Below are 110876 nucleotides of genomic sequence, written 5' to 3' on the forward strand. Positions count from 1 at the left end.
TACAAATATTAAAATGCACACCTAGTCACGGCCACAAGCAGTTTAACTTGCAGTAGGCAAGTGAACACAGGTCTTGCAAACCAGTGATGTAAATGTGCCTTTGTGTATGTTTAGGAACATAAATTTGTAAGCTTCATCAACATTCACTTATTTTAAGCAGCTTCTACTTCTCCAGTTATTTTTTTTCTCTTAATCAAATTAATGGTCTCACTTCAGTATTTTCTTTCAGTAATCGTTTCTCTGTAACATTGAGGTCTTGGGCAATGGCACCCAGCAATATGGGAACACGATGCAATCACGTCAGGCTTGTTCTTGCAGCAGGTGGTGATGGACTCAGCCATATGCTTTGCTGGAACAAGAACATTGTAAATCCTTTCCTAATTTAACTTTCTCCCACTGCAAACCCAGATGGACAGTATGAACAGTTTGTTGTGGCAACACAAATATTTCTCTTCCTTGGTGGAGAACTTTGCTTATCCACTGTATTCTATTCAGTGTGGTGTCAAAAAAAAATGTAACTGAGCACTGAACCAGTAACATATACTGCACCTGGCCTAGTATTACATTTTTAACCTTACTTGTATATCCTATATTTATCTACTAGCTTGTGGGAGGGGAGGGATATCTGATTTCATTTAAGCCAAATGTTTCTTTTCTACTTACTGCTGATCATAGTACACACTAACTGGCAAGAATTTTTTCTTGCTTGTGACTGCTCTGCAAGAAACAACTGCTCTTTACAGTTCAGACTTGCATATTTTTCACCAAACTTTTGCCTGATTGAAGGTTGTCCTTTTGTTAGTCCTTGTTCAGCCATGTATACAACTGGAGCCATGATTTCTGTAAAACAAAACTGCAAAAATTTCCAGCTCTCAGAATAGTGCTTTACTGCGTTGTATTCTGAGCATTTTAATGCACAATGATGCAAAGCTCTGCGGCACTAGGAAGGCAAGTGCCTCCTCGGAGCGTGGGCAGGGGCTTCTCCAAGTGCTTGTGGATGTCAGTGGGAGAGTTCAGAACTTGCACAGGTAGACAGGGAAAAGTGGACTTGTATCAGAAGCAGGAGGCCATTTCTAAGGATTTTGCTAAATCGATGGAAAGCATAACCCGTGTTTCCCCATCTATGTTGCATTACTGATGTGTCTGTGTCTTACTGATGAGGTAATCGGCACCTTGACAACTGATTCCAATGTGCTTTAGGATATCCTCAAGTACTGTAGTGCCATAGTTGTAATTGTTTACCATTAAAGTCTAGCGTGTACGTTTTGGTGAGGATCACTGACTGTGCTCATCTTGCGTGTGTTTAGAGCATTTCCAGGATGAATGCAAATAATCTCATTCACGCAGTGTGTTTATGGAAAATGTGCCATTAAAGTGTCTCCTTCCCTTACAGAATGAAACTCCTTTTGTCTTTGCACAGCTATCAAAATAATTCCCTGTACAGGGATGACTGTTCTAATTTGACTGGAGGGGGTGTGGGGAAGGGGACACCCAGAATCTAATCCACATGTTCCCACTATCCCAGCACTGGGAACCACTGCTCATTCACAAAGGGTGGGTGGGTCTGGAGCACTGCAGTGTTTGCTGCCCCCCTCAGCGTGCAGCTTGACTCTTCCCAGCTGTTGAAATGCAAAGGTGAGTTCTGAGAGTGGTGAAGGAACAGAAAGAATAAAGTTAGTCTCGGAACCCAGCAGCGCAAGTGCAGGTTCCTGCCTGTGGGAGTAGGAGATCCCTGCTGCTCTGGGCCCTCTCCCGGCTGCACCAGGGCTTGTGCTGCCTGAGCAGGAAGGAGGGAGGGAAACAGGGCCACCTCCTTATTTTGCGGGAAGTATTTAATGACAAAGGCCATGAAAACAAAGACTGACAGCCATTAAGCACACATCTGCAATAGAAAATTACCCTAAAGACCTAACACGCTCCTTACTTGTCTCTTCCTCTGAGTCACTGTGAAAATTCAGGTCTTGTTCTTTCGGAGTCCAGTTTCATCCTTCTTCCTGAGAGTGCACTTACCGAACTGCACTCCCTTTCACCCCTGTCCTAAACTGAAACAAACTCAATTCAAATGCAGAGGTAGAGGGAAGAATAAATAAAAATATATATTTTTCAAGTGTTAATACACATTTACTTATTTTTCTTATAGAAGCTACCATTTTATTTCATAAACATCAAAGTTGTAGAGCTGATCATGGTTACTTCTAGTTAGTTTTACTCCATTCGCTTTGTTTTTCCTTCCAGCATTGCTGCTACATTCTCTCCAACACTGGAAACAAAACATTCTTGTTCATAAACATCCATCCCTGTCTCCTTTTTCCCCTATAATAAAGGAACTAAAGCTACACCACCATAAGCAATAAAATTTGCAAAATTCAAGCTTACAAAGCTATTAAAAGCACATACAGTCCTACTGCACATGCCCATGTTCCTGTATAATCCTCCTTTCCTGGTGTAAAAGGTAGAGGGCCCTGGGAGCAGGGGCCAGGACCTGCCCCTACAGTTAAGGCCTGGTGCCGGTAACTGCAGCCTGTCTCGGCGCGGGCTTCAACACACCCAGGGAACCTCTGAAGTTCCAGCTGTCAGGGAGAGGGCATTAAACTCACCTCTCCTAACAGAGGACCCCGGTCCCTCAGTGTGACACAGAGAGCAGAGGGTCAAATACAGCCCTCTGTGCCCTCCCCGCCCCGGGTTGTGTTCTCCCCTCCCCGCTCCAGGCGCTGGCACCGCGGCTCCGGTGGCCCCGTGTGTGTCAGCCCCACACACGCGCTTGGCTAAGTAGCCGGATTGCCTAGAAGGAAAATAATCCCTTTTAAGGAAGCGTTCCATGGAAGTGGAGGGCTGCAGGTTCTCCACGCTCATTTCAAGCCCCTGCAGCAGCAGAGCAACTGTTCCATGCACACACAGTCCTTACCCGCTCCGTGCTGAGCTTCTGCTCCAGTGGGTGGCCAAAAATAACCACCGTTGCACATCCATATATGTGCAGCAGCTCCTGGGTGCCGCTGCCCCCGCTCCCACACGCACTCCCGGCCGCTGCAGCGCGGGGCCAGGCACCCGCCTGCTCCCCGAGCGCGCCGGCCAGCGATGCACATAACGCAGCTGAACCGCGAGTGCCTTTTACATCTGTTTTCTTTTCTGGACAAGAACAGCAGGAAAAGTTTGGCAAAAACATGTCACCAAATGCTAGAAGTGTTTCAAGATCCTTTACTGTGGTCACTGTTGAATTTTCATTCTCCGGGGGAGCTGAAGAAGGATAATTTTCTCCTGGGACCTGCTCTGAAGTACTTATCCATCTGCTGGCATTCGCAGCGAGTCAAGGTGTGCAATATCGAGGACTGGATGAAAAACACTTTCCAGAAAGACTTCTGTTACAAGCATGAAAATATTGTCAGTGATTTTCTACTGGAAGTTTGCAACAGGTATGTTCTCTGGGCAGGACACTGAACATCTAAGAAAAAGGTAACAGCTACCTCAAAATGAGAGCCCCAGGAACGCTCGGCCTAACTAGAGCAGTGAGTACACGCGTGCCTAAATGTTTTAATAGAGGTTATTGGGTTTAGTGGAAATAGTGAACCTTCAAATTGCTTTACTGAGATTCCTCAAGCATCATCTTTTATCTTTTTTTTTTTTTTTTTTTTTTAATAATTAGTCCCAGAAAGTGCAATACTAGCTACTAATGACATGCTCTTTAGCTGAACTGCACTGTTCTGGCAGCACGGTCCGGGTCGGGGGGAGGGTAAGCCTACGTCCTCACAAAACCGAGTTCATCAGCCACCTCGTTACTCATCACCAGCCTCTCTCCTCCACACGGTTTGCTGGCCAAGGCAGCGCTATCTACAGCACGACACCACTACATGTCTAAGACACAAACAGTGCTCTTGGGTTTAGCAACTCCTCTTACTACATTTAAGCTTTTAGTAAATTACAGTAGAGGGAGCGAAAGCAGTTTCATGCAACAACTGCAGGGCTGGGCAGCAGCCCTAAGACGCAAGCGGGAGGCGCAGAGCAGGCCGGGCCTGTCCTCGCGACGGCTGCGGCCCCAACCGGGTCCCTGCGCAGAGCGGGCGCCCGCTCGGGCTGCGCCGGGGCACGAAGCACCGCTGGAGCCACCAGCATTCACAGACCTGACACGCTGCCCGTGACAGGGCACGGGCTGGGGCTGGGCCCGGCTGCAGCGGAGCCTCAACCCAGACGAACGCAGGCTCAGAACAGGCCGCAGCGTCACTGCACAGAACTTCAAAAGCAGCTGGTCCACAGCAAGTGATTAGAGACGTCTGCTCAATTAGCAGGATAGCGTTAGGAAAGACCCCTTCCTGCAGAGGAAATGTTCCAACTTTGGTATTGCAATGGCCCCCAGGGGCCACACGCAATTATTCCAAGGCTTCAGGAGGAGGACGCAGCTCTGCAGAAGGCGCTCAGCGCGCGGCTGCCTTCCTGGGCAGCACCCCGAGCCAGCCCTGCGGGCAGCAAGGCCCCTCTCAGCCTGCAGGCCCGAGACAGCAACAGCTGCCTCAGCCTCAAACAGCTTCACTCGTGCTCATCAAAACGGGACTCTTACAAACAACGGCATAAACTGATACCCCCACCACCCCCCGAGCCATTCAGCCTTCCCAGGGTCCTGCGTATCCCAGTCATGCCAGCACAATGCAAAGCCCTGTGCTCTGAGCAAAGAAAAAGGCACATTAGAGGATGTTCAGCAGCTCAAATTCCCCGAGTTTAGAGTATTTTGCGCTGTGGATTGACTAGTCTAACTAACTTGCTAGGCCACTGTTTAACGGGAGGATTCCCACCTGTTCCAATGGCTTGAGGAAGGTTTAGGAGTTGAGGGGGGTACCAAGCACCAGTACTCCATGAGCGGCAGGCTGTACTCGGCAAAACCAAGGAGAGGCCTTGCTAATTCGCATAGATTGAGCAAGGGTGCCGCTCCTGCCCATGGCCTGCACATCTGCAGCCTCTTCATCACCCATCCTCACACCTACGAGCTCAGTTATCTTCAGCCCTGGGCTTGGAGAAGGGTGACCCTGGGTATCTCCTTAGGAGAAAAACAACGCAGTTGCAGCCTGAACAGGCACCACATTCCCTTCCTCCTGTGCCAACTGAGCTGCAGATGTTGTGGCCAAAACAGAAAAACTGAGGTTAAATCTTCAGATTAGTAGAACTGTGCAATAAGCTCTATAAAAGCCATTATTTAGTTCCCCCAACAGAAAACGTAATGTTTTCCTAACTTTGATTTCTATGATGACAGTGCTTGAAGATGCTATGCTCTCCAAACTCTAAATATTACTCATTTTTCTCCCCTCACCTCTAACGATCACCATGTTTCCAGATGTCCAAACCTGCTCTCTCTGACCCTCTCCGGATGCGGCCACGTTACAGACAACTGCATCTTGCTGCTTCTCAAGAACTGCCCCAACCTCGAGACGCTCAAACTGGAAAACTGTGTGCGGATCACTGACCTGACCCTGGAAGCCGTGACCCTCCACGGGAGGGCCCTGCGGACGCTGCACGTGGATTTCTGCCGGAACGTAACACGGGCTGGGCTAGAGAGGGTCAGGGAGAAACGTCCTTCGGTAACACTGAGCGCAGAGAGAAGCGCTAACATGATTCCAGACAGCAAGCCAGAAAAGAAGTTCATGCTTGAAAAAACATCAAGAAAACTGGTTCAGCTTTAACTGGAACAAGGTGCGTGAGGTCGGGCAGCGCGGCTCGTCTGCTTCCCCTCCACCTTCCTCCGCGGCTGCCGTCACCCCAGCTCCTTCGCTACACCCTGTGCTAGGCCCATACCCACGGCTGCTGCATCCTGTAGGGACTCCCCTGGAGAAAAAAAAAAAAAAAAAAAAGTGTATTTGTCTCCACCATAGCAGCCTGGAGACATCCTGTTCTGTTTAGTGAAACTGGAAAATTCTGCATTTCTGCCACAAGGTGGTAGAGCTGCGTAAGGCTACAGAACTGACCTTTGTGGGAGAGCGGAAGGGAGCAAAAGCACCTTGGGCGAGTCCACGCTCAAGCCCAGTTTCAGGGAAAGCCTGACTGAAAATCCTGCAAGGGAACATACAGCACACGGGGACAGTCCCCGCCACGGGGGATGGCCACAGGTCTCCGAGATCCTTCTGGCAACCACCCCTTCCTCGGGAATCACAACTGGCAGCTGATCTGTCAGGCTTACTTATTAAGTGAGGATACATATGGCAGTGCACAAACCACTATTTGACCCTCTGCATTTTGACAGGCTACACTTTAACTCATTTTTTTTCTAAAGCCGCATTAAAGCAAGCTACCTGACAGAAATGACCTACCTGAAAACACAGAAATTTACAACCTGTAAGTGATGCAACTTTAAATGCTGAATTAGGAAAATGCCATAGCTGAGAGATCTGTATTAACACCCGTTTATCACTGCAAGAGTAAAGCACCAGCTGCCTGCACCCAAACCACAAGGCTGGACTTTCCTGCAAGCTGCCCTGCCCCATGGAAATGGAATCCACCTTCTCAGGAAGGGCTGCTCCAGTGTGGTCTGCACCAAAATACCACACCAAAGGGTGGAACAGGTTTGCTCTGCTGTTTAAAATTTATCTCGATGCAGCACGTGGGGACTTGGTCATAGTGCTGAGCAGCTCCTACCAGCAACAAGAGGCGCCAAGGCCTCTACCCGATTCCACACACCTGGCCTGAAGGAAGGTGGACATTTCTGTGTGGCTGTTTCCTGTATTACACTGGCCCTTTACATGTCTCACCTGGGCAGTGTAAGTGCTTGCAGCAGCTCACAGCAAGGACTGCCTCAACGGCTTGCTGGCACCGCAGGTGCCTTCTGAAGGAGCACCATCTCACACTGCACCTCACCTACTTGCGAGCACATCCTCAAACCCGGCCTTCCATCGTTCCCATTCTGTGCAGCTAGTGACGTGTTGGATATGTCCAGGGCGTGACTTCTGGAGAGCACCAGGAAACCCCAACCTGCACTTTCATGGGGACTCTGCACCCAACCTTACACTTTCCTCTCTCATTCAACACAACTCACCAAAGAACTTGAAACCTACAGCCGTGACGGGCGGCTGGACCTGGCGGTTTTGCTTCTCCTGCAAGAGCAGGTATCAGCAAGGCTCTGACACGGAGCGTAGCCTCACACAGACCAGGCTAAGAAGCCCAAACAACCCAAGCCCAGCTTAAATCACAATGAAGGCAATAGCAGAAAGATATGGTTTTAAATAAAAGCCTGTAGAATGTAAGAATAGTCAAGTATTTAAATTCAGAAATATTAAGCTTTGGAAAATACTGTTCTGTCCCACTGAGTGAGCGTTTCTGTTCCATTTCACAACAGCTACTCACTTCACCACCAGAGTAAATCTGACTTTTGTTTACATGAGGTGCTGTGTATTGGTTGATAAGTACACGAACTGGAACTTGCATCACTGGAATTCAAATATACCAAGACTATCAGAGTTTAAAATATTTTTTTTTTAGCTTTGTTGCATTTTTACAGTTGTAAATGTGTCCACAGGTATAGCTCTGCAGATTTAGATTTTGTTAATTACTTGTCTGCATTTTAGTCTCTCTCGTATAACTGGAAGATTACAGGAGCTAATATTGCCTATAAGCAACACAATCTGTGATTTCTTAAGCTTGCTGTTGAACAAATTATTTAAGGTTACCATGAATATCCAACATGACATTCTTTTTTCTTAGAGAATGATGTGTACCTCTCTTAAAAGATATATGGAAAAACTGCTATTCAAATAAAGCAAATTTCTACCTTTCATTGGCATCTAAACTGTAGAAACAAGTTCAGAATTTAGAGTTATTTACAAATAATGGGTTTGATTTTCCAGTTTCTCACTGTATTAATTTTATAATATTACTGCACCTTTTATTAAAGTTATATGGAGAAGTATTGCTTTACGTATCACAATGTAGAACTCTAACTTGGCTCTGATGCCTCAGGTAGCCTTGAAATAAAAATTTATTTCAACTGATGTGTCATTTTTCCTTCACGTTTGAGCAGAAGGAAAAGGAACATGGTATCAAAAACCCACTTGAAGCCAATTCTTACTGCAAAAGTAGAATTGCAGAACTGTATTTCCAATTGTTTTCTCTAAGAAGATAAGTTTCAATCTCAGCAGAAATATTGTTATAAACTATATTCCTAGGGCTTATTATTTCCTCTGCAAGAACTGATTAGTTAGCTATGTACTCCTGAAATGTGGTGCAACAAAAATGGAAAGAGTATTTTACAGCTTTCCACATTAATGAATATACTTACTTTCCATCCTGGTTTATTGCTCCACAGATATCCTTTGGTACTCTTGTAATTTGGCTGAGCTACAAAATAAATCACAGCATTATCAAATCTTAGTGAAACAGACCTAAAATTCTAGAATAATATCCTGTCAGTACGAGTATCCATAAGAAACACTCACCCAGGGGAGGAATAAATAATTTATTATTAGTTATTATAATTTATTAACCTCACAACTTGGTGACCACACCAGTGTTCAGCGTCATGCTATTTTTCTCATTTTCCTAGAATTTAAGTAGTGCCCTTATGCACTAAAAACCAAGGAACAAAACTGAAAATATCCCTGAAAAAAAAAGGCAAAGAGCAGTCCTAAAGCAGCACCTGCACATTAGAAAGGAGAAGGCTACACTAAATAAACTGACTGCAATGGGGAAACTGTAATGCTTACACAAACCTCACCTTGAATATACTATTTGTGCCCGGAGAAAAGAACAGGTTTCACATATTGCTGCTAAGCCCAAGGAAGGTGTGAATTCTACAGTGGCCTGACATGCGCTGATGCCAGCTCTGTGATGACAGGTTCCTCCAGAAAGGTTAGATCTAACACCTAACAGGTTTTCAAGTAGCTACAAAATATGGAAGTGGAGCCAACTCTGCTGCTGCAACCCCTGAAAGGCAGAGGGCTCATCCGGCCCAAGTGCCGGGCTCATCCCTGGCCTGGCAGCCCTTCTTGGCCCCAGCGGCGCCTGCCTTCCCGTTCCAACGGGCTGGCTGGTGCTTGGGAGCCCTGGGGCTCGCAGAGAAGTGGATGCACTTCCAAGCAACAGGTCCCAGTGTAAAAACAGGGCAGAAAGTGGCTGGAAACACCGCAGGAAGTAAGAGAACTAAGTATCTAATCCCTGGGGAGGAATAGGACAAGAAATATAACAGAAGCATTTAATAAAAGCAATGTTTAACAACAGGTGCAGGGTTTTGGGATCACAGTGCTTTCCATGAAACACCTACCTAGAATGGTACTTCCCTGGCCTTTCAAGCTGTTTTTCTCTGAGTTACACTTCCAATTTAACACACTGTGCTTACAGAGGGTCTGAAACGGCTCTGCATAAACACGCTGCCTCCCCTGCACCTCTGACGTGCACCGCTACCACCGACCCCCGCTGCCTCTGCCACGTACCCACGTCCCAGCCGAGGTGGAAGGGGGGTGGAAGGGAACAGAGCTGCGATGCCGGGGGCACCGTGTCCACCTCTCCGAGGCTGTTTGCCTGGCGCAGCAGCTCTGCCACTCGAGGGTTGCTACAAGAGACCAACGGGGTGCGTTCCCTCCCCTCAAACCAGCGCACACGGGCCCTGCGCCTAAGGGATGCAGACACTTCCTTTCGGTACTGGAGGAGATTTGCACCTATCGAATACCCTTGAATGCCATAAATGCTGGAGCTTTGGCAGATGGTCTCCGACAGCAGGGCAGAATGAGCGCTGCAAATTCTTTGTCTGTCTGCAGGTCTGCGTAAGCAGCATTACACAAGAAACATGATTCCAGTCTCAGATGCCTGAGCAACAACAACAACAAAACAAAACCTGTGAGCAGAGCGAAAGGAATGTGTGCACAATATCGCTATGGTAAAAACAAAGAGAAGGGTAAAATAAAAAGAATTAAGCATTTGATAGATTTAATCATGCTAAGATAGAAAAATTCAAAGCAGCAGCAGAATAAGAAAGAAGTCTCAGTTAAAGAAGCTAAGCACAATCCTTTAATCAACATCAATATTTACCAGTATCAACATCTTATTACACTTTACTGTAAGCTGCCTCCAAAAATACCCTCGCTCTGCACAAACCAAACTGCACAGCCCATACAAAACTCATATTTTTTTCAGGAATTGCTCAGTTTTCTTCTGTGCCCAAGTGAAGCAGGCTGACAAATCAGTAACACTGGCTCAGACACATCCCTGAAGCCTAGGAGACAGAAATGCAGGATTTTAAACAGCAGTCTAGCCTTTTATTGGTAACTTTGTATTTTTCAGGTATAACAAATAAGATCTTTGATGAGGATGAGAAGATTCTCCCTGCCCTCTATGCCCCCACCTTGCAGTCTGGGTCTTGGTCAGAGCTCACGGGCCTTGGGCCTTCCTCAGTAGCCAACAGTGAGTTGTTACTGAGGAGACCTCTCTAGGTAAGACCTGGGTCTTCACATTTTTGATGATTTTAAAATCAGCCCTTTGACCACTGCCTGCTGGCAGCAGCACGACATTTTGGTCTCCTGACCAAACCTCCTCACGAACGCGTCCTCGCTGCCGCGCAGCCGCACGGAGGGCAGGGCAGGGCTCTGCAGACCCGGGTGGCACATCCTGTTCCGCGTGCCAGCGCCGGGGCCTCCTCGCCGCGGAGGCCGGCGCAAGGCAGGGGAGCCTCCCTGGCCAGGCCGCTGCAGCCCTGCCCAACCTGCTCCAAGCAGCGACGCCGGCAGAGCCGCTCAGGCCAGGCTTGCGATATCGCCGCCGAGGGGACTTCCCTGCTCTCCAGCGCTTCCCAGGGACACAGAACAGGAGATTTCTTTATATACCACACCACGTGCTAACCAACATCACTGCATAAAGCACACACATTGTAATACAATTACAACTCTACCAAAGACAGACCAAACACAGGCAATTCACCCAAATCAAAGGCATAAAGTGAAAGTGCTTCTAAGAGCCACCGCCTGCCCTACCTGTCGCTTTCATACGATCTGTCAGCAACGGCTGCTCTGGAGGAGAAAAATGCTTAAAGGAAAAGCAAAATGGAATCAAGTACAATTTTAACTTGTGTTTAAGTTGATAGATAATAAATTAAATTATTGATAAATAATAGTTTACCTGAAAAAGGCGGTACCTCAAACATACTGTGAGTGCAGGGCAGTGCTAGACATCAGGTTAACTGAAGATAAATGTTTTCGGATGTCCTGTCTAAACACTGCAATATTAAGATTTCCTGAGACATACAGTGCAGAAGTGTGAAGACTGGGTAAATCATTAACAGTTCACAAATGCATACAAGCAACCGATTCTTGAATTTGCTTTATTTTCTCTGCATAAGGAACCCTGCACAGGCAATTCAAATTAAAACAAAATAAATATGTGAATATTCATGTAAAACTGTCCTTGCTAATGAACAATTATACACAATGTACAACTCTTCATGTTCACTGAGAGGGCTTACAAATGTACTATTCCCAACAAAAATGCACCAAAATGTCTCCATGCAAACTTATCAAAAGTGACCAAAAAAGGAAAAAAAAATCTTACTGATCATACTTTTTTTTTGTTTCCTTTTTCTTTTTTTACAATCACAAAAAAAAATAAAAACATCTAATTTTTGTTACATTTAGAGTAACTAAAGTGTGGCCACTGTTTATTAACATGTCTTTATGCTCCTAAGACATCTATGGTTACCATAAAATTGTGTCAACAATGAATTGGACTTAGGGCACTATTTGTAGTAAAAGGAAGATGATTTTGTTCACAGAGTGTTAATAATCTGTGTCTGAGCCCTCTGCATTGTCCACATTTCTTGAGAGCATGTAATTGTCCATATCTATAGACCTGCAATTATTGATCGCATAGCGCAAACGCTCTGCCATGATTAGTTGACTGGAGTAAGGTGGGAGCCTCAGTTGAAAGAAACAAGTCTGTGAGGTAGGCAAGCTGTCGTAAGGCTGCAGAAATGGATAAAAGGTGGGACACCGTTAAGAAGATGAAGAAAAACAAATGCAGCATACTCTTATTTCATTTTTCCCTCCTTCCCAGTCCCTGCCATTCACCACTGTCTCATTTTAGTTCAACTGTCAGCAAACAAACCCTTTGAAGAAGCAGTATCACTCCTTTCATCCCTAAGAAAGGGCAAAGCCACTGCTACGTTGTCCTTTCTGCAAATCATTCCACCCACCACAGAAATGCAACCATTGGAGGAGCAGATCACAATACTATTTAGGAGCCCCCTGGAAGACACTAAGCAACACTCAAGCTACGCTCCATAGTGTGTCTTAACACAAGATAGTTTCACACAGCTAATAAAAGATGCCAGTCAAATCACCTTTACTTCATATTTGCCTTAATCTTTCATTCATATAGCTCACAGTGAACCTACTTTCACTGCACAAAACCCCCAGGTAACTCAAAAGAAATACACCCTATTTGTAAAGTAGTATCCTGCAAACTCCGTGGTTTTAAGGTTCATTAATGGTCACATGCTGCCACTTACTGAAAACTTTTAAAAAATACGAGTTAAAATTATCAAATGAAGGAGGGAATTGAAACAGAAAATGACTACACGTAAGTTACAACTGAAGAGGTTCTATTTCCTGTGCAAGGGCTCACCTTAACTTCCAATGACTTAATTATGCAGTGAACCCACCAAATGCATTAAGATGTAATTTGTGCAGTGTTACACATTCCTACTCAATTAAAAAAATCTTGCTTTTTAATAGCTTGTGGTTTATCCCATCATATGTTTTGCACATAAATCTACTATTGGGGAAACCTGGCTCCGATTGCCAAAGCACAGATTAAACTAGCCAACAACAAAACAAATGGAAACAGCTTACCCTATCAACCTTCATTATTTGGAATCGCTGAGAGATATCGGCTGTGTTGGCTGGCAGTCGAGATCTTCCTGACACAAACCTCATGAAAAGGACTCTCTCCTCATTTGAGAATTCTTCCAGGGTATGCCAGAACCACTGAACCAGCTGATGCTGCTCATCAACTTCCCTGTATCGCACAACTTTCTTCAGAACTTCAACTGATATTTCTGGCATTCCACAGACCATTTGCTCCAACTGCTTGGCAGTCAGAAGAGACAGCAAGGGAACTGGAACAATCCAAGACATTCCTTCTCTTACAGCAGCCACCTATTGCCCAAAAATAGAAGAGATACTTTTAAGTGTAATTATTTTAGCTTTGCCATGCACATGCAAAGCTGGCATAACCGCTGGTAAAAATGAGGAGAAAGAGAATTACAGGAAAGCTCTTAAATACAACCTTCCCCTCCACACACCCTTCTCTCAAAATCCTGAGGAATACTACAGGTATTATCTGCACATTAAAAGAAAAGACTTTGATAACGAGTAGAACTTTAAAAGGTACATGTTAGCACCTCAAATGATGATGGCTAAACCACAAAACTGTGCAGATACCCTGGATCTGAACTGGAACATTTGATACCTCCAACAAGTAACTGTTCTAATGACACTATCATCTATTTCCATCTTGGAAGAATAGAAAGTACTTTTCCTAGCATGCAATTTGTATACTGCTCTCACATGCTTCACCATCTGACAAAATACATGAACTCAGGCAAACAGGTAATCAGTACTTTTCAATGCATTTCATGTTCCATTTGTAGTCCCTATGCAGAAGCCAAAGAGAAGGAGTTTCAAGTTAAACAAATGTTAACAAATATTATGTACTTGAACTAGACTAAGTTTATCTAATGCCTAAAGACAGTGCACAGCATGCACAGTTGCAGGTTGGTTCCCCAAGCGGAGCTGCCAGTTGCACTAGGGTCTATTCTAGTGAAAAAGGTTCTGATTTCCCATGTTCTTCTGGCAACTGAGCAAATATGAAGAAAAATGCGATTGATTTAAAACAAAAGCATTTGTGGATAAAAATAGGGAGGCAGGCAACATGCAGAAAAACAAGCTTCTTTTTTCCCTAATATACTGTAATGGAAACATAAATAAATGAAAAATGCTGCTCATGCTATTAACATGTACAGAGTCATGATGAGACTCTCACCTGACGGTCCATTTCATGGAGTCTGTACTCGATTGCCCTCTCCACATACTCTTTCCTGTTTGAAAAGGTAAGTGGGATGCTGTTCCCTCCAGGGATTATGGGAACCATTTTACCATCAGCACTTTGGCCTACAAAAGAATCTAAAGGAATCATCTGTAATGCAGAACAGAAAGATTATGTTCATCGGAAGGCACTCGAGTTATTTCAATTTATTATTTTCTTATTAGTCCCTAGCTATAGTTCTAACAAGATCACAAACTGCTTGTATGTATCAAAGTGAATGATTTGTTTAATTATACAATAAAATAAATGCTGGAGTTAAGACGAATCTAATACAAGTAACCACTTCCAGAATAAACCAGAAGTTTCAACGTTACCTCATGGAAATTTTCTTCAGTAATCCCACTGTCTTCAATGTGAAGAATGCTGTTGAGGGTCTGCACATAGAGCAGATCTACCTCCTCCAAATCCTCCAAAATGAGTGGGATACAACAAAGTTGCTTCCAGACCATTGGAGCCAAATGAAGATCTAATGGCTTTTTTGTACGAATAGCTACACCCATGAGAATGCCTAAGAACTTAAACTGCATCAGATGCTCATCTAAGCATGCTGAAGGATTAAAGAGAAACCTAAAAGAACAAAAGAAACATTGTCAAGCTTCAGGAAGCATTTCTGTGCTACTTTGCCTTGTTAGAAGCAAAAGCCAAAACACTTCAAAGTGCAGCACAGTAACTGTCAACACAATTATCAGCACAGTGTGTCCAAATGAGAAGATTATTATCTTAACTCTCCAAATTAGGAATTAATTCTCTTGCGATGTGCTCAGGGCTCGTTCTGCCCAAAGACCTCAGTGATGTTACTCTAAATTCTCTCCAATTATAAAATTTATTTATTAAAATTAATTACCTCAAAGTAACGTGATAACTTGAGGCAAAAAATACACGAGGAACAACCAATGAGTTCTCACCACTTGGTTTAAAGTAGTTAGTACAAGACTTTTTCACCCACTTTGGCAATCAGATGAAGTCCTGACAGTCCTTACCTATCCCTATTGTAGCCCACTTCAGCTGTAGCATTTGGGGAAGGAATAAGCAGGTCTACTACTCCAGTTTCCAGTTCCTTAAAAAGCAACAACAAAAAGCCTTCTTAGGCCATGGGATAATAATTGCAATATTAATGACATTATAACATTACAAAACTGAATGAACTACGATAGCAATTAATACTTTTTTAAAATTAACTCGAATATTTAAGAAAAAGCAACACAGTAAATGTGATTTCTACTAACAAGAAATATGGTTATTTCACTACTTGTCTTTATATCAGATTATAATCATTATACTACTGTGTCTACTTTGTGATACACTCCTGGAGCCTTTCAGATATGAGCAGAAGCCTCATTACTATATGAAAATCATCAGGAAAAAAAAATCCATAAATTAAGTCTGAAGTCCTCATCAGATCAACCCTAACCTTGTCTTATAGTTACTCCATCAATACACTCTATTAATAAATGGAGTTCTTCAGTTTCTCCCATCTTGCATCCTAACTGTAACTTCAACTGCAGCTCCAGTGTTATCCACAACTGTTACCACATTCTGGATTAAGCAGATACACTATCATCTTTTGATAGCATTATTCCTCATTCTTTGGAATCTGGGACTCCTGGCAGTTATGGAAACAATCAAAGCTCTTCAGCAGTACTGTCTGAATCCTTATCCTGACTACAACCTTGGCTGTTCCCACACCTTAAAAATAACTCTTAGCAGTCCCCATTAGCACAGACCAGCTTTATCCTGCTCCTGCAGGTCTTTCCAAATTCCTCTGGAAACTGAGCTCTTCACACAGTGATGAGCTCAAAAACAGCCATCAAGTCAGTATAGAGCAGCAAAATCCCCCTGTATTTACTGTATTTATTGACCTCCTTCCTGGCACAGAGCCCGAGATGTGACATGTATCTTTGCACTGCAAAGATTCAAGGAATCAAGTGCAACTTCTCTTACAGAAAATGCTGGCTGGGCATAATAGGGCCCACACAATACTTCATAACATGGCATTTCTTTATCACAGTCTGAGGATTTTTTTCTCAAACACATTTGTAAGCACTCAGTTCTAATACTGTGGCTAAGCACTGAGGGTAGAAAGAGCTTGTTACACCGCATAAATAAAAACTGAAAATACAAGCAAACACTGGAAAAATGGCAAACTCATCCCATGCATTTTGAATTTTCATACCTGACACATTTCGGTAATAGTGTCATCAAACACTCCTCCTGCATCATCAGCTCCTTCTCCAACTAGTTTCACTTTCCAGGCACGGGAAGGCAGGCGAAGGTCTGATGCATTCAGCTTTACCACTTGTCTTGCTATCTGCACAAAAATGGGCTTGCATTTCCGACCTCTTCAAATTGAAGAAAAAAAAAAAAGGCCATATAATGTAACTCATAGAAGTGTTACCAATGACACTAGATTAATAAAGGCATACAGAGAGTACTCAGTGTGCCAAAATTATGAAATTTACGAATACCAGCATTGCTTTGATGCTTAATAATATGCCATTAAAAAAATACCGACCTGGTTGATATTCTCTTTACAGTAATCTGAGGCCCGTAGTTCTTTCCCTGAACCATGGTTTTTCCTATGGAGCGCACCATGGGCAGCGTGTACACCCGTGGTGCCAGCAACGGCCTTAGCTGTCCTTGCACTATTCCCCACGTTCCAGCATTGTAGTGAGATGTACTATTCTGCAATAGAGTTGGATGAAATTACGCGTTAAGATAATAAAGAATATTGGTTCTTTACAAAATTAATTCACAATTAATTACTATCACTTCAAGATTTTATGAAGCAATTTCATCTGTTTCCTTTATTGCTTTAAGGCTAGTAAGTTTTGGAAATGAATCCTGACACATCAGTATTAGGGTAAGTGAAAATACATAACAGTATTTTCCAGAAGGACTAGTTTAATCAGGATTTAAATATTTTATTTATTACCAAAATCGGATAGGCCCTATTACTAAGATCTGTCCTCATCTGTAATGACTTGGCACTACAAAACATTGCAAAGCTGTCTTTTCAGAAGGGATTTTACCTGGTTATTGGGACTGAGGTTTAGCAATCTCCATGAAGAGTACATGAGGTCTGAAAAATGGTACAAGAGCCTCAGCCTTGCCCTTACTGTGTGAATGCTCACTTCTTTCAGTGCCCCATACTGTGGTGGAATGGCATCAGGTAAACCCAGCTGTAAAGGCACTGAAACACCTATCACAGAAGAACAACATTAGCTCATAAAGGGTAGCAAACTAGGGTAATAACATACAATATGGACATACAAGCAAGCAAGCTTCATCCCAACTATTTGGAAGTTACCTGGAGCTCTTGGTGGCACAGGAGGAGCTGTCCAGGCAGCACTGTGGCAGCGTCCTGCTGAAATCTGTCGAATATTCTTTCCTTGCAGGACTGTTATTAGTGTTGGTTCTCTGACATGGTTGGTATGGCCCAGTCCAAGCTTGTAATTTATCATACATGTGAAAGGCACAAAGGAAAATGCAAAAGAGCAGATGATGCTTCTAAAACTCTTTAAGCAAAACTTCAGAGCAAATGGTAGGAATATTTGGTAGAGTTATCTCTGTAGCACACGCTGGGATAATAAAATGTGTGTAAGGTACGTTTTTGTTTTATGCTAGCATTAACTTTTTCTTTCAGATAGAATAACACATCCATACTTAAAGGGAATAACAGGTCTGGATGGAAAAGAGACTATAAAATAGCTAAAGATTTTGAGAGGTTTTGATCAGCCTTGTAAACTCTTTTGCAGGCTAAATGATCTACGCTGTGAAGGCATTTAAACTTTTTTTTTTTTTTTAAACACTTCATAAAAACACAAACTTTTTAAACCAAAGGGGAAATCATACAAAACAGATCTTCAAAACTAAGTTTCTCTACATCTTTTACACTAACAGCTTTTTCTCTTCCGCAAATACAAAGTAATTACCCTTACAAAAAGGGCCTTAATTTCAGAAATTCTCCCGAAAAACCCTACTCAGCAATTCAGTCCTAAAATACTAGATCACCAACTCTGTCTACTTCAGAACATCAACAGTCAGTATACTAAGAGGCTCTTTCTCACTGTTGCAGCATGCAAAAATTCCAAGTCCCTCAAAAAATTGATTTATACATGGGGCAGAGGAAGGTGATGAACTTTTAAGGGCAGTGATAAAATTAGCGTTCAAAAGAAACATTTACTAGCACTTTTTCTTCTGAATGTCTGTTTAAAAGACTGATGCATCTTTCTTTACTAAAAGATTCCAAAGAATTTACACATCTGATTATCAACCACCATAAATTTTACTATGTCTAGAAATAGATGATACCTCAGGAACCAGGTAAAATTTTATAAATCTTTTTCAAAAGCTTTACCTAGAATATTATTGGGTAGAATATTTTTGGTACTTTCTCAAACCATTGCCATGTAAGAGCACAGGAAATCAAAAAGAAGATAACAGAAAAAAAAGATATTACGGTTAAGACAGGATATGGACAATGACACCACCTTTCTTTTCCATGAAATGTGTTCCAAGCACATTTATAGAGCATAATTCGTTTTACAAATGTTAAAAATTAACAGAAAAATGTACATACCTGTCCTTCAGAGTTGCTACCCCAAGCATATACATCCCCTGTAGATGACAAGGCTAGTGTATGCTCTGCTCCTACAGCTATGTCTTCAATGAAGATTCCTGACAGTACTGGAACTTGTTGGGGTCTGTTGTGATTTCGAGCTCGTCCTTCCGGCAAACCTATGAGGCGATCTACAATTGCAAGGAAATATCGACATATGTAAAGACCTGTTCCCTTTAAAAAGTTAGCTTTACTTGCAAGTTGACAGCAGAGAGAGACTAAAGGCAGTAACTCTAGCATATATTTCATATAAAACTTTGCAACCACACTCATTAGTGTTGCTAAACTGTTACTACTTTCACTCTAAGACTTAAACAAGATGAAATTATATTAAAACAAGAGAACTAGATCTAAATCTATGGTTTTACAATGCAAATGAATTAAGAGATTAGAGAAGAGCAAGCATGTTTATCTCGGTACTCTTGGAAATTCACCTATCCAGACTTTTTGACAGGCTTGTTAAGTCTGCAGATGGATTCATAACTTGTGACATATACTTTTATTAGACAAACATTTAAGCCCAATGCTTTTGAGCTTGTGATATTCAAATTTTAAGAAAGTATTTAGAAACTAAAGTAATAAATTGAAAGGTTATCATGAGATCAAACTAGATGCAGTTATAAACTTGGATTTATATTAAAATTGCAGTGTTAAAATCCCAAAATTCATATAAGGTCAGTACAAATCTAAAAAGTAATATTAATTCATTATTATAGATATATCTTAATAATCTTCCATTCATTTTCAATACATAAAAAACTACAGCTGGAAAGGTTCAATTAATAGATTGTCTTACCTTGTCCAAAAGTATATACATGACCATCTTTTGTTAATGCAACAGAAAATTGGGTTCCACAGGCAACTTTCTTAATTCCAATTCCGCAAAGAATATCCACTTTCTAAGGGAATTAGTGAAGTGGAAAAGAGTGAAATTATGAGTATGTAAAAGAAGGAAAAAATACTTTCTTCTCTAACTTGCTTCTGAAAAGGGACTCGTCACTCTCATGATATAACACATATATTATAGTGTTACTCTAATTAGGGCTTGAAACTGAATACAGGAAGCCAATGCACATTTTTTTTTCTTTAATGAAACGAATAGCTTAATACATAAATAACAGGCATTCGGAATAATTGTATGTGGATGGAGGGGAGAGAAGTGCGTAAACAGCTTCCCTATTTCTTCCAAAATTCCAACTTCCCAAATTCCAAAATAATAAGCCTCTCTGATTTAAGCTTGCCTTAGAATTTTCACTTTTTTCATCATCACAGGCATAAGGTCACTACCATTTACATGAAATCCTTGAAGCATCAGGCTCAGCCTAACAAACCATGAGAAACATTTATGCTACTCTGTGTTGGGTATAGTATAGTAATTGGAATTAATGATTTAACTTCTGAAAACTACAATCTGAATGTAGCACAGCACATTTTACAGCATTGAAAATTTATGCAAAAAAGAATTTCTTTGTGAATTCTAACCTGCGGTGAGGATTTTGCTGTGGAATTTCCCAAACCAAGTTTACCATAATCTCCATCCCCAAAAGCCCACACCATTGAGCCGTCTGTTGACACAGCCACAGTATGATTGAGTCCACAGGCCACCTGACAGAGAGAAAAAGACTTTTATTACTTTTTGCTAACCTATTGCTAAGTACAAACATATCTTAGAAAAGTACAATTGTATTTTAAAACACTAGAATTATTTGAACCACATCGGAACTTCTATAATTTAATACTGTATTCCGAAGATATTCAGAAGCACATTAGCTTTTTGGATATTCGTATCTTTTCAGTTCCTAAAGTAAAAAACAGATTTATACTCATGCTCATGGTTTAAGGATACAAAATACATCATTAATTCAGGTTTTAAAATGTCCAAATATCAAAAGATGAAACAAGTAGGAAAAAAAAAAAGTTACATTAACATTATCATATAATGTCAATATATATGGGTAGTTTTGCAAAAACAGGATCAAAACATTCTGCAGTGTTAAAAAAAAAGTTAGAGAGAGAAATTCTGCCATTGTATTTAAAATAGAAGCCAACGTTCAAGTCACTTAAGCTGATGTTGTTATATTTTAAAGCAAAATATGCTGAAAACATCAGTTTTAAACAAAGATATATTGCTCGTTTTAGATAAGCCATACCTGTCCAATCTGGTAACCCTCCAGTGCTGTCACTCGTTCTGGAAGTTTCTTGTTTGAAGTATTTCCTAGCCCTAATCGACCATAATCGCCATTTCCAAATGTAAAAAGTTTGCCATCTGCTGTCACCACAGCTGAATGCTTAAAGCCACATGACATCTGGAAGCAAAATACATGCAGTTTATAGTTGGTACAAAGGTGCATTAGCTATTATATATTCAGGCTTTTCCTTTGCTGAACCGTATCTACTTTATAAAGAGATAAAATACACAAATTTTAGTACTAATGATTTGCTCCAATAACCTACCTCTCATTTTCTTCAGGATAATGTTAGGAGGAGCCCAGGTTAGTATTTGGGCAAGGAAAGACTTTTAGTTTCTTTTCTTATTTATTTCCACTAACTACTGCTGTCTGCAGTTGGCATAGAACAAAGATTGATTTTGCTTTTATCATAGGGATATTTTATATTTTGATAAAGAAAATTTCCATTTTTTGTATGTTTAATACAGCCTAAGTAGTTAAGAGGAGGGCTGGATAGTTAGTTAGATCAAAGATATCTGACAAAGATTAATGGGAATTTAAATTCTATATATGTTTGACAAACTTTTAATCGTCTCTCTCATCCCTACTTTCAAATCTGTAGTCCTCTCAAGCACCAGCTGTCAAGCACATCAGACAACAAGTTCTGTGATAGTAATACTCTTCGGATGGAAACTATCCACTTAGTTCAAAATGCTCAAGAGCTACCAAAAGTTTCATGTTTTTGTTTGCTTTAAGAATTCACACTTGCAAGATTGGCAATGGTTTGGGAACTTTTCTGTCACTATTTGCAGCAGTCACCCCAAGCCGATAATATTTCCAGTCCTAAGGTACCATACCTACAAGTTATGCAAGTAAAAAAAAGTATGTATTTGGAACCTGCACCACTTCTTCTCCTTGCAGAGCCTCTATTTGTCTAGGTCTGCGCTGTCTGTCACTGTTGCCATGTCCCAGTTTGCCATAATCTCCATCTCCCCAGCTAAAGACTTCCCCACTTTCCGTTAAAGCCATTGAATGTCCATCAGATCCACAGGAGGTCACCAGTTGTGTTACCACAAAGCCTTTAAAAAAAAAAAAAGAGAGAAAATTTAGAACAAACTACAACATGAAATTCTAAAATTGTTTTTCTCCAAGTATCCTTGATGGTAGAAAATTAAGTCTGGGGAAGTCAATCAACTACAAATACAGTTTTCTTGTGACAGAAATTTCTCTGCTTTTAAGAAAAATGCCATCTTCTCATGCACAATGTATGCTTCTGATCTGCCACTAATTCGGAAATGAAGCGTTTCTAATTTGGGCACTTTTTCCTGAAGTCATATTAAAAGTATGGAATTTTAAGATATCACTACTTAAAGTCTTGAGGAGAAAAATCACACCTAACATTTATTCACATTTTTAATTAGAGTACAAAATTTTAAAGTGTAAATCTGGAAAAAAGTGTGATTACAAATACCTATATTAAGTACTAAAATGGTTGTTTCTGTTCCATCAGAACAGAACTCAGTTCAAAGCCAACAGTTTTACCTTGTAGCGCTGAAATGACCGTTAACACATGAAGATCATCAGAATTTCCTTGTCCCAGTCTCCCATAGCTCCCTTCTCCGCAAGCCAAAACTGTGCCATTGGCTTGAATGACAAAAGTACAATTCTGACCACAAACAACCTGGTTAAGAAAGATGCACAGGAGTTTTAATGAGTTTAGTGTTTTAGCAATGCTGCACTAGAATGTGCAATTATTATTAAATTATATCAGTTAAGATGACAGACTGCTTTGTCACATGTCAAATTCTTTGGGGGAGAATCTTGTTTACATAATACTATTTTCCCATATTTTAGAGAGTTTTATTACCTAATCACATCACAATATTATTATTTAATTAAACTTGCTAATAGTTTCATGAGTGAATATACTTGTATCAAGGACTTGTATACAATACACTTGTATCAAGGACTTAGTTTTGACATTACATCTTGAATGACTGTTATTTGAGAAGATGAAATTGATGTATGTATTATGCTAGAGCTGCCCAACTATTTTCCAATTATGTCATATCAAATAGTTTTTGTTTTATCACATTTCAATGGTTTCTTAATGAGAATTTATGAAATGACTAATGTAAAAACTTTCTCTGAAGTAAAATGCATGATTTGAGCTTATTTTAACAACAAACTGAGAAGAGGTCTAGGGAAATATTCTGACAAACAAAACAAATGATACATGGTATCTTGTAAGAAAAAAAAAAAAAATCTTCAAGTGGTTACCTGCTGAGCCTGAGAGAATGAAGGTGCTGCTACCGGTATCATAACGTTTCTACCTGCTTCTGCTAACTGTCCGTGCCTTCCTGCTCCCCACAGGTACACATCACATTTACCTCCCAAGTGCCAATCCTACAGAACAGTATGAAAGACACTTTAGAACAAATTTACAATGAATAACAAACAAACAAAACAAAATAAAATGATTTTACTAACCTCTGGCCTTGATGTTGCCCAAGACATAATCTGCTCATCCATACCATTGATCCATTTACTATTATCCTACAAACCAAAAGGTACAGTTATATTCAGTGAAAGAGCTTCATATTATTTTGCTGTTTTTTAATAAAATTTACTTTGAAATAAGAACGATATTGACATTCAAATTATTTTAACAAGAAAAACAAGATGTGTAGTCTCACATTCTTGTATTTTGTCATTTCCTTAATACTACTAGCTACCAACTTATCCACGACTCACAAGTGCCTATGAAAGCAATGACAAAGAACTGCCATTAAGCATTGCAATGGAAAACTACATAGTGAATACACCTGCCAAAGAAAGAAGAGGATGCTGGAGAGAACCATGACTTCAAAATCAAATATAAAGCCTGTCTGACCATATCAGACCAATAACTTGCATCTTGCACTACCTATATGCTGACTCCCTAAGTTTAAAAACAAACAAACAAACAAGCAAGCCAGCAGCACTGTGTCCTTGAATTATGCAGAAGGGTGGAGGGGAGGCAAATTTTCTATTTCCCTCAGTAGCCATCAAAAGTATTTTAAAATTAATATTACATTCTGGAAAATAAGCATGAGGAAAAGGCCATGATGAAATTATCTTTTCCCTTTTACTGATGTTGATGGGTTTTTAACATTGTAAATGGAAATATTTGCTTTTGATGTTACAAGTTTGCTGATAAAAAAAAAATGGGAAGTCAAAAATTTCTGTTTTGGTTTACATGTCATAGCAACTAACATAAACAATTGGCACTACCAACAGAGCTCAAAGGAGGGTGCCAGAAAATTACTCTAAAAGTTAGTAAAGTGCAACATTTATTTCTATTATTACATAGGAAAACTACTGTTAAAGAGTATGTACTTTTGCATGCAAATGACTTTCATTTTGCATTTGTGACTAATTACACACACACAGGTGAACAATCTTTACCATATGTTCTAAACTAATTAGTTAAGAATACACTTTAGCACTTGTAGTGCTTATGTTAAACGAGGACAAATCTTTGCTGCTCAGGGATGTTATGCATCACAGCATACACGCAATACTAACATGCTTCCTTGTGGATATTTAATAAAGCAAATATTACCATTAGGAGGGTAAGCTCATCTTCTGGAACAGGCTCCAGGTCTGGAACAGTAAAGGATTCTGGAAATTGTGCTCCTTTGGCCAGGGCTTCAGCAGCTTTTATGGTGGTGGAGAAACACTCTAGCCAGGCCCACTCCGTGGGACTCCAGGCTGCGGGATCGGGGAGGCAGCTCTGGTGATGTGGTGGGACCGGGGGGCTGCACAAGAGCTGATCCAGGTGAAGGCCCACAGCAAGGGAGGCCAAGCACTGCATGTAAGGACTATGAACAAGCTGGTCTCCACACACGACGTGGGGCTAAAGGAGAGGGAAGTGGGAGAAAGAAATCGAACACACATAGTTAGAAATGTAATAGCCATCAATTCAGAAATCCCACCAAAGCTGCTCTTGTAGAAAAATATATTTTCCCCTGCTTATTCAAAGCTTTTCTAATATTTTAAAATATCCTCAAATTAGCAGAACATCAGTTTTGAGAATACTGAAAGACAACTTCAACAGGATGTACAGTCTAGAGCTCCAGAAAAGCCTTCCGTGTTCTGTGTCAAAAGACTGACATCAGTTGAGAGCCGAGTTACCTTAGTGTCAGGTGTGAATTTTAAGGGAACTCCTCTTACCTTTTCATAAGCATACTGCTCTTGAAGCATTATTGGCAAACGTTCCAAGAAAGCTCGCATGCAAGGAGCCATATTCAATCCTAGAACTCCTTGTTGTTTCAGTGCAGTCCTGCATGTTGCAAGAACGTGATTCGAAGATATCCACTCTGAGGTACAGTTCACTACCAACACATCCTGTTTAACAGCAGTCACAAGACATGTTAGGAATTAACATTTCATAAGCCAGAATTATTCAGTTTAAATGATTTATCACCATAATTTTAATTTATCAATTAATTTTCCATAGAGGCCAGAAAATGTGGAAGTTTGAACACTGTTGTCTCTGTTCATGAATAATCTGCTGGTAATGCTACATAGTAGCTAGCTCCAATTTCTCCTTCCTCATGTGTAACTCTCATGTTCCCAAGACAGTGTAATTATCACTCCAAAGAAGAAAGTAAACAAATACTAATAAGCAGAGTCCATTTCACTGAATGCTGGCAAAACTTTAGCTGGGGATTTGCCTTGTAACACAACCTTCAATTTTGGGGCTAAATTCAGAGGACTCTTCCAAAGAATGACAAAATATTTAGAAGTAAATGCAGCTTGACTCTACTAGCAGAAACCATAACCTGTATCATATTTACATCCTTTCACAGAAATACCACCTTTGGGGACCTAAGTCAGTAGGAACATTTTTTCTTTGTTTTTTTTTTTTATCCCCCAAGGATCTGGGAAACTCATGTAGGCTTATAAATATTGCCCAATTGAATTTACAGAACTACCCTTGAGATGCTAGTAGTTCTTGACACAGCAAGCCTTAAAAGCTTAATTTTACCGCTCCTTCAGATTAAATTAAATCCCTGAGCTGTCTAACTTACTGGAGAAAAGGAATCATTTCTTCAAAGTGCACAAGGGATAAAAACAAGTGTCCTTTTCCTATTTCCCCAACCCACTTACTACTGCTGCCTTTGAACAGAAAAGCAGATGTAATGAACATGCAGCAGCATTTGTAAGGAATTCCCCCTGCCCCAACAGCTTTTCTCAGAAGAAAAATCTGAAATTTAAGATGTAAAACTTAAAAGAAACAAACAAACCCTGTTCAGAGTCAGGCAAGAGTCAAGCAATGCATCCTGCAAAACCAGACTGACTGAGATTCCCAATTACCCTGGCTGCTTTGTAAACAAGCATTCTTGGATAACACAAAGTCAATACACAAAGATGACTGCTGATGTGCTGTTTTTGTTTTCTTGGAAGACGTTGACAAAAGGCATCTTGTTTTAATAAGATAATTCTCAATTACATAAAAATTTAAAACCAGTGCTATTTTGACACATAATATCACCTTTGATCTGTTAGAGCACGCTGCTACTCCAACTTCAGGTATCCACACCGCAGTCTGAATAGCTCCAGAGCCTATCACAACACTTTGCAGTACTGAACCATCCTAAGGAAGAAGTGATTGAATCAGTGTGTTTATAAAGCGACTTTTCTATTTTAATACACAAAATTAGATACACAAAGATGATACACTATATAAGGATGATATACTCCCAAGTTGCACAATAACTGTTTAAAAATGTCGATACTAAAAGCTAAATTTTATTTAGAATTTTTACTTAAACCTAAACAAATACTGCTCACTCTCTCATCTACAAAGAGAGAGTAATTTTCCAAGGTTTAACTAAAATGATCAAGACTACCCAATGAATTAGCGGTAGAATCATACTTAACACACCTATTTAAGCATCTTGTATGTATAATTTTCTACAATTATTTTAAATCATACTTTCTCTAATGTTTGTAACATATTGGAAAGTAACCCAAAGGTAGTCTGATACCTTTACCTTTTTGGATACTTAAACTAAAAAATCATGCTGCCTAAAAGACAAACTTACCCGTAAAGACCAGATATTCATGAGCCCTCCAAGTCCACCAGACACTAATGCCAGTCCATCAGGACTGAATGCAACAGTCCGAACAGGCGTAATATGTCCTCTCAGCTGAAATACACACTTGACTTCTTCTGCTCTTCTGTACCCATCCTGCAAATTAAGTCCGTTATAGAATATAACCAATATTTATGGAAAAATGAACAGAACAGCAGCTTTTATATTCTAATACTGATCAGTAAAGATGGCGCACGCCCAATAAGATAATAATAAAAGATTAGTACTGTAATTGTTTTTATAAATATACTGTTGTTACACTATTTTTTAAAAATCCCATCAATATTAAGGACATTACAATACAATTTTACTTAGCTAAAATTTATCTTGACTTACCTTTCTCTAAAGATAATTTTAACTTCTATAAAGTTTTGATATAAATTTATCTTTTTTTTTGTAAGAAAGAAAGACCAAACCATAACCTTTAGCTAAATTAATTTAGACCTTTGATCTTTCATTTATTTTTCTGAAAACACCTGTGTAAGTACAAAGACAATATAAAACATTGTTTAGCAAATGTCTTCTCTAAGTAAATTATTGAGTTTTGACTATCTTCCCCTACTCTCTTTCTCTGTCTCCCCCAAGCTGAGAATGACCAAAGAATAAAGAATGTCTTAAACACTAAGTCCACCACTTTTTACCTTGGCACTTGTTTCTTGGTCCCACCATCCTTCTGAACAAGTTGAACTGGACTGTAATGTGATGTCCTGGGGAACAGCCCAAACACACACCAAACCATTGTGACATCCTCTGAGGGAAGTCAGGATAAAGCAGAAAAAATAAAGTCATTAATACATGACATTAATTAACTACACATCCTGAAACTTATCAGTCACCTTCACCTCCTTCCTGTAAATTTATAGGGTATCAATAAATATAAAGCAAAAAGGATGAATATGTTTTTCTATCTTTTTCCCCTGTAGCTTCACAGTTTTTACTAACACCATATCCTCATAAAAATGATTTGAGGAAAACTTCAATATTTGTTCTGAACATTAATAACCAGTAAAGCAACCGGAAAAGAGCTATAAACATACAAAAAATTACATACGTAGCTAGTAAAAGCTGCAATTTGGTTCCTTTTCCTGGAAGAGGACACCAGGCAATGCCATTCACAACTGCTGGATGTGACAGCGAGTGCAGACGTCTCCAGCATCCTCCCATATATCCCCAGAGTTTCACTGTTTCTTCTTTAGCACATGTCAGGAGAATTTTACCAGTTGGATCCCACTTCATACTAACAATCATATCCTGTAGGATTTAAAAAAAATTAAGAAGTGGTATCAAGTAACATAACGGAAGTAGAAAATTCAACTCTCAGAGCTGGTATTCATTATTAATAACAAAGAGCATTATATTATCATATAAATCACAACAAACAATGAGATGCAATAATGAAAATATAATGATACTTGCTAGAACTATTAAATAAATAAATAAATAAATCCTGAGAGGAACAAAGGAATAACATAGAAAAAAAGCTCTCTATTCATACTGACGCATTTTCTGATCTTTTTTTCCCCAGAGAAAAAGGCAACTTTTCTACATTTTTACGTAGTGAAGTTGCAGTATGGATCACCTTAAATGGCACTGGCATCGTAAACATATTATGCAACAGGCTAGATAGGGTACCCTAAGTGAGGTTAGAAATGAGAACGTTTATGGCCCAGCCTGCCTCTCCTGCGCCTAGCAGGCTTCAAATACTGAGACCAATCTGTGGAAGCACTCAAGAGATTTTTAATAGAACCTACACCAGGGGAATTCTCCTCTTAGCCTGAGAAATTATTTACAGCCTACTACTGACTTACTGTCTTATCCCAGGCAAGAGGTGGATGTGTTTTCAGAATGCTTTTGCTTTTTATTGTAACTGAAGTTTCACAACAACCAGTGGTATGCCCCAAACTAAGATTTATTATGAGCACTTCTACAAATGAAACAGGCATGCTTTCAATACACTTTTGTTGTTGTATCAACATAAACTTCATTACCTCTGTAGCAAAAAAGAGTTTTAACTTTGATACACTTTTTATAATTTGTCTGAATGGTCCTCTAACCAGTTATCCAATAAACCAGTAACTGAATAAAATCCAGTTTATTTACTGAATGTTTCAGAACATGGGAAAGGGGCTTTATTTCTTACAGTACACTGATTTTCAGCATTTAATTTTATAAACAGCTTTCAAATACAGAAAATACTTTGAACAGAGTTCTTTATCAACAAAAATTTCACGTTAATCTCAGAAGGACTAACTCTACCTTATGTGCATCAACTAGAACAATTCCTCCTTTTTCAAGTGGTTCCTTTGTTCCTATTAGCAATTTTCCATCCGAATAACCAACTGCAAAGGGTCTGTCTTCGCTCAGCCAGGCAAGGCATGTGACAGACACTACAAGAACAAGCAACACACCATTAGTTAAACTAAATCCACTTCACATCTGCCAAAAAACTTTCTACAGTGCAACTGCCTGAAATAGAAAACGTGCAACAAACTCCCCCACCATCACAGTTAACTAACACTTTTTATCTGAAAATCCTCTTGAATTTGTACAGTAAATATGCCACTGTAATCACAGCTGCTAAGATGGATTTCCAAGAGTTCTTTCATTTGCCCTCCTTTTCATTAAAATTACTGTATTTATTCCCCCTCACTTAAGCTTATGTATTTGTTTAAAAATAAAGTCCTAGGGAATTCCTGGCCAATGCTGAGTTATTTCCATTCTGAAAGATGGCACAGACATTGTGAAAAGGACCATGTTAGGTTAAAAAAAATAATAATAATAAAACAAAAAAGGGGGGGAGACTGAATCTTACTAAATCTTTTAAGTACTTATAAAGGTATGTGAGATAGGAAGAGATAGGAAAGCTGAAAGTGCTCTATTTATTGCCTCATTTAGGCTTTATCTGGGGCAATATCTATTTATTGCTCCAACAGTGCTCCTAGCTACAAATGCTAAATATGCTGAAACATTTCCTGGAGATGCTTCTACCAAGTCAATATGCAAAACCACGTAAGTTACCAAAGATGCTCTCTTCGACTTCCCCTTGGACTGAACAGTACAGGAGAAGTGGCAATGACTCAGGAATTTAAATGAGACTGACTACACACTATCTGTAGGCAGAGTGCATGTTGCAGAGAACCCATATCGCATTTGTACGATGGCAAGGAAGATTGGCCTGGGCCTACTACAAACTGCAAGGGCAACCCACAGATCCAAACCCCACAGGCTTTCCTCTGCTCAGGAGCACAAATGGTGTTTGGTAGCAAGGTGCCAGAAGCGGTACCCTGGTGAACAATATACTACATGAGATTATATGTATTGCTTTTTAAAAAAAGTTGGTGAAAAATGTAATTTTATTCTCTATTTAAGTATGGATACGGTTACATACCATCATTTCGGTAGCAGTGTTCCATTTCTAGCCGGTGCATGGTTGAAATATCTACAACTTCAATAAGTCCAAGAGATCCATCCATACGACCAATTAATAACCATTCTGGAGCATCGCCTGTCCATGGTGCAGCTGGCCCTTCTTCTGGCCAAGCCAGAGCAGACACCCAGTGAGGCTGAAGATCTAACAGTCCTTTTCCTCCTAAGAGCCCAAAAAGTATTTTTAGAACTACTTTTAGAAAGGGAAACTTTAGAGAAACTAGAAAGGGAACTACTTTAGGGAAAATACTGAGACACCACACTGACAGTCAGGACACACACTACAAATTCATATAAGGTATGAGACGGAAGTAATGGATCTACACTGACAAAACTTAGCTCAAATTTCAAAGCTCAAATTTCAGTCAGGTTACACAATTTTGTTAAAAGGAAAATGTTAAGTTTTTCAATACTAGAAAACTTCTCTACTTTTCTTGTGGACTCTATATTAAGCTGTGGGAAAAAAAAAAAAAAAGGATAATTCAAATAAAATATCCTAAAGCACCACAAATCTCTACTCGCCCTCATCTATAGCCACAACTGTCAGACAGTAATCAGTGATTTTCCTATGTGCAAAACACCACAATCAAGTGTCGGAGATTTCAAACGACAAAATGACTAAGAGTCTTCCTCTCAGAAGTGTTCTGAAGGTATTATTTTGGGTTAGTCAAGCACAGAACAAATGACAACAAAATATCAAAAATATCAGTAGATAATCCATTTAAATAAGAAATTGGGAAGGACCTTTCCTGGATCAGGTTGAGTCCTCTGTAACACTGTGCAGTCTCTTTCATGAATTTATCTAATCCATTTTAAAGTATTTCTTCCCCAGTTGTCATTCCTCCCCGAAAACTACCTGAGATCAAGATCCTTTAAGCACCAGGAACTTTCTTCACGGCCTATTTACTTCCCTATCTTCTTGTGTCAACACTATCCATTTGCTTACACAGCTGCTTTCTCTCCAACAGCTTTTCTTTGCTAGTGCTCGCCTTCCTGATGTACTGATTCACAATCTTCCTCCTCTGAGACTCTTTTGTTCAACTGCGGAATACAAACCCTCTCATTCCACTCTCATTTTCCACCTACCCTATCACTCTTGCAAACCTTCCCTACATCTGCTTCAGTGAATTTTGTCATTCTTACTGCCTCATTTAGAAAGATAACTCTTGGGAGACTACAGGAAGATAGCATTTACAGACAAGAACTGCTGAAAGTTCAAACCTAAATGTTTTTGATTCAATAATAGACAACCCGGCTTCAAACTTGTTGCTCAGTTTTCCACTGACATAATTTAAGGCACACATCCATTTGTGGCTAGTGCCTCTTAAAACATACGGTATACAAGACTTCACGGAAGGTGGCAGACATTTAATTTGGAAAGCACACACACTTAAATCCCTAAAAATACAAACATTCTGTAATTCAGCATTTTCCGTAAAAATAAGCTGCTCCATAAAGCATTCAGAAGCAGCTAGACTTAGAACATACCATTGACTTGCCATATATTCACCATCTTTTCTGTAGCTCCAGCCAGGTATTTGCCACTGATGCTCCAACAGACCAGAGATAAACTGAGGTCACTAGGTGACCCTAGACTGTCTTCAGAATCACCTTCGCTGTAATGCAAAAGAATAATGCAATTAAAAAAAAAGGGTGTTCCCATGCAGCAAACAGGAAAACATAGAATTCATGAAATAAGCGAGTTAAAAAGCTGGACTTCTGCTATCTTAGTAGTTTTACACAGAAAGTGCATCTTTCTCATGATAGGACTATACTTCATTTAAAATCTCTCTGTATTAGAGAATGAGATTTGTTGGCTGACTAATGGCAATTGGACCATGAGTATGTTCTACTGTCCTTGAAGGACAGGCAAGAAAGGCGCAAGAAAGGACAGGAATAAAAACAATGACATTTTTATTCATTTTGGTAATAGGAAAATTAAGGCTATAATGTGGCCAGGATGCTTTTTGTAGACAAGATTCTGTACTGTCCTTATTTTTAAGATTAAAAAAAACGTATATTGGTGGTTTTTCTCTAGGCCACTGGAACCAATGGAAGGTTTTCTACTTTGCAATTTATTTTGCAGGCCATAAACACAACACAGTAAAAGTACCCCCCCCCCCCCACCCGAAAAAAGTATTTGTGCAGGAGATATTGCAGAACTGGGCATTTTGTTATCTTCTATGATCAAAGTTTAAGTTAAATGTCTGACTATAATCAAGAATTAACTTACAGTTTGTTGAGTACACATGTTTGTTGTAATGAATACTGCTTTTTTGTAACATTCCATACTCTAATGGTGGCATCATTTCCACTAGTTGCCAGAAGCCCCTTTTTATTGCACCAAACACACGTCATGACCTATAAAATCAGACTTATTAATATCATATTAAAATCAAAGTTTAATCCTAAGGCTTAGGTATATTTGTTCACTAATATCACTAATATAAATGTTAATGAAAACATTAACCTTCAGCATAAAGTGATAGCTTGACTATTTCAATCTGCTATAGCAATCAAGCAAAACAGCTACATTTCTCTGCTTCTATGGCATGGTGTAGTTAAGTGCACCTATACAGGCCTGCTCCACAGGCCCCTACTGTACAGAACACTGGACAAAAACATTAACTACTATACAGACAAATTAATGTAAATTAAGATCAAGCCTAAGAAAAGATTTTTAGTGATTCAGTTGACTTCATGTACTGTGAAGACCTTTAAATGAAGCTTTAAAGTAGCAGTGCCTTTTTTTTAATTATTATTTTTTTATTTCCTCTCATCAGAGTCCTCAAGCAATAACTGATTTTATCAGCAAAGAGTTACTTCTTGTGGGAACCCATTCCAGTTAGCACACTTGCAAAACACAGTCATGTTACTAAGAAATCGTATATTAAAATCCATGCAATTTTGTTAGGAATTGTGCTCACCCGGTTCTGATGAGCTTCCAATTTTATGAACGAACATTTTCGTAAGTCTCCCCCCATATCAGCGAGGGTCTGAGGAGTAGTTTGATTATCTCGGTCGTGTGCGGCAAGAGTTCGCACCAGCTGCTGAGCAGCCCACTGCCTGTGTTGTGAAGATAACCTTGAAGAAAGGCAGCAAGCTGCTAGTGCGTTAGCCAGCTCCAGAGGGCCTACAGCAGAAGGATCATAGGAAGGATGGGCATACAAATGGGCAATTAAACCTGCTTAAACAAAACAGTGAGATGATGCCCAAATGAGTACGAAACAGAATTGCACAAACAAACACAGCATTAGCCACATTTTCCAGAAAGAAGAAAAAGATTAACAGACATTTTATGCAGAATGCTACAATCTAACGTTAAGCATTAGAAAAAAATGCTTTTCTGATAACAAGAGAAAAATAATCCTGTTTAAACTTCATCAAAAAATAAAAAAGGAAAAAATAGTCTTATTTCCAACATAGCAAAAATGGTCATTCAAACAAGTGCTGTCTGAACAGAAACTGTCTTCCCTAACACAGATAAACTACTGTCATTACTAATTCTCTCCCTGCCCTTGTCTCAGCAACAGCAGCCTGACTTTCTGCCTCCCAGAGAAGTACTTCAGTGGCAGGAATGTCATGGCCCTTCATAGGCGGCACAACTGAGGCTGAACACCATAGCCATATGGCTTTGAATACCTCTAAATGTTTGATTTATTTTAACGAGAAGGTGCAACTAAATAAAATTACATTTCTCAGTAAAACTTGTATATATGCCACTAAGCTATAAAAACACCCAGATTAAAGCACATTTTGTACATTTTCAAACACTGAGAGCATACATGTTATTTCTAGCAAGATGCTACTTAATCATAAATGAAGAACTGAGCATCAAATAATAAACAGTAAACAATTAATTAAAACTATATCATACCTTTCTTTTCAATTTCTGCTTTATCATAATTTGGCCTCAATTTGGCCCCTTTGTCTGCCAACAGTGCCACAAGTGCCTGAGTAACCACAAAATTTGGAGATGTTACAAGTTTGTTCTCCTCAGCAATTCCTCTTAAAAAGCTTGGCAAAAATTTTCGCTGAATTGGATCATCAACTGTTGTCAAGTTTACACCAGTTGCTGCAGAAATCAGATTCTATTAAAGAAACAAATAAATAGATATATAGATTAATCAATCCCCCACTGATTTCAGAAAAATAAACTGTTGAACAAATCATGTAGAGTTCTAAAAATTTTTGCAGAAGCTCTCAGGTCCCCACCAGTATTTAACATGCAAAAAAACACATACAAAACAGAATTCAAGGCTTCAGCCTTGAAAAAAAGAGAGTCTTAACAGAAACATATATATGGAAACATGTAATGGAAACATGTAAACCATCCTTTGAATTGGTTTGAACTGGGAATTAAGAACTCCAAGGAGAGCCTCAAATTGAGTGCAGTCTCACCTTTCAGACAATAAAAGACAGCACAGACTGCCAAAATGCATTGCTTCATCTCACGTGTTAGAAATTTGATAATAAGTGTTTGTGTAGCGATAACAGGCCTACCTGTGTACATAACTGCACCAGCAGTTTTGCAGCACTAGGAGTGTTTGATGCCAAACAGCCTACTGCTGTACTCAGGTAGGCAAGGCAAGATATGGGCTTGCTGGTTTTGCTGTGTATCCCTCTCGATCGCTCTGTTGAGCTGGACACAGTGGACGGACTCGTGGAGAGACCGGCTCTCCCTGCAGCAGCGAGACACATCAGGCGAACCAAAGTGCGGATATCGGTTAATCCCAGGGACTCCAGACCAGCTGCCAGGCTGCAACTGGAACCACTGTCAAAAACAAATACAAGTGTTGCTTGTTACTGTATTTTTAAAGAACTTTTTAAAATTATATTTTATAATCATTGAAATATATATGTTTTTTTACAGTTTACTATGGTAATAAGCACACATGAGTATGAGATCTGACTTCTTCACAGCCGCACAGGGATTTTGTACAGAGATAGAATTTAAATTCTTGTCTCTCATCTCCTTTACTATGTCTTCTTTCCTCTAATATTGAACTCTGAGTCCTAATATTTATATTGAAAAAAAGAATGACAAACACAGCATCTATGTGTTTGGATGGCTGATACTATTGGATTCGCCTTTCAATGTAAGATAAAGAAATCTGCTTCATAAAAAGTTTGAATATAGGATTCAAAAGAAAGAAAGCTTTCGAGCAAACTTCTCCTCTCAACACCATGATGTAAGTATATATAAGGAGAGTTACTTTCCCATAGCTTAAAAACAGAATCCCTAACCAACATAAGTTGATAACTGCTTCCAAACGAAAATGTCTAAGTGTTGCCAAGGAAGCCACATACCTGACAGACAAAAGTGACAGTGCTCTCATAACCATAGTTCTTGCAAGGAGGACCTGGGCAGCTGCTGTCACTCTTCTTAGGGCCATAACACGGTCATGGGGATTTACAAGAGCAGCTGCTTGTTCTCCTAAGGTTATCCTGCCAGAAGAACTTTTCTCTATAGAGCCATGACAACCTTGGAAATAGTGATGATTTGCATTAGCATTTAAAGAGGAACAAAAATTACCATACAATAATAAACACAAAAGCAAGGACTAATCTTAGGACTAATCTTGTCAATTACTCACCAAATTCTTAACATTTTGTACATACAGATTTGCAGAGATAATGACTGAGAGGAAAACACACTCCTAAAATTCTACACTGTTCAATTATTCCTCATTTTCAGGGACAGATAGGCAAGAATTTGGTAATACTTGAGTTAATTCCTCTATTTCTCCTGCCCATTAGAGGGGTCTACAAACTTAAATATCAATCTTGTTATTTCAACAGGATGATTACTAAGTCTTATTTAATCTAAGAAACTTCCCTTGTGTTCTGGTTATGCTGTTGGCACCCCTGTTTGACTATAGTCATAATGTTACTAGTAAATTGGAGCTTCTAGCCTTCTATCAGTATAAATGACTCATGTTCCTCATGATAACTTCTCTAAAATATAAGAAAAATGTAGAACCTTCATTTCCTGAGGCTGAGAGGCAGGAAAAAACTATCTCAAAACATTCTGCATTATCCCTATAAACTCACAATATATGGCAAATACTTGTACTTCAAATAGAATTATCCCAAATTTACCTATCTGCATCAGTGTCTCTTCATACTGTTGGTGGCTGTCACCATTGCGACGGATGCTCCCAGAGGATCACTGTCAGGGAACTGCACAGGCTCAGGCACAATACGGCGGTCGTTTAAACCAAGGGGTCCAGCCAGCAATTCAAACTCCTCCTCTCCTGTCAGCTTGTCATCTTCATCCACATCTAACATATCCAGTCTTCTGGAGTTGGGGAAACAGAAGTAACTTGGTTAAAAATCCTGAAAGTAGTGGAATATGTTAATAAATTAAAAAATAAAGGGAGGTATAAAAGATGAACTGCAATCAGAAAACCAGTAGTCTTCGAAATTCCTATTTTCAGTGTTGTCATAGTAAAAAACACAGTAAATCACCAAAGCAAAACCAAAATCCCCCTTTTGTCCTCCTTTATTAAATTTGACCTTTATTTCTACTGCAGAAAAGTCTTAGTAAGACATTTCAGAGGTTTAAACAATAATGATTCTCTGAATCATCAAGCTAGCTGGTTTTAAAATGCACAAATGAGAAACTCTGGACATCACATATACCATAAGACAACTCCCCAAACCCGAAAAATAGTGAGAAATATGGACATACATGTGCTTTAAATCATAACCACAAACCAAAACATTCTTGGATCATGATTATACAACCAGGCTTTTGCTTTTTCTTCACAGAAAAAAAAATATCACTGTAATTGTACTCATTTACCATGCCCTCCTTTCACTTCTCAGCTTTTTACACAGAAGCCAACTTATATTTGCTGATCCCTCCCTCTCTCTCTCACCCTTCAGTAGAATCTGAGCACCATTATCTGGTAGATGATGGACTTTCTCTTAGGTACTGAAGTTCTCACTAATGCTCTATTGAACAGTTAACTGTGGAAACTCACAAAACTACAATCATATGAGCTACGGAATATATATAGAATTGAAGAAACATCTGGGAAGGGTTTTCTACAGTTCCTGGAAAAAAAGTGAGACGCATTCTCAGAACACTCTCAGCTAGCAAAAAAGTAGAAAAGTTATCAGTGAGCTGAGCCAGATTCCAACTCAGGCTAAAAGCCTGTCCTACCAAGGGAATGAGTAAAATGTTCTTGAACATAAAGCTTTGTGTGCGCACTTGTGCAGGTTACATCTACCCACAATACCAAACCACCCAAATTTACAGTAATGGTCACTTCATCTATCTAAAGGACATGGAAAGAACATGAAGAATAGGCAAAAAAGTGACACTCATTTGAATTTTTAAAACATTAAAACACTAAATCTAGCTTCAAGTTTCACCTTTAAGTCCAATTCTCATTTGTGAGAGAAGCATTTGTGAAATATTTAACATCTTGAAAATGTTATAAGCTTACCTTCATAGACACTGTCTTGTTTACCTATTAAATCAGGAGCCTGACCTTTGTATCTGCATGGGAAAACAAAAAAAGAAAAAAGAAACCAAACTTAATGGCTCTTTTGGGTTTTTAAGTAAATATGCATACATGTTTTAAATTTTACTGATAGGTCAATGCATACATGATTTCTGCAAATAACAGGAAGATAGAAATGATTGAAAGAGCTTTTAAAAGCCGGGGGAGGAGAGGGAAGTATTTTGCAGTGTGAATGTGAAAAAGGCCCATAAAAAGTCTTGTAATTATCAAATCTAAAAAATGAAGTTCTTAATTGCACCAAAGTATACAAGATTCCATCAGATAATTCATTTTTTAAAAAAAACATTAAAAAAGAATAAAGGAAAGAAAGCTTAAGACAGCTTTTTCCTCAACAGGCCTTTGTGGAATACAAGAAGTTTTAAACCTCAGTTAACATAGATGAGGTCAAGAATTCTGCTAGTTCTTAACAGCAGAATTTGGCAATTTTAGTTAAATTTTAGTTCCCTCAAACAGATTCTGAAAATGGTGACATCAGGAAAACACTTTTAAGGTGTTTTCTTTCTTCACACACAGTACTGCACTCCCTTCTTCTGTACCTTTCTGAAGTTGACGTTTTAGATTTACTCTTGAGGGCTAGGTACTTGTCTCGGCAGATGCCACACAATAAATAGTAAGGATTCCCGCTGCCACACTCTCCACCAAACCATCCGTCCACGTAGGAACCATTGCTACGATAGCCCTGCCGATTCGCACTACGGCCGCAGCCCGGGTGGTTTCTCTTCATGTGTTGATTGAAGCTGACAACGCTGGATTCACACAGCTCACAAACCACTACTTCTTCTCTCTCTTCAGATTCACAAACATGCTGCATAACAAGATTTTCACTTGTTAATTTGTACAGAATAAATACCCTCATATTAGGTATAAAAATATGCCTATATGTTAAGGATATTCCTGACCATTTTTATTACACACAGCCAGTGGTATTTATATGGGTAACTTTCAAAAAAGCAAAGCAGAAATGGGCAATTTATGATACAAAGAGATTAACATTTCAGAACAGAAAAAAAAAGAAGTAGGATATATCGTTTCAGATGATGTGACTTCCTATTTCATTTCAGTTCTACCTCAAAATTCTTCACAAAATAACTTTTCACATATCAATTTGCTAGTTCACAGTCAATGCTGTTTCTCAGAACTTGACTGGGACTAGGCACAAAAAAAAAAATCCATTGTTTTCACATGAGTAGATTTTACATTTACTGTGCAGCAATGATTAGTATTTGTGTTAATACGTTCTGAGTTACTATTTCATTTCTGTATTACGTCCAGAATTCCATCAAGAATCTCAAATGAAACAAGCTCCCTGAACCACCTGCATATCAGTTAGCTGGTGTCATAATTAGGAAGTGAATGTTTATAGCATTGTAGGTTGCTTGTAAAATTCAGATGAATGATCCCAAACACGCAAACTACAACTTCTACATTTCTCTTCTCTAAAATACATTGTGAGGACTAAGAAAAACGGCAAAGACTGTCACCATATCTTTCTCAGAGGAAGATATACGGAAAGAGCAAAACTGATTTAGCGTAAGTTGTGTTGCTACATATCAGAACTTCTTAGCCTTGACTTTATGGAAGTGAACTATATCAAATTCTTATAAATGTAGGTAGCACTAGAGTGATTTAAAAAAAGAAGTAAAATAATTTCAAGAAAAAGTAAAAGAAGGAGAAGTCTATATTTTTTATCATTATTATTTTAAATACAACAGAAAATTCCTGTGTTTGTTATCCCAAACACAGCTGAGCAATCTGGAATACCTACTTAATTAAGCAGTATTACCAAAACAAGAACTCTAGTTCTCTTCTCATCTTTCAGAGAAGGAGAAAAAAAACACGAACGAAAAATTAAGGACTTGTAGAAATACAGAGCAAGAAACACACAGAAGTACTTTCTTACCTAAAGTTTAGCAGCTACAAAATACAAAAGACTTTAAACATTGCTAGCACTTAGTATGATATTTTCAGACCAGATATAAAAATATTTATTAATGCAAACATGCAAAAAGCAGTAAGTTAAAGCAGCCCCCGCTGCAATCACACACACCCAGGTAGGCCAATCCAATACCTCTGGGATCCACATTCCCAGAATATCATTATCACTCGCCAGGTCTTGCCCGAACATCGCTTCCATCGCTTCGTCGTCCAGATCAATTTCCAGCTCCTCGTCCAAGTTGAAGTCATAGAGAGCCCCGGGATCCTGCTGCAGGGATATCCCTTCTCTTCGGCTCTGATTTCGGTGAGCCTGTACAGAGCGGTATAGTCCCGCTCAAGTGAAAAAATAAAGCACTACATTATTTTTTATGTAACAAAGATGGCTGCACTTCCAACTACCCTTGCTTTTGTTATTAACTGTTAAGCATTATCTACTTAATTATCAAGTAAAAATTAAGCTAAACACATGCTGACACAGAAATACAAATGACAGTTTTATAATATCTCACTCCTCCTCCTCCTAATTTACTTACCAGCTCGTGCTAGCAAGGTTCGGGCAGCTAAGTCAAATTTGTGTCTTCTTGTCACAGCTGACCGACTTCTAGAAGGAGGTCCACTTGCAGAAGCTGCATTATCTGCATGATCCATGTTATCAGGGCTACAAGAATTACATTGAAAAGTTTTAAATAGCCATATACAGTAAATAAGCAAAATATACTACAATCATATTTATTCTTTCTTTCACAAAATAAAAAAATAAAAAGAAATCCATAACTCGGATTTTCTGTCCTGCTGCTGCACATATTTATTCCAAGTCCTTTTGACCTCAGGAAAACAGATGCAGCAACGTCAAAACCTATTCATCCATTCCATAGTGCCAAGGCACTGAAGAAATGGTCAGAGAACCATAAATGGTTCATTTTATGTTGTCAGTTGTCAGTGTTAGCTAAAGCGTAAACTAGGTTTTTCTTTTTAAAAGAAATAAGTCAATAAACATTTCTGTTCCTGCCTCAAACTTTGTCCTTTTTACTCAATTCTTTTTTTTTTTTTTTTTTTTTTAAAAGAATTCCAGTGTTTGACTCTAGTTAATTAGTTTATTTCTTGGAACTGCAGGTTGAATTGCACCTGTGCTTTTATTCATGTTCTAACACAATTCAAAGTGTCTTTCCAGAGCCAGTAACACTCAACTTGTGAAACATGCATTTTAAGCAACAGATTTTACACAATTAGAAGAAAGATAAACTTTACCTTTCGCTAAAGCCTTCCTCCATTTCAGTGGCATCAGCAGAGGGGATATCACCTGGTGACTGCAGATAACAATGATCACTAGATTTTCCACCACTTCCAGAGACTATTGCCCCATGTCGTGAATCTGCAGTCCCTTCTGATTGGGGCTCATCATCATCTTCATTTCCAGGATGCTCTATCATCCACATGGCCAGCACTGTGATATTCTGTGCATCTGCTTCTCCTCTGGCACCTGAAAGCCAAAAAAAAAAAAAAAAAAAAAAAAAAAAATCACACTACAAAATAATAATTGTATCATCGACAATGAAAGGTCTGTTTTTTCCACATAAAGGGGTATGGAGTTCAAAAATTAAGTATTCCAAGGGGGGGAAAAAAGTGTCTTCATAATTTAATTTTTCAATATAAGCTGATATGATAATTACAGATTACCTGTGGCTTCCATAGCTTTTGCGATTTGCCGTAGGGAGAATCCCATTTCCAACAAGGGAACAGCAATGGCAGGAGGAGGAGGGGATGTTGACAGTCGACTGCTTGGATCAGATAAAGCTTAAAAGACAAAAAGAATTAAAGTGTATAAATCTTTCTTTAGTCTCTTCCACTTTATCAGGCATCATTTCCAACTCTTGTGTTTTGGGTAGTTTAAGATCTACAGTAAGTGAGAAGAATTATTGCATTCAACAATGGTAAGCCACCAAATAAATGAGCCCAGATGAGATGTACATTCTGAAGTAATCATCAATAAAACTGCACTTTTGTTTTTATACAAGAGTATCAGTGAGTAATCCATTCCACAGCTTTCAGAAACTAATTTAATTGGTTGAGAAAGTCTACAGATAGACAGTCTACAGCTTTTTGCCCCAAGGTAGTCACTAAAAGGTTTTTAAACATGTTTTGCATGTTCGGTCATATTAAAAAAAAATATTGGTGTCTAATGAATTAAAAAATATATTGAACTTATGCAAACTTGCTAACAGTCCATATTTCCATCTGTATTGATTACAAGTATACCTGTACGATTCGCAGGCCTTGCAGACTGGGAATCAGGAGAAGTCAAACTCTGTCTCCTTCCAACTTCATCTGAAGGAGATGTTGGCAAGGAAGATATTGGAGGGGTCTGAGCACGTCGTGCTGGAAGTACCGTCGTAGTAGGGTAACTGGAGAACATTTGCCTGTAAAAGAGAGCAACGTGTCTCGTAGAGCAATGCTGCAGATGGTAGCAACGCATCAAACTGGGGTGCACTTGGCAAGTCATACATTTGGCACCCTTACAGCAATTAATTTTATAAGGGTATGGGACAGTACACACTGTGGGGAGGAAACGTGCAGGAATAGCCCGTTCCAACCAGTTTGGCCAGGCAGCTAAATTCTCAAGCACGCACCTACAAAAACCCCATAGACAGAGTGCTGTCCTAAGAGATAAATGAGAAGTCTCTTCCTTTACTCCTGTTTGTTCAGAACTCAGCCTACCTATAAATCAAATAAGCACAAAAACAGAAAAACAATATAAGGAAGATATTTTCTCCTGTCCTGAAGATGCTTAGATGCTACAAAAGTAAACTCTTAACAGCTGTTTTGTTGCCAGAAACCTATGCCTTACAAGGTGGAGTAACAAACTAAGTTCTTCCTTCTGCGGAGGCAATTCATAAAATATTGTCTAATATTATCAAAATAAAAACATTTCAAAGACTCCTAGAGAGTTTGTTCCCTACATGTGTGCGCACACACATGAAATGTTGAAAACAGGGACACTTTACCTAAGAAGACTGAGAGGCATAACACCAGGTGATTCTGACGCTGGGACAGTTTCGGTGTCAGTTACTGGAGTAGTGGCAGTGGTCGTATCCTCCAGAGAGCTGCTCATGAAAGATGTTGTACTAGAAGCAGAAGGGCTGGTTGTAACTGGTGTTTGGGCTTGCTGAGATTGATCGCCCTCTTCTACTTGTTGATCTATTTCTGCAGCAAAAAAAGGACATTACAGGAACATCAATAGCATTGCATAGAGTCAAAAAGTATGAAATAAGCATTGATCCTCCCTAATTCTCTCCAAAGAAAGGAGTGTGCAAAAACACACATAAATAATTCTTCCAATAACTAATGTAAATAAATTAGTCTATCAGTTGTCATACTGATTTAAGCTAAGTACTAAATGAATCTTTCTAGAAGAGATAAAAGCCATTTGTTTGGTTAGATCTTAACATATTTAGAACTACAGCAGCTGGGATTATTCTCTTAGCCAAAGGAGAAAGAAATCTCAGAGACAGAAAGATATCTTATTAATTATAAAGCTATTTTCATCTCAGATACTTATCTTACAGATTTCTGATTTTTTTTTTTGGCTGCATTACAAGTAGTCTATAAGATGGTAAAGGACCAGACAGCACAAAAATTAGTTCTCTTATTTTAGATATTTTTTCTTTTAAAATACTTTAAGTAGTTTCCGTGAAGTTGTACTTTGCAATATACAGACTTTGAGGATGAAAAAGAACATGATAAACATTATTTCCTTGGCCTCTCTTAGTGCAACCAAGTAACTCAGAAAACCCCCACATGTGATTCACAGAGGTTTTTCACAGACAGAAACAGAGGCAGCCTGAACATATACATGCTCAACACTGTGAGTTAACACGGCTGTATACGATCACGTTTAACAACAGTAAACTTTGTTTAATTTATGCCATCTACAAGACCAATAGGTACAGAATTGCTCATTTTTCAAATGCATAAAGACAATTTAGGAATCCCTTTATTTCTGATGGACTGATATGCATCCACTTTTATTAAAATAAAGAATTGTGGGAAAGACAAGAAAATCAGTATTAAATCAACAAAGAAGTAAATGAAAAAAAAATTCTCACTCCAATTAAGGCTTCTCCAAAGCATAATGACAAAAAAAATAAGGACCGTTACTTATATTATTGTTGTTCCTATTGATTTCAATGAAAAAAGGATTAATCTCACTATAATTTCATAATTTTGAAACCGTACCTTGTTTAAGTCTGCCACCAAACTGATCCTCCAGCAGCCCGTGAACCACTAATTTGTAGATCATGGCTTGTGCTCGTTCCAGATCTGCCAGTCCTAGAGCTCTTTTAATGGGCGAGCGCATGACTGCCCGCTTCACCATGTGCTGCATGAGGAACTGCAGGGCAGCACGCATTTCCACGTCCTCGTGAACAACCGGAGAACTAGCACAGTCAGAGTTGTGACCATTTTCTGCCAATACTTTTGGTATTAACAGTAGTTCAGCGTATTTACTGCAGCTAAGAAGAACACTAAGTGACTTCATAGCCCCAAGATAAAGGTAGGATAGCTGCACCGCTCGGATTTCTGACTGTACTATATCATGATTTCTTGGCATGTGTTCATGATTCTTTTTTCTTCCTTCAGCAGGTTGGTGTTGGGCTTCCATCCCTAGCGTTGATGGCTCTAAAGAAAAGGAAGCTATTTCATTTTCTGACTTCGAGCTTGTAGTACCGTGTCCTTTGTTATCATCAGCACTTTGTCCTAAACGTGTATCTGATCCTCCATCGCCCTCGGTTTTCTGGTCGACTTCCCCTTTGTCTTCAGATTCATGTCGGTGCTTTTTCTCATGTCTCTTGGTGCTCTGCTTTCCCATATCTTCATGAATACCAGTCAGATAGGTAAGGTCCAGCAGCACAGTAGCTGTCAGCCCACGGAATCTTGCAACATCAAAAGGCAGTGGCTCACAGGGCTCCAGATTATACAATGGAGTATCACTAGGCGACCAAAAAGTTGGGAAGCTTTAATAAAGATCAGAATGACACAGGAAAAAGCAAGTGAGGGAGAGACAGGAGGAAAGTACAGGAAATAATGTAGGCAAAATAGGATGCAAAATATATTTAACAAAGTAAATGAATCAATTTTAAAAACTAAAAGTAAGCAGGGGAAAATGAGGTTATGAATAGAAAACGGGGAGATATGATATCAGAGCGAGGCAACAAAGCACGCATGTTTTCAGTATTGACAATTAAAATCCAGAAACATTACAGAATCTGTGAATTAAGCACTGACAGAGCTTTCTGACTCTTTACAGTCTCGGCAGGACTTCTTTAAAGGACAGGTCAGAAAACCAAACAGACACATGTCCGTCTCACTGTCTATCCACACCCAATGACAACTATTTGGTTATATTTTGAACTTGAGTACTTTTCAGTGCAAGTAAGATTAAAATTGACCTGCCTACATTTTCCATATATCCAGCAGATCTAGGACTTCAGAATCTTCCTTTTATAACCCCCAAATGTTTTGCCCGCTCAGAATGCTAACCTCTACTTAAAAATGGAAGCGTAGTAGGCATAAAATGAGGGGAGGAAGGGGAGGAAAGGGAGGAGGGGAGGGGGGGAGAAAATACTGCTCAATTTACCTTCTGCATTTCTGCAGAAAGTTAAGGCTCAACTACAGCTGTGAGGAGATTAAGGAATTTAGCGAATCAAACTTCTTTCACAAAAATAAGCACACAATGAATCCCTGTGAGAGAATCAGAGTCCAGAAAAAATACTAGATTTGTTTCAGAATTTCTTTCCTTTGAAGAAAAGCAGAAAAAGGAGTATCTTCTTCCAGTCTCCTCCCCAGTTCACATCAGCATCTGCAGATGTGCCACTCCAGAATACAACATCAAGTACAGGGGCATTTCTTTAGCTCTCTGGTGCAGGTCACAGAATGAGTAAGTGCTGCTTCAAGGCAGCATTAATCGGAATACCCACTATGGGAAAAGAAAATCCTCTCACTTTCTGGGCTTGACCTCTTCCCAGTCCCAGAGTATTTTCCAGGAAGGAAAGGCCAATTCAACAGTCATCTCAATTTGGAGAACTCTCTTCAGAACCATGTAAAACAAAAGTGTTCACTACCCAGTGAAAATCTGTGTTCTTTAAAGTCAAACAAGAAGCTGTAATAAGTTAAGACAACAATAACATTAGTTATCCTAGTTAATAGGAACAACCTACCAAAATAAGCAGAGCTCACTCCAAATCTACAGAAACTGGCAAGCTAGTCACATCCACAATTACAAAACCTAGACGTCAAATTATAGAAGTCTAATGATGCTGATCAATTCTAAACTATCAAACATATATTTAATAAACAAGGTCTTTTGTTCCTATATAGTAAAGTTCAACTCGTAACGTTTGTTTTAGAAAGCCAGATTCATTCATTTTAAAGTTTATGCTTAAAATAATTTGATCATCACAACTCTAAGGTAAAAGGTACATTATTTCTGAAGTTTTCCAAGCACAGGGTACTTCTGGCTTGAGCAAAGAGCAGGCAACGAGCATACTATACCTGATGGTGATCTCTGCTTCGTCCCACTGAACCTTGGCAGATGTACTGCCTTCCTTCACAACTCCAAGTAGGGTGGCATGACGTCCAGTTTGCTTGTGCACACAGCGACCTCCAACCCTGAGACCAGCATCGACTCCACCAATTACTGCTAGAACCGGCCACACCTCCACACACAGCATCTTCAGCTGCAGTTCTGAGAGGTCAGCCAGACCATGCCTACTGTGCTTGCTTTTTTCCTCCTCTTTGCTTTCTTTCTCCTCTCTCACCTCATTCTCTTCTCGACTCTGAATTGAGCGACTTTTCTTCAGTTTTTGACCTGCTTCTTTAAGGCATGTTTTAATTTTATTCAGTCTTTCCATCATTTTTTTATTGATGCAGTGTGTCCAACGGTCTGTCCGGTGAAGGATACGAATGAGCTGGATAGTTGCTTCTGCCAACACTGCAGCAACAGGACTACAGATGGGGTCACCAGGGAGCAAATCTCTTGGGGTGCCACGCATCTGCATATCACAGATTTTCACCTGAGTGGTTAAAAAGAACAATATGCAATGTTATCCTCTCAACAGACCTACAGAAGCTTATTTTAATATGGGAGTCTTTGCTGACTAGGAAGATGTACTAGTACTTCCTTCTTTTGTTCTGGCCCCCTGGGAAATTAATCTTACTATGGAACAAAACTACATTCCTAAAAACTCAAAGATACCAAAAATTACTTATTCACATTAGATCATGCTTATTCACATTAGACTATCTTAGACAAGTTGTAATTTCCAATACTAAGCTTTCCTGAACTTGCTGTAAATTGATGTAACAGCAGTTCTCTAAGTAATGATGGGTAGCACAATACATCTCAAATTTAGAATAGATGGTAGTTAAGATTGAAAATCTTAACCAGTGTGAAAGTAATGTAATGCTAATGTATGTCATAAAAAAATAATGAATAAACAATATTCTCTAGACCTGTCAGCTACTAACCCCCAACCCAATATCCAAGACATCGCCACATTATAGAACATAAAAGATAAACTTATCTATGGGGATGAAAATTTAAGCTACCTTTTCTCCTGGATTACTGCTATAGAACATAACACAAGGGTATAGCTCTGCTGCGTCCACGTCTTCAAAGGCTAGTTTTGGTTCCTAGTTAAAACAAAAACAAACCAATTTAGAACACCTTAAAAAGCAAGAATATGAAGTATAACATAGTTGTACCTGTATTATAATGCTTTCAAATACCAAAACTGTCACTTGTCTTGTTTTAGTCATTATGCTTGGCATTATACAAAATATACATGCCCAACTACTATTTAAAAAAACACTTAAAAGAAAAAATTAACTGTTGAATACCTCTCCATTTTTACCAAAAGAAATGGTTCTTGCTTCCATATCTAATACGCATGTGATGAAATCTCCTTGGGTAAAGCTGGACAGTGTCAAAGTTTGTTCTCCATTATGGTAAAGGTTACCACTATAGGCTCTATACAGCCACATATCTGAGGTTGTGCGATGGTTAAAGTCATGTACTGGCCAGCGAGAAACTCCTACACACGTGCCTTCGTTGCCTCGATTCTCCTTCACAATGTAGAACTAGTCAGCAAAACACAAAAGTGAGGAAAAATAGTCAAGAAATATATTTTAAAAGAACAAGAAAATAACAGGAATTTACCTTATTATACATGCTTATGCATATTTTTAAGTTTCACCCAAAAGCATTTCACGAATCAACAAATATACTACTCAAAACGAAGTTCTACCTCTTACAAAGCTGATAATAATGTAACAGAAATAAGCAAGCTTTACTCAAGTTCAGAGTAAGTATATTTAATTAAAGAAGAACTATAACAGTAGAATTGTTGTGCTCAAAGATGGCACAAACAAGGACTACTACTGTTTGTTTACAAAATACTCCGTATGATGTATTAAAGGCTAATTTTGCAGTCGGGCTGATCTGTCTTCTTGGAAGAAGACAAAGTGTATTCAGTAAAAGGAGAAATCCAAAAATCTACACAGTTCAGTAGAGAACTACTGCGAGCCAACACATCCTTATGCTGACTATGGATTTAAGGATTAAACACCATCAACACAAATGCACAACATGTATTCACAGCTTTCCATCTCTGAACTTGTAGCAACTGAAAATATGCTCCAAAGAGCAGTGCTCGAAAGCAGCCACAAACTCTAATTTATTTAAAATGACAATTATTCAAAAACACTTTCCTAAGGGGAAAAAAAAACAGTTATTACTTTTAAGTTAGTATTTTTGTAAAATACAGTAAAAGAATGGCAGAAATACATTTTAACAAAACCTACCTTCCACTGGTAACACCCTGAAGTAACTCCGGTGGATGCTAAACCATAACCTTTACCTCCACTGCCATGAGTGAGAATCTGCCCATTCTCCACTATGCAGCACTGAGCCTTCTCAGGGTCAAAAGACACTTCCTGTATAGGAAGATTCTCATCTTCGTCTTCAGACTCTCCTTGCCTCTATCAGAAATAGGGCAAAATAAAATATTTGTAATAATGTAATTCAATGGTATTCAGTCAAAAGAGAAAGTAAAAGAAACATTACCTGCAGTTTCATTTCTTGCTCTTTCTCCTTTATTTGAATTGCATGTTTAGCCTGAGCTATTGGAGTCTCCCACATGCAGTCGGACAGAAGCAAGAATAACCGTTCAACAACCTGGTACATTAGAATATGATTCACATTATTTTTAAATACAAGATGAGGACAGCTTGTTTTCTAGCTATAAATGTGAAAACTCTTAGTACTGTTAGATAAGCAAGCATCTACACTGACCTTCATCTGATCTGCATTCTCAGAAACCCTACCAAACATGTAGACATTTGTTCAATAAGAATTTTAAAGAAACTGGTTAAAAAAAAAAAAAAAAAAGGCTTGTAATGAAATATAAGTACCTGAGCCATTTGATCATCTTCAACACCAGATTCACAAGCAGGTAAGACAGCTTCTAGTACATGAAGTGCAAGGAGTCTAGTCCTCAAATTGCCAACCAAGGGGACTCCTACAAACCAAAGAGTACATTAATAATCTAGAAGTGATTTCTGCATTAGGTGCACACCTATGAAGTCATCTGCCTGCTTGCCACCAGTGTTACAATTTTCCAAAACATAGCTTGTGTAAACCTACTGCAGCCAGTTTCAGGACCTATTTTTAGAAATAGCACTACAGAAAGGCAAGTAACCATTGAATACATTTGGAAATATTCATACCTGAGCAGCATTTTTGAGAAGCAATGTTAAGAAGCACTTCTGTCCACTTTGGAGATGCCATTTTGGACTGAATTGCTTTTGAGGAAACAACTCTGCGTAGGAAAACGAGAAAGTCTCCCAAGTGCAATTCTGCTGCATGTTGTTTTCGGAGGGCAGCTGGTAAGTTAAATTAAAAGGTTTCATTTATATATTCATTTATGTACATTCATTATATATTCATTCTATATATATTTCATTTATATTCTTACTCAGAAATCTAGAATATCTATAAAATAAACAACCCCAAAATCAAAATAAAATCAGAAGCAGTAAGACAGATATTCACAGTGGAGTTCTGTGGTATTTTCAGTTTACAGAAGAGTTCAGAAAAGAGGACGGCCAAATTAAATTGTTTGGCAATGCTGTGCATTAGCATGCATTTGGAAAAATATCAATACTCAAGCATCAGACAGTGTGGTACAGAACACAGGCACTTTCACAAACTAAGACTTATACCAAAGTCTATTTTAATTTGCATAAACAACTGTATATCTTATTAAAAATATAAAACCACATTTCAGTGGTTCCAAGCTCTATATTTTTTAAAGTATAATAGAACCAAACAACTCAAAGACAGATGTAAGCATCTGGAGAATATTATAGATTTTTATCAGATTATAACAAAAAATACGGGCAGTCCTTATTAGTGGCAACAAACTTACCTGCATTTAAAAAAACAAAAAGATGAGATATTAAATGAGTATTTATAAATGTGCCTATAGTATAACCACTGGATTCAATGTTATGTTCAATGCTGAATTTTTGGTTTGTGTAGATTTTTGATACAAACTGCAAAGCTTTATCACTGCTCTAGATTCTTTTCCAAGGGATGCAACATTACTATCTTATCAAGCATATGTTTGTAGAAAGAGATGACCCTGTATGCTAATTTCTTATTGAGCTAATTTCTTACGTCTAGTTTATGAATTCCCCAGCTATGAAATTGCTTATGTAAACACAATCTAAACATTTGTACACCTAAAACCAAGCCACAACTAAAAATTTCTTCAAACACAAAATTTCTACAGAAATTTAAAATGCTCAGTAATAGACTGGAAATTACATGAAAATATTTGTGTATCAGAGGATTGGTATATGAATTAACTTTTAAAAGAATCAATGGAGTAGAGCAGATCAGGGTCTCAGCACTTGGTTTTAGTGCATTTGCTGATATTTCAAATGATAGCAAAAACAATGCAAAAACATTACCTCTGAAGTCTCTTTTTTCACTGTCTCCATTTGAATCTGCCTTCTTTGATTCTACTTCATCTTCCTCACCTTCCCCTTCTCCAAAGGACACCATAAGCACCACACCAGCTTGTGATAACAAGTTCTTCAGCTGACTGCATAATAGATCCAGCAAAGATTGGACCACCTTGGGGCTCAGTTTGTCAGCATAGGTTCTATATACACAGAAAAAGGGAAAATACAAATATGTGAGTCCTAATCCAAGGCAAAATAACATAAGGACCCATGATTATAAACTCAATGCAAGGGAAAATTGAACATATACAGCACTGACTAAATCATTCTATTGTAGCAGGTTACTTTTCATCATCTTCAATTTCATTTTAGCAGAAAGTGACAGTTACCTACAAATTACATATGGAAAATGGCAGATTATTCTTGTCTGAACTTGATTTTTAAGACACTGTAAAACTGTGCAATTATTACAAACAAAGGTTATCTTTCCAGTATTTTCCAAGAGAAAAAGAGCAACTTAGCTCATTAAACTGAATATTATGAATACTGAAGTGAAGATGAATATATTAAATACTAAGTAATACTCTTGATGACAACTAACTTCACCAAGTTAAAATTTAATGGGGAAAGAGAAAAGTTAGTATTTAATTATTGAGTATTGGATCTTGCTCCCTGATCTAGCAATGCTCATATCCCTCAGCAAATTAATTTTCAAAAGAAACAGTGTATTCAGCATATTGCTCTGAAGAACTCCTACCACATTATCACTTTCACACAAATGATTTTTACAGAAGCCTCATCTTATCATCTCAGCAGATCTAGACACAAAGCCTTTGTGTCACAAAGGAGCATTTTCTGTGACACAGAAGCATTTTCAAGTGGAATGTTTACACCTCATAAATTTAGCAAATGTTCTCTTCCAAACCTTCCATTTCCATTTTAAATATTTTAACCAGTATTATGTTAATCTTTCTCATGAATATTGTAACTATGCTTTTTATTCTTCATTTATGTGCAACATTTATTGTCCCAAAGGAAGCTCACACAAAAGAAGAGCTATTTTTAAAGGGTGCTGAAAAGCTAGACGATTAAGTTTTCTGGAAGCAAGGGAGCACTCGATACTTACCCAGTGGTAATAGCAAGGATCTGAAGTAGCCTTGTGCTGGCTACTTTCAAAGCTGTGCTGAGCTGAGAAATACCAGTTTTGGGCAGCAACTGCAGTGGTTGTCCTAACATGGTGTCTGTGCCACACAGCTGTGACAGCACGTTTAGCAAACCGGTAGAGATGGCCAAGGAGACATCGACGGGCTGATAGTGCACACTCAGAGCAAACACTGTTACTAACAGGAGCCGCTGTTGTGCTTCTAAAATTAAAAGGAAGTTGTTTTAAGTAAGGTTTTTGAGTCAGAATACAGAAAAAAGAGCAGTTTTTTTTTTTGAAATAAAATTTAATGAATTGAATTCTCAAGTAAAGAGCTAGCTTTCCGTCAGAAACTCCAAAGTAGTCTTTCTGGTATAGCATTGAAGCACCCTTAATGCCAATATTGTCCTTAAATGCCATGCAAAATGACATCTAGTTTGTGATATGACTATTCTGAGGCTAAGTCAAAAAAAAAAAAAAAAAAAAGGCAAGATCCCTCTCTCTGAGGTGAGGATAAATGGGTGAAATACTCATTTTCTGCCTCTACTTCAAATTGATTACAAAAAATGTCTTTCAATTCCATTCGATCTGCAAGTCAAGGGAAAGGAACAATTCGGATAAACGTGGCAATTAGGCTTTAACGATAAATTAAATCACACAAACCTCTTCTGTACCGCAGCTCTCTCTTACTGCATGTACAAAGGCAGAGAGCTGCAGAGTGGCAGTGTTTCCTTAGGGACAGGGGCAGGCAGCAGTAGTTTCATATAGGGGGCCAGAAGAAAGTTTTCAAAACAGGCAAGGAGCTATAGTCTTTGTTTTTGACTTTAAAGAAATTTCATCCGAAGCAAGAAAAAAAGAATTGGAGATGTTTTATATGTTCAGGAAACTTTCACTTCTGCAAACCCGCCATCACTTTTCAACACTAAAGAAAGGGACTATGAAAGACCATCACATACAGTTTACAGGAATATAAAAGTTGACATGACTAGTCTTAAGGTAGAAAGCACAAACTCTCGAAGAAAATTAAGACAATAAATAGGAAGAGAACTCAGCCAAATACTTCATCACTGAGCTCTGGCCACTGATATCAAAATCTGCTTTGTTAAACACATAAGCTATTGTATTGCATAACTAAGGACATATTTTACAAACTTTTTTCCACTTACCTATGTGATGTTTATTAGCTTGCAGAGCTCTTTCTAATGTTGCAGATAACTGTTGGTAAATTTTGTGCACAGCCACTTGGATTTCTATTTGAATACTTCTCTTGGCTGCTCTGATACCATCCTGGGTGAAAAAAATTACTATTGTAACAACTGATGTGTTTTTATAACTCAGTTATTGAAATTACTGAAACTAATTTTTAAAAGACACACCTGGTAGTGATGTAACCGCACACTCTCTCCTTTGGCACCTGCATGTCCTACGGTGCCCAAGCCAAAGCATCCAGCAAGAAACTGTAGCCTGACAGAAGTAAGCAACGAGGATGACTGAAATCCTGGCCCTTGGCGGCTTCCCATTAGCGGCACACTGCCTTTTTCTTCCATCCCTGACAGAAGTACTAAGATCTGATGAAGCGCTTCCAAACGAAGCTAAAAACAGGCAAAAGACAGTATTAACTAATTAGCAAGTATCTTTTGAAATTAGAATGAGATCATCTTCAATTATAAACACATTTTAAAGAAAAAAAAAAAACGTTTTGAGCACAATGTCTTTTGATTTTAGGGTAATAAAGCAGCTTGTCTAATTCAGGTAGGACAAGTAAGCTATATGCAAAGCTTCTCATAAACGAAGCAGTTCACAGGCAGTTATGTTCTTGTGTAATTCCAAAGCTGTATCAATGCTCCTCCAAAATCCAAGTGAGAGGCTTAGAACATTATGTAAAGAAAAACAGAAAAATAAAGAGGAAAAAGAAAAAAGGAGTCAATGCCCTCACATTAATTCCCTAAATAAGATATGTAAAATGAGTTTCATCTGTGAAAAGTAAAGGTTTTAAAATGCAGCTCACCTCAGCTCTCAACTGCTGCTGCTCCATTGCAATTACTGATGCTTGTGGACTGGTGGACATACTTTCCTCTGGTTCCTTAAACCCTGGGGAGTTTCCCACATCGCCACTTACGAAGCTGACAACGTTTTCGATCAACGTATGAACTCCAAGAGATCTTGAGAGATCAAAATCGGACTCAACAAACGAGCAGGAGGAAGCATACAACCAGTCTCGGCTGTGTTTTAGTCGAGTCCACGAGTCACTTAAAGGTTCCACTTGACTGTGTATTGTTCCTAAACACATGCACAATAAAGTCTCATCAATTCCAGTTCACCAGATAAAACATTTGACAGTAGATAGAAATTGAACTGTTGCTATTCAAACAGGTGGAAAATGGATATTCATGTGTAATTTCACCATGCATTAAGCAACTTAGAGCAAAATGCTTGATTTAGATTTACAGCAATCTCCCTAAAGGCAAGGCTGTATTTCTTTTAATTATGTTAAGCAGTATTGCGACACGCTGCCAAGTGAGAAAATGAAAAAATAAAAGCCACTCAAATTGCTCAGCTTTAAGCTAGAACACCGAATAAAAATGCTTTGCAGCTAAATGACAAAAGAGTAAAGAAAAGAAAACATCTGCTACAAAAGGAAATGTGCACTTTGGGTATTTATTTTAAGGTCTAATCATAACATACACGTGTTTTTGTTTTTACTCAAGCCACAATATATGTTGTAATTTTAAAAGAGCAGAGCATTATTTTTGGATGAAATAATCACAGAATTCAGGACTGCAGAAGGGCAAGTAAACCAGTGAAAAATTTTTGGTTTAGACTAAGAAAGAACATTTATTTTCTAATGATTCAAGACCAACAGCAATATATATATTAGGTATTATCACAAAATAACTTTATCTGTGGCATATACTAAACCTATCACCTCAGCTATCTGGCAACTTCACAGACCTGTTTTCAAGTATTTCCTATAATACCCGCGTGTCATTACACTACTTTTAACTTCATATATACACTAGTAAATTTATGCCTTCAAATAAGCATCAATCTGTAGCACTGGACCATATGAACCACCACAACTATTTGATTTTCTCTATAAATATTTTTCTAAAACTGTATCCCTAGCAAAAATGAGTAAAATACCACTGAGGTCACATCTTCATCCACATTCAACTGGCATGTCAGCACACAAGTTGGGATTTTGCTATTTCTGCACACGCTGTTCATCTGTTTGGAACTAGAGAAGGTATTACAAGACCCTGCTCAAAAACTCTTCTGATTTATAGAAATAGGTCATATCTTCAGGCCTCTACGGAAAGCTAATTTAGATTTAAATTCTCGTTGAAAGTCCAGTTTAAATTATCCTAAATAATCTACATGGAATTATGCAGCAATGTGCCTTGCACACGATGAATCACAGATAAAGCCTGAAGAACCACAGTTCATTCACAGTTCTAATGTAAATCTACATTAACGCTCCTCTGTCTGCAGGGTATCAGCCTTAAACTTTATTAAACATACATGTCATACAAATTTATAGAAATTTCATCTGCAGAAAGGTTTATTTCAGTGGTGAGTCTAGGTACTACTTTCACGGCTTCATTTAAATGCTGCCTACTTGGAGAGGCTCTCCACTTTTTCCTGAGGCAAATGCAAAGGCTACTATTCTGCCAACAAATTTGTATCTGCAGATCACACTTACGCACCTTCCCACAATTTTTTAGTTCAAAATAGTATGAAATTTTTATTTGTAAATTAAGTACCAAACAAAAGCTGACCTCCATTTTGTAAACAAAACATTTGACTATGAAATATGAAAAACTGAACACAACTCATTACCCTTTCTGTAAATAATAATCATGCACATTTGCTTTTAGATGGCTTTTAAAGGAATTACAACGGCCTCAGAAAGAACCATCACAGTACTATGTCATATCATACATACAATTTTGTAACCATTGAAAGGATTAACAAATATAAGAAGATAATTTAGTTTTGTTAATCAACAAAGAATTTCTACATAAAAAAAATTAAAGAAAAATACTTCATATATTTTTAAAAACACATCCTTCGTTAATCATCACTTTGGTATTAAATGCAAGAATAATTAAATGTAAAAACAATTTTTAAAAAATCAGTTTTGAAACAGGAAAATAGAGCAATGACTGTGTGATAGAGATTCAAAATTTTAAAAAGAAAAGTTATAACTGAAAGTCTTAAGTATAAATAAGAATGTCACAAGTCAAAGTAGCATACTTGGGAATAAAAACATTTAGGAATTATGGCACACAAGTCTAGAACTGAAACAAATATTTCTACCTGGAAGATACTAAGTATCAACAAAACAAAGGTATGTGGATGTATTGGCTGAGCTGGATTCTATGAAGTATTGATCACATGGAATTGATTGTACCTTTGGACTAGTACAAGCCTTTACAATTATGTGACTAGGGTTGCATATAACTCTGAGATTACAGTAAAAAAAAAAAAAAAAAAAAAAAAAAAAAAAAGAAAGAGTTTACTTGTCCTTAGCCAGCGTCTAATAATGAGTTTTCTAAATGAATGTGGCAGAGCTGCAATACATACTTTATAAAACATAAAATATGTAAGGAAGCTATAGAGAAAAAAAATAAACATGCCATCGGGTACTTGCTTGAAGCTCTTCTTTTTTCTGGGGCTCAACTGGCCAAAAAGGAGTAAATACACTACACCACACAAGAATCAGAAGACAAAAGCAGACATTTGAAACAGAAGACAACATATTTATCAAATTTCTTCCTTATATTTTTCTGACTTATTTAAATAATCAAATTCATCTCACACCATATATTAAAGACATCAAACAGCAATGCTTTGGAAAAAAATATTCCATTTTGTTTTGAGCTTGAATAGCCACAATAATGGAGTTTCTGTATTCTTCACCTCCTTCTCAGGGGAAAAAGAAAAAGCCCCTTTAGAACAGTTATCAATTACAAACCAATACTTGTTTACATTTCTTAATCTATCTCAGAATGCAGAATTTAAATTACTACAGGCACACACACAAAAAAAAATCTAACTTGTATTTTAAGCTGCCTTCTCCCCCCCTGCCCGGAGCCACCCAACTGTGTTAATTTGTTAATTGACTAAATATTCAAATAACAACAAATAGTAAAAAACTGCTACAGTCCACAGAAGCACTGAAGTCCACTGAAAATCACTGCTCAAGACTTATATGAAAAAAAACAAAAAAGAACAAAAAAAAATCCTTTAACAGATGGGGACTCACACACATATCTAGATGCATTCTTTACTAAAAGAATCTAATGCAGAACGTAGCTCAGTATATAATATCTTCTGCGTGGTTAAATTCTAGCAAGCTCTTTACAGAGACGGAAAGAACATCATGCTCATACATAGGGGAGATTTGTTCTAGTAAAAACAATCCCTGTTAAGTCTCTAAAAAGCACAGCCTATAGGAAAAACATGGTGACAGAAGATCTCTCCCAAAAAACAAACAAAAAAACAGCTGACTTGCAAATGAGTACTGCTTGTCAGCTTCCTTCACACAGTTTAGGGAGATACACTTAGGAGAACAAATCTTTTCAAGACACTGCCATAAACTATAGTAAGATACTGGTCTGAAGTCCACACACAAAATGAAACATTAGATTTTTTTCCATTAAATTAAATAATACGCTTTCAAATGAAAGAAATGAGAGGTGGTTCCTGTGGTATTAAAAGACCACTTTTTTACCCATCATGTAAGTATGCCAACCTAACATGCAATCCAGTAACAACTTTTAAAGCTCAGCTCAGATCCTTAAAGTAGTAATGGTCTTCATTTATAAAAATAAATAAATAAATAAATAAATAAAACCAAGAAAAAAAAAAAGGAGGATATACTTAATGTTAAATGCACTTTGAGGAATGTTTTCCTGCATACTTCTGTTGTGATGCAGGACTACTGTCTGCACTGAAATTACAAATGCCCTTTAGCACCCTATAGCTTGCATAGTTCCTTCATTTCCTCATCCCTCCTATACAGGGCGTAACACCTTCCACCCAAAAGCAGATCACGTGGAGTGATCTCCAAGTGCTAGGAGCACTAGATACAAACACGCATACAGAAAGGACATCTCAGAAAAGTAATAATTAAAAATAAGCTGCTATTTCTCATTTGAATGTCTAATGACTGTTTCAGGAAATCCACCTTTGGTGGTATTTAGAAATTCAGCTGGAGAACATCTTTAAGAACAACGTGCAGCCTTCTGTAGTCCTCGCTCCTTGCAATGGTTTTACTTGCCATAAACAGGAGACTAGGGTTCTTCTAATCGTGCTTAACAAAAAGCAAATTCAAATGCAGATTGCTCATTTTGATGGAAATCCTTAATCTGTTTTACCAGCAACTCTGGATGGAGCACAGCAGAATAACAAGTTGCTCGAAGAATTCCGATTCCTTCTATTCTCCTAGTTGAGGCAACTATGAGCATAAATGTCCCCAGCATTAGCTCATATAAAGGCACCTCAGAAGAACAGAGACAAGACTGAAGGAGTTTTAACCACCAGAACACCCTTAACTTCAGACCGTCTTATACCTCAGTGCGCTGCCTATGCCACAGTTAGTGAATACAAAAAGGCTGGAATTTACATCTTGATCATATACACGGACACGTTTCAGCTCCTGAATATTAGGTAAGATTACAAAAAGCAGACACGTCAGATGGAATGAAAGCCTTTAGATAAACCAAGCTGTTCTCGTCTTGCCACCTGATTACACTGATCTTTGTAGATCTCTTCCTGACATTGACATAAGTGTCAGGATCATCCAGCAGCAGAGAATTTTCATAATTGTAAGCTAACTACCAGATGCAAATTCCAGGTTAAACAAAATCTGTAACATTCCTGAAATGCCATTCCAAGCCATTCCAAGGATTGTTGAGATACTGGAGCACTACTAACTTGCAAAATATTGTACCTTTTACTGATAATGATTTTGATGTACAACGTACAACTCAACAGCTTCCTGTATGATGGGTATGAGGAAGCAAGCACCATGGGACAGGAAAACAAGCCCTGTAGTTCCAGAGAGCTAGAAGGAGAGGATAGTGTCACAATGTTCATTTTCAGCGTGCAGATTACCTATTTAAGCTTCTTTAGATTCCGGACAGATGAGCTGCCCTTTCCCCATTTCTCCTCAGTATTACACAGCTGGTGTAGAACCTTTTCATATAATAGAAAACTATAAAGTCTATTCTTGCGTTTTTCCTTATTTCCTGGAGCCCATAACCAAAACAACTTACTCAGTCTAACCAGCAGTTCAGGAGTTGCAATCCATAAAATACGGCATATCTCAAGATCCAAGCCAGGATGATTTCCTGGAATGCTTTCAGAACATAGAAGAGAGTCCAGTGTTGTAAGTGGATATACATAAAACTAACAATACCGAAAAATGGGTTTTGTCGAAGAATATACTGCAAATCAGGGCACTGACAGACACTTCCAGCTCTCTTAAGCTGCTAACAGGCATAGCACGGTCTCAAGAGGAACAGTTCTTACCTGCTGAACTGGTTACTTTCCTAGTCCAAAAGGCTTTTAAAAACAAGCAGCCTTTCAGTACCTTGCCTAAGAATTAAGTTTATCAAACTAAAATTTGCAAGTTACTCAACAGTATCCAAGCTTCCCTATTTCAAACATATCACAACCTAATGCAATTCATCTTAAATTTTTCCCAAGGTTTAAGCAGAATTCATGCTACAGAAATTATCTGTGATTCTAGCAAAGACTGTACATTGTTCAGGGAGAAGTGGGATGCTAAGATGGCTCTGTATAAACAAACATAGTCTTTGCTCTCTCCACTACGCCTATGAAGAAGCTCACTGACATTCCCCAGAATGAAACAGCAACAAGTAGTAAAATGCTAAAAATGTGACTTTTATTGGAGTAAGGGGAGAAGTGATTCCTTGAAGTGTGCTGATATTGAGATGGTGCACAATCTAAGTCTTATTTTCTGAATTAGAACTGAATGTGCAAGCACCCTTTATAGGAAAAGGTACCTACTCTGTTTGCTCTACCAGCGTAGATGACTTGATTGTAAACTTGCCTGACAGCATTTTCTTGCTAAATTCAAGCGAGTGAAAGCAGAATGTAAGTTCCTAATTTATTTGAACTCATGGGAATCCAAACTTGTATCAAAGGAACATCACAATTTTAGAAACTGGAAGAGACAGTTATAACCTAGAAAATACTATAACCAAGCTACTAAGCAATAGATTTCACCACAGTAAAATACAATCAATAGTTACATAAAATATTGTTAACTGCTCAGTTTTAACATCCTGATTGTCATTTGTGTGCCATGCTTAATTGCAAATGAAATTTTAATCTAACAGTTATTAACTTATCTATTCAGATCAATAATTACTAGGTAAACAGCAAAAAATACTTACCCCTCTTTCTATGTGATGATGCCAAATCCAAGTCAACATTTCGTCTTCCACTCTAGATTAAAAGATTAACAAAGTCATCATTTCTTAAAATGTACAACAAAAAGTCCCCAAGATTGTAAACTGACAACCTTAAAACCAAATACAATGAGATTAAATAGCACATTTACTTCACTAAAACAACCTAAGTTAATGAAAAGAACATACAAAAGCATAACACACTACTCAAGAAAAACATTACTTATTGTAAATAACTGCCATAAAAAACAGCAGCAGGGAACCCAAAGCCTCACTAAATATAATATAAATAACAGTGTACCAAAGAACAATTTACATAAATCCTTTTTGGGAAGTGAATTCTTTTTAATAAAAATAAAATTAAAGAAAAACACAACTTTCTGAAACATGAATTCCCACCAAGAAAATACGTCTACAATCTCTAAGTATGTAAGGCCAGTTTACCTACCAGTGAATAACCTTCTTCATCTGATTCTGGCTGAGATAAATCAGATTCACTTCTTGACTTAATTAGTCTATAGCTCGAGCTTGCATGGATTGAGCGACTCTCTGCAGTAAGACTTTCACTCCTGCTTCACATGCACACACAAAGTAAATATTTCTATTAGGCAAAAGTAACAGTTAATCATCAAATTCATCAGGTACCACAATTTTGGGAGAGAAAAGCGTCACAGAACATCACAAGACTATACCACAGACAGGAGAAAAAAGCAATCTAATGTCTTCACTTATGCCAGTAAAGCATATTTGTAAACCCTGTTAATTCTTTACACCCTTACTGGTCAACTGAAATGCTGGTAGTCTCAAATGGCTGATCATTCAAGAACTGTATTTTTGCTCACTATTATATTGCTACTAAGGCTTAAGAAAATACAATTACAGTAATAAAAAATCCAAACAGAAATGAGATTCAGAAAAAAACATGGAATTTTTAACTACATCAAATTATTTGTACAACAGAGGAACTGGACTTTGTTATATCTCGTCCTCGTTGCTAAGCCAAATTCTTAAACATAAATATGGTCCCCACAAGATAAAAAACACTCAAACTCTTAATTAAGGTTTTGTCAGTCTGGAGGCACGAAAATTGAGACCAAACACTATTCTCAACAAAAACATTGACACAGCTCTAGGCAAAAACCGTTCTTCAAAAAAAAAAAAAAAATTCTAATAATCCTCAAAGGAAAGCTGAGGTTATTTAATCAATCATAAAGGAAACACATAAGAGCAAACAAATTCAGGGAATCCCACCTCGTCATAAGTCCAATCCCCTCAGGAGCACTCGAGGGAGGCTGCTGTAACTGTCCATCCTCCCTGCGCTTCTGGATCTCCTCGATAACGGGGCTCACTCCTAGGATGAGCAAGGCACAGCGGTGGATCACAGAGTTGCACGCAGTAGTATACACATCTTGACCCTCCGTGAGATCCGTGCTGATTCTCCGCTCTTGCTGAGACTGAGGAGGTTGATCATCAAGTCTAGTCCCCGGCCCAGTGTTCATCCTGTCTCGATCCCGACTGCGAGCGACTTCACGGGCTGATAGGAAACACTGAAATATTTCTGTAACATACAACACAAAAAGGTCTCAACTCCTAAATAAAATTCTATGGAACAAAATACTTATCTAGAGCTTAGGCCAGAAATTGCTCCACTAGAAAGCACAAAAAATATTTTTCCAACCGTGAAAGAATAAATTAATAATACAAAGCTACAAAAGAAGTCACACGAACAGGTTAAATTAAGCATTAATATAACATGAATTTTAAAATTAGGAAAACTTCGACAGAACTTAAACACTTATCAGTATCTTACTACAAATTCGAATCTAGTTTAGTCCACTGTTATGAAAAATTTCATTCAACAGTGTACAATTTTGTTTTCAAGACTCAGAGTAAGACAACCCTTCAGTCTACTACATACAAGATCATTTAAAACAAGTAAATATATTAATTAATTACATATATGCTGAGGGAAACTCAGAGACATATTAAATGGAAGCTCAGAAAAAAGAATATGAAACCTTTTAGTCCCATATTTAATATATATATAAGAAGCACTAATTTATATGTCAGATGTCCTGAGAATTGCCTAGATTGGCAGTTCATTTGCCAATCCATTTGACATTCCATTATGTCAAAGTTCTTTTGACTCAAAAAGAGCACTTAATTTTTGAAATTTTTATCTGGATAAACATTAAAAGTTTATGTCATTTCCCCATTTTTCCTTTGACAGGAAAATATACCGTTCTTCCAAAGCACACCAAGACATTCACATGTGTAGCTAGTACTTACTACCAGCTGTCATAACTTCATGCTCTCTTTCCTCCTCTTCGTCTTCTTGATCTGGATGTCCTTCTTCTCGGTCTCGTTCTGCTTGCTCCTCCATTTCTGCCTCTTCATCAATTGTACGAGTAAAAGAATGTTCTTGTGCATCAACATCAGCAGATTCCTGGTTATCTAACATCTTGATTAAAAGAAAAAAGAAAAAGTCTACAGTGAAATTACTTCTCACCAAAATATAAAAAATGAATATAATGGGACATGAGGCATTAAAAAAAAATCCTTCCTATCAAAAGATACTTCTTTTATATATATATATGTATATGTATATATAAACAAACAAGACAGTTGTTTATGTTCAAAGTTGGGAAATTTAAGTTTTTTAGCAAAGTAATTCAAATTATTTGGAGAAAAATATTGTCTCTTTGCAATGCTTAAAGATTCATGGGTCAAACTTTTGACAGTTCAGCATCAAATGCTTTAGCAGCCACTGTATATTACCTCAATCCAGTTGCTCAGTCTACATCTAGGATTTCAGAATCCTGGGGTACAGCACACTAATGCTATGTTTACAGCTAAAATTATGCCTCAACTGTACTCTATGTTGTCAATAATTTGCTAAAATTGACTTATCACATCTAGTACAAAATCCTGACAATTTTTCAGCTAATTTAAACAAAAAAAGAATCCTGCAACATAAATGAAACTAACATTTGAATATGTTGCGTTATGCACTGAATTTATCTGCAAACTATGAATAATGGAATATATACTTCCACTCTTACCCATCTGTCTCTTGAGGATGATCTTGTCTGAATAAGCTCCATGTTCTTGCAAGCAAGCAAGCGACTTCGAACTTTATATACACAACGGTATACTTCCGCCAAGGCTTTGCCAGGCTGGTACCTACAGAAAGAGACCCAAAATTCAAAAGATAGTACAAACTTTCTCTTAGAAAATGTAATTGAGCTTTTAAAGGCATCTTTAGTTACTTGCCTGCTCTCACCACAAGCTTGACTAAGCAAACTTGTATGTTTCAGAAGAGCTGCGAGAACAAATCTGGACACCGTATCCAGTAGTGATTCATTACTTAAGGTTGCTGTATCCCAATCTGAAAACAAACAGGATTCATCAAAACTGGGTACCGTTTCCAGGCAATTAAATACATTTTCAATGACATCATGAAAAATATCCTCACTGCTTTACATCATCTAAATATTTTAAGAAATGTTTTAAGAAATAACCTTATTGTCTACCAAATCTCCATGAAGTGACACAGTTTTTTCCTGGAACAAACAAACACTTTTCTACCTACATATATATTATCTTATTAAATATTACTTACGAATACTGGTAAACTGATATGGAAATTACAAAGACCTATCTGGTCATCTGAGTATGGAGCTTGGTGTAACACACTTGCTGCCCAGCAAGTCTCTGCATCTGATGCTCTGCAAGCGGCCACCATGGAGCCTTTGGTCAGCTTGTGTCGCAAAGGGAGCTGGGCTTCCCTTCCTCCTCAAGCATTCCATTCCACATCCACAATAGAACAGATTAGCCCCCTCATCCCACACCTTGCAACTGGCCAAAGACTTTTACTGGAATTCCTACTGGCAGCAGAATTTTCCGAACAGCACGTGACAGTGTATGCTGTCCTCTTGCTTTGGCAGAACTTAAGCAGATGATCCCTACCTCCAGCAGAGCAATATTTAGTGCATCTCCTTAAAAAGGAGACCTAGGAGCCAGGGTAGGAGGCAAGTTATAGACATCAAACATGAAGAACCATTAACCCTGCCTGTAGCACAAGCCCCCTAGAGACTGGAAGGCACAGGATGGTCACATTTTGTGACTTATTTCACCTTCCCCTATTTCCTTACCCACTCCGATCAACTTTTCATTCTAACTGCAAGTTTCAGCCTACTTTACTAAGAAAAGCATGCAACAGCAATCTAGACAGCTTATCCAGCAAACTAAATTCTTTTTGTTTCTAATTTGGAAGGAAAAAGTACACTGAACTGCATGTTTGCCTGCACTGGAAGCTATGCCAAAAACCAATACAGAGAAGGGTAAACAGTGGACCTCACAGCAGAAAACTAAAAGACATTTATTATTAAGAATGGAAGTCTATTGCCAAAGAAAATACAATACAACGCATCCCCCCCCCCCCCCTTTTTTTTTTTAAATACCTTACCTTTGCTAACAGCATAGTCTTGCATACTGATCCAGAGGCTCCGTGCTGGCTCTTTTGCACAACCCAAGGCCAAATCAACATACACAGTAATCTCAGGTCTCAGCTTATAATCGAAAGGCTTCTGTTCTTCATTTCCAGATAGGGCCACTTCTAATAAGGAGCTCATGCATTTGTCTGACAGAAGGGAAGTACTTAGGGAATTAAACTTGACAATTTTGAGCATTACATGCATTTACCTTTAACAGCTTATAAAACAGCTTACTCTCTTCTTTTTATTCAAGAAAGAAAAAAAAAAAAGCTTCATTGCCCAATTAAAGTCAAAAGTTAGGTAAGGAAAAGAGTTATAATTCATGTAAAAATGTATGAAAATCTAGAAGAAAGTGTAATCCAACTGCCTAAATACCATAATGCTCCATCATTTTTATAGCCATATAGCCATATAGATGCAGTTAAAGCATCTTCAAATGCACGTTAAAAACAGTCACATAACTGATGTCTAATCTAGTACATGGTTAGTGTTCACCTCTACAGGGGCACCCTGCTGACATTCAAATTACTCCTCGCCAGGATCCCCCATCTTTTTGCTGAGAGACTCCTTGCCAGGCAGCCTCCCAACAAGCACTGCTACGTGGGGCTACGTCATTCCAGGTGTAAGGCCTTGCTTTCACTTTGGCTGACTTTCTTCAAATCTTCTAAGCACATTCAATTTGCTGAGGTTCCCCTGAAGGGCAGCCATACCCTACAGTACCAATCAACTTCCCTTCTTCAACTTGCCCACCCCAAGTTAAAACTGGCTTTCCGCAATTTGTCACACCAAAACGTGTGACTTTTTTCATCCCAAGTCCCATCCTGAGTCTCATCTCAAATCATCTCAAGATGATTTTTCTCATTTTAAGTCCCCAAATTGAGAAGAGCAGCTCATTAAATACTTTATTTCTCCTATTTCTCTGTAGTGAGATGTTTTGATTATTTATCTTAGAAGATAGATGAAATTCAACCAATCACTGCAATATTGAGAATACTATAACACATATAAATATTTAAATGCCTTTTCTAACCTATCTGACACAACTTCAGTTACTGCCACCTACCTCAAGATTACTAATTTTGCTAAGCAGCAGCACTTTAGGAATATGCACAGTTAGATTCATCAACTTCAGAAAGTTTAAAATTGCATACTCTACTGTCTGGCCCTGCAACTCCCACAGCCCTCAGGGTTTGAAATACATTACAAAGCACCAAGATGTGTTTCAAATCCACAAATACAGCAAGCTAGTATTTAACACCTTACCTAAATGAGGAATATCCATTTCAACTCCATCACTGAAAAGTGGTGTTTTTAACCAGTAGGCTGTATCTTGCTCCTCCGGGGACACTGGGGGTCCTTGTAGCATGCCACCAAGACATCGGCCGATAAGCAGAGCTACAGTTCTCTCTAGATCAACAAGCCATACCCAAGACTGGGCAGGCTGTGGTAGCGGCACTCCAGCCGGATCAATTAATTCAGGTCCACCTAAAAATATCAGCAATGAACCACCAATTTAGTCAACAATTCATAGAAGTGAAAAATTATGTCCAAAATTAATTTCCAAAAGCTTAAGTGCACATTTATTCCTGTTGCCAGTTAATAGCAGATTTACCCCCTCAGACAAGAATATGTAAACTGAAGAAACAGCAGTTGGGACCAACAATTCACTTAATATTGGAATGTCATTGTCAGTAGAAGCCATCACCATTTGTGGCATGGCTATTCATAATGAAGTAAAAGCCCCCTCAAATTTTGCCCAAGTGCGTACCTTGCCCAGTATATATTTCCCTGCATATCTCTGGGCTAACACGCATGCATAGATGATACAAACAAGATTTTCTCTCTTCAGATTTATTATAATGAATGACTGCAACAGTGCTTCTCCTCAAGCTGGTTCCTGACAGAGCTTCTAGTATCTACCTTCTTATCTTACCATGGGAGTAAGACTAAGTAAGACTGACTAACCTAACATCTCATTTGGGATTCTGCCACTCTTCTAATATACAATTACATCCTTATCACCACTTCTTATAAGGAAAATTGCACAATTTGACTACCAGCTTTTTAGAACTGCATAAAAAGTCAGCTTAATTATGGCAAAGTAAAATACCAAGTTTTTTTGTTGTTTTCCTTTCAGATATTCCATTTATCCCAAAAAAGCATAGCAAAGTGTTTCTCTGTGCATAACTAGCGAGTCCTTGTTGTGAAATAACAGTATCAATTTATCAGCATTAACTGTTCCAAAGCTCTTATTGTGTCTTTCCTTCTATTATGAGATTTCTGGGAAAGACTCCCAGTACAAGAATGTGTTGCTACTAATGGTTTAATCCTGCAGGTTTTCCCGCTCACAATTTACATACTTCACTGCAAGCACGCTCTCCACTGCATACAGGAAAGAGCACTCTCAATAAGCAGAAAAATTTGGCAAAGACACTGACGGAAAATCAATAATTAGTTAAATGTGACATCTCCTATCCCAGGCATCTGTCGTTTTACTTGGATTTTTTTATTTGGTTAACACTACGACTTTCTGGTGGGGAACATTTGGAAAAGATTCCAAGGATAATGCACATTTATTAAGTTTTATCACACTACATAATAGGAAGTCAAAATGGTATTGGGACCTGAAGGTAAATACATCATAACAAAATTAGGGTGTCTTTTGGAAATAAAACATGTGAAATATTTTCAAGTATGATGACCCTTGATGTTTAGGTTCAATATTTATCTTCCACACCCCTCTTGTATTCCCACTCAAGTCAATACACTTTCTGGTCTATCAGAATTAAGAAATTTGCCTATAGCTCAAATATTTCATGCAAGGAACATTAATACACTTTAAGATCATTTAAGATCAAAAGTGTGTAATTATTATTCTTACCATGAAGCGGCCACTGTAATTCTTGATCTTCTAATAGGGCTGCAGCAGGTAACAGTCTGTTAAGACGATCTAAAGGCGGCAACAGATCTAGCAGGTAGCTCAGCAAGGGCCGAGCTACTGACACAGGCAGCAACAACAGCGAGTTGACAATCTGCGAGAGCATACTGCCAGCTGCAGACACGTAAATAACATCTGCAGAGGAGGGGAAAAAAGTGGAGAATTATATTCCAAGCACAGTATGGCATGTAGCAGAGAAATGCATAAAGATATCTCAGCTCTCTCAAAATGTCTCAACTGCACGTTCTGAATTGGAGATTTCGTTTAATAACTATAAAAGCATATTTACTTTTTGCACTTTTCAGAACTTAAAAAATCTGATCTCTAGAACTAACAAAACTGAGATGACCGCAGAGACAGTATCTTCTACTTTGTACTTTTCCTATGGACAAAGTGGTCTATCGAAAGCATGAACTGTGTGTTACGCCAGGGTAGAAAGACACTTTCCTCTTTTTTATATGCCTGGGATGCCTACTTTATACTGCTATAGGGAAAACAAACACGTGTTTTAATTATGTAAATAAATAAAAATTATATAAATAAAATAAAATAAACCCTGTCAGGTTAACTCACTGCTTTAAGCTTATGGTGCCCCCATTACTGACTCTTCCACAATCATTTACCTCTCAGTTTTTCCCCAACACTACCATTCCAAGAGCTTTCTTTCAGCAGTGTTGCAGACCGGGAATAGATATCTGTAGCGTGAGGCAGTAAAAGCTGAAGATGCTTGTGAAGCAGAGCTACGCTGCTGGAATTCTACACAGAAACGAACAAAAAATATAGTAATAATAATACAAATGTATTTAAGGGGTTCATTATTTCAAATATTCTAATTTTCAAATACTTGGAAATTTTTTCACAGGAATATTACCCCATATTTGCATTCATGCACGCTAAATATCTTTTTCCCTAAAAAAAAAATACAATAAAGACACACACCTCACTAACACTGTTGATGTGACAATAAGCCAGCAACTGTTTCTGCAGTGAACATAAGAGCTCATGAAGATGAGCAGGCTGGCTGTTTTCTGATGCTGATGTCCCCAGTAAAAATTTATCACTGTTTTTTTCCAGCTCTCCAAATGCTTGATCCTATTTAGACAAAAGAAAAAAAAATCTGTTCACTCTTCAAATACTCTGATAGTTTACTACCATCAAAAACTTATTAAAAAAAAATCTTTAGCATTACATCTCTGGTTATCAAAGCAAACTTGAAATTACAGTCATTTAGAACGTCAGAAAAGTCATTGTGACTGCCACTAAGAAATAACCTTTCTATGCTCTAGAAAGGTTATTTTCAGATGAGAAAATATTTTTTGTTCAACTCGAGGAAGAAATTCTTTGACATTAAAAACAAAGCTAACAAAAAAAGTGAATAAAATGCCTTAACATACGGTATAGAATCCCAAGTTTCTTAGGAGAGTCTTCATCAAAATTTCAGCTAGATGAGTATCTGGGTGACTGCTCTGGACAGCATATGTCTGATCAGACATATTTCCATAGCTGATGCATAATGAGGAAGCTTCTGTGGCATCAGATGGTGAGCTATAGCCAAGCAAAGAAGCTACATGGGTGTGATCTTGTAAGCTCGTCAGAATAATATCCAATTGCATTCTCTAAAGAAAAATATTTAGAAATGAAAAAAAACAAACATACTTGTTAATGAAGACAAAGCAATGAGCTAACAGGAAAAATTATCAAGCATTGTTAAGCAGTAAAAATATTTTCTAGTGAGACATGTAAATAGCTGGAGAATTTTAATCAACAAAATGTAGTTTTTGTTGCAGATTTTCAATTTAGATAATAGATGAATTCTATCAGGAAATTGCTTGCTTTCAAAGCACAACATATTTTTTTCAACTTACCTGTCCTTTTGATAAACTCTCCCATCTATCAGGACCTTGTGGTAGGAGAGAATGCAGTAATTCCATTCTCTCTCGCAATGGAGGAAGTAACATAGTTGCTCCTACTGAGAGAGTCTCAATCACAACCTAAAATTAGAGTATCAGAAAATGCTTCCATTTAGTGGGGAAAGAAAATTTACCAACTCAGAGCATTTACAGAAAACAAACACCATGTTAGCCTTAAAACCTTCATATAATTTTATTTAAGTAAGAATTTCAACCCATTAGAGCATTGTTTTTATTAAAAGATAAAAAGCACAGGGCACCCTGGAGAAATGAAGTGAGACTAATATACTGTCTAAGGAATACAATTTTTTTTTCAGATGAAATTGTAATGATAGTAAACCTTATTTGAAAATTAAACTAAACTAAATCCCTGCCTTGCACAAGTTCATCCCATTTTTCAAGGGCCACCATATAGTAAATAAAATGGTTAGATGGCTCTTTCTGAAGAAAATTTGAACTTTTTTTGTATTGAGAATTCACATCTCTTATAGATCTACCGTATAATTTTCATGACTCTGCCCAGCAATTTTCCCACATCTGATTTAGACTTGTCATAATTAAGTTCTCTGCTCTACAACTTTAATTCCACAGATTTCTTACCACAGTTTTCCATTGAGAGAATAATCTTCTACTTCTTTACTTGAGGCATCAATAAATATTAAATGTAAAGAGCTGTTATCCTGGGCATAGACTGCATATACTACCGGGGAGATTCTGTTTCATTTAAGCACACTCCAAAGGTTATTTGACAATGTTACTTCACAAGCAAACTGCACAGCACCTTTTCCTCAGAGTTATGGAAAAATTACATAGAAGCCTGATGCTGTCAAGATAGCATCTTGTCAGCTCAAGTACGCAATCGCTATGAATTTCCATGACATTCTATACTTATTCTATTCTTCTTCTATACTTATTCTATACTTTATTCTATTTCATTTCTTCATTCTCATTTTTCCAAACTCCAGTTTTTTTAGGCTCTTTACTAGAAATAATAATTTAAAAGATAGAGGCGGAGAGAAGTATCATACAGAAATTGTTACGAAAGCATTTTCCTCATTTTCCTCATTTTCCTCTGCTTGTGTGCACAGATTAACATTTATTTAGACCATACCAAATACATTAACTAATGATGGTGATTAAATTTCTAACTTTAACTAGGAAAATTAGTAAGTCAGAACCAATTCCATCAGTGCCACCTTTAAAAAGTCAGACTATGGAATCTATAAACAGAGAGCTTTGTTTGTTTTTAAAGCAGAATTTTTACATGTAAAAATCTTACTTCCTGAATTTCATCTGGGACAGAAGAGTCCATCAGTCTAAACAACAAATTTCGAAGAGGACCAGCTTGCCGGCCAAGAATACTGGTAGCTACACCCCCAGCCAACGCAAGTGCAAGATGATTAGAAAGCAGCTTCAGGCACAATTTCAGAAAATTGTGATGTTCCCTGCAAAAAGAAACACATACTTAACTTTTCCTCCTATTTCACTGATTTCTGCACCATGATTTTTCACTCAGAAGGATGAGCAAATAACAACTACGACTTTAACAAATTCCCCTGAAAATCTACTGCCTACTTTCTTAATGAAAACAAAATCCTACATCACAGAAAGAAGTCTTTTTGGAGAAGGGTTTCAAGGAACATTCAGCTCCAATGCAGTCTCATAAAATAAAGGGCAAAATCCTTTCAAAATAAATGAACAGGCAGATATTCTTCACATGAATGAAAAAATAAACCCTTAGGGAAGTAATACATGCACTCTCAGAACATTTACAAATAAAACACTGAATTAAGACGGGAAAGTCTTGGTATTAATTTCCAGTCCAAGAACCTTAAAAAAAAAAAAAAAAGTAATGCAGAATTTGTGAAGAAAGAAAAAAACATATTTTATTTGAATTTTATATAAGTCTACATTTGGGTGTTTGTTCCATTTTCTGGATATCCTCCCAGAAAAAAAGGTGTAAATGCATAAATACTACAAGAATCGTTAAGGAAGGAAGGAAAATGCTCCCTACATACCTCATCCAAACCAGAAGAGTACAATGTCTTGCCCACTAGCCTCACGTTTTGTGAGAAGCAAATTGCATTTTCAAAAGCTATTATCTATCTTTAAAAAAAGAAATAAAACACACGGAACTGACTGTGAAACCTCAGATTGTCCACTATGAGTCACTGACTGTAACAGCCGTAAATTACTGAAACTAAAATATTATGCTTCATTACCGCCTTTGAAAGACAAATTAGTTCCTGAAATGGACATATTTTGGTCATTCAGATAGAAAATAGTGTAGCTATTTGACATCACCTGAATGACAGAGTCATATGTAACCTTTTAAAAGGTCTCTAATGCATTCTGAATCGCTCTTACTTCTCTAGAGGAAATCAACACACTGAGCTACTAGAAAATGCCAGCTCACACCCTCACGTACTAAAAATGCTTCTAGGACACTATCCCAAATCTTTAACAAGTAAAGAGGGCACTGGGTTTTTATCAGTGCACCAATTGCAATCTAAAGCACAAGAGGCTACTATAGCTCTGGATTTGAGCACCATATATTTGTTAGTCAACAACTCAATGACGGATTGGTATCTATCGCTACAGAATTTTCTATTTTTTTTTGCCTAAGCTTAATAGTAAAGGAGAGCAAGTAGGCACCCACTAAAAATGGTTCCAAGGTGAAGAATTAAAGAAGCTGAAACAATCCAGAAATAGTAAGTACATTTTAATTATAAAGAAAATATGTTTTAAAGGATAACTCTAAGAGAAAATTCAAATAAATTCCAAACAAAAGATCCTGTTACAGCTTGAAACACTGAAAGGTTCTGTGCTTACAAACAGGTAAAATACATCCAAAAGAGCAAAGCAAACCTGACTTTTGCTCATTAAAGAAAAAAAAGACCAGGACCAAACCACACATCACAACTGTAGAAAACAAAGGGAATGTTTTTTTTTTAAAAAAAAAAAAAAAAAAAAAGCAAAACATGCACATGCTGTGCATACCTTGATGAAGGAAAAGGAAGAGGGGGAATTTCACTGTTAATTTTGTCACAGTAGCGCTCCAGAAATGAACGAAGATGTGAAAAGGTGCTTTCTTCGAGGTCTACACAATATGGTCTGTGCCATGCCACAACTTGTCTGGAATCAAACATCATGATAAAGCATTAAAGATACTCAAATCTGTGTAACAAGCTAACAGTTTGTTAATTAAAGTACAACCTAGAAGGAAACATTTATTTCTTAAAACAAACTAGTATGATTGAGGCAAACTAATTTCCTTATCCTTGCAAGTATTTTTTGCTCTCTCTCCTGTGAAGGTTTTTACAAATTCAGTACTTTCCATTTTAAAATGAAAACACCTACAATGTCACAAACACAAAAACTGTATTTCTGCTGATCCATGCAAAAGTTGTCAAAGTTGTTTCAGTATAAATGACAGCATATAAGAAGACTTTAATATAGGCAAATTTCCAAAGGGAGAGCATCACCCGGTATTATTTAAGCGTTACTATTTCTTTTTTTATTATTATTATTTTTATTATTTTTAATTTAATTTAGTAATTTATTTATTTTCTAATACAGCTCCTTTTAAACAGTGCATCCTGAAAACCTACATCCTGAAAGACATCCTGAAAAGAGGATTTTTCTATTCCCTTCTGTGTTAGTCCATATGAAAATCTGAAGTTCTACCAGTTCCTTTAACTACCTGGACATGGCTTAGGTGTAGCAATGGCTTGTTTCATTTATCATAAATTAGTAACAGAACAAAGTACCCAGTCTTGATTTAGCTTAACATGTAATCATCCAGAAATTTGTTCTAAAATGTTTTCATGCAAATGTTTACTAATTTTTCCAATCTTTCCTATTTTCCAGTCTTAAGCTTAGCTTTTAGTTTGTTACACAAAGAAAACTGCATAAGCCATATATTATTCTGTCAGAAGCACAAAATAAAAAATACCAAGTTGTTCACTGCTCCACTCCCTAATTTGCCAGTTTTAGTAAGCAAGTACTATCATTCACGCTATTAGTGCTGCTAGGTTTTTACTTACTGCAATCTGTAGCAATTTTTTTTTTTTAAAAAAAAAAGAGGAAAAGATAGGGGAAAAAAAAAAAAGGAAAGACAACAGGAAGACTCTCCGCTACCAAACTTTATCATCAGAATACTTTAAATAAGTTGTGCAGGATATGGTCAATATCTACGCCTCATCTCACTGAAGAGCCCAAGAGTGCACTCATATGATAAGATTATACCAGTCCCCAAAGTAATCATTACCTGTCCCTTGGAAGGGCTGTCCAGGCGAGGCTATGGGAGGTTCCTGCTGAAATCTGTTGAATTGCAACTCCATCTAAACCACTTACTTTCTTTGGTTTAGTAATGGGGCCAGTTGAGTTTCCCTGACCACACTGTCCCATGGAGTTGTTTCCCCAAGCATAAACTTCATTGTCTGTAAGCGTAAATAAAAGATAAAAAAAATACAAGATTAAACAAAACCTGAGGAACAACCACTTTCAATTGAGAGGAGGATTAAATGTTTTTACATTTTATTAATTTTACCATGAGAAAGTGCCAAACAGTGGCTATCACCAATTGAAATATCAACTATTCTTGTAGCTGCCAGTTCTTCAATAAGCTTTGGTCTGAGAGCAGTTGCCTCCGATGAGCCACAGCCCAGACACGCTCCACAGCCCCATGCATAAACCTAGAGCAAACAAACCACAAAATACCAATGTGTCAGATATGTTGCCCATGAGCATCAACAAAACGATATACTGTGGCTCGATATGCAAACTGTTGCTTTCTTTTCTGTTTTTTTAATATGGAATCAATGTCACCTGCTAAAATTAAAAAAGTAAATAAATAAAATAAAAAATGTTCTAGCACTCTTATATAAGGAAAAGGAAAGTATCTTGTACAGTGGCTGTGAATGAGAACCTCCTGACAGTTTCTTCTACAAGTAAAGCTGAGGCTCACTTTAACATCAACCAAATGACTAATAATAGTTACTTCTCATTTTTTTCCAGGAAAATTGTGACCTAATATTAAGTCATATTCTAAATTACCTTTTCTTCTTTCCTCTAATACCTATGGTAAAACATTTAAGAAATCAGAAAAATATAGTGTAGTTTTATTATTGTGGGATTTTTTATTTTGGCTTAAAATAATTTGCAACAAGTCTATAAGGCCTTTGGACAGCTCTAAACAGTGACTCTCAATGTTTGGTGTTAACTCTATGTGACTCTACTTTACCCTTAAAGTAGGAATTTAGAGAAATATGTTTTAGCAAGAATGTTTTACCATGGGTATTAGAGGAATTAGAGGCATCTACTCTCTTCATTTAAGCAAAACATCTTTAAACTTCTTGTTACGCACCTGTCCTGTTGATGTCAAGGCCAGTGAAGACTGGCTCCCTGCACAAACTTTCCGAATAAACATCCCTTGCAAGGCTTCTATAACTTTAGGTTTATATACTCTGTTTGTATCACCATGACCAAGTTTGCCTATAAAAAAAGGAGTAGAAAGTTATTTAAGTATATAAAATATGACCATAAGATGATTCCTACAAGAATTATTTTCAGACTTGCTAAAATGCCAGCGTATATTTTTTAAATTAAAACACATGAGAATGTGTCTTCACATTCAATGATTACAGCGTTTAGGAAATGCATATTCAAGAATATTCATTCCAATTCTATTTCAAGAAGTTTGTTAAGATTGACATGTCTGTCCTGTTAAAAACTGCGAAGAGTATTTAGACTATGATGTAGATGGAATAAAATGAGAATTACTACCAAAATATTAATTTTACCTACCATTATCTCCTCCTCCAAATGACCACACTGTTCTCCCATCTTTGGACAGAGCTATTGTGTGTGAACTACCACAGGAAACCTCTCCTACATTGCTAATATCTTTTACTAAAGTTGGAATGTTGCGGCTGTTGCTGTCCCCATGACCTATGAAAAAGAAAGCAAAACATTTTCTTCTTTTTTGTGAAGACATAAATTAAGCTCCATTTGTGACCTGTAATTTTAGTAAAACTCTGCTAACTCATATATATTGCAATCATCATAAAGGACAGATTCGTATCCTCTTTTTAGCAAGATATATTGGAAGAGAGCTACAATAAGGTTAAGAAAAAATTAATTTTTATAAGACATACTACAGGACTGTTGTTCCTACCTTACTGGACATACATGTACAGTACCACTACTAGACACAAGATTTTTTTTCCAAAAACACCTAACAAAATTTCAAATGAAAAAAAATTAAATTACCTAATCTTCCAAAGTCTCCTTCTCCCCATGTATATAGCTCCCCATCTTCTGTAACAGCAGCACTGTGTCTATATCCAGCTGACACACATACAACCACCTACATTACATTAAAAAATAAAGTTTTTAGACAAACTAAGTAGGTACTTTGATGCAGATTATGAAAGTCAACTTTCTGAAGAAATTTATACAAATCTGCTCGTTCATTCATGTGGAGAAAGTACATCCTAAAGTAACCCCTGCAAACTTTTCCATTTAGTATTTGATAAATGGGAGTCAACACACCCCCCAAAAATATAAAACTGGTCATGAATTATTTATCCGGTAAATTTAAAAGAATGATATCTTAAGGAGACCTAGTCTGGCAGTAACAAAAAGAGGTGTAAGTGGATGTTAAAATGGTGGACAAAACATAGATAGGGAAGAGAAGGCTTTTAAGACCATACACAACTCCTTTCACTATCAGCCATTTAAAAGTTATATATTAAAAGCTACAATGATATAACTAACAGGAACAATGACAGTCTGGATTTACATTGCAGTTCAGCGAAACAGATGAGTTAGTTATGCTCTCAAGAGTAAGAGGGTTACTGAAACAACACTAACTCACACACCCAAAGGGCAGCCAAAAGCTTAAGTGCTTTGATTAAACAATTCCAACTTCAAAGAGAAATTTAGCTAAACTACAGACTCTTTTTCTTAAGAATTTGTACATTTCAAATTTCACATCACACCATAACTACATGCAGTAAAGGTAGGATTTTTACTATATAAAACATACCTTGCCTTGCAAAGGACCCTGAATAAGTTTGGGATATTTCTGAGTTGAACTATTTCCATGTCCTAGTTTTCCATAGTCACCATCACCCCAGCTGAAGACTTCCCCTTCTGTTGTAAATGCTAAAGTGTGACCATCAGATCCTTTTGAAGATGACACTTTTTTGATAGACCTATGAGGCTCAAAAGTCAACTTTTTCAATGTGGACTGGTTATTGGAATCACCGAGCCCCAGTCTCCCATAGCTGCCTTTACCACAGGCTCTAACGGAACCATCCGTAGAAATTACAAAAGTACAGTATTGTCCAGCTTCAATCTATAAACAAAAAAGTTTAAAACAGTACAAGAGAAAGATTAGATGAATGTAAAATGCACCTACAGATATACAAGTTTGTCTTTTTAACAATATCACATTTCTTTATATAATCCCTTCAATATAACACAACGTAAAACTTCAGGAGAATTTGGACTTCAGCAACAGTAATTCAAATATAAAGTATTTGATGAGTAAACCGATTTAACTTGAGATAAAGGATGAAAATACTCATGAATCTATTCTTTTATTTTCATCTCTTCTACGTGTTATAAAATTTAATCCCAACTTCAGGAAATCAAAATAAGTAGAAGCAAAAATAAATACCATAGCAAAAATAGAAGTTGTTTTCTGGCACAAAAAAAGTAGTGAGCAGAACTCAGACTACCTTCACGTCTGAGAGATTCTTACATATTTTCATCACAAAAACACACAAGATATAAGACCAAAAGTGCTTCAGAAAGTAAGAGCTTGTCAGTATCAGATAGCCGGGGCACAGTTGAAGAACGACCTCCTAAAAAACCAGCTAGTCTGCAATAGTTTCCCAAAAGGATCTTAACACCCAACATGTGTAAAGCAGGTTGAAGGATGAAGCCCCAATGCATGATGTAACCATCTCCTTAGGCAGTGCAGAGCACGGGTGTATTGCAGGCAGACACCCTGCTTTACTATGAATTAGGTTCTTCACACAGAAAAATTCCACTAAGAATGTTAAAGCAAAACTTCCTTTATCTCAAGTTTGCAGTATCTCAAAATGAAGTTTGCAGATTGCATGTGTATACAATATTATTTAAAAAAAATAACATGCAGATCACTCATTCCACTTTCACGTATCAGCATGTTCTTTAAGCTCATTTTGAATGTACAAGCTTGCTTTGCAACGTCTGGCCCTGCAGAAATTGTCTAGTGACCAAGAAAAAAAAAAAAAAAAAAAAAAAAAAAAAAAAAGGCTTTTACTTAAGTCAACACTGCAAAGCCAATAGAGCAACAGAAAAGCAAACTACTCTGTGTCACGCATCAATAGATGTGCTAAGTTACAAGTGCAGAATCTGTGATTTCTCGAAAGCTAGGTAAGGTTTGTTGGCCTATTTCAACTCCTAAATTAAGCACATTTGATATGAAAACGACAAAAGGAAAAGATAACTGCCTAGTTAGAATATCTATTAAAAATAGTGAAAAAGTAACCATAAGCAGACAAAATCCTCTCCAGAAATGTGTCATGTTCTTGTTACACAGACATTGTGTCATTAATAAAGGAATTTTTCTGGACAGGATAAAAGCAGCAAGCTACTTTCAGTAAAAGAGCTTCTGTAATTAGATACAGGTGTCATATTCTCATTTGTACTACGGCAACACACAGAAATAAAACTTTTCCAATTTCAGTTCACTATAGCTATGAAACTTTTAATACTACTATAAGCATCACTCACTGTCTGTGCATCAGAAAAACTTGGAGCAAGCTTGGGTTGAAGTATTTTCTCTTGGGTTCCTTCTACCAGTTGATGGCTGCTGTTACTGCCCCAAACATACACTTCACAGGTCTCAGAAACTATGGGAGCATCACCCGTTTGAATGCTGTCAGGACTGGCACATGTTCTTGAATAGTCTGATGCCATTCGACAAACCTATTAAAATGAGAGATTTATTACACAGTACTGTTTTCATTTATTTCCATATACTCACAAAAATCAATGTAGGTTTAAATTTCCCTTAATACAATTCTTTGCCTAGAACATAGTGATCACTGTATCATCAACTTCTAACTTTCCACCTTTTCCTTTTTTTGGCCTTCGTCTCTTCTACAGGATAACTCCGTAGAGATTGGATCACACCCACATGCACACACCAAACAGATGTGTGTAGAGGGGGAAGTAAAGTAGAACTGGCTTAAAGATAGGGCTCATTTCCAGACCTACCTCCTCAAACAAACACAGAGCTGCCTCATAAAGAGAGCACAAGCCATCGGATGTTCTTGTTGGCTCTCTCCACTGACTTCGATCAGCCGATGATCCCTACAATTTTTAAACATTAGAGAGAAATGTGAGAAAAATACTTCCATAGAGCAATGGCATATCAATACAAAGCACAGCAGCAATTTGCTCTTAGAGTTAAAAAATTACAGAATCTGTCAAGTAAACAAAAGAAAAACACCTTTCTTTTCCCCACTCAACAGCAAGATTTGCGTGCATCTCAGGACTTTCCAAAGTGTGACAAGTACTAGTAGGATAATTTACTTATCTTTAGTGAAAATACCTGAATTTTAAGTTAACACAGAGGTTCTGATTACATGTTGTGCATTAATTTCATGACTTGAAAAAGAATATTCCTCTAGAAGCAGGAGTGAGCACTCAGTAGAAAAAGCTAATAGTGCACCAAAACTATAAGTGATTTATTCCATTTTCTTATGATGTTAACTTCAGGACAAAAATGCTTAACATCTTGTAAATCTTTCCTATTCTCACAAATATAGAGCAAATGCCCAGGTTAATTGGAGAAAGGGGAAGTCCCCTACTAAATAACTCTGAATAAGAAACAAGGCATATTGCTAAAATTTCAATTCTAAATAACCAAACATGAAGCCATGCTTTAAAACAGTTTCATACTTTATAACTATCTTTGTTCTGAAGAAATACTTTTTTTTTTTTTTTTTTTTTTTTTTTTTAAGAACCTCACCAAAAAAACACCTTTATCTAGCATGTTAAAACAAATTATTCAACCGAAAACTGCCACATGGCATTTATTGTTAAGAAACTATTTAAAGTTAAGAATGTGTCAACACTTGCAATGGTGCTGAAAGAATAGGAAGGAAAAAACACACCCAGTCTACCTACCAAAGATCGCCGCATCTGCATCAGTATGCTCATAAAGCAGTCAAAACTGATCATCCCTTCCGGGCTTGGCAGCATCTTGGTCTTCTCCATGGTGTTGAGTACAGCGGAAGCACCTAAAGCCATTTCAATCCATTCAAGAAGATAGCGCAGGGAACCTCGCTGGGCAGCCAAACCAAGCAGCAATTCCGAAGCCAATCGACGACCTAAGGTATCTGCCCCAGAGTTAGGGATTGTTACTCCTTTAAGAAAGGTTGTTACTTGTGACAAACAGTCCAATCCCATTGGTGGAATCTTACTCTCATTTGCTAAAGATAAAGGTGGTAAAGAGCTCACCACTTCAATTGCTGTATGGATAACATCGTTGCAAAGACTGAGGCCAGGTCCTGATGCAGGCATCATCCAACTTTGCCTTAGCAGTGCAAATAACAAGCTTAATCCAGTCCGAACCCCCATTTCTATGAGTGCATCTGTACTTGACCTGGGACGTTCGCTGACAGAATGTACATCCGCTGACCCCGAACTGCTTTCTGGCGAATGCTGCTGTTGCTTCACTTTACCCTTATCATGATATTTATTAGAAAGTGCATAGAAGACACGCTGCAACACAAGAAGACGTTTTCGTAGCGCTCCAGCAAACGGAGAGTCTGAACAGACCATCTTAGCCAGTGCCAGCTGGCTGCTGAGAAGGGCATCCAAGTAGTGGTCCTGCTCATCGCTAGATAGAGATTCCCGTTCAAAATCCGGTAACTGTGGTCCTTTCAGGCACAGAACCTGCTGAGGCAATGGCACTACTTCTTTATTGCTGACTAACTTAGAGTACAAGATAGAAACTCCTTCCCTCGTCGCAATAGATTCACTGTCTTCTGTGATCCAGGAGCTGTTTAGATGTTCAAGCCATTTCAGCTTCACTGGTGGGACCATAGCTGCCATGTTTGTTTAGTCTTTTGCCATTAGTCCTAAAGACGAAAAAGAGTTGTAAGTGGGTGCAGCATAGGATCATCTACAGAATTCAATATCCACAGTTGAATAAATCTATTAATAAAGTCAAGAACAAAGGTTTAATCACCAAAAATCAGCATGTTACAATGCTTTGAAAACGACTGCTAGAAACTGCCATTCTGATTAAATTCTAGCAGACTAATTTAAGAGTACAATAAAATACATTTTGCAGATAATTTTTGATCTTCATCTCTAGCAAATAAGTACATGCATATCTGCAACTCCCTTCACATGCTGTAAGAATTTTAATGAAAGTCTACATATTCTAAATCCATATGCGCAGAAATTCAGTGTTAAAAATTTCATTGCTGCTGGGCATGGTATTCACACAAAGCAGGTTTAATTCTGCTAATGTTGCAATGAAAGTACACTTTTAATATCCTCTAGAAAAATTAATCCTCTCTTCACTGGCAGTGAAGGCAAGGACAAATATCTCAACAAATGCACAAAATCATACACAGCCACGCACAAGTGAATGGAGTAGCAATGCAGAGCTTCACCTTAAAATGAGCATGACTATCTAAGGGCTCAAGCTGTCAAACACATTTCTAAGTTCTGCTGCCACAAGCCATTCTCTTCTACAGCAAGACAGGTATCTCCTTAAAATCCATGTCAGAGCATTAAATGAAGCTCAGGAGAGGACTTTTAAGTCCTGCTACAGAGGAACATTATGATCATGATGGAAGAAGCTCTTGAAAGCCCAGTAGACATTTCAAGTATTCCAAGTAAATTTGAAGTATCACATATTATGTGCTACCTAAAATAAAATAATTTCTTTTCATGGTAATTTAAGCAGCAACCTTTAAGTCTGACTTCAAGTGCAATCAAAGCTCTTTGGTCAGACTTTTACAGAGAAAACTGAGTAACACAACACTAATTTACCAGAAAACACTCACTGCATCATTCTTCCCAATCAAAGATGCCTCCGAACTTCAGAACTTTTTTTTTTTTTTTTAATAAAACATTATGAATGCAAACAGTTTTACAAGAATAAAAACTCAATGAGTCTTTATGATGAAACTGCTACAAAATTCCAGGGAATCCTAAGGTTAGGATTCTTCGCCACACACAACAGGATTTTTTGGCTAGCTTTACTCTCTGGAATATATCTCTTTTCTGACTTTTGCATCACAAGAACTAAAGTCAACTTATGCAACTAACCCTTTTTAACTTGTTATTCTGGAGAGACTCCAAGTTCTATACAGAGCATATAAAACCGCAGGGACAAAAATCAACATGTGGAACTGGAATGTTTTGATACTAACCCACCTATCATAACCCATCTTAAGTTAAAAGTAATTTTATGATTAACAATGAGTTAAAATTCCATTTTTGCTCATGTCCTAAAACTAAAAATCTGAAATAACAGAACAAATGAAAAAAATACATTAGATGCTCACTGCCTGAGGTGCCCCACTGCCTCATAGCAGGGGCAAACACATCTCATTTCTTTTTAAGTACAGGCAGAGAGAACACCCGTTGGACTTTGTAAGACCACATGATTATACACGCTGCTCTCTTACTGCATCTAATCGCTGCCAGGTCAGCTGGCAGCGCAGAAGGACCGATCTGCAGCCTCGGCCGCTTGCGGGCAGCCCCACACACTTTCCAAACACATGTAGCACGTGGCCAAAAGCAGCCAAAGCACAAAGGGAGCAGCCAGAAACATGGGATGAGAAGTGAGGACACAAGTCATTTCAGTAGAAGCAACACAAATCTACAAGCTTTTTAAGAGTATTTCAATGCTGGAGCATTTAAAATACTTGGAATTCAAAAAGAAACTGAGGGATCTTTCTGAAATTGTAACAACCCTCTGAAAAAGATCCCTGTCTCATTTTGACATAGATTTACATTTTCCTATTTTGGGCTTTAAATGTGAGAAAATATTCCCTTCAGGAACTCAAAAAAGGAAAGTCTTATCCTGTTACCAGACCATTAACCAACATTTTATGTGCAATGAAACTTCTAAATTATGCAGTGAACATCTCTCAATAGTTAAAAAAGTTAAGATGCAACCAAGGAGGTGTTCAAGGAATCTTCTATTGCAGAACTTGCAGATACATATTTTTTTAAGCCACTGAGAAGTTCTGATATTGTCCCTTATATAAGATACACATAAGGTGTGAAAAAATTAATTCAGACTGATAAAAGATGAACCATAGAAGCCAAATTCTCTCCTTCCACTCCCTGTCCTCTATGTGTTCTCGGGGCAGGGGCGGGAGTAAACAGTGAGAATTTGCAATGCAACTCATTTCTCTTATCTTTTGGAACCACAGTTCCTATTCTGCAAATAGTCATTTTGGGAACCAAACAGAAAAAAAAAAAAAAAAAAAAAGCCACTTGGGGACAACTTCCTCCCCCCTACAGCCCCATGCTCCGTTCAGTAAGTCAAGTGAAATGGACTTGATGTCTCCCATCTGAACAAAAAGTACAAAACAGTCTTACTAAGTTCCACACCTCTTTCAGAAGCTTGTTCTACAGAACAGTTAACACAAAATGAAAATATCAAACCAAAAACTAAGCTGTGTATATCCTGGATGTCGTTTTTTTTTTCTCAAAACAGCAACTTGACTTGCTATTATAGTGGAAGCAACCTGAGCTGCTGTGGAATAAGTGTGAAGGAAACTAAGCCTGCCTTCAGAACTTGCTCTCCTAACTCAGAAAAAAGCTATTTGTTTTACAGTAGAAACCAATCTGGATAATCTATATGTAAAACAGTTGATGCAATGAGCAAAAGCCACACACAGAAAAATTAATTCAGGAATACAGCTAAGCTACATAAACAAATGGAAACATTCACAATGTGGCTGATGAACCTTCATTTCAGCAGGAGTACACAAGAAGCAGCAAAGCAAGCAAAGCAGTAAGTAGCATTTAATATAAACATGAGACCACCTTCAGCAAAACCAATGGCAAAGTCAAAGATTAACAGCATGACTTAAGCACATTATTTGGAACAAAGAATTTGCATATTTCTTATTTGTTTTAATGGTTGCCAAGAAAGTGGTTTTCATTAACAAGTGCTAGGAGGATTCCACAATCTACCAGCACTGCTGTCAGTTCCAAAATGAAAGAAACGCTGCCAAATGGAAGAAAGGGAATCTGTCCACTTTGCTCTTAGAAACTATTGCTAAGGTTGAGGGAAAATGTTTTTTAACACATTTAACAGACAGCCACGTTAGCTATTCTACAACTGAACTGATCAAAAGGCCCAGATTAATCAAAAAACGATGCTAGAATATTTGCAAGTTATAGAACAAAGAAATCTGTTAGCAACCCTTGACTTCAATTGAACACTTTTGGCTCCTTTTTCTTTTAAACCAGATAAAACAAAATGAGAAGGAAAGAACCTTAAAATGAAAATCTATTTTTAAAAAGAGAGAGGTGCATAATTAAAGCTGGTGTTTTCCCTGAAATAAGAGGCAAGCAGAATATTTAAATACTAAAATAAAATATTTTTAAAGAAACTCCAATTTAATATAAGAAAATGATACAACACGGAAGTTGCCTGCAGCACAGGCAAGGGCTCTTTCTTTTGCTTGTTACCATTTACACTGTGCCCGCAGACCTGCCTACAACTTCCAAAGCTACATCTCACTGCACCCATTACAAATGGTCAAAGCTCCATGTTTCAGGTTCTCTGTTTATAAGCAGTAAGGAAAAAACAGCCACCTCTTATATTCTGGTCATGGATTTGCCCCTTATTTGAGCAGAGTAACAACTCACACCAAATATACAAATTATCTCATGTGATTACCACTGAAACTAACTTCATTACAAAATTATCACAATTTGCAATAATAAGTTTAGAGAAGGAAGGATAATAGGATGTATTTCAAATTAAATCGACTTGTGAGTAATTCTGAATATTGGGAAATTAAAATAAGTAAAGACTCAGCGCACATTTTCCTATGGCCAAGAACTCAAGAGTCAATAAAAGTTTACATGTAATGCAATTTTCCCTTTTTGCCGTCTATTTCTGTTTGTTTACTTAAACAATGACTCTAAGAGTTTTGGTGTTAGACAGTCATTGCTAAATCTAGGTCAAAGCAAACACAAAACCAGTGCTTCCAAGTGCCTGCACGTGTCTGCCAGCAAAACAAAGTAAACATGGATAATAAATACATTTAAGATTTTCACATGACTTAAAATAACACAGTTACCATATTTCAAAGAAAGAATGCACTCTTTAACAGCTTAGCAAAAATTTTGAAAGATTTCATATTCACAATGTCATTTAAGGTTTTTTCCTTTTCTGCTTCTTTTTTTCCCCCCTTCAAAAGTAAGTCTATAAATCTAAAGACAAAACAGTAAATGTTTTCCCTGAGAAAAACTGTGCAAATTTTCTAAGGAAATAAAAGTATCCTATATCTTAAATAATAATAAAATTTAAAAAAAAGACACCAGAGGAGCAAATAACTAAAATTACAAGCTTTTTTTTTTTGTGAAACAGAAGCAAATTATGAAGTGATAAGCTATAAAGAGTGTTGTTCTCTTTGTCACTAGAGCAATTCAAACTCTCTGAAACAGAAAGAGGAACCTCATTTTGCAATTCTCCACAGCTTGTTTGTTTTACATACACAATACCAAGCCACTGACTGCGTAGATATATGAACAATAGCACTGATGGAAAACTGAGCGGCAGATATAACAAAACAGGGATTCCATTATTTTAGTATAACCCATATATATTAATTCAAAGCATAACTAAGTTTCACATGAAACTGTTGCTATTTCAAAAGCGCAGTAGTTCTTTTAAAACATCACCAATAAGGAAAAAACGAAATTACAGGAAAAAGTATATAAAACATTTATATTATATGTATCTACATAAAGGGTGCCACCTAGATGTTAAAATAGGAGTGGAAAATAACAGTAAAATTTCCCAGTCAAGTACCATCAGTTAATAAATTATATGCGGAAAACATGAATTCTCGTCAGATGGAAATGCTGTAGGCAATGAAGACACCTCATAAGTCTATTTGGCTGCCTCAGATGTGAAGATTGTCAAATCTCTAAGAATGCTTTTTTTTCCAGGTTTTTACTATAGCTTTTGGAAAGAGAAGTTTTTAGATCTTTACACTTTCAGGTAAGTGGGACAACTTTGATCAACTTCAGATGTAAGTATAAGAACTTAACTAGAGGAAAAAAAAGTACAAAATAGGTTAATAAAAGAAATTCAAGACAGCAGGAAAATTTAGACTCTGGAAGAATATCTGAATATATCTATATTCCAACAGGGGGAGAAAAAAAAAAAAAGTGGGACGAGAGGGCTTTAACTTGATAGGATGACTGGTGAAAGTCAAAGCTTATCAAGATTCTTATTCTGAGTTTAATAGGAAAGGTTGCCCCTGGACCACACCACTTCCTGGGAGAAATTTCAGTATTCTTCTTTGTCACCTAAGAACTGTTACTGCACAGAAAAGTAATTTATCCTAAGTTAATACATGGGAAGCTCCATGTATGTAAATAATAATAATAATAAACAACTGCTGAGAAGGTGGTATGTATAACTCTAAGAGAAAGAATGATTGGCTAAATTAAAGAAAAGAAAGGTTGAGATAGGACAGAAGCTCCAGAAACCGATTTCAGCACACGATGTAGGTACTTTTTGATGGAAGAGAAATGGGAATAGAACAGCCCAGGATACTCCAAAAAGAGTTTTCTATAAGAACAGAATTTTGAGCTAAGATAAGAAAAAAAGTAATAACTTTTTACTACTTTTTTTTTTTTCCCCAAAGAAGTTATACTAAAGATCATAGATAAGTAGAAGACAGGAATGTTATCTTAACGTTTAAAAGCAAAGAGAGCACAACTTCTCAAAAAAAAAGTTATTTTAATTTTGTTTTGAGACATTCAGTTTATCAACAAGGAGATACCTGAAAATGGGGAAGAGAAGCTGACCTTTCAGGGGAGGGAGGAGGCAGAGGAAGGTTTTTTTTTGTTTTAATATTTTATAAATATGGAACACAGAAGCATCTTGCTGCAAGAGCTGGAAAATACTGTTGTATTATTCTGCTGATCCATGGAAATAGAGGAGCAAATCATGTGTTGTAGGAAGTAATACTAGGACTCAATAGTTAGTACAATTTTTCTATAGAGAAAAAAATACAGATATTATCACCTGCAAATATAAAAGGACTTGGGCAACTCTTGAAACAGTGGTAAAATTAAATATAATACTCTATACAAATTTTACTTTAGCTTATAATAAGCCTACAGTGTCAACTTAATAAAATGTAGTATTATTCCCATATAAATAATATATCAGGTATAACGTAATTAAAACAGTTTCAACAGTCTATCCCAAGAGCTAGAACTTTTGTGGAAAAAAAGCTAGATAATTACTTTAGCACCTAGAGATGGCTAAGTTATAATATCCTGTAGTAAAAACAGGATTTGTTCCTGGAAAAGTCAAAATACATACAAACATATAAGAACAGGTAATGAAAAAGCATTTGCTAATCATCTGGAAGCTCTTAGATTCTGGAAACATGAAGACGTGCAATCTGAGAATCAGTAAACAGAAGATGAGCTACAATATCCTTAGTATGAAGAAAATACATTCTCCTATGCCATTATGTCTAGCACACAGACTGAAGATATTAACAAAGTGAGAAATTAATGAAGTCACAGATTACCACATTTTTCTAATCTAGTCTGACTCGAGCAGGCATGAAGCAAGCACAGAAACAATTATTCTGATAGAAGCTAGGCAGTCCTTCTGCTGTTAGAATTGCTAAGAAAGCAGGTGAAATGTTTTATTTTCTGCAGAGGTCTTAAAAAACTGCTTGCATCCAGAAGACGGCAAATCTTATTTGTGCTAAAATAATAATAATAATTTATTTTACAGGCACCTAACTACCAAAAGTTTGTAATGCAGTAAGCTGAAGCTTGTACAGAAAAATCAAAGGCAGAAATGTCAAAACTAGGGCACAACTGTATATGCAAAGAAGTGGTTGTGAAACCCACATGCTTGAATTCTATTTACTTTCGTACTCTAATAACATATAACTTTTCCCAATGTACAGGTTAAGATATTTTCTGAAGCGAGTACAGGAAAAAAATAAAACCCTTTAACAAAGAAGGAAGGCAAACATGCACAGTTGTGTATTTCTACGGGACCATGTCCTTCAGTGCAAGTTCACTGACATGATCTTTCTCAAGGTCACATCAGTTGCTTTTAGTGTTTTCTACATGAGTGGCCCTGGAGTGAACTGTGCTAAAAGGACTTTAAGCATGATGCCAAATGGATGGGTTCTGGGAAAAAAAAAAAAAAAAAAAAAAAAGATTAGAAAATGTAATATTTAAAATAGATGGCAGCCAGAGTGCACTACAGTCCTAAATATTGCTTAGAGTAGTTTAATTTCTGTTTGAAGTGTGAAATAATTCCTGTGCATGGGCTAGGAAACCAAGCATTTTTAGACTTACACAAAACAAGGAAAGATTTCAGTCAGAACAGAGTTATTTCAGCTAGCTCATTAACAAGATCATTCAATTCATTCTCTGAAAGGGCGACTGGACTGTGCAATAGCAACTGTGCTCACGTTATTGAGAACTTTTTTTCTGATATTTTAGATAAACTGTTAACAGGAAAGCAGATGAAGTTTTATGCACAGAGGTGACAACACATCTGGAATAGTCACTTACTTGAAACATGACTAAAAGAGTGATGCGGTATGTTAGAATGTTGTCAGAAGTAAAATATTTTTCTACCTTTTACATCATAGGAACATACTAGAAGGAGACTACAGTATACATTACAAGAGTGGAATCTTGAAATGTATTAACAATTTTATAGCACAAGCATTAATCACTTTTAAAATATTTTAATTGAAATAAATGTAATTCTTTACACTCAAAGTCTTATATGTCTTATATGAAGCTTATTAAATTATCGTCCCAATATTCTATCAAATTCCTAATACGACTATGCCACATAAAAGAATTCTGATCATCCATTATATACTCTTCTGCCTTCTTCCTAGTTCATCTATTTATCTTTGTAGTCATGTATACCTATATGATCATGCATAATCAGTGAATATGTTCATCTGTATAATGATTCCAGAATTGAACAGGGATTTCAGGATAAAGATGTACCTAGATCTTGTGCAACAGTAAGACTGTTATATGTTTTGTTGAGTTCCACTCCTAATATTTTCTACCATTCTATATAATAATGTATTATCTAAACCTTTTTTCCCATTCCCATTGTTTTGCTTCTTGCAAAAGAAAGCACATAAAGTCCTCGAGGGAATTGTGCGTGCTTCCTATATTACCAGCCATAACAATGTTATGCTTTTGCATCCCATATTACAAGGTTTTACAATCTGAAAACAAAACTGAAAGCAAAGAGTTTGTTTCACCTTTTTTTTTTTTTTTTAAATAAGGAGCTGTATACACATGGCCTAGGGTTCCAGACAAAACTTAGATCACTTTTCTTGAAAGGTTTGTTTAGAAACCAGAAACACATTAAATTAATTAAAACCCTGCCTTCAGGTATTAACTAAGTTCACAATTTGTAAGCAAGAATCTTTCCCAGACACAGTTCACTGCTTTTGCAGCATTTACCTCCCTACACAAGTCTCACAAATTTAACTAAGTTAGCTTAGGCCCTCTAAATTTTCACAAGCATTACTCTTTCCCTGAAGTTTTTAGCTCCTAGCGTTCTGAAAACAAGCATCAGGTCATGAAATGCCCACATGTGCAATGCCATTCCCGGAGACTGTAAAACAATCCATGTACTAGATGGATTTCCCAAGCCATTTTTCAGAGGACAGCAAAAAACGCAACACACAGTAAGCTGTTTTCACTCTGCTGCTTTTGGAGAGAACTATGGAAACTTCTGGAGACTTTTCTCTACCTGGCGAGAACTGGGACTATTACAGAGACACTGTCAGAGATTAAAAGTTACCTGAATCGCTTATTTTGTGGATCTGAGTTGCATAAGGTAGCCTGTAGGCAAAGAGAATTCCTGAGCAACTTTCTGCAAATTTCTCAGCATCCAACACGAGGATGCAGTCTATCTAGGCCTCATCATAGGCTGACAATGTACCACCTACGGACAACACATAAAAGCTTAAGATAATGAATTAGAAAACATTGACACTGCAGAGAAATTGCTAGAAACAAACAGAGAAGTGAAACGAAAGAGACCAAAAAAGACATTAGAAGTAGAAAAAATAAAAGGGAGGAAGTGTGAGATAATTCGAGAAGGACAGTAAGACAGCACAGAGATAAATAAGCCATGGTCTCTTACAAATCTAGAACAGGAAGAAGAGATAAAAAGGAAGTAAAACAGAAAGAGCAAATAAGAACAGCAACTATCCTGAACCTTTTTCCATTCATTCAAAAAAAATTACAATGTTACAATGACAGGGCACATTAATATTACTTGGTTTATGTTTGAATTGCAGTGAATGTCTCCACTAGTCATAATATTCAGTATCTTTCCTCCTTTTTTCTTTTAGCCTTCTGCTCAGCAGACGGTAAGCAAATTAACAATATCCTAATTCAGACTATTTCTGCAATCAACCGTCACTTTATCTTTCCAAACATTACATTCTACCTAGCTTAATAATACCTGTCATCTAAACCATGTTGCAGTGCTACTGATACTCTTCCAATCTTATTCTTCATTAAACTAAATAGGTTTGTGTTGTATTTATTCATTCAGTATCAGGCCCACTACCAATAAGGCCCTATGCTTTTAGTTGTTCATAACTGGTCACTGCAAAATTTTTTTTTTTTGGGGGGGGGGGGGGGGGGGAGACTGATAAAATAAGGACAAAGTTATTTTAAAGTTGATGACAATTAAAATCTACTTGTTTTTTGGTCCCAGTGGTTAAAAAGCAAGTTATACAAAAACATAACTGAGATGATCCTTTAATGCAAGATGTATTAAATCCTTGCATGCTGTACAAAGCCTACCCAAGCAGAAGAGAAAAAGTTTTTATTATTATTGTTCAGAATGTCTCATTTAGCAAAAAAAACTTAAAAAAAACTATCAATTTAATACTTAACTTCTTTGGATGCATTTCAGTAAATCAACTGTATCAAAAAAAAGCCTGAAAGCGTAGGAGAACCTCCATGTAATCATGAGCAGCAGACAGTAGAAAGGGGAGCTGACAGCAGACATCCCTATCCATGCATAGAACATATTCAAAGAGTTTGAGGAAAAAAAGTCCCCGATCTTCCCTGAGGAAGAAATGCTGATATGCGCTGCTGCTCTTCCTCCCTAAGGGCACGACTGTTCCAAGCAAACGAGAGCTTCTGCTTGGATCAGCCTGCTCGATCTCTCCTGAGAAACGTGAGGGTACTTACTTTCCAGCTACAGTTTGGAACTTTTTAATAAAAAATATTTTTTGACAGAGTCTTCTTCTCATAACCACAAGAAAAAAAGCAGTTAAAATGTCTTCCTTCACCTGAAAATTGAAAGGCTTTTTGTACAACTAATTCTACCACAGCATAACTGGTACTTAACAAGCATGAATTTCCAAGGCAATTCATTTCACTGAAGGCTAGGTCTAGATCTCTTTTCCCTACCCCCCAAAAAACAATAAAAAACCTTCAAAGTTATAAGCAAACATTTATTTCAACCTCAGGAAGTAAGAATTTCCTGCTTAATTTAGAATCGCAAACACTTCCACTTCTTTCATTGAACAATATAAGCATCTAGTCTTATTCGTTCTAAGCACTATAATACGCAGAAACACATCTTCCTTCTAAAAACTAGAAAGATTAGCAAGATATATTTTATTAGTAATCACCATTTTAAAGCAAAGAAGCCAACAATGGACCCAAGATTGCACAATCTGTATGCACACAGATATTCAAATTCAACTACACAAATCCCTGAGCAATTTGGGCTAACTTTGAAGTCAACCCCAGTTGAAGGAGAGTCAAGTAAGACTATCTGACCTCCAGAGATCACTTACAATGCAAATTATCTGATGGTTGTCTTAGTTGCTAGTGATTTCAATCTGTTATGTTTTCATTTCTGATCTATGGTGAACAAGGTCTAGGCTATTGTGCTTCATGATACAGTGGAGCCTAGTTTTGCTTTACTATAGAAACACAGAAAAGCTGGTGTTGGAATGGACCTTACACAGAAAAGCTGGTGTTGGAATGGACCTTTGGGGATCATCTGGTCCAATGCCCTTGGTCAAGCAGGGTAAGCAGCAGCAAGTTGCCCAGAGACAGGGTTTGAGTAGCTGCAAGGATAGAGACGCCATAGCCTCTGTGGGCAACCTGTTCCAGTGGTGGGCCATCCTTAAGAGTAAAGAAATCTTTTTCTAATGTTTTATCTGAATTCCTTTTTTTTTTTTTTTCTTCCAATTGTTGGCTGTTGCTTCCCATCCTGGCACTCGGCACCACTGAGAAGAATCTAGCTACATCTTCTTTACATACTCCCATTAGGTGTTTGAATACATTGATAAGATCTCTGGATCTTATCCAGATCTAGAACTGGATCTCCCTCTGCTCCTGTTAAACAGCCCCAGCTCTCTCAGGCTCTTCCGTAACAGATGCTCCATTCCCTTAATCATCTTCATGGTCCTTTGATAGACTCGCTGCAGCAGGTCCCTGTTTTGGGGAACCCAGCACAGGGCACAGCACTCCAGGTGCAGCTTCACCAGGGCTGAGTCATATCCCTTGACCTGATGGCTAGCACAGCCCAGGACAGCCGTGGACTTCTTGCCGCTAGGGCGCATATTCAGCTCATTGCCCTTCAGGACACCCAGAGCCTTCCCTGCTAAGTAGAGAATACACTGACTTCTTATTTCAAACAGAGTTTAGAAACACACTCATGATCTAGATTGGAACTTACATGCAATGCAGGTACCCTATGAAATCTATGTTAACATTTGCATTTCTTGACTAGCATAACTAACTCCTATTACAAAAAACACGTTTTATTGTACGAATTCATACAGTTGTAAGGAAATGTTTAAGGATGAACATTCAGTATTATACAGTGCTAACCAAAAAAAACTTTTATCGCTACTAGTGAAGACTCAAACTGTAGTCCCTCCTTTAAACAGTAAAATACTTCCAACTTCCAGCAGAGAACATGATTATTTGAGCCACCTGAACATACTTGATGATTTCAGGTCAATCACAACAAGCAGCCAAGGCCATAGCATACACTTTGGTACCTCCCAGGTCACAATTACAGTTGCTCTTGACTGGTAAATTCCATAGCCACTGGGTTCCAAGCTGCTTTCCCATCTTCAGAAATTACATGGCTTACTATGAAGTTCCTGTGCTGCATGGAAAGCAACTCCAGCACACTGACAGCTACAGTTCAGCAGCCCTTGGAAAGGAAAGCTTCATTTTCTGAGGACTGCTTTACAATATATCTTAAAGGAGAAAACACCTACAGGATTTCCATGTTCCATATGAATGCTACTACTACATGGAGACAGAAGAAAAGCTGACAACAATTACAGGTTTGAGTACTTCTGAGGACCAGCAGTCACAACAAAACATAAGCACACATTCACTGGGATGACTGACATCCGGAAGTCAACTCAGCGCTGAACAAATGTGCCTTGTTTTTAACTAAAATGTACTAGTGCAAGATTCAAAACTTGAAGTTATATAAATAGCTGAAGACTGAGTTCCCTTACAGTATGTAAATGAAGTCTCTTGTATTGAAAGGATAATGAACTGGTGATAATCTATGACCGGAATTAAAATGTCTGTTTTACCCAGCCTTGCTGAAATATATACATAATCTCTCAGTGTCCATTCCTTATTTGTAAAACAGGGATAAAAGTGTTTCTTCACGATAATTACAATAAAAATCAAATAACTGAACTGAAAGTGATCCTTAAACATATTTAAATGTATACATCCATATGTGCATATATACAACCAAAATAACCTGACTAATTTCACTTGTATTTATTTCCTTTCTGTAAAATGATCTAGTCATCATTGCTACGGTCAACCTTGTGAGACATCCCTCTATCGTTTACTTCAAAAAAGGGAAGATTATGGCTACCTGAAATCATAAATTAAAGACAAAGAAGTAATTCTAAACAATTGAGATTTTTAGTCAGACTACTTAAAAGCCTACTACTACTACCCATTTAATTGGATTCAAGAATAACTGGAAGAAAAGAATTAAATAGAAAATTATTTTTCAGCTCAAGGTGCAATATATCAATGCATAATATATTATTGTATTATATCAAGCAGCCCTACAGCAAAAATGAAATACTCCATATTCTATTGACTTACAGTCAGGCAGACCTTTCAATAGCTCCTTTGCACAACCTGAAAAAAAGGTTTCAACTCTCTCTTCCTTTTCAACTTATCTACTTACGATCACAAAAATGGGGCTACCATTAAGGCAATGAACAAAACATCCCTGCAATCAGTCAAGGATATAAAAGCAGAAAGGAAAAGTCTCAAACCTATACAGGTTTGTTTACATATGGAGATAAGGCCTAAGATGTTTGAGGTTGACAGAAAAGCAACAGTACATTAAACCACCTAAAAAATACCTTGGAAGCACAAGGATACAGGAGAACGGCCATGCCCTTGATCTGCTCTGTGACACATTAACATCCTACAGCTTTTAATCTTTCACACAAAATTATCAGACTCATGTCAGGATATAAGGAAGCTAAGCAGATTCACCATCTAACTTCCCAGGCTAAAGGTTTATTATGTGTTTCCTATAATTATGTGAGGGTCCATCCTGAGATCCGAGTCCTCTAAGATCCCATATCCATATACAATGCAGAAGATGCAGTTTATTTATACTGGGCCTGTGAAAAGTAGCATTACCTTCAGGATATATAATTATGGCTTAGAATTTTATTATAAAGCAACAGCAACTAAGACTAAAATTCTGATCAAGTTCATGTCACAATATGTGTATGATTGTGTGTGTCTACACACACATATACACATATGTGCTTTGATAACATATATATGTGGATATATACAGGACATGGTCCAAAAATATTGCAAATCAAAGAGTCCATGAAGCAACAACCAGCCTAGATCCAAGACATGAAGAATAGGTCTGAAACAACAAAAGATGAAGATGCTTTACCACACACGCACATAAAGCTTTCCTCCTAGGCAGAGTGCAAGGGAGGGGGCACAACAATGGGGGCCTGCCCCAATACTTCTGAAAAGCAGCTCGTATAGAAAAAATAACTGCTAAAAATAATTCTATGCAGATTTAGGAACAGAAGTGCTGGACCAGCGCTTCCGAACAAGCACTGGATCATCTGTGAGTGTACACATGTGTATTTTTTCAGCACTGCGACTGCGTGCTGGCCAGGGGGCCGTGGGGTGACTACACCACCCAGACCTCAGCGGGACTCGGGGACACCTAATGCCACCAGCGGGTGATAAAATCCCGCATGACAAACTGCAGCTGAATGTGGTGGCACCCACCGGGTCTCGGGGGCAGCGCGGTTCTCAGCGAGGCCAGCGCTGCGTGCCCGCAGCCCGCGCCGCTCGCTCGCACACAGCGGGGCGCGGGGCCCGCGGGGCGGCTCCGGTTGTTCGGGCGCGGAGCGGCGCTGAGGAGAAGCCGAGCTCCCCTTTCCACCCCCCCGCCGGCCGCGCTCGGGCCTCCCGCCCCTGCCTGCCGGGCCCGCAGCCGCGACCGGGCTCTTACCGGGCGGCAGCGGCGAGTCCGTGAGGGGCGCGGCGGGGCCCCGGGGTGGCGGCGCCCGCCCGAGCCGCGTCCCTGCTGCGGCAGCGGCAACGGCGCCTTGTCACGGAGCAAACATGACGCGCGGGGGGGAGGGCAGGGCGCGAGGCGGCGGGATCTCGCGGGGCTACCGCGCAAGTCTCGCGAGGCGGCGGCCGCGCCCCGCCCCGCCCCGCCAGGCCGCGGGGCTGCGCCTGGCGCGGCGGGAAGAGGCGGCCGGGACGAGCCGGGCGAGCGTCCCCGGGGCGCGAGGAGAAGCTGCCGCAGAGAAGGCACAAGTCCAAGAACCGCGCTAGGGAAAGGCGACTCTTGCCGGGGCAGCTCTAAGGGGAAGGCACCAAAAGCCTTCAGCAGGACCAGCTGGCAGCACCTCAGGAGAAAGCCCTCACTCCAGCAGAGCTACCGGGAGAGCAGCACTGAGATTTACAGCAAATAGGGCTAAATAGGAAGCGTTCATTACCAAGGCTGCATAACAGAGCAAGATGGCAGCAACGGGGTGCCAAGCAAGATCAGCCAGGCTCCTCAGCAAGCAGCGAGCCAGCAAGGCATCCTCCTAGCACCCACAGGGAGCAGATACGTTTCCTACAGGGGTTTGTGGCCATGACCAGATCTGTCTGCCCTGGCACTGCTGCTCAAGGAGCAAGTAGGAAGAGTGACAGGCAACAGGCTGTTGTACAAGGAGAATTGCATGACTTTTAGACACCTCAGCTCAAAGGAGGAGGATGGTGCAAGTTTACAGAAAGGTACTGCCTGAAATGAGTGAATGGAGAATAACTATTCACTGTCCCTTCCAAGAAAAGGGCTAGAAGATAGCAAGTGGAATTAGTAACAGGAGATTTCAAGCAAAGATGATTTCTTCACATAATTGCATTGTAGGACACCTTGCTGCAGGACACCATAAATGGCAAAACACGGACAAAAATCTAACACATTATCAAAACCAGAGACAGGCCCTCTGGTTCAAACACACCATGGAGAGTTTCACTACACACTTCCATTTGTCTTCTGGGTGCTGCTGTCAGGCCCTCCTCAGACACAGTGGCAATGACCAGGTTCCCACTCTTGCAGCCTGGCCATACAGTCCCCTCCACCATGTCTCTCCTCAGCACGAGCACCCCAGGCCCAGAGCACAAACTGCAGGAGTTCGCTTGATGCATGCACCATGTAAATGTAGCCTTCTGTTCCTAGAGGGGCTGTTGCACAAGTCCCAAACAAAATGAGATCGAGCAACACTGGCAGCTGCTTAGGTCCCAGAAATTCATGGCTCTCTCCCATATGCCCCTAAAAGGCAGCTTACAGATTCATTAATTCTTTAACTGTGGAATAAAACACAAGTGCTTTACTACAAAAAAAACTTTCGGGTGCAAAAACCCCAGATCAAAAGAAGCCTTTTCTAGCAACCCATAAAATAACACCCCACAGGACAATGGTAAAAAATTGTAAAAGATTATATTATTTGAGAAGTCTGAACTTTCCGTAGTTTTTTTACTTCTAAATGCACCAACTAAACTTTTGTCTAAAGCCATATTCAAATTCTGCTAAGAATCAGCAGTTCCTCTCTTGATGAGAAGACCTTGGCAAGGAAATATCTCCCAGAAAGGGAGAGAGATCATAAAAACATATTAAAGCATTTTAAAAATATTTAAAATATGCCAGGTCAGAAATATGCTGTCAGAAATATAACTAAAAAAAAAAATAACAAATCCATCAAAGTAAATCAGAATCAAAAATGCCCTTTTTATTCCATCTGAGCAGATGTGCCACTGCACAGAGCAGACCCACCTGCACCAAGCAGGACTCCCCAACATGCTCCTATGCCCCACACCCGCGTACTTAGACTAACCACAGTGTGAAAACAGACCTTATCATTAACTGCAGGTTTTTATGGTTTGCAGGCTCCACCAACAAGCAAGGTCTGCACAATTCTCAAGGAACTTCCTAGGTTTAATAATGCTTGATATTGTTAGATTATGCAAATTTTCATACAAAGATAGTAAACCTCAGGTTTTCTGAGTTTGTTTGTCAAGTCCTCACACAGCCCCTTAGCCATTCTGCAATATTGAGAGTCTGACTTTCTTCTTGTAAATTGACCATATGTGGATACATCCTTTTATTTCCACAGAGGCTCATTGATTTCTGACTCTAAAGCTTTAGAGAAATGATGCAGCTAATTTCCAGAATGGGACTAGAGGCCCAGGCAACACATGACAAATCAAGGAAGCAAATTAACAAAGCATTCTACATTCGAGATCTTCCAATCATTACAGAATCTATATTTTTTAAATGTACATGATGACTACAGTGTAGACTCTTGTATTTTAATTATCTAATTCCATTAGAGATCCTGAAAACCCTTTGTCATGTAAGATACGATCATTACTATTGTAAAATAGCCTGATGCCAACTCGAGGCATAGAGGAGGAGGAAGGGAGGATAAGTCCCATTTAACCTAACCTTTCCAAGGGCATCAGCGTTGCCAGCTTTCCACAGGATCACTGCAATGTTCCCTTTTTCAGTTCTCACACAAAAGTAGCTCATTAGGTAGCAGCTGTTGCTCTGCTTTAAAATCATATTTTTTCTTCGTCATTTTCTTTCTTTAAATTCTTCAATGACAGTGTAAGTACTTTATAATCTACTGCAAGTACTCTATACTCATACCCAGCTAGCATTTTTTTTCTTTTAAATGGCATAATACTTCTCCTAACAGTCTCCGTGTTTCTCAATGTTACCTGAATGTATCAAAACTATTTAAGTATGTAAATGTAGGTCTCGGAAATAACGGCAACGGACACCATCTGCCCATCAAGGGTTTTCACATACAGGACCTTCTCAACTGGTTCAAACTCAGGAAGAAGAGCACCCAACAGTGACCCACAGTGTCCCTTTGCTACAAGCAGCTGCTGGGAAGACTTGTGATCTCCAGTATTTCATAATACTTGAATACTTGAGTATTTCATAAATCTTGAACACTCAGCTGGCTGTCTTGCAAACCTCTAGCAAAGCTGCCTGCTCTCCTTCTACCTATGATGAACCCATCAAACAACTTGAATGCGATAGTGTCTTAAGTGTCTAGAATTGTCGCCAGTTTCTCTGGGAATCAAGGAGAGCTCTTTTTAGAGCTGGAGCCCCCACATGCTGGACTGTGCCAGAGTTACTGTCTCTCCTTTCAGCGCACACAAGACCTCCCCAGAGGGAAGAAACCCAAGGACAGCAGGTGAGGCAGGATGGAAAGGCCTATTCCAGTGCTAAGCAGACAAGAATTTTAAAAGTCCCAGGAACCTGAATGAAAACCTAGTGTGAGCTGCAGCCTTTGAAAATGAAAGACTTCTGACTAGTCTCCACAGATAAACTCCCAAAAGTTCATCAATCTATTGCTACGGAAGGACAAACCCACAAAAATTTGTAACTGTTTACTGTTTTTTGTTTGGTTGTTTTTTTTAAAACACATGTTTTGGTGTGTCCAGAACATCACACCCATTTCTATTTAAATTTTCTTTCCCAAGTCCCTCAGGAATCGATGCTGAGCACCATGACAGGAACAATTGCCCATAGTGGTCACTAGAATTCAGCCACCTCATTTGAAAGTTGCTATGATTAAAAGAAAAGAAAAAATTGCACTCTCATCCTTTGGAGATTTAAGAGCTTTCTGAATCCCTTCTGGCTGCCCTCAGGACACATGAGAGGAAAGACTAGCCTTCCAGCCATCTGCAGCTACATACTAACACACCAAAAATAGCGAAGAATTGCCAAGACACTTTTATGGAAGAATCAGGAAAATCTGAATCACAGCTCCTCAGTGGGCAACACCACTTGGCCTCTCCTTCACAGCAAGCACAAGCTGAAGCCTTCAAAACCTAGACTATTAGAGGTCAGCAGCAGGTAATACCCTGGGGACTGCAGGATGCTTGTGCCCAATTTCCATCTCAAGACAACCTCAGTCTTACTCCAATTAAAAAGGCAAAGCAGACAGTTCCAAAGTACAGAGGGAGGCCAGCAGAAGGCCATAAAAACATGCAGTTTTCCCAGGAAAGGAGGCTGTGGATACTGCCTCCATTAGCTCAGCTCTGTCCTCCCACCTCCTTGCAGCCAGGGAAACAATCCCTCCAAGGCCACAGATCTCTCCAGTGCCGCTTCCCTGGCTTCCCTCCTCCCACCTTCACTTGGATTAAAGAGAATTTCTTCCAGCACTCAGCTCCACAAGACCTATTATTTTATGCAAGTTAATGCATTATTTATCAGTTTTAAATATATTGTTTTGTAATCCCGTCAAATGTACTTTTAATCTTGGGCAGTAATGACAAAGGTATGATAATGAAAGAGCAATGTGCAAGTTAACAGCAAGTCTTTCTTTTTTTAAACTGTTATTAAACTATCCTTTATTTGCTGTATGCACATTTAACTGTTCTCTTCTGATTCAGAAATTATTCCAAAACTACGAGCATTTTCATTGTCACTCTATTTGTTATATGTTTTTCTAAAGCAGTGCCTAGAATAGAACCCAGCATTCAGAGTTAGAGTATGTTGTTTATCTAGGTTTTGTTTTTAACCACTTCTCCACAACACAGGATAATTTGGGACCATTACAGAAAATTGGATTTATAAATGAAATATCTTAATTAACTGCATTTTACTTTTACTGACATTTTCTTTCCAGCAGATATTGCTAATGCTGGCATGCCTCGCTGTTGTCATGGCAATGAAAGGAGCCTATATGTTTTTGGATGTGACTCAGATCATTTATACAGAAATGGGCCGCCAAGTAGAAGAATGGACATTGGATGTTTCAACACTACCAGCAAAGAAATGATTTAAGGGAGAAAAGAAAAACCCCAAACCACCACCAGCAGACTTTGAACATCTGCTCCTTGATTAGATACAAGACACCAAAATGCTACTTGTGACCCCATCTTGCAGTTAGATCTGTGTGGGCAGAGCTTTGTCAGTTTGGAGCATTATTGAAATTACAGAGATCTGCTTGCACAGTTACATAACTAGACCAGGACCCAGATTTGTCTAAATAAATGCTCTTAACATTCAGAAAGACACAGGAAGAGCCTTGTATACTCATCTCAGTGAGGAGAGATCTTGAAACCAATTAATTCTCTGCTAGGGCTCATTCAGCGGCAAATAAGACACATTTGTTGACTAGGGAATTCACACTTTACACATGGAAAGAGAAAGACAACAAGCATTTCAGAGACGAGCTAACCGAGGAGGGCACGAGGGCAGGAGGACGCGTCAGCCGTTGATCAGGTGTGGAAGGAGCAATTACAAACGCTAAGAAACAGCCTACATAAATCCATGAAGTGTTTAGTAAAATGGATTGCTAGGCTAAAAATACCATTCACCTATGTCGTCTGTATGTTACCCATTGCAACATGGGCTCTTTTCCTGGGGATCTAACATAAATGAGGAGAGCTGTTACTAGGATATTAGGACAACCTTTGCCAGTGCAGGGATGCCAAGCATAGAGGCACTGATGTCTATGCATCTGTGTCACTCACTAATTTCATCTGACTCATATTCTGGAGTGATGATTCTTTTGCAGGACAGTGCACGTCCTCAGCAAGCTGTGCCACAGTAACTGCTGCTTGTTAGAGAGCAATCTCTTGCCACATCCACACCACTGGCTGGCTTTCACCCCAGCACCAGTGCCTCAGAGTCAGCACTTCCAGAGCTGGGGATTGCAGGTGGCTGCATCACTTCCCTTGTCCTGCTCTGGGAACCTAAAGTGCTGCCAAAGTCAGAGCAGGGGCCAGTCCCAAGTCATCTCGGATTTAGGACCAGATCCCATCCATCACCATCTATTTCTTTAGCTACTGGTCACTTTCCAAACTACTGTAAGCCAGCCTGGATGAAGCACTATTCTGCACATCAGAAATGTCCTTGCCGGGCCAAAATAGCAACCATGCCAAAGAACACAAAGGAAAAACACGTGGCAAACAGGAGATTTGTACTGGAAGACAATGAATGAGGATATAACAGAGGAATTAAGAGGATTATACATGAACAACTGAATAATATTAAAATTCACACACAACAAGCCTAATTCTGAAATAATCTGTGCGGGAGCGTGCAGCATTTGGAGCACATGTAGGAGGAAGTTTACTAGAACTTCAAAGGTTTAGTAATTCACATCTGCTTCATATGAGAGCATCCAGCACGCAGCCAAAGTGAGGCTTAAATATTGTGTCATCATGATAATTACACCTGAAAGGCAATAGAAAGAGCTAAACAATAAAAGACTACTGGCCAAAGTACCATCCATAAGATTGCCACTGTTCATACTTTTAAGTCTGGTTTGTCCTCCACTTTCTTTTGAGAACCACCATTGCACAGTGCTGTAGTTATGTCACCACTTCGTATCCCTTTAGCAACAGAATTAGGAAAATAAAAGTACTGATTACAACTTCTCTGTAGTCTCTCCTACTTAGTGAGCAAAGCAAACAGATCTCTGTATGGAAACAGGCAAAAGCTACAGCATAGGCCCTCCCATCACCTCTGTGCTGGCTGCTGGAGCCCGCGACCTGAGCCTAGCTGTGCCTCTGCTGAGGGGTTATCCAGCTGCCATGGCCCTGGGGCAACAGAAGCAAACAAACGGGTTAGTCTTGGCAGGACACAGGGAGGAACTGGAGGGCTGCCAAGTAGAGTACACAAGAGCTCTTGCCTGTACACATTAACTTAATGCACAGTAAATTCACTGCTCTTCCAAAAAGGAGCATCCACAGTGGTTCACTAGTTAATATTTACAAAGAGTTGCAGCATAAAACTAAACTTGGTAGCAAAATAAAATGAGCTGTTTGGGGCAAGTACTATCCTGTTTTGAGAAAATCCAAGGGAGGTGAGAACATTAAGAAAAAAAGATGAAGTTTATGCAGTCAAAGCACAGCATAGATTCAGTTTACATTTTCATAGAAGGACACAAAATAATTCAGTAATACCTTCATTACCTTATCTATAGGACTTGGGTTAAGCAGAAAACTTCTTTTTTCTTCTTCTTCTTTACTAATAGGCCATGTGAGCTTGAATACAGTACCTTGCTGTTTATTCATCTGTGAAATAGGCATAATGCATAACCTGCTTTCAAATTACTTTCATCTTTTCACACAAATGCAAAGCATTGCTGTGCTTTGCCACAACAGTCCCTACAAGCTCCTGTGTGTGATTTCTTTCAGCAAAAGATTTAGCTACCTATATCAGAACATATCTTATATTTGATTTTTTTTAATGAAATCAAAATACTAAACCTATAAAAAGAAGCATCTCTCTATATTTGCGATTACTCTGTTTTTCTTTCCATAATACTGGTGCATAGGAATCGTAAGGCTGCCCTCAAAAGCCCCACGTTGTGCTCAGCATTCAGGCAACTGTGCCACACAGAACCCCAAGTCCCGAAAAGATGCTAATGCATCTCTGTACAGCATTTTCTATTATGTTTCTTAGCATTATTAAAAATAATAGTATGATTTCTTCCATATTCTCTGCAAGATCATTCCTTAGATAGATTTTTTCCCAAAATAACTACTCTATTTTCATCCCGCTATTCCTCCTACTGAACATAAGTACACAAAATAATCTGTTTTCCTCCTCATCTTCTGCAGCTCTCTGCTGACAATTACGCCACTTCCTTTGTCATACTGCATTCCATCAAGTGGAGTTGAAAAAATTATGTTTTTTTCTTTTCCAGCTAGTTAGTCCCCTCTAGATCCCCATTTTCTCTTTGCAATTCTTCTTTGGCTTCTGTCAGTTCATGGATATTTTTCTAGTCTTTAACTCAAAGTGAATATTCAATTCCAACTGTTGTCTCAAAGCTGTACAAAGAGGAATTATTATCTGTCTGTTTTCATGAATCAATGACTCTGCTGTGTTCTGCTAAAGCAGTTTTTCTCTTTCCATTGTTTTCACATTTCCCCTCTTTCCATTTGTTTTCCTCATTTTTGTATTCTTTTTTCCAGGAAGTGCCACAAGCACCAGTCACACCCTCTGCAGCTTCTACTCCGAGATCTCAAAATGCTTTGCAAAGGAGTTATCCTTCCCCTAGGAGGGAAAGATAATTATCTCAACCCGGCATGTCTAGTGCAAGTTGAGTTCCAGCTGAGCATTTTATCCAACAGATTGCTATTCCAACAAGAAAACCACTAACGTGTAAACCTATTAGAAGGAGACTCAAAAAGAATTTCAGGCCTTGCTCCCTTCTGTCCTACAGAGCTTCCAGTGCCACTTACCACTACAGTATCCATTGCAAAGAAAGTACCCAGCTACAAAGCAGACACAGAAGTACAAAGGTCTCCCTCAGAACAAATGGAGCACAATCAGCACCTTCATTTCAGAGAACCGAAGGACAAAGCCAGGATGGAGGAAGCACCTTTTCCAGGTTTTCCATGATAACTCGAACAGAGCTGGGAGGGTGGCTCCACTTCTGTGGGTACACAACTAGTTTCATGCAATTTGCATTAATGCCCAGACATTGATTGCAGTCCTTGCACTACTGGTTAGAGGCCACTGCTGTCTTTGTAACTGCACTTACAACTAATCAAGCGAGCACTGAAAACCCCCCAGCCCTAGATTCAAATCAGCAGCAATCTGAAGGAAAGACAAGACAAGCCTTAGCATGCACAGTGTGAAGATACCAATTGACTCGGTCTCTTCCAACATCAGAAGAAAACTTGCTTTTCTGAAATAGTCACCTGAACATTTCTACTTTGTGCTTTCGCATCTGAATTAAAGAATTAACTCAGGTCTAAATAATTGTCCAGCTGGGAATCAAAAGGTCAAGAATTGAACTGAGGAGCTGCCTATTCTATTGTTTCTTCAAAACAATCTGGCAGTGCACATTCGGATAGCTCATAGGGAAGGTCTTAGGACAGAAAAAGTCCAAAGGACAATTTTGTGTGTATATAACTTGGAAGAAAAGAAATTGAGCTCTGAAGGAAATATTCTGCCCCCTGGGATGTAAGGTTGCACTGTCAGGTCAGGATGAGTGCACTGCACAAAGTAGTCTGCCAGACTGCAGAAATGCTCCATGAGGCTCTATGAGAGGGATAAGCAGAAAGGAAGATCAGGAGCAAAGGCCAGTGGATATATTGCAGCAAACTCCTGCAGACAGGTTACTAGATGGACCCAAAAATGGTGTGCATCCCCCCATCTTTTAAAGGGGAAAACCCTGCCATAATGATTTTTAGGCGGATATATCAAGCTAATGGGGAAACTTTACAAGAGAAGAAACAGTTTAAGAAAGAATAAAGAGGAGTGTTTGCTCCATCACATATTCAGAGTTTAGCATAAAGTAATCCCCATGACCAAATGCTGCGCTACAGGGCCAACATACAGGGCTGGTTACGCTCCATTTGATCCTCCCCCTCACCCCTGCCAGGGCATTCAGCTCATTACTGAAACAGGGACGGTTTTGCTGTTATTTTCAGTTCTCTCAGGTTGCCTATTCTTCCTCCCTGCCCAACACTGGGGGTTGCTGGGTTCCTGAAAGGCCTTGCAGAGCGAGGGAATGTCACGTCTGCTACCTATTATGGAGTATTAATGCCAAGCTGAGCATGTACAGACACACCGATGACACTGAACACAAGACACTTCCTAATACACCACAAAGTTTATCAATAATTTCTCCTCCTTTTTAAGGTCTCTGTATACATTCTTGTTTTCTTTCACACTCCTATTTCTGGAATACCAAAATAAATACTGAAATAAATATTACTGAAAGCTCATAAATTCTTTGCTTTTGTGTGCCAAGCCTAGGGCAGCTTACAGTTCACATGGACTAGTTCAGTTTGTCACGCATTAAGTACAGAATACCTGAGAAAGCATTTTGCAGCACTGCTCCAAGTGCCATACTACTCTAAGGATATTTTGTTAAAGATGGTATTTAATCCCTGAAGTTTGAAAGTCCAGCATTGCCCAACTGCCTGAAATATCATTATGTAACACTTTAGGGAAGTTATATAATACTTGGTCTTGATTTTTTTTTTATCCTAAATAAACAGCACTGTATTCATTAAAAAAAAAAAAAATCAAACTCTTCAGTTTCGTAGCAAATGAGGCTGGTTTTGCCTAGTTTAGATGTACCTCCTCTTCATATCGAGTGTTGTCGACAATGGACATCAGAAACGACAGAAAAACAAAATGATCCAGGCAATTGATCAGGCAATTAAGAGCAAGGAAGAATCAATGACCTCCACTTAAAATCAACTGCTTCAATAAGGTGAATAATATTCAAAATTATCATTTTCCTTTTTCCTTCCAAAGGAAGTAGCTGTCAGGACAATATAATTTGCTCAGCTTACATTGTGAGTCAGCACCTTTGTTTTGGCTTTTTACAACAGCTTACAGTGTTAGATTGCTTCATTTTATTAATGTGAAGACACACGTTCATTTATAAAATAAGGCCCCATTTACCCTAAACAAAACCGATGGAAGAATTTCTAGCAGAGAAGGTACACCAAAGATGACACACAACTGACACTTAAAGCTTTCCCCACTGCCACTACTTAAACACACAGCCAGGGGGACAGAAAAGGAAACATGGAAAGGGTGAAGGAAGCACCAACAGTGGCAGTAAGCTTTTAAAATAAGAGCTGAGTGAGCTTAAGATTCCGCTAGGTCCATTATCTTTTCTGGCTAAAGAGCTCAATAAACTCATACTCTCTGCTATCACATGTAGCTTATCATATTGCCAAGCTATTAGCTATGTGCAATACCAGCCTTTGAAGTGAGACTTTAAAATCCTTCTTGGTAATTTTCTATGTGACCAGTCAACTTGTAAAAATCCCATTTACTTTATTCATTTTTGCAGTTCCATTGATGCCTTGACTTGGTTGTTCACAGCACAGAAGAAACTACCAGAGGAAAATAAAAAGCATATCTCATGAGACACATGGAATAGCTGTGTCTTGTAGGGACCAGGTAATCAGAAGCATTACAAAAAAGTGGATTAAAGAGTTAATGCACCTGACCTGAAGCACCTAGGCATGCCTAGCTGTTTACTTTCAAATATATTTAGTGAAAATTTAGAAATAGGAAAATGTCTTAGATAGATGAGGGGAAAAAAAAAAAAAAAAAAGAGAGACTAGCTGCTTGAGCTACTTGAAGCCAACTATAAACATCTGGTGCCCATATGGACACTGAATCAGCAACCAGCTGGAAGCAAACATAAGATCTTGCTTTCCACAGCTGGAGATGGCCTGCAAAAGGTTAACGTCTGAAAAGGTAGCAAACGACAAAATTTCTCAAGTAAAATCTGATTTGGAAGAGAGCAGAGTATTAGGAGTGAGGAGATAAGGGAGAACATAACCCAGAATGCAGACCAGTGAAATACAGAAAGCTCCCATTCCTCAGGACAGGACCGTGCCATGGGGGATGCAGCCTGCCCAACACAGTGGCATTGCTCACATGCTTTCTGCAGAGAGAGAAAAGGCAGAGCCCAATATTTAACCATTCCACATGAGATGTCACTCCAAGCATCTCCTGTAGATTTACTTTCTGTATAACAGGTGTCCTATGAAATATATAGCAAGAACTAAAGCAATTAGAGCTATAACTGATGTGACCCCTATTTATTGCAGTTGAAGAAAACAATATAAATCTAATACCACACATAACTACAGTATTGCCAAATGCTTATAAATATACTAGTATGGATAGTGAAAGAACCAGCAATCCTCCATGGCATTCGTCATCTAAAAGCAGAGGTACAAGAGTGGCCTGGACAAAGAGGACATCTGATGATAGTGCATACTTCAGTATGGGATTATTTTCAATGTTATCAGATATTTTGGAGCAGAAACACTTGACACACAGGGGTGTGACTGCTCCTGAGGCTCTACCTCCCACTCCTGGACATGCCCTGGCACTCACCCAGCCCTGAAACAAGAGGCAAGGCACAGGGACTGCATCTGCCTGTCCATCTCTCCAGGCACTCAGGCGGGATCATTTAAAGCTTCAAACCTGGGATCAATCCCTTCCTGGTTGCTTTAACAAGCTCCAGATCAATAACCTGGCCTGAACTGAAAGCAGGCTGCAGCAGCACCATGAGCACAGATGGGCCTCTCCTTGCAGCTGGACACTTGGCTTTTGCAAGAAAGGTCAGGGATGCTTAGATCTAAGTGAGGAGTCAGAGCAACATAGGTCAAACCAAAGACTCTTTAGAAAAGCATCTGAAAAAGATACACAAACAGATCTTTCAGAGAGTTCAAGGTTAGGCTTTTAATTCAATTCTAAATGCTCTTTTCTATCTTTAAATAAATAAATGCTTTTTTTTTTTCTCCCAGTATGAGGAATCAGACCACACTGCGGAATAGTTCACACACAAGTGTGACACAGAAGTAGAAAAACACGACACTGTCCTTTTGAGGAAGAGGGGGAAAAGATACTGCATCCCTTTGAAGCGTCACAGGCACGCTGAGAGCAATTACTGAAATGGGAAGCTGGCCAGCCTGTCAGAGGCAACAACTACCCTTGCAAAATGCCTACAGGGCATCAGGCCTGCAGCTTGACATTGCTCTCGAGATGGGGCACCTTCAGCCAGTGTCATGTAACAGGGAAAGAAAAAGCACACAAAAAATAATCACACCTACTGAATTACTAACACCTTCCCACAGCAGTGAATTCTCCACCCGGGTTATTAGCTGATTAGATGCTTAAATTTTCCTGAAGTTACAGTTCAACAAGATGTTAACAAGATTTTAAGCCTATGTTTAAAGGGAAGCATGAATGCAAGCCTTTTCATGAACAGCAGGACTTTTTCAGAGCAAGAACCTAAGTGATAACAGAAAAGTCAGGCAGACTTGTGTCATGCCAGTTGCTAGAGGATATTTCACACCATTATGAAGGCTGTCCATGACTAGCCATGCTCAGATACCATAGTTACAGGCATGGTATGACAGCTTAAATAGAATTCTCTAACAAAGATACTTTAATTAGTTAAGAGATCATTAGACAAACTTTTTTTTTAAAAAAAAAAAAAAAAAAAAAAAAGACCTTGACTAATACTCTGTGGCTGTACACATAGCCCACCTCGAATAAATGCCCTTAAAATCACAACCCTATTTACATTTTTACTGACTGAAATCAAAAGTAAATGTTGTGCCATTTCCAAGGTGCTTCGGGATTAGCACATGGTCCTGTGCAAACCACACACACCTGGCACGATCGTATGTAAGAGTCTAAATAACAGATTATTTCAACAGAGCATATAAAAGATACAGGGTTCATTAGAAAGAAAAAAATCTTTACTTCAACATTTAGAACAATACTAAGACAATAATGTGATCTTGTTTCTGCCAACAGGACATGAATGTAGGACCATATGCATCACCTTTTAAAAAGGAACTGCATTTAAATCGGAACAAATCCCTGACATATCTCATGTGCTTATCAAGCTTTTTTTTCCAGTCAGCAAGAACTCCTTTGAACTAAATCCAGAACTAAGATGATTTAAACTTTGTTAGTTATTACCTTCCAGACTTATCAGTCTTAAATTTAGGTGCTGAGACTTAACAAGGAAAAGAACCTCTTTACACTCCTATAAAGCTACACTACTAGGTCCCCAAAGGGCGTAATACACAGCCCAAGCGTTGCCATATGAGCAGTATCTGCATGAGTTGACACCATCTGTATAGCTCGCGCACAGTGGAGTGAAACGGCATCAGAATTGATTTACAGTCACTTAGAGACATGTGTTCTGTCAGCTTTCCTGGAAAGCCCCGCTAGGCTCCCTTTACTCCACCCGAGGAAACTAGCACAGACACAGCCTACCTGGTTTGTAGGGTGCTTTTTGGTCCCATTTAAGGCAGTTCTTTGTTAAGAACAGCTTGCCTGTCCCTGTCGATTCGGAGGCGGCTTTTGTTTTCCTCAGTCTTTCCCTTGGTTCTAACTCCTCTCACAGATGTCCCTGATGGCTGCAAACAGCTTTCTCAGCACTTGTAGCAATAGAGAGTCCAAAGCACAGGCCAAACCTGCTGCAGCCTATTCAGCAACCATCGTCCTTCAGGTTGGAGGATTCGTGCAAATTCATTCAGCCCTTTTCCATGGTTACATGGAAAAGCCCTGCAGCTGGTGGCCTCCTGAGAGAGGACAGCAGAGTTTGCACTGATTTTATCACCCTACTGAGTCTGCTACTTCCAGACTTGATTTTGTAGGTGTGGTTACAAGAGGAGAGCACCACCACCATGCCTCCTATAAATCATTCTAGGCAGGACCTGCTCCTCTGTGTAGTATGTATGTGCGTGCATACATACATAACACTTTGCTAGCTGCTATCCCCTAAGTCGGGAGGATGTCACTTAGGGAAAGCTGCCCCTCTGCTGAGCACCTCTCAGACTGAAGGCACAGAGGTGCTTCAGCTGTGTGCACTAACCCCCCAGCCAGTGGTATCCAGAGCAGCTCCGCAACATCCCGCCCTGAAGTCCAGGGGGCTCTCGTGGCAACTCAGGGTGGGACTGGACAGCTGGGTTGTGCCTCCCGGATCATCACCGTGCCTTTTGGGGCCTTACAAGGAATGTCCCTGCCATCACCCAGCTACAAAGTTGGACAGAGACCAGAGACCAGCTGACCATGGGAAAGAGACAGAGGCTCCAGATCCCAGCAGGTCAAATGCATTCCAATTAATTTCAATTACAAGTAGTGCTGGAAGCTGAGGCATTATAGACTTCCAGGACAGGCTTTGCCATGGGCAGCATGCAACCTTGCATTAACTGTCTACCAAAAAGGCACCAAAAGCCATATCTCAAACTTACAGACTGTTTTTTTGGTTTTGCTATTTTTGTCATAGTCAGGTCTTGTTTTGCTTCTGTTTCAGGGTAAAGTTGCAAGAGACTTGCAGCTCTCTTAGGCAATTCTTCTAACAGCAAAAAAGGCTCACTGGCTAGGCAATCTAACACACCTACAGCATCAGAGTTGCTCTTACACCTACGTGATACTGTTTAATCTTCCTTTGACATAGGTTGGAAATTATTTGCACAACTTCTGTAGGCTGCAGTAAACCCCAAGCCATGCAGGCCAAGCATGACATCCAGTGGTGGAACAGCCGGCACCACCCCCTGCAGAACCTCCTGCTTATCAGAACCTCCAAAAAGGGAAACCTGCCTGAACAGCCCATTAGGATTTGCCCGGCTCACTGGAGCTGAAGCCATTAAATAGAATAAACATTACAATCATCAGC

The 110876-nt window shown here is 38.4% G+C and overlaps 2 protein-coding genes across 2 annotated transcripts; one reads left to right on the forward strand and one right to left on the reverse strand.

The window, feature by feature from the left end:
- Positions 1-3075: 3075 nt before the first annotated feature.
- On the forward strand, positions 3076-5663 carry FBXL22 (F-box and leucine rich repeat protein 22). Its single transcript, XM_010219537.2, has 2 exons — positions 3076-3410; positions 5318-5663. The coding sequence occupies exons 1-2, from the start codon at positions 3076-3078 to the stop codon at positions 5661-5663; spliced, it is 681 nt and encodes a 226-aa protein (XP_010217839.2).
- Positions 5664-11264: 5601 nt separating this feature from the next.
- On the reverse strand, positions 11265-80981 carry HERC1 (HECT and RLD domain containing E3 ubiquitin protein ligase family member 1). The gene is given in 78 exon segments (XM_088520589.1): positions 11265-11915; positions 12804-13109; positions 13996-14148; positions 14373-14625; positions 15039-15115; positions 16232-16397; positions 16571-16740; positions 17088-17257; positions 17366-17504; positions 18638-18807; positions 19473-19575; positions 20159-20281; positions 20827-20982; positions 21742-21923; positions 22387-22525; positions 23125-23250; positions 23335-23400; positions 24449-24742; positions 25060-25233; positions 26384-26485; positions 26937-27083; positions 27629-27737; positions 28039-28238; positions 29244-29374; positions 30376-30576; positions 31902-32029; positions 32647-32774; positions 33341-33546; positions 34291-34504; positions 34917-35187; positions 35724-35898; positions 36516-36539; positions 36542-36711; positions 37867-37923; positions 38485-38753; positions 39996-40216; positions 40417-40541; positions 41132-41363; positions 41561-41677; positions 42140-42300; positions 42886-43084; positions 44117-44892; positions 46430-46950; positions 47486-47569; positions 47777-48016; positions 48740-48916; positions 49002-49112; positions 49349-49455; positions 49664-49819; positions 50912-51105; positions 52032-52269; positions 53213-53333; positions 53423-53638; positions 54055-54326; positions 60476-60527; positions 60939-61059; positions 61742-62048; positions 62780-62951; positions 63553-63673; positions 63764-63878; positions 64959-65132; positions 66250-66471; positions 67868-68059; positions 68548-68680; positions 68864-69016; positions 69319-69540; positions 69790-69915; positions 71114-71279; positions 72835-72969; positions 74105-74276; positions 74387-74531; positions 75203-75330; positions 75643-75786; positions 76108-76204; positions 76886-77197; positions 78625-78819; positions 79111-79206; positions 80026-80981. Coding segments are annotated over 78 exon segments (14583 nt in total). The 5' UTR covers positions 80956-80981; the 3' UTR covers positions 11265-11729.
- Positions 80982-110876: the final 29895 nt, after the last annotated feature.

The sequence above is a fragment of the Tinamus guttatus genome, unplaced genomic scaffold (assembly GCF_059628265.1).
Source record: "Tinamus guttatus ecotype Peru unplaced genomic scaffold, ASM5962826v1 Tinamus_guttatus_pri_ptg000004l, whole genome shotgun sequence".
Taxonomy (NCBI): domain Eukaryota; kingdom Metazoa; phylum Chordata; class Aves; order Tinamiformes; family Tinamidae; genus Tinamus; species Tinamus guttatus.

Coding starts and splice junctions, on each gene's coding strand:
- FBXL22 (XM_010219537.2), top strand. CDS start 3,076: ATGCACATAACGCAGCTGAACCGCGAGTGCCTTTTACATCTGTTTTCT. Junction 3,411..5,317: donor CTACTGGAAGTTTGCAACAG/GTATGTTCTCTG, acceptor CCATGTTTCCAG/ATGTCCAAACCTGCTCTCTC.